This window comes from Pipistrellus kuhlii, unplaced genomic scaffold (assembly GCF_014108245.1).
Source record: "Pipistrellus kuhlii isolate mPipKuh1 unplaced genomic scaffold, mPipKuh1.p scaffold_m20_p_1, whole genome shotgun sequence".
Taxonomy (NCBI): domain Eukaryota; kingdom Metazoa; phylum Chordata; class Mammalia; order Chiroptera; family Vespertilionidae; genus Pipistrellus; species Pipistrellus kuhlii.
The window spans coordinates 62,662,164-62,785,713 of record NW_023425404.1 but is presented as its reverse complement, the minus strand read 5'-3'; the positions used below and the strand labels follow the sequence as shown (position 1 = coordinate 62,785,713).

Here is a 123,550-nt window from a genome sequence, read left to right as displayed (position 1 = left end):
GTCTTCTCTTCTCTTCTCTTCTCTTCTCTTCTCTTCTCTTCTCTTCTCTTCTCTTCGCTTCGCTTCGCTTCGCTTCGCTTCGCTTCGCTTCGCTTCGCTTCGCTTTTTTCTTCCTTTCTTTTCTTTTCTTTTTTTTTTAATTAAAAGGATTCTGTATTTTAAATGCACATAGTACCATAATTCATCAAAATAATTTATAGTAGTTAACTACCTCTTAAATATGATTTTATAAACAACTAGAGGCCCGGTGCATGAAATTTGTGCATGGGATGTGTGTGTCCCTAAGCCAGCCTGCACTCTCTCCAATCTGGGACCTCTTGAGGAAAGTTGGACATCCCTCTCACAATCCAGGACTGCTGGTTCCCAACCGCTCACCTGCCTGCCTGCCTGCTTGATCTGCCCCTAACCACTTTTGACTGCCAGCCTGATCACTGCCTAATTACTCCCCTGCCAGCCTGATCAATGCCTAACTGCTCCCCTGCTGGCCAAATTGCCCTTACCTGACCCCTCCTCCCAGCCTGGTCACCCCTAACTGCCCTCCCCTGCAGGCCTGGTCCTCCTTAACTGTCCCCCCCCCCCCCCAGGCCTGGTTGCCCCCAACTGCCCTCCCCTGCAGGCTTCTTTCCTCCCAAACTGTTCTCCCCTGCAGGCCTGGTTGCCCCCAACTGTTCTCCCATGCAGGCCTGGTACCCCCAAACTGCCCTCCCCTGAGGGCCTGGGTCCCTCTTAACTGTCCTTCCCTGCTGGCCTAATTGCCCCCAATTGCCCTCCCCTGCAGGCCTAGTTCCTCCCAACTGCCCTCCTCTGGCAGCCATCTTGTGGCGGCCATTTTGTGTCCACATGGGGGTGGCCATCTTGTGTGTTGGAGTGATGGTCAATTTGCATATTACTCTTTTATTAGATAGGATGTGTGGATGCAGTCAGATTGTTTAAAATTAACTGTCTGCTATGAAGTCTTCTAAGAAAGGAAATCATGACACAATCCATTCCATTATTAAAGGGGATTAAAAAGAAGCATAAACTAATTTGAATATACCTAGCAATTTCCTAGGTATTGTCCTTCTGTATAAACCTGACAATATATTAAAACTGTATTCTGTTTTCCTACCATAAGTAAGAAATTCCTTAACAGCAGCCTAGAAATGTTTAAAGTCTTGGTGACACATACTTCCCCACCTCCGGATGGTCACTCAGTGCTCTGATAAAGACAGTATAGTATGTCTGCTATTTCACCTCTGCTAATCTTCCCAGGAGGACACACATTCCATTCTAGCCATCCCATCCACCTTAACCTTCCAAATGCCACTGCAGTGAGGAGGAGCCATCACAGATTGCCATAGCAACATAGCCTTTGTGACTCAGTGAATCAATGCTTTCAGGCACTGTCCAACTAACACCTGGTATAGCCAATTATTCTTCCCAAAGGCCTACAGCTGGGATCCTCCCAACCCATAGCACTTCATTAGTTGGGGTCGGTCTGATTGAGTTTCTGACATATCCAGGCAAAGGAAGTTACTTAAAACCAATTCATGCTCTTCATTATAAATCCAGATATGATTTGGGTCACTGTAGACACAAGCTTTAAGCAGTACTAGGCCTGCCTTCTGACTTGGGTACCTCTGGGCCAGCAGACAGACTTGCTGGTCTGGAGATGATAAAGCCTTCCTCGCTGAAGGATTTTTAGGTATTTTGGCCTTCTGTTAATAAAAATGGGTTGCTGGGGTTTGGCATTGGGCCCAGATATCTGGATCTCTGGATTAATGCTATCCAAATATCATTTAAATGATTTACAACCCAACTTCTCCCTCAATTCATCAAGCTCACTGATAGTTCCATAGCTTCTTTTTTTTTTTTTTTTTAAATATATTTTATTGATTTTGTACAGAGAGGAAGGGAGAGAGATAGAGAGCCAGAAACACTGATGAGAGAGAGTCATCGATCAGCTGCCTCTTACACACCCCCCACTGGGGATATGCCCGCAACCAAGGTACATGCCCTTGACCGGAATCAAACCTGGAACCCTCCAGTCCCCAAGCCGACGCTCTATCCATTGAGCCAAACCAGTCCCGGCTCCATAGCTTCTTTAAGGAAAAATACTGTTCCTTATATTCATCCAATCAAATGTGTGGCAGCCTCAAGGAGTTGTGTGTCGTGGTGGCCTGGCCTTCAGGGAAAACATAGGGTGGCCTTTTCCAGAAAAGGTATCTGACTCTGGAGCAAGGAATGATGAAAAGCTTACTCCCACACATTCAAATCTGAAATGATATTTCCAAATTTTCTTCTCTTCAGATGTCCATGCTGCTGTCATACTGCCCGAGTTCACTAAGTAGCTTCTATTCATGGCAAACAGTCCTCCAGCCGTTGTAAGTGACTTTACTGGTGCAGTAGCTCCTCCTGAGCTTGGAAAGGGGAACAAGATCCTATTTGAAGTCTAGTCTCCAGTTGAACCTTCCAGGCACCACAGGGGATGAGCTGTAGGCCAGCGTGTCCGCCCTGATGATATCAATTACTGGGCACAGGACCATCTGCCCGTCCTCCTGGATGGCAGCCAGCAAAGGCTGCAGCCACGTCACATTCACCAGGACGTCTCCTGGTGCATGGGCTGCTTCTATCATTCTTCCTTGACTTAATCTCTCATGCTTTGTGTTTCTTATTAATTTAATTTTCCCAGGGAGGTGTTTTTGGACAAATTCATCTAGTTTTCCTTTCAAACCATGAAGTCACTGTTGCTGTCCATAAGGATGATTTCATGGAGAAGCCGAGCTGGTGTGCAGTCCAGGACACGGTGCACAGTACACAGCAAAGCAGACAAGGCTTCATTGAAGAAACAAATAACAACACTAGCAACTGGCAGATCCTTAGGGCATGTCTTGTCTTTACATGTTGCATTCCGTGTATCTAGCATATCTTTGTGGTAGCCCAAGGGGTTACTATCGATATTAAGCATATTGACGGCATGCTTCGGATACCCCAAGTCTCTCAACTCCTGATCATGTTCATTAAAAATCATACCCAGCCCTAACTGGATTGGCTCAGTGGAGAGAGCGTTGGCCTGTGGACTGAAGGGTCCCGGTCAAGGGCATATACCTTGGTTGTGGGCATATCCCCAGTAGGAGGTGTGCAGGAGGCAACTGATCGATGTTTCTCTCTCATCGATGTTTCTAACTCTCTATCCCTCTCCCTTCCTCTCTGTAAAAAACCAATAAGACATATCCAGTTCAGAAGAGATTTTCATGTTGCCTTTTTCTGCATCTTCAATATGATTACCTACTACACCATCAATCTTGTTTGCTTTGAACTGTAATTCTAATATTTGACTTGGACCTCTGGTGAAATGGGGATAGAATTTTTTTGGGGAGTGGTCCATGGGGCCCAGATCCCTTGATGGGTACATTCTTAAGTGGCTGAGTCGCTTCACTGAAGTTGAAATAAATAAAAAGTAAAACCGTTCAGGTTGCAGATGTTAAAAGGCACCCCTTAACAGAAATATTGAATTGTGACGCTTCCCACTATAGAACTAGCAGTCAGGGGTCCTCAAACTTTTTAAAGTGGGGGCCAGATCACGGTCCCTCAGAGAGCTGGAGGGCCGGACTATATGAACTACTAATTCCTACTGTAACACCTCGGCTGCGCTCACTGCCCAAAAAACCTGGCGGGCCGGATCAGACTCCTCTGCGGGCCGCATGTGGTCCATGGGCCGTAGTTTGAAGACGCCTGAAGGGCCATTTTCAGTTTCCTGGAGCAAAAGCTGCTGGACCCATAAACTTGTGCTGGAGGCTGGGTGTGAACTGGCATCAGAGTTAGAAATTCCAGGAATGCAGTCTTGGAAGGCGGGCACACTTCTGTGGGCTTTACTTGCAGGAACCCCACCAGTCTTCAAGGTTAAGGGGAGATCCCAAAAAGATTCTCTGGTGAATCTCTGCTCCAGCAATATAGGGTCCTGGCCTTCTGGGACTCAGGCTGTGGCATCTTCCCTCCACCATAGCCTAGGCCCAGCTGCACTAGCTGCTGCTGGTGGAACTGGCTTGAATAGACCATAGTGCAATGCTAACCCAGGCCTTGGGAGAATGGGGTGGGTGTGGTCCTGGATGGGAGAGCACACTGGGTCCTGGTTTTAAGGATTTTAAGGGTAGAGATTTTAGGGGAGGTCCCAGGGAAGATCTCAATAGAATGCTTATCAGCTTGGTAGGTGTGTCCTTTCAGGGTTGTGGTCTCCATTGATTGATTGGCGGCACCAGAGGGTCATTATTCAAGGCAGTGGGTCCTAAGGTCAACTTTGGTATTGCTCTGTCTGGTTTTGCTATTTTTCTGGGCCTGGAGTTGAAATACAACTGAAGCCTAGGTGTTATCTCTAGGGAAGAAAGATCAGAGGGTCTAAATGGCATGACTAGTGATATGCAAGGGGAGGAAAGGTCACCTTGAGGATGTTCTTTGGTAGGCACCAGGGCTTTGCACCCTGGTGACCTTCGGTACCTGGCCCAAATTCCTTGCTCTACTCATGTCTGTCTATCACAACTTTTTCTTTTTCTTAGGTTGTATTGCTTTTCTCCTCTACATCTGTTGAACTTGGGTACATTGTGATGTTCAAATGCAGAATCTATTTTTATTTTGGTATGAGAAAGTTTTAGAGTACAGGTCATTTGGTTAGTGTTAGATCAGGGCAGGAGGGAAGCCCAGAGCCGATTCATGCATCTGCAAGGTATTGTAGATGGTGACAGAGATAACTGGCACCTTCCTAGACCTCTGGCCCGAGGCAGAAATTCCACACCTCTCGTGCCCTCCGCCCTCCCCTCACTAAACAGCTGTATAAAAGAAGTACCCATGCCCCCTTTTGGCATGAACTTCCCTGGCCCACCCTTGGACCAGCAAATTTAGCCTTGGAGCACAAGATTAAAACCTTGCCCCATTTTAATCACCTGGACTCTATGTTTTGTTTCCTGCATCACAAACCTCTCATCATGTGCTGAAACCCGGGTGGGTGCTAGCACCCTGTTTGACCTTTCATGATCTGGGGTGCCCCCCATTTCCCTTTCTTCGTGGCTCAGAACCCTTAGGCTTCTCCCCAGCTCAGCAGCATCAGCGGATAAGTCCCAGCCCCTACTGATTCCTAGTGGTCATTCTTCTGACGTCTCTGTCCTTAAAACCATGGCCCTCGTCAGAGATTGCCTTCCGGGAACAGCCCTCTGGACCTTTTCTGGGAGGTTCCAAACCTGGGGAGGCAGTGAAGACATTCCTGTCCCCTTTGGCTCTTCGGCCTTTTGGCCTCACTCTGGACCCCATCCAAGGGATACCCCGTCCCCTGCTATCCCTTGGATCCCTATCCATAGCCTTGGCTCAATGATTGAGACACCAGTCCTTGGGCCTCTGCTACTGACCCTAGGTTTCAAAATGGGCAATCAAAAATCCAAATCTGATCCTAGGACACCTCTAGGGTGTCTCCTCACCAATCTGGCTAAGCTAGGCCTGTCCCAGGATCTGTGTCCTAAACGCCTCATTTACTCCTATAACATGGCATGGTCTTAGTATGAATTGGACAACAGGTCAAAGTGGCCTGAAGATGGGACTTTCAATTTTAACATCCTAACTGACCTCAATAATTTCTGCCAATGAGCTGGGAAGTGACTGGAGGTTCCATATGTCCAGGCCTTTTTCTGTCTGCACTCCTGTCCCTCCCTCTGCTCCTTCTGTTTCACTGCCCAGGTTCTCCTAGCTTACGAGAAACCTCCTCTGCCTACTGACACCCCTCCACTTTCCATCTTATCTGAACCCCTGAGAATCTTTTCTCCCCTCCGACTTGCCCGCCTCCTTATGACAGGGCTTCTTCTGCGCTCCCTGCTTCTGCCCTGCCATTCTTTCCCTCCCTTCCCCCATCCTCATTCCTTGACTTCCCTTTGCCACCCCCTCCCCTAGAGCCTTCTCCCTTACCTGTTGACCTTCCCCTTCCCCAACCCCCGCCTGCTTCCCTAGTCAGCAGGCACACCTGCTCCTAGGCTCCTCCTCTCCTCTGCCCCCTCCGGGAAGTTGCAGGGGCTGAGGGAGAAGTCAGGGTTCATGTTCTCTTTTTGTCGAATATCTCCCAGATTGAGAAGCGGCTGGGGTCCTTTTCCACCAATCCCACCACGTTTGTCAAGGAATTCCGATAACTTTCTCATGCCTATGACCTCACCTGGCATGACATCCATTGTCATTCTTTCTTCTACCCTAACATCAGATGAAAGGGAAAGAGTCTTAGGAGCGGCTACAGACCACACAGATCAGACCCCCTGCCCTGACGTGGCTTATGGCCATGTGGGACTCTGCACGTGGCCTAATAGACTTTAACACTTGACTGTAATGTGGAAAGGAAGCTCTGGACACCAGCCAGCTCCTAGAACCCAGCTGCACCGTTTCCAGGACTGGCTTTTCTAATAAACTTCAGTTCCACTAACCATTTTGTTCATGACTTCATTCTTCGATTTTGTAAGATAATGAACTCAGACTCAAATACCCCCTCATTTTGGTTTCGATTGGTTAGGTGGTAAGCAGTTACACATACATGAACAGAGCAAGGATGATGGCCTAGGACTAGTAAAGGACACGAGGGCAGAAAAGCCCTGGTTGCCTCAGAAAGGACAATCATAGGACGAGACTTCGTTCCCAGCCTGACATTTTCTCTTCTAGCACATCCCTGGTCATGTTGTTTGGACAGCCTGACCTTTCTTTCCTAGAGGTAATATCTAGGCCTCCCATCATATTACTCTTTTATTAGATAGGATTACTGACAATCAGTGCCCACCTATTGGGTACCCTGGTCCTATTCCTCCCCCTTCTCCCATGGTCCCTTTCCCTGTCTACCTAGCTTCCTCTGTGTCTCCTCAAAATCTTGCAACCACAAAGACTGCCTTCTTGGCTAACCTTCTTGGTCCTGCCATTTCCTTGGCAAGTACCCACCTTGTGGCTACCTCTTTGGTGGTCACACTGCCACCTAGGCAAGGAAGGGCAGGGAAGAGGGCAGAGGAAGAGAGCATCCTGATATTATGACTTTTAGGCCAGTGTTTTATTTACTGGGTTTCCTAGTGAGAATTCAATAGTCTTCAAGAATTTATGCACACTGAGAAGCTGGCCCCCCTAAAGATGTTCCAGTGTGCTGGGTTATTTTATGACTTAAAGTGACTACAATTTGCAGGATTCAGCATTGTTTAATGAGCATAGGGGAATGAGGAGCAGCAGGAACAAATGTGAAAGAAAATGTGGGGAAAGTTAAACAGTCACTCTAGTTGGACATAGACAGAGCTAAGTTGCAGTGTTATAGTGAGATGGTTCTCATCAGTGCTTCTGGCCCAGAGTGTGATCATGCCATAGAAAGGCTGGGTTGGGTTGGAGTGGAGATGGAAGGCGTGCTTTCACATCCTGGAGGTGTGATGGTTTTGAAATAATTAGCAAATTCATGAGTGTGAATTTTAGGATGGTTTTGGAATCAACTCGGTTGATTCCAAAACCATCACACCTCCAGGATGTGAAAGCATGCCTTCCATCTCCACTCCAACCCAACCCAGCCTTTCTATGGCAAGATCACACTCTGGGCCAGAAGCACTGATGAGAACCATCTCACTATAACATTTTAGGATGGTTTTGGAATCAACTTGGCCTTCCCAGATGCCCTGTGATCAGGCTAGACCTATCAGGCATCTTCAGACTAACCAGGCCTCTGACTTCAGGCTGAAATCAAAATGGCTTCTGGAGGGCAGAGAAATATGTGGTCCTCTTCAGCTCTAATCTAACCCAACCACTGTCATTGCTCTGTCCATTTGCTAGAAAACTTCTAGATCTCCTTGACAGACCAACTCTCCTCCATATTTTTGTCTAATAAAATAGACAGAATAAGAGTATGATGGTCTGGAACCAAACTCTGAAAAGTTAATGACATTTATCTAAGGTTACAAAGTTATATATGTTTTTACCAGTTCAAAGTCTGTGTGCTCAATGCTCCAAAAGGCCAAAACTCAAAACGTCAGAGTTTGGAGTAGGGAAAGGTTTATTGATTGAGAAGGCCCAGCTCGAGAAGATGGGGGTGCCTTATAGCTCCCACAAATCTATCTTAAGAAAGCCTAGAATTCAGGCACCTTTTATGTTGAAACAAGAGAGGAGAGGTAAGGCAAGAGGTGGATGAGACCAAGAGGTGGATGAGGGCCAAGAGGTGGTTGAGACCAAGAGGTGGATGAGGGCCAAGAGGTGGATGAGGGCTGTAGACAGTAGGCTCCCAGGCAGGCATACACAGAAGATCTTAAAATTTTGGAATACCTTTGTTCCTGGCAGGTCGGGTTATAGACCTCTTCTGAACTGAGTATGATCAGATTCCTGTTACCCAGTTCTTCATTTCTTGGGAAAGGCATCTTCTGAAGGGGCTGTCTTTGCAAAAACTCAAGCCTCTAGCAGGATTCCTCTAGCTAACAAGCACATCTATAACTGGAGCTTCTAGCATAAAGACCTTGGGAGAAATGCAGGATAGAATTAAGAGAGCAAGCATTTCATTCTGCTACAACATATAGAATTTTGGTTCATCTTTGTCAACAGGTAATACTAATTAGCAAATTCATGAATTAGGGTAATGTTAAATACAATGATTTTAAAAATATAATCATTACTGACAATCTATAAGTCAGAGTTGTTTGAATTTCTAACATGGGCAATAATTGCCCAGGTCCCATTTATCTGACTGTGAAGAACTGTGGCTAAGAGTAAGGACCCTCTTAGTCTGCCTAGGTTTGTATCCTGATGACACTGCCACTATAAGTTTGTCTTTAGGCAGGCCAGTTACCTTTTCAGAGCTTCAGATTCCTCATCTGTAAATGTACACATGAAGTTTAAGTGAGATAATACATAGTTTGCAGAGTGGTGCCTGGCATATGAGAAACACCCAACAAATATCAGTTAGTGGTTGTTATTATCATTAAAAAATATTTTTATTGAGATTTAAGAGAGAGGAAGGAAGAGGGAGAGAAATATTGATGCGAGAGCGCCCCCTATTGGGGAATCAAGTCTACAACCCATGTCTCTGATGGAATCCAACCAGTAACCTTTTGGTGCATGGGAAGACACCCAACCAACTGAGTCACAGTGACCAGGGCTGTTACTATCATTTTAAGCTGCATCCTTTGTAACAAATTCTGTAACAAATCTAATCAGATTTCTTATTTTGGTTCTCCTTTAGACATCATGAATTTATTATTATCTCTCTATATAAAAGCTTAAGCCCGAGGTCGGCAAACATGCAGCTCTTTGGCCCCTTGAGTGTGGCTCTTCCACAAAATACTACAGTCTGGACGAGTCTATTTTGAAGAAGTGGCGTTAGAAGAAGTTTACGTTTAAAAAAATTGGCTCTCAAAAGAAATTTCAATCGTTGTACTGTTGATATTTAGCTCCGTTGACTAATGAGTTTGCTGACCACTGGCCTAAGCAACTGAAAGAGTGAACAATTGGTCACCCGATCGCTGTAATGTGCACTGACCACCAGAGGCAGTTACTCAATGCAGGAGCTACTCCCAGGTGGTCAGTGCACTCCCACAGCAGGAGCGCCGCTCAGCTGACCAATGGGAGCCAGATGCAGGGCTCACAGCTTGCGAGTGTCACTGTGGTGGTGCTAGCCTCTCCTGATTGGGACTGACTGGGCGCCAGCCTGGGGCACACACAGCAGGGCTGGGATGAGCGGGGGTGGTAGGCAGGAGTGGCAGGCAGTGTTGTGCTGCTAGTTTCAGTCCTATCCTCACAGGTGGCCTGTGGGGATCGGGCCAAAATCAGCAGTCTGACATCCCCTGAGGGGTCCCGGATTGCAAGAGTGTGCAGGCCAAGATCCCCCACAGTTGTCCTCTCTGCACAAATCTGTGCACCAGGCTTCTAGTCCTATCTAATAAAAGAGTAATATGCAAATTGACCATCACAACAAGACACAAAATGGCCACTCCCATGTGGTCAAAGATGGCTGTCCCCATATGGCCACAAGATGGCTGCCTACAGGGGAGGGCAGTTGTGATAAGTTAGGGGTGACCAGGCCAGCAGAGGAGGGCAGTTGAGGGGGACCAGGCCTGCAGGGGAGGGCAGTTGGGAGCCAGCAGTCCTGGATTGTGAGAGGGGTGGTTGGGCATTCCTCAAGGGGTCTCAGATTGTAGAGGGTGCAGGCTGGGCTAAGGGACACCCTCTTGTGCATGAATTTCATGCACCGGGCCTCTAGTCTATAGATATAAAAGCCCAAGTGACTGTTATGACCAAAATGACCAGAACGACAAGTTGCTATAATGTGCACTGATCACCAGAGGGCAGTATTCAATGCAGAAGCTGCCCCCTGGTGTGCTCCAACAGCAGGAGCTCTGCTCAGCTCACCGATCCATCCTGGTGGCCCACCAGCCTGGCAGCAGTCACTCACTTCTTCATTAATCTTGCAGGTCCAATTTCTGGAGACTGGGCCAGGGACTGACATACCAACACTGCTGGCATGTGCCATTGGCCTCCTGGAAGTTGGACACTGTGGCCACTTCCCCTCCCTAGAGGCTCTGCAAGGAAGAAACAATATAACAGTGGCCACCAGGTGGCTCCTGACAACTGGCAAGAATGTCAGCAGGATGGATCTGGATCCCGGGCCAGCAAAGATGTTCCACTGCCCCCCTGGAGGGCTGATCGCGTCCCTGCCCCTTCTCCTCCCTTGGGATCCCATCTGTGCAAGAATTCATGCACTGAGCCTCTAGTTTACTAATAAAAATGTATAGGGAGCCAAAACCGGTTTGGCTCAGTGGATAGAGTGTTGGTCTGCAGACTGAGGGGTCCCACATTCGATTTTGGTCATGGGCATGTACAGTACATTGGTTGTGGGCACATTCCTGGTAGGGGGTGTGCAGGAGGCAGTTGGTCTATGTTTCTCTCTCATTGACGTTTCTAGGTCTCTCTCCCTCTCCCTTCCTCTCTGTGGAAAATCAATAAAATATATTTTTAAAAAAATGTATAGGGAGTATTCCTATTTGCTTCTCCATTGGTTTGAAATAGATGAGATTGAATTGGTTCATTCTAAAAAACAGCAAGTTGTTTCCAGCTACAGTTTTCTTCAGTCTCAATGATGTTTTCCCCATTACCTCACCAGGAAGTTGAAACTGCTCTTCATAAATATGAAAGTTCTACTAATGTGATTCACTGTCTCCTGAGAACTTTTCATTCACTGAAGTCTCTTTAGTTCTTTTTATTCCAGAAGGGTTTCCCTCCCAAGCAAAACAGAACTGAGCAATTTCAAACTTATATATATAACTCCTATTAAAAAAAAATCTGTTAAAAAAGGAAGACTGGGTGGAGTTCTAAATTGGGAGTCAGAAGGCCAAAATTCTACTTTCAACACTGCATCTATTTACAAATATCTATTGTACACCTGCTGGACATTGAGGGGATTAAAAAAAAGGGTCCAAACATGTGGACCTTTCTCTCAGAGACCTTGCAACCTAGCCAGAAGAAAAAACAGCTGTAATATAGGTTGAAGGGAATAAATGACGAATTCAGCAGCCCATGATATGCTGAGGGGAAGAAAGAAATTGTAATAAGGGGCAGGGAAGAGGTGTCCTGGACAACCAACACCCTTTTCCATCATTGTGTGCTCTCCTTTGCACAGGCATACCTTGTTCAATTGCGTTTTGCTTTATTGCACTTAGCTTTATTCCGCTTCACAGGTACTGTATTTATTTATTTATTTATTTATTTATTTATTTATAACAATTTGAAGGTAAAACCCTCCACCAGCAAAAAGATTATAACTTGCTGAAGGATTAGCATTTTTTTTTAAGCAATAAAGTATTTTTACATTAAGGTATGTACTGTTTTAGACATAATGCTATTGCATATTTAATAGAATACAGAATAGTGTAAGCATAAGTTTTATATGCACTGAACACCCAAAAAGTTGTGTGGGTTGCTTCATTGTGAAATTTGCTTTATTGTGATGTTCACTTTACCGTGGTGGTCTGGAACGGAACCTGCAGTCTCTCAAAGGTTTGCTAGAATTACAAAGTCTGGAAACCTGGGAATGGTATTCCTCAGACTCCTTTGCTTTTAGGGTTCTTGTGTAGTTTATGGTCTTCCAGTACAAGACATTTTGGCTTAGTTTGAAAAGCAGAGAGAGCAGAAGACATTTCCCCCTTTTGAGTAGGAGGGGGTGTGGGCTTCCTAGACACGAGCTTTGGCAGTAGTCCTGGTGTCATTTCACCTTCCTTGGAACTGTCCCCCCAGCTTCCAGGAGATTCCTGACTGCTTGGAAGCAGCTTCTCTCTCTCCGCGCTTACTGCCTAATAAAACTAGGTCCTCAGTTGGTTAGAGCATCATCCCAATATGCCAAAGTTGTGGGTTCGATCCCCTGTCAGGGCACATACAAGAATCCACCAATGAATGAATAAATAAGTGGAACAACAAATCAATGTTTCTTTCTCATTCTCTCTCTTCCTCTCTAAAATCAATAAACAAACAAGCAAATAAAAACCCCCCAGCAGCTAGGTCTTTGGCAATGCGATGCTCTTTTTCACTTCTGAGCTTTTACTCATCTGTTGCCTCCTCTGTCACCTAATTTGTCCTCCCTCCCACATCCTTTGTATTTTATCCATCTTTATGTCCCAGCAACTAGTCAGCAACTGTTGCATATCAATCAATCAATATTTTGGGGGGAGATTAGATGAAGGAATGAAAGAAAAGGAGAGGTTACAGACTTAGATCTGTAAATGGGAGGGGGATGAACATAGGGGGCAGGGTAAGCTATAAGTAGTGACAAAACAGTAACAAATAGGGGGTTTGGGACAAGACACAGATAAATAGAAATACAGTTCTTATTGCAGTAACATTATTGGGTTTCTAATAATCTAAGATATATGAAAAGACAAGCAACATGGGTTGCTAATTATATGAGTATTTGTTAAAATGGAGGCCAAATATGCAATGAGTGGGGAAATAAATCTGCTACATTTTGAGGGTATGAATAATGAACTACCTGGTAGTAAACCAGTGTGGATGTGATCTATAGAAAAAAAGATCAAAGGAGAAGACACACAGGAGAGTAGGTTCTATATATGAATGGTGGGAAGGCCACCTCAGTCTTAAGTAGAATAGATGATAATATTTGTATGGTACTTTACAATACTTAGAACATTTTTTTCTGGTTTATTATCCTAGTTTATCCTCATAGAAAACCCATGAAAAAAGTACATACTACTATTATTACTCTACTAAGAAAAATAAGTTTATTTGCTTGAAAATAATGTGCTTATTGTGGAAAACTAGCATATATAGATATATGAAGGAAATTACTTTTAAGTCATCATTGTTAACATGTTGATGTTGGCTTTTCAGAGCTTTGTATGCATATTTATTTATCTCTAAAAAAATGGGATCACATTGCATATTTTAGCTTGTAATTTTAGTTGAGACATTGTGAACATATCTGCATGTCATTAAATGTTCTTCTATACATGAGATTAATGGCTCCATAATATTCCATTGTCTGGCCAACTTATACCAAAATTTATTTAACTAATCATTTATTGCTAGCATTTAGTTGACTCCAGTTTTCTCTTCATAAACAATATTGAGATGAATATATTAAGCCTGTAAACATATCTTCAATTACATTATTTTATTTTTAAATGTTTTTTAAAATTTATTTTAGAGACAGAGGAGGGAAGGGAGGGAGAAAGAGAGGAAAAGAGAGAGGAGAGAAGGAGAGCGAGAGCAAAAGATATATATATATATATATATATATATATATATATATATATATATATATGAGATATTGATACATATGCCTGACATGTCCAACAGGGTATGGAACCAAAAAGCTAGGTATGTGCCCAGACCAGGAATTGAACAGGTGACCTTTTGATACACAGGACAATGCAGTCAGGGATCAATTACATTCTTAAGATAACTGCCTAAAAATAGAATTATTGAATCAGTATGACTATATATTTTAAGGCTTTTTCCCCTCACATTCCCAGGCTGTGCTCCCAAGGGTTCACACTAGCTGTTGGAGAGCATATATTTCTCGGAATCTTCTAAACTTAGGTTATTCTGATTTTTTGGGAAATTTTTAGAGGTTGAAATAAACATTCTTTTCATTTTAAAGAATATTTTTAATGGATTTTAGAGAGAGATTAAGGGGAGAGGGACAGAGAAATATTGATGAGAGAGAAACATCTATCGGCTACTTCCTGCATGTCTCCTACAGGGGATCGAGCCCACAACCCAGGCAAGTGCCCTGACCAGGAATCAAACTGTGTCAGTGCCACAGCAACCAGGGCACATTATTTTCATTTTCAAAACAGGAACTGAGGCTAAGGAGGCTAAAGATGCTATAGAGTGGTTGACAGAGCCTGACTACATCCAGGCCAACTCCTTATCTAGCATCCTCTCCCAGGGATACACTGTCACTAGAGGGCCACATTTCCTCCCCATAAGAAGACAGGTGTCAAGTCACCAATGCTGCAGTGTTAAAAACTCCCACATGATCACGGATCCGTTAGTAGAATATGACTAGCAGGAGTGAAAGAGTAATTCTTTGTACTTAGTTTTGGTCACAGCCTTCTTCATGCCTTGGGTTCAGTTTGAGGCTATGTAACTAAAACAGACATTTGAAATACTCCTTTGATAGGTCTTAAAAGTGATCAAAGAATTAGACAAGAGGATCTAGGAATGCAGGATACTGAGTATTAAATTATTTCTAAGGAGAAGAAAGGGCTAGAAGGAGCTCTGACCTTTGAAGATTTGAAGGCTTGAGCTCAGTGTTTAGTTGACAGAGGGAGGTACATTTTGCAAGTGAGACACTGTGTTATATTTCTTGGAAATTTCAAAGGAAAGATCTTTGCACTGTTCTCCATCTCAATACTTCTCCAACACAAAGGCTGTGGGAGGAGGAGAAGAGATGTTGTCTGACTCTGTATATATGTAGGGAAAGCATGGTGACTTGGGCTTGGTGAGGCCACTTTCATGCTACTGGTGTCCTCTGGATCTTTTTTCCAGCAGCCATCTTTCTTTCATGTTTTTAACTATTTTGGGGTAATGCAAAGGGTGTGTGGGTGAGAAGGCACATCCTCACCTAGGAAGCATGTGAAGGTAGGGGGTAAAGGAAAAGGAAGGAGCCCAGAGAACTGAAACAAGGGAGCTTCTCAATTCCTTGTCAGCCCTCTTGTCTCACACCTTTTTGGCCAACTACCAGGCACGTCTTTGGTCTTTATGGGATGAAGGTAAAAATCTAAAAATAAAAATAAAAATCTAAAAAAAAAAATTCTAAGAGGCCTTGTTTTATTGTGGGGGGTTAGAGAGGACACTTAAAGTCTTGGGTTTGTTTCCAACTCAGGCACTCACAATGCGGACTTGGGCCCACCACTTTACCTTTCCTAAAAGTCTCAGGCATCCTCACCCGTCCACAACTAGAACAATTGGAACCAGGCACAATAAAATGAAGGAACTGGAATAGGTTAAGGGCTTTAATTTGGGGTTCATGAATAAGCTTCAGAGGGTTCATGAATTTGTTAAGTATTTTTCTGGGAAAAGAATTAAAATGTTGATCAGCCCTGGCCAGTGGGGCTCAGTTGGTTGGGCATTGTTTTGCGGCACTGAAAGGTTGCCAGTTCAATTTTTGGTCAGGGAACATGCCTGGGTTTCCATCCCCAGTAGGAAGTGTGCAGGAGGCCCAGTGATTGAACATTGACCTATGAACCTGGAGGTCATGGTTCGATTTCCAGTCAGGACACATGCTGGGTTGTGACCTTGATCCCCAGTATTGAGTTTGCAGGAAGCAGCCGATCAATGATTTTTTCTCATCATTGATGTCTCTCTCTCTCTCCCTCTCCCTTCCTCTCTGAAATTAATAAAAATATATGAAAAACAAACAAACAAACCAAACACCACAGGCTGGGTTGCTTAAACACAACAGAAATTTGCTTGGCCTGTTGGATAAATGTCATCCCATGCACAAAGAGGTCAGTGGTTCGATTCCCAATCAGGGCACATGCCTAGGTTTAGGGCTTGACCCCCAGTAGGGGGAGTGCAGGATGTAGCAGATTAATATTTCTCTCTGTTGGTGTTTCTATCTTTCTCTCCCTCTCCCTCTTCCTTTCTCTCTCTGAAATCAATAAAAACATGTAAAACTTATTAAGAATACACACAAAACAACAGAAATGTAGCATTGGTCCATGTGGCTCGGTTGGTTGAACGTCCCAATCAGGGCACATGCTTGGTAGGGGGTGCGCAGGAGGCAGCCAATCTCTCAAATCAATAAAGCGTATTTTAAAAAACCCAGAAATTTATTTCTCATAGTTGTGGAGACTGTAAGTGTGAGGTCATGGTTCCAGCATGGTCGAGGGAGGGCCCTCTACTGTGTCACAGGATTTTACCTTCATTTGGTGGACGGGGATAGAAAGTTCTGTGGGATCTCTTTCATAAAAGCACTAATCCCATTCACCCTAATGACCTAATGAGCACCCAAAGGCCCCACCTCCTATTAATCACCTATGGGGTTTGGATGTTAACACATGATTGGGGGGCATAAACATTTAGATCATAGCAGACCATCTCTTTCTCTTGGTTAGAAATTTATTTTAGCACTTTTAAGTAATTGTGACCTCATTCTAGTGAGGAATGGGTCTGGAATTGGAAGCTTTGCCCCCATAAGGACCCCAATGAAGAAGAGACTAAAACGAAAACCATGAGAGAAGAATTAGATTTCATATTAAGACATATTATAGATATAGTAAAATATACTCATTTAAAACATATAGTTGAATGCGTTTTGACAAATGTCATAACTGTGCTGTGATAATTAAGATACACAAGCACCCTCCTACCCCCCTTAATTTTTCTTCCCTTAATTGGTTTCCTTCTCCTGTCCCCAGCCACTGGTAACTGATTTCTGTGCCTTTTGCCTTTTCCAGACTTACATCAGTGGGATCATGCAGTATATAGCCTTTAGTGTCTGACTTATTTCACATAGTACATACTTTAGAGATTTATCCACATTGTTACATGTATCATTAGTTTGTTCCTGTTTATTGCTGAGTAGCATTTATGGTATGAATATTTCATAATTTGTTTATCTATTCACCAGTTGATGGACATTTAGGTTGTTTCTAATTTGGGGCTACCCTATCTAATTAAAGATCAATATGCAAATTGATCATCACTCCAAGATACAAGATGGCTACCTTCATGTGGACACAAGATGGCTGGCAGGGGATGGCAGTGGTGGACAGTTGGGGGTGACTAGGCTGGCAGAGGAGGGCAGTTGGGGGAGACCAGGCCAGCAAGGGAGAGATCAGGCCTGCAGGGGGAGAGCAATTGGGGGGGACCAGGCCTATAGGGAGAGCAGTTGGTGGGAGGCAGGCCTGCAGGGGAGAGCAGTTGTGGGCGATAAGGCCAGCAGGGAGGGCAGTTGGGGGAGGGGGAGACTAGGTCTGCAGGGGAATGCAGTTGTGCGGGGGACCAGGCCTGCAGAGGAGGGCAGTTAGGGGTGACCGAGCCAGTAGGGGAGGACAGTTGGGGTGACAGGACTTCAGGGAGGGAAGTTGGGGGAGACCCATGCCTGCAGGGGAACGAGTTGTGGGGGTACCAGGCCTGCAGAGGAGGGCAGTTGTGGGCAATTAGGACAGCAGGGAGGCAGTTAGGGGTGACTGGGTCAGCAGAGGAGGGCAGTTGGGGGGACCAAGCGTGCAGGGGAGGGCAGTTGGGTAGGGCAGGCCTGCAGGGGAGGACAGTTGGGGGGGACCAGCCTGCAGAAGAGGGCAGTTGTGGGCAATCAAGCCAGCAGGGAGGGCAGTTAGGGTTGACTGGGCCAGTAGAGGAGGGCAGTTGGGGGAGACCAGGCCAGCAGGGGAGGGCAGTTGTGGGGGGACCAGGCCTGCAGGGGAGGGCAGTTAGGGGTGAACAGACTGGCAGGGAGCAGTTAGGTGTCAACCAGGCTGGTAGGGGAGTGGTTGGGTGGTGATTAGGCTGGCAGGCAGAAACATTTAAGGATAATCAGGCAGAGGCAGGGGAGTGGTTTGGAGCCAGCAATCCTGGGTTGTGAGAGGGATGTCCAACTGCCTGGTGGGATTGGGCCTAAACAGGCAGTTGGACATTTCTTATGGGGTCCCAGATTGGAGAGGGTGCAGGCTGGGCTGAGGGACATTTCTCCCCCTCCCCCCATGCACAAATTTCATACATCGGGTCTCTAGTATTGAATAAAGCTGCTATGAACATTTGCATATAAATCTTTGACTAGCTATATGTTTTCATTTCATTAGAGTAAATATCTGAAAGTAAGATTGCTGAGTTGTATGGGAAATTTATCTTCACTTCATAGGGGACTGTCAATCTGTTTTCAAAAGTGGTTGTATCATTTGCCATTCCTAGTTAGTAGTATATGAATACCAGTTGTCTACAGAGTCTTCACGAGGCCTTTTGCATATACACACTCTACCTTCCCCACGACAATGGTAATTTTGGGAGGATCATTTTTATTGTGAAAGCTTCAGAAATGGTTTCATAATCTATTTCAGTAACTCATTCTAATGGTTAGCATAACCATTAGGCTTCACTGTTAGGGAACTCTCCTGTTCAGAAATAGAGAGTATCAAATCCCAATCCTCTTTGAACTGCCTGTTCTTCATCACTCTCTGATTTCTCTTCATCCTTTTTATTAGGATGACCGAAATTGACAACTTTGACCAGAGGGAGACCCTCACTCTGTCCCACGGACAGACGGCGACCCCAATCAACCGCAGGAGGCGTCACTTGATGCAAACAGCAAGAGGCTTTATTCCAGCGCGCTGGGGCTCAACTCGTAACTCACGCAGGAGCAGAGGAGTCGAGCCCCGAGCAGAAAATCTTACAAGTATATATAGGCAAAAACTATATGTCGGGAGGGGTTACACACGGAGGGGGAAGAGGGGAACAAAGGAATTCTAAAAGGGGAGACTGGGTTTGTTAATTACATATTTTATGACAGGGCTTGCGCTAAGTCAACAGTCCTGTCCGGTGATCTCGCACTCTATTTCACTTTGAACTGTCAAAGCAAGGTTTACTCTGTTATCCTGTTTCTCTTATCTTGTCGGAGTAGACCTTGCTCTGTTTACTCCCTGCTCGGGGCTATTTCCTGAGACAACTTTAAGGGTCCTGTTCCCATCACTGGCGGGGGCCTTGGATAGTTGAGATAACACAGACAGCTTTTAAACATTTTTATTCTTTCAGACCAATTAACCAATTTTATCTAATTTATTTTTTAAAAAAGAGTAAAACGCACTTTTGGGCTTTTCCTATTCACTTGTAAGTTTTTCTTATCCATCCTCTCTGATTTTAGTTTGTAGACAGAAGCATTTTCTGCTGATTCATCTTTCCCTTCAGTCTGACTCTTGTTGGAAGTCCTTCCTCTTCTTCCCTCCTCAGCAGTATGTCTCTCAGGCATCTCCTATATTCTCTGCTTTTGGGATTGGTGGTGGCATCCAGCTGCATGGGCTCCAGCAAGGTCTTGGCTTATTCTTAGGAACCCCTGTGTGTAGAGAGCTCTTGCTTCCCTTTTCCACACTGTAGAAGGCAAAGAGAGAGAGAGAGAGCGCTCTGTGATGCTGTGTGTCTAGGAAAGGCCCTGTGATTATGAGAGTCCTGGGTTTTTATTATCCAACCAGAAGGAGGTATTCATTTCCACTTGAATAGAGCCACAAGCTCTTTTTCAGTCTGGAGCTGGCTATTTTGCATAAAACAAAGAAGTTATACATTAGCATGGGATAACTGGCTCTTCTCAGTAGTTATCTAACAATGACTAGAGACAATGGCTTAATTATAAGCCACACAGTTAAAAGGCTCATAACCCACATACAACATCTTATCAAAATTTCCATGTTCCTTTTGTAAGAGATTTAAATTGGTTTGTGGAGCTAATGAAGAGCCTACTTTGTCTTTTCCATTTCCTCACTGCTTCCAAATAAGCACTTCAAGCTTATTTCAGCCTCCGGCCTTTGACAAAGCAGTTCCCACAGCCTGGGTGCCTTCCCTCCTTTCTTTTGCATTTCTATTATTTACTTCTTTTTCAAAGCTCATTTCAGGCATGTCATCCTTTAAGTAGTTTTTGATTTTTTTTTTTTTTTTTTACAACTTCAGTTCAGTCTGAGCTCTACTGTCTGTGAACATTCATTACTAGTACACATAATTTAACTCATAATTCTTCAGTTGTATGCATCAGCTATATTTCTTCATGAGCTCTTTGAGAATAGAGACCACATCTTGTTCATTTTTGGATTCTAGCATAGATCTTGGAAACATAGATCTTGTAACTGGACAACTAAGGAGCCGGGTTGCCTGTCACTACTTCAGCAAATTAAGCAGAGACAGGGTTGAATCATATGTGAGCGTTTATTCCAATACTGCCAGGAGTATGGGAGAACAGTAGGTCATCCACAAAAATCTTCTCTGTGTCTATTAGAAATAAGGCGAGCCCCCAAACCAGGGGTCCTGGTAGAACACAAAGGATCCTCAGGAGCCAGACAGCAAGGCAGATGTCTTTACTCCTGCAGGAAGGTGCAAACGCACAGGGTCTGGCAGCGCTTGCATACTGAGTGGGTGATCCACTCAGGCTTTTATGTATGACACAAGTCATCTGTCCCTCACTCTCGATTGATCAAAGCTTGGGCTCACACTCTTGTGTGATTGGATAATTTAAAGGAAAAAGGGAGGGGTTGACCTTTGCTTTGTTTTATGCAAAGGGGTTGACCTTTGTTTCAAAATGGTGGCCTCCAGGCGAGCTGCAAGTCACCTGGCTGCCAGGTCACATGAGCCCAAATGTGAAAGATGAAACAGAGGGGCTGGAGAACCAGAATGGCAGGACACAGGCTTTATTGGTGGAGAAGACCCCTGCCCGGCTACCTTCCAAGGAGAAAAAGCACACATGTCAGGGTGAACACGCCTTTTGAGGGGAGGGAAAGGAAGGGATGGGGCTTAGGCACTCAGCACATGCTGATTGGTGGTTTCATGTAAGGCGCATGATTAGGGACCTAGGGACTTAGGAATCCGGGGCTTAGGGAATTTGGCAGGTGCTAATTGGTGGTTCAATGTACAGTCCACGTAAGGTGCCTTGTTAGGTGCTCAGGAAAGACTGGGCTGCAGGTGGGTAGAAGGACAAAGAATACATGAGAAAGCTGGGAATACAGGCCCAGGAAAGGAGGCATGGGATAATCATTACAGGTTACAAGTCATGCAGGTTGGGGGGTAGGTGTGGAGGGGTGGAAGAGGGTCAGCACCTCTGGGCCTTCCCAACCAGGTTACAGGGAACAGGGGCTGGAGGTTGTAAAGAGCAGATGCTTCCTGGACTAGATTGTTTCAGCCACGAGGTTGTAAATGTTTCCATGATGATAGGCAGTTCTCTGAAGAAGGATAGACTGAATTCCCCTGTTAGCTCCCGTGTCCCAGGTAAAATGTGCTTTCTCTAATCAGAAGAGAACATCATGGTTAACAGAGCATGATTAATATTTCTTTTAATTATAATTAGTTTCCAATATTCTATTTCTGCCCCTAACAGCACCAATGAGTGAATGAATATTAGGCATATGGCAGTTATTCAGTAAATTACTTGATGGTTGATTGCTCATGAGACCATTGTAAGAGATGCTGTGTAACTTTGTTTACTGGTCAGTACTGTTTGCAGAGATTCAGCTAGAAACGATGTCTTTCTCCAGCATTGATTCCTTGTTTCTCCCTCTGTTCCCTCCAGTGATTTGGACAGCAAATGGGTAAAATGACCTAAAAGAGGAGAGAATAGAGAGGATTAGGAGGGGCAAACAGACAATCAGAACATATTATTAAATATTTTATAACCTTAGTTATGAATTGTATTCATTCCATGGGTTGGGAATTATATTACCTATTGGTTACATAAAAATATGGGGCAGCCCTAGTCAGTTTGGCTCAGTGGCTAGAGTAGAGGCCTGTGGACCAAAGAGTCCCAGGTTTGATTCTGGTCAAGGGCACATACCTTGGTTGCAGGCTCCTCCTCAGCCTGGGCCCTGGTCAGGGCTTGTGCAGGAGACAACCAGTCATTGTGTTTCTCTTACATCAATGTTGCTCTCTGTCTTTCCCTCTCTCTTCCACTCTCTCTAAAAATCAATGAAAATAAAGACCCCGGTCCTTGTACATACAAAATAAATAAATAAATAAATAAAATAAAAAATCATATCCTTGGGTGAGGATTAAACAACAACCAACAAACTAAGGGGTGAATGCTGACTCAGCAGGGAAGGTTTTGTTCACATGTAGTTGGTAGAAACCACTGAATACAAGTCTGTGTCTCTTTCTCAGGGTGGTAGGGCATTTAGAAGGGAAGTTCCCACATGGCCCTCTGGAGGCAGGGACACTTCACCCAAAGGGCAGTTCCCACATTCATGGCATCCACAGAGTCCAGTGTCAGGAATGTATTCAGGGAGAGAAGCTGGGTTAGCATCTTCAAAAAGGCCAGTTTTCTCTTTCCCCTCAGTGACAGCCGAGGAAGGAAACAGCTACTCTGCACCTCTCGGGCTCCTCCCTACAGGGGAAGAGCCTACCAGACCGAGGAACTAGCAGTCCACTTAGATTTCCTCTCCAAGTTGTTCAGGTGATTAAGGCAGAAGTACAATGGTAAGTCAACCTTGTTCTTTGGTAAGTAAGTGAAGAACGATTCTACTCAGTTAAAACTTTGTAATGTGATCCAACAGAGGAGAATCCTATGGGGTGAAGTAGGAAGTGGCAGGTAAATACAGAGGATGGGGAGCTTGTCTTATCTGTAGGCAGCAAGAGGATGGTGAAATAATAATAACTGACTGAATGAAGATCTGTGCAGCATGATGCTCCACCATTTATTAAACATCACTGAGCACCAGCTGCTATATGCTAGACCCAGAACAAGTTCTTGTCCTCAGGAAGCTGGCGGACAAGATGTATTTGAAAGATGGAAATCAGCCCTCTGTGTAATATGTTATGTGTATTTAAGGGAGTACTTGTTCACAAATATGCAAAAGATTTTGCTTGGGCAAGTTGAGTAAACTGAAAAAGATAATATCACATTAAACACTTTGCACATTTATCATAAAGTTACACGTTAGGAAATTGCAAGAAAGCCTGGGGTAAACTTTTGAAGTCATATGTCTCCCACCTCTAGTTCTCTTTTAAATTTAAAAATTTTATAAAATATTAATAAATATTATTAATTTCAGGTATACAGTATACCAGTTAGACAATTATGTAATTTATGAAGTGATCCCCTTGAAAATTCTAGTACCCACCTGATTTCATACAAAGAAAGTTATTACAATATTTTTGGCTATGTTCCTCATGGTGTACTTTACACCCCTGTGACTATTTTTGTGACTACCAATTTGTACTTCTTAATCCTGTCACCTTTTTTTATCCAGCACCCTCTACTTCCTCCCATCTGTCAACCCTCAGTTCTCTGTATCTGTGAGTCTGTTTCTGTTTTTGTTTTTTTCTGTTCATTTACTTTGTTCTTTAGATTCCAAATATAAGTAAAATCATAAGGTATTTGTCTTTCTCTGGCTGACTTACTTTACATAGCATAATACCCTCTAGGTCCATCCATGTTGTTACAAATGGTAAGTTTCATTTTTTTTTATGATTGAGTAATATTCCATTGTATATAGGTACCACATCTTTTTTTTTAAATTTTAAATTTATTTTAGAGAAAGAGAGAAAAAAGGAGAGGGGGAGAGAGAGAGTAAGAGATAGATAGATAGAGAGAAACAATGATGTGAGAGAGAAACATCAATTGGTTGTCTCCTGTGTGTGTTCCAACCAGGGATCAACCTGGGTATGTGCCCTAACTGGGAATCAAACCTGTGACCTTTTGGTGTATGGATGATGCTCCAACCATTTGAGCCACACCAGCCAGGGCAGTACCACATCTTTATCTACTTGTTTATTTATTTTAAAATATATTTTTATTGATTTAAGAGAGGAAGAGAGAGAGAGAGAAAAAGATAGAAACAGCAAGGATGAGAGGAAATAATTGATTGGCTGACTCCTGCATTCTCCCTACTGGGGATTGAGCCTACAACCTGGGCATGTGCCCTTGACCGGAATTGAATCTGAGACCCTTTAGTTCACAGGCCAGCACTCTATCTACTGAGCCAAACTGGCTAGGGCTCCACTTGTTTATTGATGGACACTTGGGTTGCTTCCATAGCTTGACTATTGTAAATAGTGCTGCAACATAGGGCAGCATATATATGCATATGTGTTTTTGAATTAGTGTTTTGAATTTCTTTGACTATTACCCAGAAGTGTGTGTGTGTTTTTTTAAAAATATATATTTATGTGCTCCTATATTGGGTACATATATGTTTGCCAGGGTTATATCCTTTTGTTGGATCTATACCTATTAGTATTACCTATGTAGTGACTTTTGTTGTGTCTTATGATGGCCTTCATTTTGAAGTCTATTTTGTCAGATATGAACATTGCTATTTCAGCTTTTTTTTCCTTTCCCATTTGCATGGAAATTTCCCCCCCACCTCTTCACTCTCATCCTGTGTAAATCTTTTGTCCTGTGGTGGGACTTTTGTAGATAGCATATAATGGGATCATGTTTTTGTATCCATTCAGCTACTCTGTGTCTTTTGATTGGAGCATTTTAATCCACTTACATTTAAGGTTATTATTGACTAGTAGCCTATTGAAAGAAGATTCCTGCAATAGGGCTTCCTGCTGCACTCTCCCCTGCCTCCCCCTGCTACCCTTCCTTCTCCTGCCCTGCCTGCTTCCCTTCCTTCTCTGCTGCCCTACTTGCTTGCTTCTCCACAGCTTTGCTCCTTTCTGCAGCGCTTGGCTTCTATCTACACTGTCTAGATATGCAAATTAACCCGCCATCTTGGTGGGTTAATTTGCATACTCACCCTGATTGGCTGGTGGGCATGTCTTGGGCGTAGTGAAGGTGCGGTCAATTTGTATATTACCCTTTTATTAGGTGGAATAGGTACTTATTTATTGACATTTGAATTCTGTATGCCTACATTTCTCTATTTCTTCTCATTGGAGCAGTCCCTTTAGCATTCTTATAATGCTGGCTTTGTGGTGATGTACTCTTTTAGCCTTTTTTTTTTTTTTTTTTTTTTTTTTTTTTTTTTTTTTTTTTTTTTTTTTTTTTTTTTTTTTTTTTTTTTTTTTTTTTTTTTTTTTGGTATGGGAAGCTCTTTATTTACCATCTATTTTGAATATTTTGAATCGTAGCCTTGCTGGACATAGTAATCTTGGTTTCAGATCTTGTGTTCTTTATTTGTTGTTTTTTGGTTAATCTGCACCCAAGGATATTTTCTTATTTATTTATTTATTTATTTGTTTGTTTGTTTACTAGAGGCCTGGTGCACAAAATTTGTACAGGGGAGTATGTGTCTCTCAGCCCAGCCTGCACCCTCCCCAATCTGGGACCGTTCGAGGGTTGTCCTACTGCTCAGTAGGATCAGGACTAAATGGGCAGTTGGACATCCCTCTCACAATCCAGGACTGCTGGCTCAAACTGCTTGCCTGCCTGTCTTCCTGATTGCCCCTAACCGCTTCTGCCTGCCAGCCTGATCACCCCCTAACCACTCCCCTGACAGCCTAATTGGTGCCTAACTGCTCACTTGCAGGCCTGGTCACCCCTAACTGCCCTTCCCTGCAGGCTTGATGGCCCCAAACTGCCCTCCTTTTCAGGCCTGGTTCCTCCCAACTGCCCTCCCCTGCTGGCTATCTTGTGGTGGCCATCTTGTGTCCACATGGGGCAGGATCTTTGACCATATGGGGGCAGCCATTTTGTGTGTTGGAATGATGGTCAATATGCACATTACTCTTTTATTAGGTGGGATTACTGACAATCTATAAGCATCTTTTTTTGTTTTGTTCTTAGGTTATTTATTTTTTATTTTTTATTTATTTTTATTGATTATGGCCTCACATAATTGTCCTCATTCCCCCATTCCCATCCCAAACACCTCCCTAGATATGCGCCCCCCCCCCCAACCCCCGTTGCCCATGGCCACTGGCTAGGCCCATATGTCCTTTGGTTGATCTCTTCCCCTTACCCCCATCCTCCCTTACTTTCCCTCTGAGGTTTGAGAGTCTGATCACTGGTTCTCTTTCTCTGCATCTGTTTGTGTTGTTCATTATTTCCTCTAGATGTGTGAGATCATGTGATCCAAGAAATGCCCTTGTAAGAACCTAAACTGCAACAAGCCATAATGGCTGTGCTGAGAGGCAAATGAATCAGTCTGTAGTGAGTTCCTTTCTGGGCCAACAGTTCTTTTTTTTTGGGGGGGGGCAATAGTTCTTTTGAGTCCCAATTTCAATGCCAGATAGTTCCTTATGTATACATATCAGCCATGATATTTCAGATCTGGTTGGTGGACAAATGGTGGAAATGCAGGTTTTCCACACTTTTGCTTAAATCTTCTGGTCTACAGAGCTCATTTTCCAGCTTTGCAAGACATGACTTGACTATCTTGGCTATCCACTTCATTAATTTCTCCATACATATACTAGTAATATTTCTGAAGTGTATTATAAATATATTCTTGTTGAGGATATTTTTTACCAATTTTGAAAGGCTTTCTGCCTTGCCTTGGCTGAAGGGATGTGTAGGATGGTGTAGAGAATATGGAATGCTAAGCTTATAATTACAACTTAAAGATTAAGAAGCTCAGATAAAGGCTAGGGTCAGAAACATTAAGACATAGCAGACGTGTTAGTGGTATACTGAGTTTTTTGTACTCTGACAACATTTCATAAGTCACTTATGATATATGTAAGAAAGCCCTATAGATTTGAGTACAAGGTAAAAAACTGTCTGGGAGGGGATAGCTCATGGAGATCAAGACAGGAGCTGCATTTGCAGAGAAAAAGAGGCAATTTTCCCCTTTCCTCAGGTCCAACTCTTTATATATATATATATATATATATATATATATATATATATATATATATATTGATTTCAGAGAGGAAGGGAGAGGAAGAGAGAGATAGAAACATCAATGATGAGAGAGAAACATTGATCGGCTGCCTCCAGGATGGAGCCCGCAACCCAAGCATGTGTCCTGAGTAGGAATTGAACCATGACTTCCTGGTTCATAGGTCAACATTCAACCACTGAGCCATGCGGGTTAGTCCAGCTCATCTTTTTAAGAGGAGTTTGTTCATTTTCTCATTAAATACTTGTTTCACTTGTTTGTTCCTCAGGGTGTAGATGAAGGGGTTAAACATAGGGGTCACCACTGTGTTGAGCAAGGCCACAGCCTTGTTCCTGTCCTTCCCCTGGTCACCCTTACCCATCCGGATATACATGAAGATGCAGCTGCCATAGAACAGAGACACAACCATGATGTGGGAGGAACAGGTTGAGAAGGCTTTCTGCCTCTCCTTGGCTGAGGGGATGCGTAGGATAGTGCAGAGGATGTGGCCATAGCAGGTGGCCGTCACAGACAAAGTGCCTAGTAAGCTGAAGTTGGCCACAATAAAACCCAGAAGCTCTATCAGACTTGTATCTGCACATATGAGTTCCAGGAGTGGAAAGTTGTCACAGAAGAAATGGTTAATGATATTGGGGCCACAAAATGGCTGCTGAAATACTATGAAAGTTGGAATGATGATGAGGATAAATCCTGTCATCCATGAACAAAGAACTAGATGGACACAGACCCTTTTGCTCATGATGGTGGCATAACGCAAGGGATTACATATGGCCACATACCTGTCAAAGGACATCACTGCCAGTAGAAAGAACTCTGTTGTGCCCAGGAAGAAATACAGGAAGCTCTGTATGAAACAGCCTAGTAGGGAGATGGTCTTGTATCCAGTCAGGATGTTGGCCAGCATTTTGGGGAAGATGACTGAGGTAAAACAGATCTCCAGGATAGCGAAGTTACGAAGGAAATAGTACATGGGAGTGTGGAGGCGCTTGTCCATGAGGGTCATGACCACGATGAGGAGATTCCCCAGTAGAGTGAGGAGGTAGGTTAGGAGGAGGCCCAGGAAGATGAGCATCTGCAGCTCACAGGCATCTGAGAGCCCCAGGAGGACAAACTCAGTGACACTGGTGTGGTTTCCCATGGCTCCTCTGACCTCTGCTGGGATGGCCAATCAGAGGTGTGCAGCATTAGGAGCTGTGATGATCTGGGGAATCTGAGGCCACCTGAAACTGAAAGGAAAGAGGAATGAGTGTCATACTTTGAATAGAAGGAATCCTTTATCTATTTGAAGGACATATCTTTCCACCACTGGCCACCAGGCTTGTTTTGTAGAGACCCTGTCTTATGTTTGGTTCTTGGTGTGTCTGCGAGTTAGAAGAGAAAGTGGTTACCTGCAGGATGACCTAAGTAACACCTCAAACCAAAAATTATCCTTGCTTACTTTTCTTAACCAAATTTCTATCACTGATTCTTCAATGAATTCCTTTGCATTAACATTATAACCTATTTTCAACATTAAAATTTTTTATTTTATTTTTTATTCAATATTACTTTTATCTTTATTCCAATACTGGATTTTCATTCATGAGTAGTTCATATTTGAGGTGATAACTTTTCTGCTTTACTTAGTCATTCATGGTACAAATCCATATCCATGGATAAACTGATTTAGAATGTGTAGACATTCTATTGCTGTTTCAAGATTACCTGAATCTCTGATGCTTTTCATTAGTATTTGCATTAATACAAAGGAAAGAGAAAATCTGTGAAAGAAAAACACAACTCTCACAAACAAAAATATTCAAGAAATATATTATAAATAAAAGTTCTTTAGGGGGAGCTTAGATTCAAGGTTCTTAATGATGTTCCAAAAGATATATCCAAATTCTCCTCTCATTACATCTTCCAATGAGCTCTAGATAAAATAGACTCTGTGATTTTTTTACTATTTATGCATTTCATGCATTTGTACTTTTGCATGTGGCATTCATCCCATGTTTGGAATCATCAGCCATTCAAATCTTATTTATCCTTTAAGTCCCTCCCCCATACATGCTGTTGTGTATTTTTGTTTTTTTTCCAATGGAGACTTTTCTTTTGAATGAATGATTCTTTCCTCTGTATCCCTCACAATGTTATTATATCTCATTAATTTTCATTGTGTTTTGTTTTTCATTTCTTAATGGGTCAAAAACTTATTTATTAATCTTTGCATTTTATATAGCCCTTAGAACAAGTTACTTGAAACAATCAGATTTAATAAACACTTACAAATGAGTGAATAAAACAAATGAGTAAGAGACAGACTTGGTGGTGTTTGACATACAAGAGACGGAGGACATACCACTTATGTAATATTTCCTAGGGGATAGCAACTTTGCAGAATCATACATCTTACATTGACTTATCTGAAGAGAGTTTGCTTTTCTTTATAAAGAGGTGGAAATGTCTCCCCACAAACATTCTTAAGGGATACTCTCCATTTTTGAGATGGCCTAGAGTTTGAGTCAGTAAGTAGACAGTAGTCTGATTGGGTCTGCTAGACTGCCCCTAGCAGCAAAGACTCTGAAAACCCTTTAAAAGATCTCTCTTCTAAAGTCAGCATCCTTGGTGCTCACTTTGGCACCATATTTACTAAAATTGGAATGATGCAGAGATTAGCAAGTCCCAGATTGTGAGAGGGATGTCCGACTCCTAGTTTAGGACCAATCCCACAGGGAGAGTCAGACATCCCCCGAGAGGTCCCAGATTGGTGAGGGTGCAGTTTGGGCTGAGAGACATCCCCCTGTCCAGTGCACAAATTTCATGCACCGGGCCTCTAGTTATTAATAGGTCAACAAACATGTGAAGGCGAGGGCATGGAGAAAAGAGAATCCTGTGCCCTGTTGGTGGGAGTGCAGGTTGGTGCAGCCACTGTGGAAAACAATATGGGGTTACCTCAGAATGGGTTACCTTAGAGATGGAAATTGCCTTTTGACCCAGAGATTCCACTTCTGGAAATACATCTGAAAAAACCCCAAAAACTAATTAGAAAGAATATATGCACTCCTATGTTCATTGCAGCATTATTTATAATAGCTAAGATTTAAAAGTAGCCCAAGTGCCCACAAGTAGAGAAATTGACAATAAAACTGTGGTACATTTATGCAATGAAAAACTACTAGGCTATAACTATAAAAAAGAAGGAAATTTTACTTTTTGTGATAGATTGATGGACCTGGAGAGTGTTATGTTAACTGAAATAAACCAATCAGAGAAAGATAAATACTATGTGATTTTACTTTTAGGTGAAAGTTAATGAACAAAATAAACTAACAAACAAAATAGAAATAGACTCATGGATACTGACAGCTGTCAGAGGGGAGGGTGTTGGGGGCTAAATGATCAAGGTGAAGGGATTAAGAAAAAAAACAACTCAGACAGACAATGGTATGGTGATTACTAGAGAGAAAGGGTGGAGGAGGGAGGTAGAAGAAGGCAGAGGGGGAATAACTGGGGATTAGAACTAGACTTGACTTGTGGTGGTGGTCACACAATACAATATATAGATGATGTGTTATAGAATTGTACACCTGTAATCTATATAATTTTATTAACCCATGTTGCTCCAATAAATTCAATAAGAAAGTTAGCATCCTTGGAAGTTCCTGTCCTTAAGTAATATCAACTACTATTGTAATTACCAGCAATAATTATTTTCCAGCCTCTAGAAAATAAGATTGGGACCCAATTTAGGTACTTGAGATGAAGAAAATATTAGGGAATAGGGATAGGGAGGAAAAAATTCTAAACTGTATATCCCTTGGTTTGCCTTTTTTTTTTTTTTTTGCACTATTCAAAGTGATTTTATAAACTACCATTATACCTAATATTTGTTGATAGTTATTAAAGAACATAAAATAGTCAATCAGCTTCTGAAGATATAACTATTTGCCACTGGTTAATTCTAGGCTCAATGTTGTCTAGATTTATTAGCGATTTGAAAAGGAAGTCTCTGCAGCTTACTAGTGATCATTTGATTCAAAGGTGAGCCCAGGTAGCCAAAAGATGTATCCAGCTCTTTTCAGAACAGAAGCAGGATCCACCAACAAGATCACACTCAGAAACATCATCAGGATCTAGTAGGATGAGTATTATTTAAGTAAAGTCCTGGGTAGGACACACTGAGAGGAAGATGGAAATAGAGACTAAGATGAAGAGTTGGATATGAGTGGGAGGAGAGGAAAAATGCTCTGGGTCATGTTGAATCATGAGCTAAGCACAGATAAATTGTGAAAATACATTGTGACCACCCTGGCTAGTGAGACTCAGTTGGTTAGATCATCATCTGTGCACTGAAGAGTCTCAGGTTTGATACCAGTCAGGGCACATACCCGGATTGCAGGTTCAACCCCAGAGTGGGGTGTGTACAGGAGGCAGCTGATGGATGTTTCTCTATCACATCAATGTTTCTCTCCCTTTCCCTCCCTCTCTCTCTAGAATTGATGAAAATAATGTCCTTGAGTGCAGATTAAAAAAAAAAAAAAAAAAAAAAAAGACATCGTGACCAGCCCAAGTATATAGCACATAGGGCTGCTAATAAACTTTATTTATTTATTTAAAACCAGAGGGCAACAGCTCAGGGCCTTTCAGATACAAAAGGAAGAAAGCCATTTCATGAATCCCAGGCATTTTCTCTTCATCCTACATACTTGATGAATGAAAGGAGAGACTTGCTTGACAACCTGACAGCCTGGACATGGATGCACCATCCACAGACCATTCATTGTTTTAAGGGTCTGTCATGTAGTGCCCAGTGGGAAAGTGGGAGGTTTGTTCTACCATGGCTGGAACTTTATGGTCTTCTGGATTGTTGTAGTACACTTAGAAGGAGGGTGAGATCTTCTCCTTTTAAGAAGGACCAAACATAACAAAACAAAACTCAAAGTTTTTGAGTTTGGGGTTTCTTAAGGTGACAGTTACACAGAGAACAAGGTAGAACAGGCATTAACTTAATGGCTCTGACCAGATAAACTTTGACTTGCCTAGCATTGACCTGGATGGTGGGGCTAAAGTTGACAAATGAGACTAGTGTGTGCACTCAATGTGCCACATTTTATAAAGGAATATAAAAAATGAGTGCCAGCATGACCTCACTCATTTATGGATAATAAAGAACATTATAAACTGATGAACCAAAATATAAATATAGAGACAGTAAAGCAACAAGCAGACTGTCAAATTACAGCAGGGAGGGTAGGGAGATCTGGGGGAGATAATAACAATAGATCAACCGAAGGATTTGTATACATGCATATAAGGACAACCAATGGACACAAAACTCTGGGGAGGGAGGGTATGTATGGGGGGGCAATGTTAAAATATGTACACAGATAATAATTTAATAAAAAAATGTAAAAAAAAAAATGAGTGCCTGGAGGAGGAGGGTTTGAGAAAGCCGGTACTGCTCTGCCATCCCCAGCAGTGCCAAGGTGGAGATTACCCCACACATCCATAGTCAGGTGCCTAGCAGCCCTCTGGGGAAGTCCCAGTCAGCCATCCCAAACACACTACTCACAGGATTGAAGATGATACCTGGTCCTCAGGGGTATTTCTTGAGGTTGTATGTTGTCTTTGGGCTCTAAAAGCAGATCTTATGCTGTTGGTTTGAGGGCTCCTTTTCTCATGAATTTATGGCATTCTCTAAGGACACCTTTTCTTTTCCAAAGTGTCCTGAATGGCCAGCTGTCTTCCTTGGTTAGGAGAATGGTTTCATTGGACTTTGTCATCATTCAGTTTACAGGATCAGATGAATGCAAAAATGTTTCAAAATCTTCCATTTTCAGCAAGCTCATCTTGGGAGCCACCTTGGAAAAGTACAGTTATTTGGTGAAATCCTCCTTCATCCTTCCCTTAGGTCATGCTGGCACTCATTTTTTATATTCCTTTATAAAATGTGGTGATTTTAATGATTCAAAAACATTCATTACACCCTCACATTGGCCCAGTCTCAGTGAGATGGTATTTCTTCTGTGGGCAACGGGGACCCTAGGAGACAGTGGGTGAACTTCTTCTGAAATAAACACATCCCTTTGTGGAGGTGACATCAGGGCTGAAAGATTTTGGTTGCAGCTTTGTTTTCTTAAGGGATCTACTCTTCTCTCAAGTTTGATGGGGTTTCCGATCCCCAGAGAATTAGTATAATGAGCCTCAGTCAGCCTCTTCCCAAATCTCTTGGCTGTTACTTACTATAACTTTGCAATCAAAAGTTTTTGTTGTTTGTTCAGATCAAGAATAACAGTTACTGTTAGAGTAATAAATCTAATTATGTCTCTGAAATAGGGGACTCTGTCTAATATTAGGCAGTCCTATTGTTATAAGAACGTACGGGACCATCAACAAGTAGTATAGAACCTTGGCTAATATTATGCTGCCCCTCTTCAATGGAGCTTGGAGATGGTAAAATACAGGGTCCTGGGGGAAGGGACAAAAGGAAAGATAATGGAAAAGTGAGGATTTAATTTCCCCGCAGCTTTATTGAGGTATAATTGACAAATAAAATGGTATATATTTAAAGTGTACAATGTGATGTGATACATGCACACACACACACACACACAGAGTAAAATGATTACTACAATGAAGTTAATTTAATACATCCATCACCTCACACAGTTACCATTCATGTATGTGTGTATGTGTCTTAAAATGTCTTTTTGTCACTTTAAAAATTCTAACATACAGGGAAGCCTTCATTTGGAAGTAATATGTCCTAAATTGGGCAAAATGCTTTGTGAACCACTTGCTTGCTTTAAGATTATGAAAATGCTTTAGCACTCTGGCAATTCCTCAAAAAATTAAGAGTAGAGCTACCATATGACATAGCAATTCCTCTCCTGGGTGTATACACGAAAAAATTGAAATCATGTATTTGCAAAAATATATGCACCCCTATGTTCATTTCAGTATTATTCATAATGGCCAAGACATGGAAACAACCAAAGTGTCCTGCGATAGAGGACTGGATAAAAAAGATGTGGTACATTGCCTGGGTTCTTGTCCAAGTCTTATAAAGGGTTCAGTATTCTGGAGAAAGGGGCTGCACATAGATGATTAAAGAGTCTGGAGATGAAAGATAATTTTGAAAGACATTGAGGGTCAGAGGATCTTCAGCTGAAGGAGCTAAAGACTCCTACCTTGACCAAGGACCCGTGCTTTTATTCAACACAATCTGTCCTAAGGCAAGGTGGAAATATACACTTTAAAGGGAAGGTATCAAAGGGTACAGAAGCATTGTCAATTTGGGGAATAGCCTACAGCTGTTCAGGTGTTTGGCCAACAGTAGGCAATAAAATGCTCTGAGTTGTCTGGCAGCAGATAATCCTATTCAGGTTTGGGGGAAGTGCTGTTTAGCCTTTTCCAACTGGTGAACTACATATGTGGCTTACCCTTGTTGAGCCGCCCAAGCTTCACCGACCTTTTGGTAAAACTCTTGTAATTATTACATGCTGGAATTGGTTCCCGGCAGTACATATACACTACTCAGACATAAGAAAGGATGAAATAGGTCATTTGCAGCAACGTGGATGGACCTTGAGAACATTATGCTAAATGAAATAAGTCAGTCAGAAAAAGCTAAGAACTATATAATTTCACTCATATGTAGGATATAAAACTGAAACTCATGAAGACAAACAGCAGTATGATGGTTGCCAGAGGGAAGGGGGTGGGAGGATAAGGAAGTCCTAATATACGGTGAAGGAGAAGATTTGACTTTGGATGGTGGGCACATGGTACAATATACAGATCTTATAACATAGAAACCCACACCTGAACCTTTGTGTTTATGTTGACCAATGTTACCCCAATCAATTTAATAAATAAAAATATTAAAAACAACAAAAAAAAATGGATTGTAACTTACACTGAAGTGTTAGCAACTATTGTATTTGCTTTTGTTTTATCACCATTTATCATCTGTTGTGATGAAATCAATGTAAGCTTCCTTATCAAGGTTTGTAAGGTCTATCCTTTGCAATTGGAAAAGTTACTGATTTTTATTTTATTTATTTTTAAATTTAAATTCTTTATTGTTTAAAGTATTACATATTTCTCCTCCCTGTTCCCTCTTCCCCACTGACCTCTCCTGGCTGCTTCCACCCCCCCAGCATATGTCCTCATCCCCCTACTGTCTGTGTCCATTGATTATGCTCATATGCATGCATACAAGTCCTTTGGTTGATCTCTTCCCTGCCCCTGCTCACCCTCCCATGCCTTCCCTCTGAGGTTTTATGGTCTGTTCAATACTTCTTTGTCTCTGGATCTATTTTTGTTCATCAGTTTATGTTGTTTATTATATTTCACAAATGAATGAGATCATGTGATATTTATATTTATCTGACTGGCTTATTTTGATTAGCATAATGCTCTCCAGGTCTATCCATGAGGTTGAGAATGGTAAGAGTTCTTCCTTTTTCACAGCAGCGTAGTATTCCATGGTGTAGATGTACCACAGCTTTCTAATTCACTCATCTGCTGATGGGCACTTAGGCTGAGCCAAAATCTTAACTATTATAAATTGTGCTGCTATGAACATAGGGATACATATATCCTTTCTGACTGGTGTTTCTGATTTCTTGGAATATATTCCTAGAATTGGAATCACTGGGTCAAATGGGAATTCCATTTTTAATTTTTTTGAGGAAACTCCATACTGTTTTCCACAATGGCTGTACCAGTTTGCATTCCTACCAGCAGTACACGAGGGCTCCTATTTCTTCACATCCTCACCAGCACTTTCGTTTGTTGATGATAGTCATTTAGAGAGGTGTGTGATGGCCTCATTGTCATTTTGATTTTCATATTTTGGATGATTAGTTACTTTGAGCATGTTTTCATATGTCTCTTGGTCTTCTATATGTCCACTTTCTAAAAGTGTCTATTTAGGTCCTTTGCCCATTTTTTGATTAGTTTATCTTCCTTTTGTTAAGTTGTATGAGTTCCCTATAAATTTTAGAGATTAAATCCTTACCAGATATAACATTGGCAAATATGTTCTCCCATGCAGTGATTTTTAGACATTATGAAATTTAGCAGCAGTTAACTTTGCCTTCCCAAAGTGATTTGAAATGAGCATCCCAGACGTTGGGATTGTGCTTTGTTGTCAGCTGTGATGATTTAGATCCTCCTTTTCCTTGACTCAGAAATCGATGTCACAGCTGTACTATTTCCTGGGCAAATGATGTTCTTTTTATCTGCCTTTAGCTATGAAACTGTGTTCTTATCACTGGATTAAAGGACATCTTTGTATCTGAACACTGTGATTTGAGGGTGATGTCAAACACATTTTGACTCACATAAATATTCAGTTATGCCAAGAATAACAAATAGAATATTGTGACTTGTTTCAATTAGGAGAAACCTGGAATAAAAATTTTAAAAATGTATTAAAATAACATTTTTGTTTCCTTTTTGCTGCAAAATAACTTATGTTCCTCATAGGACATTTTAGAAAATTCAAGCAAAATGAGAAAAATAAAAAATCACCTGGATGCAATAATTATTCACATTTTGGAATAAGAATTTATGCATACAAATAATTGTATACACTACATTTTTTTTTAAAAGATCATGGTATAAATGTTATTTATCATTTGGATTTTTTTAAATTAAAAAAATTAGCCAGGACCGGTTTGGCTCAATGGATAGAGCGTCGGCTTGGGGACTGAAGGGTCCCGGGTTCGATTCCGGTCAAGGGCATGTACCTTGGTTGTGGGCATATCCCCAGTAGGGGGTGTGCAAGAGGCAGCTGATCAATGACTCTCTTTCATTGATGTTTCTAACTCTCTATCTCTCTCCTTTCCTTTCTGTACAAAATCAAAAAAATATATTAAAAAAAATTAACATAGTTTGGAGACCTTTTCATGTCAGTAATACATAAAATCAATTTAAATTATTTAATCAGTCTGCTATCTGTCTGGGTATTTTTTAAGGATGTTTATTAATTTTTTTAAATATGCTTTTATTGATTTCAGATAGAAAGAGAGAGGGAGAGAGAGATAGAAACATCAATGATAAGAGAGAATCATTGATCAGCTGTCTCCTACATACCCTCTACTGGGGATCAAGCTTACAACCTGGCATGTGCCCTGACCAGGAATTAAACTGTTACCTCCTGGTTCATAGGGCAATGCTCAACCACTGAGATACACCTGCCTGGACTGCCTGGCTTTTTTTTATTGATCTTTTTTTTTTTTTTTAGAGAGAGGAAGAAAGAGAGAAACATTGATCAGTTGCCTCCCATACACACTGTGACTGAGCTGCCCTGAGCAGGAATCAAACCTACAACCTTTTGGTGTGTACTGGACGATGCTCCAACCAACTGAGCTCCTGCAGAGTGGCCCCAAGCAGTGGCTGACTTGGTACCTGCTGGAGGCCCTAGAGCCAGTGTGCCCGGTGGACAGCTTCAGACCTCGGCCCCTGCCACCACGGCTTCATCCAGAATGACATCTGGAAGGTCGTTTGGCTGTCCAGTCTAATTAGTATATTACACTTTTATTATATATATACACCGTATATATATATTATCTATGGACACAGCCAATAAGGTGGTGAAGGCCTGGGGTGGGGTGGGAACTGAGTGGAGGGGGACAATGGGAGAAAAAAAAAAGGACATCTGTAATACTCTCAATAAAAATTAAAAAAAACCCATAAGTTTTAATCTCTTTATTGCTATTTTCTTTCTAATTTCTTCCCAATATTTGCACCTCACAGTGCACATGACATGAACATTTTTGTAGCTAGAAATAGCAAATACTTTAATTGTTTAAAGAACTTTAATTCTTGTTTAAAAAATATTTTTATTGATTTCAGAGAAGGAAGAGGTAGTGAGAGATAGAAATATCAATGATGAGAGAGAGTTATCAATTGGTTGCCTCCTGCATGCCCTCCACTGGGGATCAAGCCCATCACCCCATCACCTGGGCATGCACCCTGACTGGGGACCAAACCATGACCTCTTGGTTCATAGAATGATGCTCAACCATTGAGCCACACCTGCCAGGCAGGAACTTTAATTTTAAAATTTTATATTTAACGAGGAAGCTTCTAGTCTTTCCCCACTGAGAATAATTCTAGCTTTGGAGATCATTGATATGTATTGCTAAGATGGTATTGATCTTTCGCCATACAGTGGTGCCTCACACAACGAACTCAATTCGTTCCAGGAGCAAGTTTGTTATGCGAAAAGTTCGTTATGTGAAACACGTTTTCCCATAACAATACATGTTAAAAAAAATAATTCGTTCTGTAGCATAAAATATGCTAAGATGACATAAAAAAAGATAAATTTTTTGTTATTATTTTTATTTAGATACATCTAAAAACATAATTTTTTTTTTTAAAAACACATTTTTTTAATTTTAAGACAGACTAAGTAGAGTCTACCGAATCTTGCACATCTTCATCCATTTTCTGCTTTTTGGCCGATGGTTTCATGAAAAACCTGTCCAAAGTCGTTTGTTTTTCTCTTTTCTCCAACATCTGCCGGAAATAACAGACAAGAGTATCGGAGTAAAGATCGTCAATCCTGTTTGCTTCAGCTGAATCCGGATAGTGGGCATTGGTAAACTCCTGAACTGCTTTCCATTTGACCAGGATGTTCTTGATGTCAGCAGTTGGGATTGGTTGATTGTTTGATTGTTGCTCCTCGTTATCAGATGACACTTCCCTTTGAGCATTGTCCTGTTTCATTTCAACAGAAATCACCTTCCTGCTTTTTTTAGAAGCCATGATATAAAAAAAATATTGAGTTTAACTTAAAAGGACGACTGCCGTGATACGTGCGTGATTTAATTCGTAATGAAGAACGATTGCCGCGATACGTGCTTAAGTTAAGTGCAGTGACTAACGACTGCCTGCAGTGCCTGCGCGGAAGGATGCAATACATATGATAAATTATATTAACAGACTTCCTAATATTGAGTAATCTTTCTATCCCTTAGAAAAACCCCACTTAGTTATGACATATATTTTTTTATGTTTTACTGGATTCTCATGGCTATTATGTTGTGATTTTTGCATTGATATTCATAAATGTGTAGTTTCCCTTTTTAGCACTAGTTTTGCTGTGTTCCTATTGATAAAACACTTGCTTTATGAAAAGAATTAAAAACTTTCCCCTATTTATTTATTTACTTATTTCATGTGTGCTTGTGCTTAGTTCTGTGAAATTATCTGGATATGGTGACTTTGCCAGGGTGTCAGGTCGGGAAGGGGAATGTAGAGGATAACTTTTTGGCAGTGTCCAGGCTAGTGCTGTGCTACTTGGTATATTTGTTTTTCATCTTTTCTGGGGTTAGTTTTCAAATGTATTTGGATATATGTGAGCAAAAGAGAAATACATAAATATATAAATATTTTCTGTTGTATCTAGTCTCTTCTCCCCTGTCCCCATCCCCCGCCCATTTGGTATACTTGTCCTTTTTCCTTTTAAAATGAAGAACTACAGGCTTGCTAATAGTTAATATATTTAGTTGATTTTCAAAAACCAGTTCTTGTATTTATTTGTTGTTTCATTACTTTCTTAATTTCTTCCTCCTATTTTCCTTAGGTTTACTTTCCTTTCTTTTCTTTCTTTCTTTCTTTCTTTCTTTCTTTCTTTCTTTCTTTCTTTCTTTCTTTCTTTCTTTCTAATTAATTGTTTTATATCCTCAATTCATTTACTTTTTTTAAAAAAATATATTTTATTGATTTTTTACAGAGAGGAAGGGAGAGAGATAGAGAGCTAGAAACATCAATGAGAGAGAAACATCGATCAGCTGCCTCTTGCACACTCCCTACCAGGGATGTGCAGGCAATCAAAGTATTATATTGTACATGCCCCTGACTGGAATCGAACCTGGGACCTTTCAGTCAGCAGACCGACGCTCCACCACTGAGCCAAACCGGTTTTGGCTCATTTACTTTTTAAAATTCTTTCTTCTTTATTGACATAAGCAAGTTAGGCTGTGAATTGCCACCCCCCCGCCCAAGTACTTATTTAGCTATATATTCCATATGTGAGGTAATGATAATAACAATGGTGAATGAATCAGCCTCTCATGAAAATAAAGGCTACAACTTTAAATGAAAACACAGTTCTGAAAACAAACATTTTAGACACATGTGGTTTCTTATAACAAATATTTTTAGTTTTAAGTTACAAGACAACTATCCTTGGAACTATTTTATTTTATTTTATTTATTTATTTTTTTTAATATATTTTATTGATTTTTTACAGAGAGGAAGAGAGAGAGATAGTTAGAAACGTCGATGAGAGAGAAACATCGACCAGCTGCCTCTTGCACACCCCCTACTGGGGATATGCCCGCAACCAATGTACATGCCCTTGACCGGAATCGAACCCGGGACCTTTCAGTCCGCAGACCGACGCTCTACCACTGAGCCAAACCGGCTTCGGCGTCCTTGGAACTATTTTAAAAAATCTTTCAATAATGTAAGAAAGTTCTTTTAGTTGATGTTTAGACAAATGCTCAATTATACAAGCATAAGATACAGAAAAATATTAATTCATTTTTTTTAGTAATTGATATGTAGGTATTTTTGTTGTTTCCTTGGCCTCTAATAAGTTGAAATGGTTTAGCACTTTATTTTCTTAAAGCACTGATGTCAATGAACCTCCTTTCCTTCAAAGCACTTAGAATGTTAATTAGGGCTTACAGCTTTTGTCTTCAGTTACAATTTCTTTTTTTTTCTTTTTTTTTTTTAAAATATATATTTTATTGATTTTTTACAGAGAGGAAGGGAGAGAGATAGAGAGCTAGAAATGTTGATGAGAGAGAAACATCGACCAGTTGCCTCTTGCACACCCCCTACCGGGGATGTGCCCGCAACCAAGGTACATGCCCTTGACCGGAATCGAACCCGGGACCTTTCAGTCTGCAGACCGACGCTCTACCACTGAGCCAAACCGGTTTCAGCAAGTTACAATTTCTAACCAAGGTCAAATTAATGAATATGAAGTTTATATTTTTTTCTGATTTCAAAATTAGAATTATTTTAATATTTCACCATTGGGTTTTTTTGTGAATATTTGAAATTTTTCTTACTTTTAGACATTTTATCTATCCATAAAAGCATAGGTGTTTATTAAGAGATTATAATATAAGAGATTAAAAAATTGAGCTAGGTGGTGGGTTTCTGGTGTTCATTGTATTATTCTTTAAGTTTTTCTGTATATTTGAACATCCTATATAATAAAGAGGTAATTGACCCTCACACCCTTGTGTTACAAGATGGCCATCCCATGTTGTCACAAGATGGTTGCTCCCACATTGTCACAAGATGGCCAGCAGGGGAAGGCAGTTGGGGATGATCAGGCCTGCAGGGGAGGGCAATTGGGGGGCAACCAGGCCTGCAGGGAAGGGCATTGGGGGTAATTGGGCCAGCAGGGGAGTGATTAGGTGTCAATCAGGCTGGCAGGGGAGTGGTTAGGGCGTAATCAGGCTGTCAGAGTGGTTAGGAGCAATCAGGCAGCCAGGCAGATGAGTGGTTAGGAGCCAGCAGTCCTGGATTGTGAGAGGGATGTCTGACTGCCAGTTTAGGCCCGATCCCCAGAAGGATCCCAGATTGGAGAGGGTGCAGGTTGGGCTGAGGGACGACCCCTCCCCCCCAGTGCATGAATTCATGCACTGGGTCTCTAGTCTATATCATAAAAGGTCTGTGGTCATGACCAACTACCAGACTCATGACCAACTACTGGACTCACCAGGACGTGCATTAATGGGTCTGATAGAGGCAGCGGTGGGCAGGACTTCTGGAGCATCTGAGGAGCGTTGCTGGCTGCCAGCAGTGTCTGCAGAACATGCAAGCCTTTGAGGGGCAGTGGACATGACCCTGAAGGCACATTAGGCTAGGGGACCCTACACGTGCACTGAGCCTCTAGTGTTCATAATACAAAGTTGGACAAAATCAGATCTACTTATATAACTAACTGTAAGAGATCTCTAGGAGTGCTACAAAAATGATGAAAAAAGAAGGGGAGTCAGCTGAGACAAGGGACACAGTAGTTGTTTGAATTGCAAGCAGACAGTCATTACCCTCTGTTGTTTTTCCTCATGGAGAGCAGAAATGGTGTGTGTCAGGAAATATTCAGGTTTGATATAACAGGGATGATCTTCTGTAGAGCACACAGCTGCTTTGCCTTGAGTGTCTTTAGCCCCATAGATACTGTCTGTCTAACATAGGGGTGTCGAACTCAATCAGAGAAGGGACCAAAATCTAAAATCCAGCCTAAATCGCTGGCCGAATGGTTTACTGAACAGTCATAAACTGTCATTGTGATGGAAACGCAGCGGAGTGCAGTGATGACAGCGCGGTGCGGGCCACATTGCAAGGCCTGGCGGGACAGATTTGGCCCGCGGGCCTTGTGTTTGACACATGTGGTCTAACATGTGAGGCCACCTATGGGCGTGAGGTAACTAGAACTTTGATTGGAGAGAGGAGGCAGCAGATGGTTCCTCAGAGAGATCCAGGGGCAGCTGCAGCTCACATGACTGTATAGAGTTAATAGAATGGTGTTCAGCTGATCTGAAAACAGTAGAATAGTTACAGGCAGGGATGTAGATTAGATTCTGACTCAGATGGATGGACCCGCCGAGCTCTGCAGGTTTGCTCTGTGGATTATCCTCTGCTTTGCTTATCACCCAGAGTGGTTCCATTAGAACTCTGAGCACAAGAAAGAGAGGGGCCCTGGAATTCTTGGAGCACAGCTCTTTATTCTTCTGGGAGCAAAGAGTTCATACCAGCACTTACAAAAGTATAGGATTTAACAAGAGAAACGATCTTTGGGACATTAGTGAGGCAAATTTCCCTGATAGTAAAAAGTCATTCATGCACAACGTTAGTTGGTACCCACTCTATCCAGAGTCAAACGGAGACTATGGCTATTGGAGTTTCCAGAGTGCCAGGCACATAACATCTGGGGTACAGATACTCGATTCTGACCTGGATATAAATCCTGACTCTCTCATTAATTAGCTATGTAACTCGGGAATAAAGTGCCTTATTAATCTCTGTGCCTCAGCCTCCTCCTTAGTGGGCTGGGTAGCATAGTAATCCTTAGCCCACAGGAACTGCCTGGAGGATTAGAGAGAACATGTGAAAAATGCTTAGGCTGGAACATAGTAAGTGCCCTGTAAATGTTAACTATCCAATATTATTATTTGGCATGGTTGTATTGTATTCTTTTTGACAAGCCCCATGCTTCTCATTTTTCAACCACTCAGCTACCTTACACAGGCCCCAGGTTACCTCTGGGCTAAGAAGCAGTTACTCTTGGATCTTCCTGGTCACTCATCTGGAGGGGATTTCCCAGATCTTAGGATCTTCTTGCCTTTCTAGCTTCATCAAAATATTAAATTCTCAGGTGAGAGGACTCTGACCCTTGTTGTTGGGTTATAGGTGAGAGAGCAAATGAGTCATCCTGTGGGCATGTCCTTGGAGGCTCTCTTTCTGTCCTTTCCTCTTGAGCTAAAGAGGTATCTGTGGGCAATGAGATTCATTTAACTCAACCATCATCAGTCCCAGGGGTTCTGCTGAATTACCCTAGTCTACATTCAGGATTACCACTCCTACAAGACCTCAGTATAAGCCATTTTGGGGAGACTTTGTGACTTTATGTGCATCTAGTACAGGCCTGGTGTATTTGGATTGTTTCCTGGTTTCTATGGAATTTTGAAACTGGGAGCCCCAGATATTGATCGCCTGTGGGAAGCTTTCCCTTCTGTGGAGTGAAGTTGTGGGGCTTCTCTGGAGACTCATTACAACACTGAGATAATAAGGCCCCAGCCACTTTGAGTCCCTTGGCTATTGATTGCTCTAATATGTTTTTTTTTTAATTGATTTTTAGAGAGAGTGAGGAAAGGAGAGGAGAGAAAGATAAAAACATCAATTGGCAGCCTCCTGCAAAATGACTCTCCCCCTCTCCCTCACCGGGAATCGAACCCATGACCCAGGCATGTGCCCTGACGGAGAATTGAACCAGCGACCTCTTGGTGCATGGGCCGACACTCAACCACCAAGCCACACTGGCCAGGCCTGATTGCTCTAACTTTAAAACTGGAAGTTTGTCCTTTCCCTCCAAGTTGTATAGCATAGTAACTTTGAAAATGTTTAATGAGTCAGATAGAAGGGGAAATGGTGGGCAGCTCAAGTAACTAACTAACTAACTAACTAACTGACTAACTCTGAAGTCTTTGGTTTGTTTGGTTTTCAAAGGTCATCCTTCCCTTTGGTGCTTAAAAATCACAAGTGTCCAAGCTGGGATCCTGATTGATAACTGAAAGTTTAGGAGTTTACTGGATCCACTCCCATGGAATTTCCAGAGGAAGGCTTACATTTTCTGCCAACCCTTCTGATTCTGCAGATCATCTGGCCATCTTGTGACCAGCTTTTCCAACTGATATGCTTTCCCCATACCTCCTCATCCCAAGTGCAGACAGAGACCCTGCTATTATTTGACTAAGCACACCAGAGACCAGCTATAATGCCTACCAAAAAAGCTTGTCAAAAGCCTTGGGATAATAGGAGGGAATTCTAGTGTAGAAAACCTACAGAACAAGATACAGGAAATTATTATTCTTAGAGTTCAGCAGTAACATACCTACACAGGTTTCTTTTTTAAATTTATACTTTGCTGATCCCTCATTATGCTGCCACATTGTCTTCTGTGGCGCAGCGCCCTCCCTATATCTCTCTCTGCTCTGTTTGCCCGGTGCAGGACCCAAGGTCTCTGAGGCCCATGGAGAAGGAAAAACTGCATTTTGGCCCTAAGCCAATTTTCCAGGGAGACATTCTATTCCTCAGAGATGGATCTCTTCTCACAATGCAGCTCATCTCAATGTCATGAAGGACAGCAATGTAGCTGTCCATACTATCCAAAGCAATCTGTAGGTTCAATGCAATTTCTATCAAGATACCAATGGCGTATTTCACAGAACTACAACAAATATTTAAAACATTTATATGGAACCACAAAAGATCCCAAAAGCCACAGCAATCTTGAGAAGAAAAGAAGAAAGTTGGAGGATTCACACTACCTGCTATCAGCATGGTATTGGCAGAAAAACAAACATATAAATCAATGGAACAGAATAGAAAGGCCAGAAATAAACCCACTCCTCTATAGTTCATTAATATTTGACAAAGGAGGAAAGACTATACAATTGGGAGTAAGGATAGTCTATTAAACAAATGGAGTTGGAAAAATTGGACAAATACATACAAAAAGAAAAAAGAAAATAGACCATCTTCTTAAACTATACAGAAGAGTAACCTTAAAATGAATTAAAGATTTAAATCGTAGACTTAAAATCATAAAAATCCTAGAAGACACAGGCAGTAAAATATCAGATTTATCTTAGGTATATTTTTCTTTTTTTTTTTTTTTTTAGCTATATTTTTCTGATATATCATCTTGGGCCAGGGAAACAAAAGAAAAATAAGCAAATGTAATTAAAAGTTTTTGCACAGCAAAGAAAACCATCAACAAAATGAAAAAGACAACCCCCTGAATAGGAGAACATATTAATGATACATCTAATAAAGGTTAATATCCAAAATTTATAAAGAACTTACACAACACAGCACTGAAAAACTAACAATCCAGTTTAAAAGTGGTCAAAGGCTCTAGCCAGGTGGTTCAGTTGCCTGGAGCATTGTCCAATACTCCAAAACATTGAGGATTTGATTCCCAGATGGGTGTCTATGGGAGGCAACTGATTGATGTTTCTCTCTCTTCCTCTCTCTCCGAACAAACAAACAAACAAATAATAAACAAGAACATATTCCCAGGTGAGGATAAAAAAAGAAAATTTTTTAAAAATTTTCAAAGGATCTAAATAGATCTCCAAAGAGAACATACAGATAGCCAATAGACATATGAAAAGATGCTCAAGCTCACTGATCATCACAAAATTGCAAATTAAAAGCACAAGAAGATATCACTTCACACTTGTCAGAATGGCTATCTTCATTAGGATAACAAATAGCAAGTGTAGGTGAGGTTGTGGAGAAAAGGAAACCCGCATACACTGTTGGTGGGAATTCAGATTGGTGCAGCCACTGTGGAAAGCAGTATGGAGTTTCCTAAAAAATTAAAAATGGGCCCAGCCAGCGTGGCTCAATGGTTGATGATCTACCTATGAATCAGGAGGTCATAGTTTGATTCTTGCTCAGAGGAAATGCCTGGGATGCAGGTTTAATCCCCAGTGTGAGGTATGCAGGAGGCAGCCAATCAATGATTCTCTCATCATTGATGTTCCTCTCTCTCTCTCTTCCTCTTTGAAATCAATAAAAATATATATTAAAAAATAAAAATGGAACTTGCCTTATTACCTAGCAATTCCACTTCTGGGAATATATCTGAAGAAGCCCAAAATGCTAATTGGAAAGAATATATGCATCCGTATGTTTATTGCAGCATTATTTACAATAGTATCCAAGATTTGGAAGCAGCCCAAGTGCCCATCAGTTGAGGAGTGGATAAAAAAATCTGAGGTACTGCAATATTGTATTAATTGGCTATAAATAAAAAAAAAGAAAGAGAGAAAGAAAAAAAATATCTTACCTTTTGTGACAGCATTGATGGACCTGGAGAGCATTATGTTAAGTAAAAGAAGCGAGTGATTTCACCTACGTGTGAAATCTAATGAACAACATAAACTAACAGACTTATAATAAACTCAAAATAGAAACAGACTCATAGATACAGAGAACAGACTGACAGTTGTCAGAGAGGGCTGTTTAGGCTTAGGTGAAAAGGTGAAGGGATTAAGCAATAAACAAAACAAAACTTGTAGACACAGACAATGGTATGGTAATTACCAGGAGCAACGGAGATGAGTGAGGTAGGAGAGGGTGATGGAAGGAGACTTGACTTGGGATGTTGAACACATAATACAATATTCAGATGATGTACTGTAGAATCATACATCTGAAATCTATCTAATTTTATTAACCAATAAGCCCAATAAAAATTAAAAACAAACACAGTCTATTCCAAAAATTTATTTTATTTTTTTAAATATATTTTATTGATTTTGTACAGAGAGGAAGGGAGAGAGATAGAGAGTTAGAAACATCGATGAGAGAGAGTCATCGATCAGCTGCCTCTTGCACACTCCCTACTGGGGATGTGCCCGCAACCAAGGTACATGCCCTTGATCGGAATCGAATCCGGGACCTTTCAGTCCGCAGGCCGACGCTCTATCCATTGAGCCAAACCGGTTTCGGCTATTCCAAAAATTTAATCAGAAAATTGGTGGTAATTTAAAAGAGATTTATTCTGGCTTCTAGGCATTACATATTCAAGATTATTGGGGTTCAAGCTTATTAGAATACTCCATTTTAAAATTTAAAAGTTTTATATCTTACAGAAATCAGCAGAAAAAGAAAGCATTGAGGAAGAGAATGGCAGTGTTATTCCAAGGAAGTTCAGGAGGATCTGTCTCTCCTTTTTGAAGACTCAAATTGTGTCTGGTAATGGACAGGTGTGTCTTGAGAAAGTCACACTAACAAAAACGTACTTAAGAGTGATGAACATTTAAGAATGACACTTTATTAATTTGCATGAGAAATAGGACTGCTAGACCAGACATGCTCTGCCCAGGGTGCCTTCTTCCTCCTAGTGTGAACCACTCACTGAGCCTTCTTTGGCCCTTTGTAAAAGAAAAGCCTGTTTTTCCATCTCTGTCAGTGGGTGTTTAGTTTGGAGAAGTCTCAAAAAACAAGTAGTACTTTCAAAAGAGATAAAAATTATTCCCTAGTCATTCTGCCTGTCAGGTTGTAATGTACCAGCAGGCAGTGTTCTGCCCACTGGATGAGTTATGATATTCCAAAAGAGCAGGGGCAGCCACTCTCCGGAGAAACTCATCTTTCTGGGGACAGAGCTCCTGGGAACTACAAAGGACAGCCATGAGGTGTGCTTCTCTCCTCCACCCCTGGGACTGCCTCCAGCTCGTGAGGAAGTCATATCTACAGCAAAGGTGAGAAGACACCAGAGAGGTGCTGCAAGTGCTTAGATACTTGCCAAGAACTTACTAGTGGAAATGAGGAAAATAAACGGTCCCAAGTCAGTGGTTCCTTTTTCTTTTTTAAAGTGTTTTTATTGGTTTCAGAGAGAAAGGGATCGAGCCCCAAATCCAGGCGTGTGCCCTGACCAGAATCTAACTGAGTCCTTCTGCTTCATGGATTGACACCCAACCACTGAGTCACACTTGCAGAGCCCAAACAAGCGGTTCTTAATATTTTTGAATCAGAAAGCCATTTGAGAATTTGACTTTTCCCACTTCCCTCCCAATTTATATAGGTACATGATTTTGCATATAATTTAAGGCATTTCCCAGCATACCCTGTAGTTCATCTGTAGACTTTCTGCTCCATACTACAGACTCTGGAGGCAAGGACTGGCTTGTTCTCTGATGTGTGTGTGTTCAGCATCTACTAAAAGTGCCCGAGATTCAGGAGGTATCAATAAATGTTTGTTGAGTGGCAAAAAGCAGAAACAAACCTGCACTTGACCAGCTAAGGGCAGGCCAGTGGCATCAGTGCCTTAGAGGCTTTGATAATGATATCTCTGTCTCTGTTCTTTTTAAAAATATATATGTTTTATTAATTTTTTTTTTTTTTTTTTTACAGAGAGGAACGGAGAAGGATAGAGAATTAGAAACATAGATGAGCAAGAAACATCAATCAGCTGCCTCTTGCATACCTCCTATTGGGGATGAGCTCGCAACCAAGGTACATGCCCTTGACCGGAATCGAACCTGAGACCTTTCAGGCCCCAGGCTGATGTTCTATCCACTGAGCCATATCGGTTAGGGCTGTCTCTATTCTTAACATTTAAGACCAGGACTAATGAAGATGAGCCCTTTATTTTTCAAATTCTCTGGTCCTGACCTAGTCTGGTGATCTGAGACATGCTGGGTTACTGGTGGTTGCAGGGAAGAGATGAGAAATAACATACAGAGGGTTTTCACATTGCTACCCAGTTTTTGCCATGGCTTTCATATCACTTTATTCTAAATGCTTCTCTGAAGTTAATATTCAGTTATTTATGCATGCTGCATTTACTGAGTATCTTCAGGTCTACTGTGTTCCAAAAGGATGCATGGTAGATGCTAAAGTCCTTGAATTTAAATGAGGGTCAGAGTTTAAATCTTCATTTCATATACAAATTTATACATGCAAATAGATGTGAGGGGGCATTTCTTACCTGTATTTGCTGCAGAATTCAAGGCACTAATGTAAGTGGAAGCTCTGAGGAATGGGTTCAGGTAGCATGTCAGTGGTGCCAGGCTGGGGATGATGTTACTTGCTCTTCCCAGCTACACTGGAACCCCAACTCTTGCCTGCCCAAAATATACTGTTGTCCTAGCTTATTAATAGACATTTTGCCTTATTATTTTTAAATTATTCAATTACTTTTTCTTCATTCTTGTTCTCCATAATCTCTTCATATATTTGGTGCTGTTGATACTCCTACCATCTTGATTTTCTCCTTCTCCAACTTGCATGATTCTGTTTCTGTTGTTTTGTTTTCTGACTCCTCTTGTTCCCATGGTGACTCTTTCTCCTGCCTTTACTGAGGTTCCATTCTTTTTTTTTTTTTTTTTTTTTTTAATATATTTTATTGATTTTTTACAGAGAGGAAGGGAGAGAGAAAGAGAGCTAGAAACGTCGATGAGAGAGAAACATCGACGAGCTGTGAGGTTCCATTCTTTTCTCTTGGCTGCATAAACTTCTCCAGAGTGCACAGTTTCATATCACTTATTTGTTCACCCACTCAGTCATTGTTGAGCTTCTCTGGTGTCCTTTACATGGTATTAGGCTTGGAGAATACCAAGAGGGTTATTTCTGCCTTCAGGGAGTCATATAACTGCTAAATGGTAGCCTGATCCAGTACCTGGCTCTTTCTACTCACACCCCAGTGCTCATTAGCCCCAATTTAAAGACTTTAAGACTCAATTTTAGCTGAAACCAGTTTGGCTCAGTGGATGGAGCATCAGTCTGAGGACTGAAAGGTCCCAGGTTCGATTCCATTCAAGGGCATGTACATTGGTTGCAGGCACATCCCCAGTGGGGGGTGTGCAGGAGGCAGCTGATCGATGTTTCTCTCTCATCCATGTTTCTAGCTCTCCATCTCTCTCCTTTCCCCTCTGTAAAAATCAATAAAATATATTTTTTAAAAAAGACTCAATTTTAATCTCACATCTTCCATGAATCCTGTATGTTCATGTCCAGCTTTCACTGATTTTTTTTCCCCTCCTCCAAACTGCTGTAGTAGTCAGGAGAACTGGGTTTTGCTGCTTCATCAGTTTTGTTACCTTGAACATTTAACTTGTGTTGGACTTAATATATCCATCTGTGGAATGAGAAGGCTGTAGCACTAGGATCCTCCCATCTCCAAATTTCTAAGGTTCTGTGGTCACATAAAATTGCAGGGAGGTGTTGGCTAATATAAAACAACAATTATATAATGAAGTTAATGCTTTTTTGTTTTTGTTTTAAAAAAAACATTCATAGCATGCTCATGAGAGTTGCTAGTACATCATAAAATTGTTGGTTGTGTCTAGAAAATATTTGTCCTTGTCACCTATCATAATTAGCCAGTTGCTGGAACCATTAATATGCTCAGATAAATGGAAGGCAGGCATGGGAGTGACTGGAATTAAAGCAGGATAAGGTAGCAGCCTTAAACTCTCTGGGTAGATTTTTCTCATTGCTCTAAGCTTATGGACCTTTATACTAATATTATGGCTTAATGTATAAATTTATGAATGTTATTTATGCTAAGTAAATTTCTGTAAAGTATGAATTCTGTTTTGGACCTTAAAAGAGAACTCTGATTAGAAAGGTGATATTTTTTTTCCTTAGTCATTGACACTTTGAATTTAAAAAACAGAGGACCAATCAAGCTGACTAAAGGTGTGTGTGTGTGTGTGTGTGTGTGTGTGTGTGTGTGGTGATGATGATGATGATGATAAAATAGTATATGGCAATGAAAATGAGTCACACAGCACAGCTGAATCTCTCAAATATAGGTTGAACAAAAGATGGCAAACACAAAACAATTCATGATTCCATTTATATTAATTTCAGAAACAGGCAAAGCTAACTCATGTTGTTAGAAATCAGGATAAAGGCCGAAACTGGTTTGGCTCAGTGGATAGAGCGTCGGCCTGTGGACTGGAAGGTCCCAGGTTCGATTCCGGTCAAGGGCATGTACCTTGGTTGCGGGCACATCCCCAGTGTGGATTGTGCAGGAGGCAGCTGATCAGTGATTCTCTCTCATCGATGTTTCTAACTCTCTATCCTTCTCTCTTCCTCTCTGTGAAAAAAATAAAAATAAAAATAAAAAATATATATAAAAAGAAATCAGGATAAAGGTTAGCTTTGGAATGGAGGTAGGGAGCTTAAAAGGGACTTCTGAGGCGCTAGTACCATTCTATCACTTGACCTGGGTGGTGATTACATGAGCGTTTTCACTTTATAATAATTCATTGAGCTCATGATTTGTGTCCTTTTATGTAAATGTGTTACAGTTAAATAAAAAAGGTTGAAAATATTCAAGTTCCATACTGTGGATTCCTGATTGCAAGTGTAAGAAAGTATTTCTGGAGAGGGAGAACCTACTCCAGAAATAGGCTTGAGCAGGAGGAACAAGAGCTGGGCTCCGGAGACTGGGTGGGTGGAGAAGACACATGGGGACACAAGGCCATTGTGGGGCAGAGTAAAAACAGTGGTTAGACTGAAGTGAAAGATGCATGTGAGAGGATGTAAGGTGGGAGCTGAGGCTGGGAGGTAATTCTGGGAGAGAATAGGCATGGGGCTCTTGAGTGACAGACTGAGCTGCTTGGGTTTTTTCTTTTGGGTGGAAGATCACTGAAGATTTGGTATATTGATAGAAGTACTTTAGGACATTGGAGAGGGTAATACCAGGTAGCATGGAGTAAACACAATTGTCGTGATGGGACTGGAGATGAGGCAGATAAAGGACTGTGCCTGGTGAGGCTAAGATATTCCCTGTGGTGTTAATGTTGGCTAGTGTTCTGACTTCAGTTCTTGCTAGTGTAGGCATGTTTGAGTTTGCATCTTTTCCTAAGCGGGCCTCAGGCTCAGGCATGGTATTCAGGGACAGATTTGTAAATTGTGCCCCTGAGAACTCCCCATGATTGGATCCTTTTCTCAAAGTGTATGTTCTTACCCACCCTGCCTTGCCCCACCCCGCCCCAGTGGAAGCCAAAGCATGGGATCCAAATGTAAAATCCTTCCACAGTATTGTTCCATTTAGCCCTGAGTGCAGTTTGTGGCAGAAGAAGTCTCAGTGTTACAGTGCCCAAGCCAGGGCTGCTGTGTGGGCAGGACATGCTGGAGGTGGCCAGTTGGCCTCATCTAGCTAATGTGAATATTTCTGAGTCTCCTCTGTGAGTGTTGGTCTGGATATTATTATTATTATTATTATTATTATTATTATTTTTAAATATATTTTATTGATTTGAGAGAGAGAGAGAGGGAGAGAGAAAGAGAGAGAGAGACATGGACTAGCTGTCTCCTGTTCACCCCACACTGGGAATGGAGCCTGCAACCTAGGTATGTGCCCTGACTAGGAATCTAACCGTGACCTCCTGGCCAGGCTTACTTTTATAAAATATGTTTTTATTTATTTTAGAGAGAGAGAAGGGAAAGGGAGAGGGAGAGATAGAAACATCAATGAGAGAAAAACATTGATCAGCTGCCTCCTGCATGCCCTCTACTGGGGATCTAGCCCGAAACCTGGGCATGTGTCCATCTGGGAATTGAACCGGTGACTTCTTGGTGTATGGGATCACATTCAACCAATTGAGCCACACCAACTGGGGGGCTCTGAGTATTATTGTGTGGAATGCAGGGGACAGAAGATAGTTTCCTCATTCTAGAAATCTTAGGCAAGAAGGATTAAGCAAAATTCTCATGTAGAGAAGCAGTTTCTCTTCTTTGTCTTCCCTCTTTGTAGGAATTAGATATGCTGTCCAAGGAGAAAACAATTAAGGCAAAATTGCGATCTGACAAAATGTATCCTAGGGCAGAACTGATAGTGCTCCAGGGTGGATGGCCAATATATCAGTGGGGGCAAGGAAGCAGGATTTGGTCATTGCCAAAATTGCAGAACAGCAGAGTTTCTGGGAATAACCACAACACTTGATATGATGGTTTATGATTTCCTAAGGCACTTCATATGAATTATCTTATTTTTCCATTTTGAGCTTTTCAACCCAGCTGTGAGAAAAATGAGAAACAAGAACATTATCTCTTGTCCTGTGAAGATTCATGTGTAGCCAGGCCAGCATGATTCAGTGGTTGAGTGTTGACCTATGAACCAGGAGGTTACAATTTGATTCCCATGGCATGGTCGCTGGCTGGATCCCTAGTAGGGGGCATGCAGGAGGCAGCTGATCAATGATTCTCATAATTGATATTTCTATTTCTCTCTCCCTCTCTGAAATGAAATAATATATATTTGAAAAAGATTCATGTGCAGATGTCTAGAAAGATAAGGTGATTTGCCCAGTCTTAAGGATGGTAAGAGGTGGGACTTGAAACCAGGTCTCCTGACTTTAAATCCAGAATTTTCTTGATGGACTAGCTATATTGCCCTTTGTCAAGATTTGGCTATCTTGCAGTATAATGGGTATAAAGTTATCTTGTTATTGTCTTAATTTGCATGTTCCTAATTACTTATGATATCAAACATTTTTGTATATTTTATTGGTTATATTTCTTTCCTCAATAGAATACAGATAAAATATTTAGGACATTTTTTTTTTTTTTATAAATTGGGTTGCTTTTTTATTATGGCTTTGAAAGAATCAATATATTGATTATATATTACAGATAATAAACATTTGTCCATTATCTATGTCACATTTGTAATTTGCCTTTAACTTTATTTTGGGGATCTTTTAATAAACAATAATTCTTAATTTTTTAAAATCAATCTTTATTGTTCATATTATTACAAAGGTTCTTCATTTCTTCCCCCCTCCACCAGGTTCCCACCCCACCCTCTGCCCCCTCCCTACCACCCATTGTCCTCATCCATAGGTGCACAGTCTATGTTCAGTCTTTTCCTGCATCTACCACTCCCCCTTTCCCCGAGAACTGTCAGTCCACTTCCCTCCCGTATCTCCGACTTTACTACAATCAACAGCTAATATTGTTCATCAGGTTTTTCAATCTCCTTTTTTTTTTTTTTTTTTTTTTTTTAATTAATAAAATTTTACACATCTAAGAATAAATTTTAAAATCCAATAATTTTAAACCTTGTTTTTTCTGCCCTGGGAACTGAGAAGCAAACTTGTTTACATGTAAACTTGCCCTTAGGCTATCAAAAGGCATAGCCTTTCAAATGTAAATGAACACATTGTTTAAAGATAGCTGCTGGCTGGAATTGGATTACCTGTCCTGGGTGGGAAGGGCTTGTCCTCCCCTTTCTCCATTAAAATTGAGGTGTTAGCTTTAAAACCTCTTTTTGGCAAGAAACCTTAAACTTTCAGAACTTTAAAATTTTCAGGTAGTGAGAGGGCAGGGCGGGGCGGGGCGAGGAGGGGCTCCTGACTCCACTGTGGGGCAGGGCGGAGTTATCCTCCATTCTGTAACTGAACCCTAGCCCTCACCCAACCAATCAGGGTTAGCCGAGGCAGTGACATCACCACCGACCGGAGTAAAACCCCTGGACTGGGCGAAACTCGCTGTCTTCCGCCATGCTGTGGTCATGAGTGGGACAGAGCCCATGCTAGCATGGAAAAGGCTCTTTTGTTTATTGCAACAGATAGGCTCTCTGGTGGTCCTTGGGGATCACGAAGTCTGGGCGTAACAGTAGTAAATCAATTACTTAGCGTTTTCTTAAATCAATAATACCTCCACATGCCCAAGGATACACTTCACACAAAAGACACTTCCAAATAGATCAACCAAACTCATCCAGACCCCCAACAAGACACTCACAGATCAACACCCCAGGGCTACAACAACTCAACACATCCAGATCTAAGCCTTCATCACTTGATTCAGCAGACCCTCAAGTTCCCCCAAAAGTTTCCAGCCATGTCTGAAAAGCAGCCCTGGGGCATGGGCAGGCGAGGAGCGGGCTGTTTCGGGCCCGGCTGCTCCTGGCCTGGCCTCTGTTGCTCTGGTCCGCTCCACAACCAGCTGCTCCGGGTCTGGCCACTGTTGCTCCAGGCCTGGATGCTGCTGCTCCGGGGCCAGCTGCTCCTGGCCTGACCGCTCCCGTCCTGGCTGCTCCGGGCCTGGCTGCTGCTGCTCTGGGTCTGGCTGCTCCCGACCCGACTGCTCTGGGCCCTGCTGCTCTGGGTCCAGCCGCTCCAGACCTGGCCGCTCCCAGCCTGGCTGCTGCTGCTCTGGGCCTGGCTGCTCCCGACCTGGTTGCTCTTGGCCTGGCTGCTCCAGGTCCAGCCACTCTGGGCCTGGCCGCTTCCGGCCTGGCTGCTCCAGGCCTGGCTGCTGCTGCTTTGGGCCTGGCTGCTCCGACTGGCTGCTCTGGGCCCAGCTGCTCCGGGCCTGGAAACTCCGGGCCTGGCTGCTCCGGGCCTGGCTGCTGCTGCTCCAGGGCCTGGCTGCCCTGGGCTTGGCCACCTACGCCCCAGGCCTGGCTGCCACTGCCCCAGGCCTGGCTTCTGCTGCTCCGGGCCCGGCTGCCACTGCCCTTGGCGTGGCCACTCTGGGCCTGGCTGCCGCTGCTCCAACATTCTGTCATTTTAAAAAGAAATGCATTTATGTTGCAATGTTGTTTGCTGAGTTGAGTTCTGTCTTAATCTTCGATTTTTCAAGATCTTCTTTGTATTCTTTCTTAAGTAATTTTACTATCTTTTGCTATAACTTTATTTCTTCGCATTAAAAACTTCTTCGGTTTCTTCCTCCATGTCCTGGAAGCTCAGCAGGCTGGCCTGCGGCCCCCCTTTGTTCTCCACGGCCTCCTGCGAGGCTTCAGCCTGTTGCCGAGGTCAGCACCACCCAGGAAGCAGCCCCCGGCCTTGGCTCCGTGGCCCATGATGAGCAGTCAAGGGCCCAGCGACACCTCCCCCCCCCCAGGGGCCCTGTTGCCTGGCTCCTTGCTGGAGCCGGCTTGCCGGTGCCTGGCAGCAGCTCCTACTCCTCATAGCGTTCTTCCCAGTCTGGACCTTTTGTCTCCTTCCCACTAGGGCAGTCTAGCATCAGCGTCAACAGACCATCCTCTGCGCTCAATGTGCGCGACTCTGGGGGCTCTGCCTTTTGCTGCTCCCCTGGGATTCCACCTCACAGCCCAGGTTCCTTCTCTTTAAGCCTGGGTCACCAGGTTCTGGCCTAGAACTGGGGTTCAGAGCAGTCGGAACTGCGGCTCAGCACAGCCGGAGTTTTTGTTTCCTTCCCGCTAGGGCAATCTAGCATCAGAGTCAACATTCCATCCTCTGTGCTCAATGTGCGTGACTCTAGGGGCTCTGCTTTTCGCCGCTCCCCTGGGGTTCCGCCTCACAGCCCCATCTCCCTCTGTTTGAGCCTAGGTCTCCAGGGTCTGGCCTAGAACTGGGGTTCAGCGCTGTCGAGTCTGGAGTTCAGCCCAGACCGGGGCTTTTATTTCCTTTCTGCTAGGGAATGCCAGCCAGGTACTCAGCCTCCACCTCCTCTCTGGCTCCATCCTCTCCACACGTGTGCACAGCATGTCTCTGTACCTTAGGCTTTTACAGCTCCTCTGATTTTCCTTCTGGTTTTCTCTTTCCTTCTTGTTGTAGAATTTTCAGTCAGTCAACTTCCTGTTGCTCTGGGCAATGTCCATTTTATATTTTAGTTGTATTTTATTGAAATTGTTGTGTGTGGCTGCGGTTAGGTGTTTACCTGTGCAGCCATCTTGGATTCTCCTAATTCTTAATTTTTATGTAGTTTAATTAATTAATATTTTCTTTTTTTCTTTTTTTGTTTATCATTTATCAGATCTTTAATCATGGGAAGAGCACAAATAGGAAGCCTCCCACCCAAGAAAACACAACAGTCTCAATGCAGAGACAGAGAGACAGAGAGATAGGGAGAAAGAGAGAAAGAGAGAGAAACATCAATGATGAGGACGGAAATAATATTCTCCTATATTTTCTCCTGAAAGTTTTCATTTTTTACATTTAATATTTTTGTCCATCTAAAATGGATGTTAGTGTCTGATATGAGGTGGGGAATCCAATGTTATGTTTTCGTGTACAGACACTTAACAGTACCAGCTTCCTTTCACCTCTGACATATATCACTATTTCATATTTGTGTGGGTCTGTTTCATGGCTCTCTATTTTGTTCTGCTGGTCAGTTTGTGTGTATTTGTGCCAATACCATCTTGATTTACTAGTAATTAGCTATTTTTATGTCTTGTATGTACTAGGGCAACCCACCCTCCCCCTGTCTAGGAATATATTATTCTCATAAAAGTGTTAGGCTGTGACTATTTTTCCTCTTCAACCCTAGTGAAGAGTGGTATTTAGTAGGTTAAAGACAAATACTTTTCTAGCATAATAATGCTAAATTTATGCTATGAAAAACAGTCAACATCACCAAGTGAAGAGATGGTTTGTCTTGAGCTATTTCACCTGGATGGGTTTGGGACTGATTCTCAAAAATTTCAATCATCTTGCTTGCTTCTGTAAGACTCTAGGACCCTGGGGAAGGCAAGAAGAGAGAAGTCTAAAGAAAGAGCTAAGACCCCATGCAAGGACTCTTTTCTCACCTGATGAGAAAAGAGATGCTTTGCACCATTCATTGGACATTGTATTTGTTTTCAGTCAATCAGATTATTTTCTAGGAAGTCATGAACTATATCTGCAGTTGGGGCTTAGAGGCTGATATGTCAGAGTGGAGAGAGGTATTTATTGGGATTTCATCACCCTTTGGTCAATGACACCAGACTGCATTTTTAGCACACTTATTTTGTTGTGTATCCCAAGGAGGAAGTTAAGTTTAGCACATTTTCTGCTAGCCACAAAATAAGGAAAGACCTCCCTAGTCTTGGGTTAGTCATAGTCTTTTATGCCTAGCTGTGGGATCTCTCCTTGTAAATTGCTAGTCCTCTGAGGAACCCAACTTTATACAATAGCATGAACTGTAACCATAAATCCTTAGAATATATGAAGAAAGGTACTAATTGAGTGGTATGTTCATAGTGATTTCTTAATCCTGGGAATGTTAGGAATGGCCCATTCAGATGGAGTGTGTGTGTGTGTGTGTGTACATCTCAGCATGCAACCATGTGTGTAGGCCTGGTAGTGTAAACAGGGGACTCTGGTTGACCTTCTTCAGGACCTTCTTGCACCTGCTCCTGAGGAATGTGTTGGCATGGTGGTGGGAAAATCAGATCAGCATGTTGTGCAGCCTCCCGAAGTGGTTCTGGAGTAAGGACATGAACATTCAGAGCCATAGGCTTTTCTTCTCCACATCAGGGCCTTCTGGGTCAGGTGTCAGAGACAGGGTCCCTTAGACCAGTGACTGTAGATGGGGACAGAAGAATCTCTTAGGGAATTAAAAAAATATATATATTTTATTGATTTCAGAGAGTAAGGAAGAGGGAGAGATAGAAACATCAATGATGAGAGAGAATCACCAATTGGCTGCCTCCTACTGGGGCATCCCCTACTGGGGATTGAGCCCGTAACCCAGGCATGCGCCCTTGACCGGACTCCAACCTGGGACCCTTTAGTCTATAGGTGACACTCTATACACTGGGCCAAACCAGCTAGATCTTAGGGAATTTTAAAAAATGTAGATGTCATGGTCAGACTCCATTCAGATTTACCAAATAAACTGGGAAATAGTGTCCAGGAATCTATCTATAAATATAAAAGCCAAGCAATTGGAATGATGGAACGACCGGAATGACCAGTCACAATGATGTGCACTGTGGTGGACACAGGCCCATCAGGGCTCCAATCGGCCACCCCCATCCTCCTACGGCCCCTCCCTCTGGTCTTCTTGGCCCCTGATTGGCTCCCTCCACCCTAATTGGGGGGCAGGGCCAGCCAGCCAGCCAACTGTGGCCCCTTCTTCCATACTAGCCCAGCCCCATCCCATATGTGCATGAATTAATGTACCAGGTCTCTAGTATTAAAAAAAAAAAGTACCTCAGTTGTTTTGTAAGTTCGTTTGGTTTGGTGACTACTACCTCTCTTGGCCTGATCTCCAAAGGGGTGGTAATATCACTAGTGTTCAAAAGTTCTTTTGACTTTACCTCCTAAAGATTTCTTGCATCCTCTGTATGTCCACTGCCCACTGGTCAAGTCCAAGCTACTAGAATCTCTGGCTTGGACCACTGTAGTAGCCTCAAAGTTCCCAATCTGTACTCTACAAAGCAGCCAGAGTGGTCATGTCACATTTCAAATTGGATTGTCACACTCTCCATCCCACCCTGACACTCAATTCAGTTATTTTTTTCCCATTGCTTGCAGGATGAACACAACATCCTTTTCATGGTCAGAGGGCCTGCATGAGTAGGCTCCCACCCACCTCCCCAGCTTCATCTCACAGCCATCTTCCCTCCTAATGGACTTGCACTTAAAATTCTCTCCAGATACCCTTCCCCTCCCTTTGCACTTCAGGCTCAGCTATTATTACTTTTGAGGGAGATCCTCCCACCTTTCAGGGACAGCCCTTTTCAGTTGCAATTTTGCTTTGATTTACATAATAATTTGATTAAGTGTGCATCTTCATGTAGATTGTAATTTGCCAGGAAGGTAAACAGTGAAGAAGGGACCCCTTTTCCTCACTATTGTAGCCATAGTGGTTGGTATGCAGTAAGCTCTAAACACAGGGTGGCACCCTGGCCAGTGTGGCTCAGTTTGTTGAGCATACCTCCTGTACACCAAAAGGTTGCCAGTCGGAATCCCAGTTTGGGCACATGTCCAGGTTTTGGTCAGTCCCTGGTTAGGGTGTGTGGGAGGCAACTGATCAAGTTTTTTTCTCTAATTGACGTTTCTCTCTTTCTCTCCCCCTCCCTCTCCTTTTTTCCTCTCTCTCAAAAACCAGTAAAAATATATTAAAATAAATAAGTAAATACAGGGTCAGGCAAAAGTAATTACAATTGTTTGTAGGGAAAGTAATACAGCCTGGCCAGAGTGGCTTAGTTGGTTGGCGTGTCCTCCTGGGTACGGAAAGTTTTCTGGTTCTAATCCTGGTATGGGCACATGCCTGGGTTTTGGGTTGATCCCTGGTTGGGGTTGGGGCAAATATAAAAGGCAACTAATTAATGTCTCTTCCTCCCTCCTTTCCTCTCTTTTAGCATATTTTCAAGCAAGAATTAAAAATATATAATAATAAATTAAAAAATAATACAATAATTAATAACAATAATTAATAATAATATAAGAATAAACTGTTTTGTGTACTCACAACTGTAAACCTACTTTTGCCCCACCCTGTACCTGCCCTCTTCTTCATATGGCTGCGTTGGCAATCAGCAGTTTTCAGTCACTGAGAAGACATGGGGTCTTGGGATGGGTCAGAGCTTTATAATAACACCCAGAGTTCCATTCACACATTTGTTCACTCATTCATCATGATATATGTGGCATTACTTGCAACTTCGAGCTGTGGATTTCTGGGTCTAGCTGGAGTCAGCTATCACACAGCAGGAACTGGTGGTAACGATTTGAATACCTGGCATATCTCACTTATCTCGGCTCAGTCAAAACAAACATTTATTAAACACACACTAGGTGCCAGGTGTACCCTTGTTCTTATGATCTATGGAGGAAAGATTTACATGAAATAAGTGGCTACACATTTATGAGTTTTACAAAAGGGGCAGTCGTGTGTGCCATGGAGACAAAGAAGAGGGGGCCCAAGTCCAGTCTGAAGGGGGCAGGGGGCAGAGACAGACTTCCCTGCATAAGGACTATTTGAGGGGATGACTAAGAGTTAGGAAAACAGGCTAAATATAGTGCAGTCCAGGTGTAGGTCAATGTGGAGTTAACTTCAGAAGATGGCTATTTACTGAGCAGCAGTGAGTACCCAGTTCTGCCCAATTCTCCTCCTGAGTTCAGGTCTGGCCCTTCCACACTCCCCAACCACCCTCTGAAGGGTTGGCTAAGATGGTCCCTGCCAATCTGCGTCTAGAGGGCAAATGCCGGGCTACATGGAGAGGGAAAGTGTGTAAATGGGAAGCCCTCAGGGCCCCTTCTCTGACTCAGGCATCACATCAGCTGCTGTGAATTCAGCACCATTCCCATCGCCAATATTAAACATCATCACCACCAGAAGTTTTTACTCATTTCTTTATTAATGTAGAAAAAGAGCCCAAGGCAGCTGGACCAGTAGTACAAAGCACGGCAAGTTAATACTATTCTGGTGAAAGGGTTGGCTTTACAAAAGAGAAGGAGCAGGTAGGAGCTGCCCTGATTCTGGGGCCAGGCCCAGCCTACTGTCCAGAACCTCATAGGAGCACCTGGAACCAGCCCCTGGGAGAGGATGACAGGTGGGTGGAGTGGGATGAACTGGAGACCATGGAGGACAGATGGCAGGGGTAGAGGGCCAGGCAGTGAGAATCCTCCTGTGGCTGATGAGGACAGGAAACTGCTGGCATGAGACTCCCCACTGGTCCATGGGTAGGGGCTCCAGGTGGCCTCAGCTCTGGGAATAGAAGAATCCAGACCTGGCCCTGGGTTGAAGGGCCTTTCCCTTCTCTCTCCACCAGGGGCCACCTTTGCTCTGTATCACAGGTGGGGCTTCAGGGCCCAAGGCACAGAAGGAGGCCCAGAGGCCTCCCCGTTGGGAGGAAGAGTGGGCAGGAAAGGAAGCACTTGAGTGATCCTGGCTTAGGCATCCAGGGCTGAGACACAGGGCAGGACAACAGCACCCCTGGGTTATGGGGCTGGAATGTGGGTCAGGGATGGGCTTACCCATGGCCAGTTACCCCATGGCAATGGTGCCTGCCTCAAACCTTGGCAAATGGAGTCTGCACCATCACCAGGTGTCAGCAGACCTGGGTTCTAGCCTGAGCTTTTCTGGAACAGAGCTATATCACCATGGGCCAGCCATGTCCTGCCCTGGCCTGCTCCTCATCCGCTAATGAGGGCTTTGGCTATGACCTCTCAGGTCATGGGAGAGACTCTGAAGCACGAGGGACTCTCCAGAACCTGCTCTCGGTAGCTAAGTGGGATCTGGTCCCAACCATGCCTTGGACACTGGCATGGGAGGGGGCAAGGAGGTGGAGGAGGAGGATGTTCTTTCATGGAACCTACCCCCAGAAACATTCTGGAGCTAGGAAAGACTGTGGGAGCCTCTGCTTTGTCCAGTGGTAGAGAGGCTTCCCTCCCTGCAAAGGGAGGGGACGTGGTTCAGTACAGGCCCTTCACAACCACTATCTGGGTAACACTTGGCATGGAGAGAATGGGGTGGCACTAAGTGACCCTTTATGTTCTTCCCCGGGGGTGGGGAGCTCAAGGCCTCATTGTGGCTTCTGCCTCCAGCCCTTGGCTTGAGGTCAGGAGTACTCTTCACTGTGTTCTTGCCTTGGGAACAGCCCAAGACTCTGACTGGCTGGCACATGTTAGTTGGTGAGGAAAGGACAGAGGGTGAGTAAGCAGCCAGGGAGGTGAGAGCGACTCTCTGGCTTTCTCCGCTTCCTCTGGTGAGAGCAACTCAATCAACCGAGTCACAGATCTCTTCCACCACCGCATTGAAGATGTGCGGCTGGTCTGCATAGACGTGGTGCGACGCACCCTCAATTTCCTGTGAAGAGAGGAACCGCCAGGGTGAAACAGCTCTTTATTCCAGGCACTGGAAAGCTGTCAAACCATTTCTCTTCCTTTAGACCTGCTTGCCTCTCACCCATGAGCACTTGTCAGAAACAATGGCCCAGTTTTCTCCCTGGATCCTTGCGCATTTCCTGTAGGAGCCAAGGACTCTCAATATCCCATTTTCCTTCTCCCATGACCATTCTCTGTATCTTGCCTTCCATGCTAGTCCCAACACCACTGATCTGCTCATTTTACCCACAGGCCCAGTAAACCAGGGCCCAATAGGCAGCCAGCCTAACTAAGCACACTCCTTAGCAAATGAGGGTTGAGGGGGGAAGGAAAAAGGGAAGGCAGGAGTGTGGCAGGAAGGCTTCATGTCAGCCTCTCCATTCACTCTACTGTTCACAGCTCTGGTTTTGAGTGGGAATTAGAGGCAGGTAGCATGATGCCTGTGCCTGGAGAGAAGTGAGAGGCCACCTAATTATGAAATGACAAAAAGCCAAACTTTTCAAGACCACTGTCTCATCTCCATCGGTTCATCCCTTGTTTCCCTGCTGACTCTTCCATCACCCTCTCCACCTCGAGTTGCTCATCCTTGCTGAGAGTCAACCAACATGTGCTGGCACTCAATGCACAGCTTTTCCACCTCAGTTCTGCTCCTTGGATGGCCAACGTACCATGTCTCGGACATAGGAATCCGGCCGCTGCAGCTTCACCTTTTTCCCTGTGCTGGTGTCTATCCAGGTGTTGGACCCATAGATCATGGTGATGGGCACATCTTTTCGAATCAAGTGAATTCGTTCTATCATGGGGCGCCGGGCCCAGCCGAAGGACTCCATCATGGCTTTGAAGGCCGTCTCACCACTAAGAAGCAAAACAGAGTGAGGAATTAGAATAAACCCCACAGCATACAATGTCAAATTGTTAGTCTCTTCAGAGGCTGAGGCAGTATTTTCATCATGTTGGTATTCCTCTCAAACCCTGGGTTTGAGACTCATTAGATATGGGTAAGATTAGGAGAAAGGACTGAATCTCTAGAGGCCTCTTAACACAAAACAGAGTTAGAGGGATACACCTGTGAAAACCCCTAGGACACAGAGTATTGTCCAAGAATGCAATGGGTTAATATTTATTCAAAAAAATTTATGTGTCATGCCCTAACCTGAGTGAAGGGACATATGAACAAGACACATTTCAGCTCACAATTTAGGCATTAAATAATGAATTATATGATTCATTAACTACACATTTCCCAAGAATTATGAAAGGGTAGTGGAGTGCTAGGAGAACACAGACTAAGGATTTAGCCGGCCGGGGTGGAGGGAGAAGGTCAGGAGTTCATTGAGTCTCAAGAGCGAGCACTATGGTTATACAAAGGGATTCCTGAGGAACTGAATAAAACATCAGCCTTGTGAAGATCTGGGGGAGCAGCAGTTTGTGTTGTGTGAGAATCGACGACTGCCAATCAAATCTGCTTTGCTCCCTGGCCATTCCCTCAGGTAGAGCTAATTGAGGCTGTATCATGACGGGTCTGCATGTATTATGCAGAACTGGTTCTCAGGCTGGGGAACATTCTGAGGAAAGTGCTAGGATTGGGCGTGAGGGGCCTCAAGTGGGTCTGAGCCTGGCACTGAGCCCAGTGGGGGTTGAAAGAAAGACAGGGTAGACAGCAGAAAGCAGGGGGCTACCTGATTTGACTGTTGAGCTGAGTTTCTATAGGGCTGCCTAAGCAGGGCCCTTCAGTTAGCGGAGCTCATGAGGAATGTTGAATGGACAGTTCCCACGCTGCCTGAAAGCTGTCTGGGTTTGAGGCTAATGCTCAGACGGTACTGACGGAATGCAAATCCCCTCCTTCTTCACAGCTTTGGCTCACAACCGTGACCTGGACAGGCCTGGAATGAGGCGGGGCAGTGCTGCTGCTCCCAGTGAACTTGGCTCCCCTGAGGTGCCTCCCAGCAGCTCAGGGTGCAGCCCCGGCAGAGGAGGTGCCACCAAAGCAGCCACCTGGTCTAGCCATGCACACAGTATGGCCTGGACTCTGCCCTGGCTCTCGGCTGCAGGACTGCGGGCCGCAGGCTTATGGGGCCTGCTGGGTGAGCAGTCATAGACATGAACCTCTCAAGATTCTGGGGATACCTGGAAATGCCCAAAAGATATGGAAAGAGCCGAAACCGGCTTGGCTCAAAGGATAGAGTGTCGGCTTGGGGACTGAAAGGTCCTGGGTTCGATTCTGGTCAAGGGCATGTACCTTGGCTGCGGGCCAAGGTACCCCAGTAGGGGGTATGCAAGAGGCAGCTGATCGATGACTCTCTCTCATTGATGTTTCTAACTCTCTATCTCTCTCCCTTCCTCTCTGTACAAAATCAATAAAATATATTAAAAAAAACACACACAAAAGATATGGAAAGAATTCCTGTCCCAACAATACTTCAAGGTGCACATAATTAAATTTTTAAATAGATACTTTCTCAATCAGCGATTCTATTTTATAGGAAGGTACTCTAGAGACACAGACACATGTGTGCAGAGGGAGGCAGGCAAGGAGGTTCTCTGAAATTGTCACATGATATGTCAGACAGGCAGTAACAAGGAAATTTGGGAATTACAAGTCTGGGACAGGCAAAGACTTCTTTCTTTCTTTTTGCTTTTATCAAAATACCATATTCATATAATCTTAGTAAAAACAAAACAAAACAAAAAGTATTTTCAAATGTTTTCCAGACTCTTGCCTGTCAGGATAACCACCTATTTCTACAGAAGAGTAAGGGTCACCTGTAGAGACAGTGGCAATTTTAATTAATTGGTATCTTCTCCATCCCTTTGTCCCTACCCCTGGGGAAGTCTCTGGAAATGATCAAGCCTGCTCATGCTTCTGTTCTCCTAACACAGTGATTTTTAACCCAAGTGTTGCAAGAATTTTTAAAACATGCAATACCTGGCTATTTAGTCAGAAGCACTGAGCTCTTTTCCCTTAGGCTGTCAAATTTAAAAAATGACAGCAGCCAACACAATAATCATCCAGCATGCATGAATCAAAATTAAACTTATTTTTTTTTGTTAGATCGGCAAAAAATACACTTTTTGGTGTTCTGCAGAATTTTAGTAAATAGCTTATGTGTGCCATGAGATGGAGGTTGAAAAATCGCTGCCCACACTGAACGAAAACTTTGTGGAAGAAGAAACACAGCACAGAACGATCCTGGGACAGTTCCGCAGTTTTCGCATTATCTTGCCCAGCTGGCGCTGGCTCTGGAAGCTGCTCTCACCTGGGGTTCTGTGCATTACAATGGTAGATATACTCTGATATAGTATCATCTTCAAAGAAGTCTGCAAACTTGCGCTTGAAATCTGGTCGGAATCGCTGCACCAAGCCAGGCCCTGGGAGGGGAGAGGAGAACATGGAGGGGCCAGTTTGGGTGGTGGGGGAAAGACTCCTGCCTGTGCATGCTTCAACAACTTTCACCAACATCCTTTCTCCTATTCCTGGGACCCTTACAGCCCTGTCATCTTGAGGTTATGAGTGAAACTAGACCATCTCCCAGGAGGCGGGTCATATTCAGGCCTGTAACATAATATGAGTCGAGAGGCCAACTTAACCCTGGCATTTCAAACTCGGGGCAGTTTTAGAGCAATCTGTTCTCTTCACCTTCTTTATATAGTTCATAAACAAGCAGGAGGCCACCCACAACAGATGTGTCAAAACTGAGGCCTACTGGTCAACACCTGGCCTCTCTCTTCTGGTCTTCTCTCTGCATGTGAGAAGCAAGGGGCCAGAGGGCGGCACAGCCAGGGTCTGCTGGGCCCTGGCCTCCTCCATGGCTGTCAGCTACCTGCCACAACCACATGAGCTCTGATGTCCAGGCACGAGCCCAGCTAGATTCAAGTCCAAAAAACGGGAGGGTGGAGAGAGCTGAGCTACTCCTGAACTCCTATCTTCTCCTCAAATGCTCATATTTCTCTTTTATCCAGAGCCATTCTGTTTCTCATGAAGGGCCTAGAGAGATAACTCTTATTTAGCCATTTGCAATGAACTCACAGTGATTGGCTACTGAACATTACCATGTATACATAAGCCATTAGTGTAGGACAGAGGGTCACCAACCCTTCCCATAAAGGGCAGGTGCTTTCCACTTCGTCAGAGTAGAAAGCTCCCCAGAAAGTTAGGGTGCTGGCAGTGTGAGGTCAGAAGCCTGGGGCCTATTGATTTCACTTCCTCTGGCCGGCTCCCTCGAAACGCCTTCCCTCCCTTCAGCCCCAGAGTTTGCTGACAGCTACTAAATGGTGAAGGTGTGGTGTCTGACTGGAGCAGGGCATGGTTTCAAGGGGCTTGCCTGACACTGTGGGTTGTGTTGGAGGCTCTGGTTCTGACATCTCCCTGCTGCAGGTGCTGGGTGAGCTGCAGAGGTGGGAGCCAGTGGTGGTTACCACGCTGAATCGCCGACAGGTTGCCATAAACTCATACAGGTAGCATAAGAATTCAGCGGAGGAAGAGTCACCTCAGGGTCCCTTTCTTGCTCTCTCTCTCTTCTCTCTCTCTGAGGGTCTAACCAAGGCACAGAATAGTAGTTCTGCTCCATCTGTCCCTTGCATAGGAAAGCTTTTTCCATGCAAATGAAAGGGAAAAAAAGAACCTTCTGAAACTGCAGACAAAGAAATCTGGTCCAGATTACTAGCTTGAAATAACAATGCTAGGTCAATTCCCACCTTTCAAGAACAAGCAAGGCTGATGCGAGTGCAGAGCAGTGGGGCTTCTAGAATGGGATAGCCTTGGTTTGAGGAGATAGTTTCTGTGTCTTCAGGCTACTCACCCCAGGGCCCAGCTATTCGAAGGACAGCCAGTGGGTTGGAACGCCCTAGGACAGAAGCCACAGCCTTGAACCAGGTTGGGGGTGCACGGATCTCACTGGGGTCAGTCGGCCGGAGGGGAAAGCCCCATGGATCCACCAGGATGAGGTGTTTAACTCTACAGGAGGACAAAGGAAAAGCTGTATTTGCTTGGAGATACCACAGCCATTAAATCACCCAGGACAAAAAGAACCATTGGAGATTAATACTGGAAGGTTCCCAGTGAGGCAAGGAGTTGGATGAAGGACCCGGAGGGTAGGTCCTGCTTACCTTTCAGGGTACTTGATCGAGTAAGAAGTGGCCAGGAATCCTCCCAGACTGTGTCCCAGGAGGATCATGCTGGGGATCCCCATGGTCTCCCGCCACGTCTCTATTGACATCACAAACTCATTCTCGGCCCCTTCGGGGTCCCTTGGGAATGTCGGCCTGGAGCTTCTCCCGAAGCCGAGCAGATCAAAAGTGTGCAGTGTGCGGCGGGCGCTCAGTGAATCCATGTTGAGGATCCAGAGGCCCACACCGCCCCCAAAGCCATGCACCATCACCAAGGGGGTGCGGTCCCTGAGCTCGGGGCTCACGGTCACCGTCCAGATCTTGTTCTGGTTTGGGAGCGACACATACCGGGCCAGGAACTTGTTCTGGAGACCTGGGGAGAGGAGATACAGAGTGAGCAATACATCTCTTTTCTGACAGCATCATCATTTTCCTGGATGGTCTCTCTTCAGCTCTGTCCCTCCATTCCCAAACCTACCTGACCTCCCTCACCTCTTTCCCTTTACAATCCTCTCACCATACACCCCAAGAGTTAAACTCTGAGTACAATCTGTAGGCCATCTATTCTGTAGGTAATAAGAGTGGCCATCTTATTCCTCGAGGCTGTTTGCCTGGCTCCCTTTGGGCACAGGGTGGCAGTGACTCCACCACCCTACAGAGCTTCTGTACCCATTGCTCTTGTGCCTGTGTGCTCGGGGCTTGACAGACGGACAGAAGTGTTCTCACTGAGGGTATCTGGGAGGAGGGCTGTCAGCTGGAGCTGAGACAGGTGGAGGGTGTGACAGGTGTGAAGTGAGCCATTGGCTTAGTTCACTTAGAGACAGACCAAGGTGGGCTGTGCTTGCTGGTGCGCAGGCAATTCCATGCCAGAGCTGCCTGGGGAAAGTCACATGGATCCTGGACAAAAGCTTGAAAGCTGTGGCTATTCTTCAGTTGTACTTACTCAGGCCCGTAAGAGGTGAGCGTAGCTAGGGAAATAGAACAGGGCAGGTAAGATATGACAAAAACAGGGAGATGTGGCCCAAGGGCCTTGTTTGAGCCAGTGGCTGCTGATGCTCACGGAATGCCCTGCCCCAATATAACACTGCCCAGGAGCTGGTCCGGGGGAATCTCTAACTCCTGTCTCAAACCAGAGAAGTGGTGGGGAAATAGTAATATGAGAGCATATAGGACTTGTTTGCTGGTCTTTGGGTTGCAAGGTGGTAATTCTAAGAAGTGCTTGTGTGTTTGGAAGAACAGACAGGGAGAAAGAAAGTAGAGAGGAGTAGGAGAAGGAAGAAAAGGAGAGAATATGTGTATTTGTGTGAGTTGTGTGCTCACAGTTAGTATAGGGTTGGCGGTGAGGTTGTGGGATGTGGCAAGAATCACATGATGGACAGGGAGGGCGACAATGAGGAACCATTATCATAGAATTCAGTGTCCTCCGTATAAATCTCTCCCCTTAGATCACTGACAACCTTTCCTCCCACCCGCAAACACTTTTTATCAGGAGTCAGAGGGCTCAGTGTACCAGGCTCGGGGAAGATCCCGGATCCTCCTTAGGCCTCCTGAGGGAGGTGGCACAGGCTGTCCCTGCTACTTACACTGGAGGATCTTGGCTTCCACATTCTTCAATTGAGACATCGAAGTGGGGCGCCAAGCTGGCAGCCAGCTGCTCAGCCAGCCTTGAGGCCTGGGACAAAGAGACACAGAGGTGCTCATTGGCAACATTGGAGAGGAAACATTGATGCCCCAGCCTTGCTGACAGATACAAAAGAGTTATCAGGGTACAGGGTGTTTTCCAGGCTCAGGAGACCTCCCACTATGGCAGTCAGCAATTCCCTCACGGCCTGATAGACTGTTACTCTTCTCTGGTAAATGGCTATTAACAACACGCTCTTTGTTTCCGAGGTCCTCGGAATATCATGTGCACAGCACTTTACAGTTTACAAAGCACTTTCACACGTATCTCATTGGAGCTTCACAAACCCTTTTGCCACTGGTTTTCATGTTTCAGGAGATTGTAAGGGGGGACAAAACCACTTTTAGCTACTGCCTCAGTTATCTTTTGCTATTTCCCAGGACTGAATGTTCCTTTAGAATAGGACAAGTTCCCATGCCACCTGGCCTCCTGGCAGGGCACTGCAGTTTGTGTGTGCCCTCTTTCAAGCCCCTGGAAGTATAGAGCACTGTCAGTGCCCAGCTGGGCTCTCGGGAAATCCTTCAGCAACCAGATGGGGTAGACAGCAAGCAAGAGATGGAGACCTAGGTTCAAGTCCTGCTGTGAATCCCCAACTGGATACAGGTTGCCTCTGGCCTTGTTTTCAGATTATAAAAAGAATAATGAATAAGACCTCATATAGGTCTTATCTCACATAACAGGCAATAAAACAGAGAAGATAAGCTATTCTGCTTTCTCCTTCATATCCACAGGACTTTAAGTCATTGCAGAGTAAAGTTGAAAGCACCAGTCTTGGAAAAAAACAAAACAAAAAAAGACCCACCTTGGATCTGAGTCACAGTATTATCATTTTCGAGCAGAATGGCTTTGGCCTGATGAACAGCCTGCCTTTGAGCACTTAGATATGGAAGGGAATGTATAAGGTGTCTGGTACAAATTAGATGCTCAATGAATGAGTTTTTGTTATTCCTTTTCCATTGCATATGATATAGTTCTCTTTTCTGGGCGAAGAGGATTATAGAATGGACACACCAGCTGTGGGAAAGGCCTATGAACATTAGTAGAGTCACACAGCATTCTGTGGGAGAACGAGAGGAATCACTGCCAACTTCTCCTCCCGTCCCCACAGCACACCCTGGGCATCCTGGTACATCAGTCGAAGCACAGAGCTTTAGATAAAGATGGCCCTTAGAAATCATCTAGCCCGGTCTCTTTATTTTACAGATGACCAAACCGCTGCCCAAAGAGGTCAGACAGCTAGTGAGAAAAAGAAGCAGAACTAGAAAACCCAGATTTCAAATTACTTCTTCTCTGGAAGTTCCAGCTTTGGCTTTTCGAGGCCATGCATGAATACGTAACAGTTTACAACACAATTTTCACACTGGTTTCTGTTTTCTGAAAGAAGGTGTGATCTAAGGCCAGAAGGCCAGAATTCTATTCCTGGCACTGCCACTTACCAGCAATATGACTTCCACTTTCTCTGTCAAACTTTCCTCACCTTTAAAAGGGCGGTAGTAATAGTATCTACCTCACAGATGAAGATTAAACGAGTTAATGCACCTAAAATACATAAAGCCTAGCACAAGATAAATTCCCCATAAACATTTCCCCCCAGCAAAATCATAAGCTGTTTTGCAAGTAGCGAGTCTCAATGACTGTTTGAGGTTTGAAAGAAATACTGAGGTAGAGTGGTACATCAGTGATTTTAGAGCCAGATGAGAGTTGTCAGTTTCATCAACCAAATTCTACAGAGACTCATAACCCTTTTAATTTCCCACTGGAATTCCTTGTAAGCTTGAAGCATCTGGATCCCACATGGCAGCACTCAGGAGATACGTTGTTCCATGGAACAGCACTGTGGACTACTCAGCAGATAGTCAGGGGGTTTTTACTTTGTCTCTCTTTTTCACCAAAAATGTCGCAGGTAAAGCCCTGGAAATATTATCTGGCATACTGAATCTGGTTGATACAATTGGGGAGGTGAGGGATGGAGATAGGGGGGTTCAGGCAAAAAGAAGAGAAGCCACTTAGTCATGAACTTAGGCTGGCCGGGGTGGTCTCTTCCCTCAGAGCATTTTTATCCCGACGGAGGTAAGGTAGAAGGGGTTCTGTGCGGGGTCTGTGATCTTGGGCAAGTCTTCTAACTTTTATGGGCACTGACTTCATCTGCAAAAAAGAGCCGAACCACCCGCATCTCACCCAGCTCTAATGTTTCTCTACGTCACTGTAGCTGTTGTCCAGTTCTTGGAAAGGTTATCTTAGAGAGCAACTCTCCTGGGCAGCTTCTTCCAGGCCAGGAAGCTACTGCTGTCATAAAGTTAATTCCTTTTGCAAACTGCCAGTGACGCTGGTCTGAAAAGGGGGGCCGTGGGACCCACAAAAGGCCCTGAGCAAGTGAAACCTGAGGCTTGGCTGGGAGCTGAGTCATTCTTCTGGAAGCAACTTTGCCTGGCTCCTAGAGAGACTGCAAATGGCTAACCGCACCAGCTACAGGTGGCGCCCCAAACCCAATGCCCTTGAGGTGGTGGTGACAATTGCCAAGAGCTCTAATTTGGAGACCAAAGCATAAAAGATAAATTATGAAGATTAAGAACATGTATCCACTAGGATCTCAAGTTGCAAAGTGTCTCCGCGGGTGAGAACCAAAGAAGGCTTGCAAAAGCCCATTCATTATTCCAAGTAGACCAATGCCAGCGCGGTGGAGGCCATTCTCCTCTGCCCCTGCCCTCTCCGTGCCCTGCGAAAGGAGGCTCTTCCCACCATCGACTTCCAAGCCAGGGCCAGTCCAGACAGGCAGACCTGGCTGCTTCCCCCTGTCCCCCTCCGCACCCCCGCCCCGCAACCGCATCCCACCAGCATGCTTCGGTGGATCTCAGACATTCCCACGGGATCTGATCTCCGAGTGCAGCGGGCGGAGGAGAACGAGGAGCGACCGTGGAGATTGACGGGGAAAGTTCGAATCCCGGAGCTGCATGCAAGCTAACTTATTTCCCATCGCTCCCCCGGCTCTGCCGCCGCCGCCGGGCAAAAGCAAAGCAAGCACAGACATCCCCCAACCCTCCCCGGAGGCCGACCTGAGACAGGAAAGGCGGGAAGATGTCTAAAAGTGTTCCTCAGCCACAGACAGTCCCAGGATCAGGGGCTAGAGAGAGACAGAGAAAGGGAAAGGGACAGGGTTAACTCACTGCTGCTCCAGATCATCAGCCATAGTAAACAAGCCCTGCCGGGTCGAGCCGAGCCAGCCCATCCCTCTGCCTGACGCCAGCACCAGCTGACCTAGCAGAGGGTCGGATAACAAAGTGGGGCGGGGCCAGCGCTGCACGGGGCGGGGAGGCGAGGCCCTCGGGACAGGGACGCAGGCCTGGAACCTGGGCGGGTGGCGGGGACCCCGCGCCGCGGGTGCAGGCGGAGTGGTCTCCCGGGCTCGCAGAATAGTACCGTAATTCTGGGCACACGTTTGGGAGGCAGTGAGGGAGGTGAGTAGTACCGAAACCACCCAGTCCCTCCCGGGAGCTCACCGGCCCTCCGTGCTCTCATCATCAGAAAGTGACAGGACCCCCTCCCTGCCCCCCAGCAGGTGCTCACACGTTTTGCGCTTCCTTATTCTATAGCTCCCCTGCTGTCCTCGGAAGTCCTCCCCTGCTGCCCTTTCTAATCAGGTGCTTATGATGTTTGTGGAGACCACACCGCTGGTTAAATGCTCCTCCCAAGGGTCCGTGCCCTAAGTAGATGGCCAGGTTTCAAAAATAAAGAACAGGACGCCTCCAAGTAAAACTGAATTTCAGGCGAACAACAAATACTGTTATAGAACTAGTAAGTTCCGTGTAATGTTTGGGACATGACTTGGCATCCTGTATTTTTAATTGTCAACCCTAAATCTAAGCGACATTATTTCAAGATGCAAATCCTTTGCTCTAGGCTCCCTAACCTGGTTTCCTGGAAGATGTGGCTCAACCCCAGGTCTCTCACAGTTTGGAAGATCCCCAGCTCCCTCCTCCTCTCCTCTGGAGGGGAGTTGAACTAACAAGACTAGGCCTGCTTTAGGGGTGTGGGAGTTTGGAGGAGAGGGTGGCTGGCTTGGCTCAGAGTTCCCAAGTGTACTTCAGGTTTGCTCAGCAGGGGAGCCAAATCTTGAGGCTGACTCCAGACCTTTACCTGAACTGGTAAACAGGGTCTGGTGTCCCCGGAGCTGTCTGATTTCAGGCTGTCCCTAGGTTAGGTTAAAATTAGACTTTGGGAGAATGCTAGAAGGGTTTGTCAAGGTGTTTTCTTTAGCCATCCTTCAGGACTCGGGAGAATGAGATTTCTTCTTTCTTGTAACAGTGTCAAAATGATCTGAGTATCATGGTAAGGGCCTAAATATTAAGAGAATGGGCATTTATAGAGCTTAGGGGCCTAGAAATTTGCAATATATACTGAGTGGCCAGATTATTATGATCTCTGAATGCATAATAATCTGGCCACTCAGTGTATATCCTATATAATAAAAGGCTAATGTGCAAATTGTCCCCTCAACCAGGAGTTCAACTGGCAGGCAGGCTGGCCAACCGCCCATGTCCCCTCCCCTGACCAGGCTGACCGGATACCACCCATGCACTGGGCCTCATGCGTTCAGAGATCATAATAATCTGGCCACTCAGTGTACAAATAGCAGAGGACCTGTCTCATTCATTCATTCAACCCAAAGCGGAGTGGTCCTAAACTTCGGTGTGCCTAAGAATCATCTGGAGGGCTTGTTAAAAGGTTTCCTATCCTCTGAGATTCCAATTAAGTTGCATTGGCTTGGTGCTAAAAAGCTGCATTTTTAGGAAGCATTCCAGATGCAGGAGTTTAGCCTGACACATTGGTTAAGCAATAGCTTCTGGGGTCAGAAGCCTGGGTTAAGGCCAATCATGATTTTGCCATTTATCAGCTACGTGCCCTTGAATAAGTGATTTACTGTCTCTTAATTTTCTTTCTCTGTCTTGTGCCTTATTGTAAGGATTAACCAAGATAATTCAAATAAACATTTAGTACACTTATTTATTCTAGAATGTTACTTATTCTATTATTGTCATTATTATATACAAATGTATTCAAAGCCAAGCATTATTTTAGACACCAACAATACCATTATCAAAAGGAAAAGATAACCCTGGCTGGTGTGACTCCGTTGGTTAGAATATTGACCTGTGCACCAAAAAGCGGTGGGTTTGATTCCTGGTCAGAGCACATACCTAGGCTTAGGTTCTATCCCCAGTGGGGACACAGATAATGATATTTCTCTCTCTCTCAGATTAATTTTTAAAAGTTATTATAAAAATGATAGCCTGCTCTAGCGGTAAACATAGATTTTCTATCTGCTGCCATCCTAGGCTGTTTCTCAGCAACTTTGTATTTAGAGTTCAGCTCAAACTTCCCCTCTTCTGCTGAAACTGGTTTGGCCCAGAGGATAGAGCCTGTGCACTCAAGGGTCTCAGGTTCGATTCTGGTCAAGGGCATGTACCTTGGTTGCTGGCACATCCCTGGTGGGGGGTGTGCAAGAGGAGGCTGATCTATGTTTCTAACTCCCTACCCCTCTCTCTTCCTCTCTGTAAAAATTATATATATAATTCTTTTTAAGTCTACATTAAAAAAAAACAAAAAAACAAAAAGCTTCCCCTCTTCTGAGGCCTTTCCTGACCGCACGGTCTAAAAGAGTCACCTAGTCTATCACATTATTTTCTTCATAACACTTATCACTATCTGAAATTCTCATGCGTATTTGTTTACTCTCAATTATTATCAGCTTCCCTCCAATACAGTCTAAAGTTCACGAGGGACCTTGTCTGTTTTTTTCTCTGCTCTGCTGCCAGCACCTAGGACAGGATGTGACACAGAGTAGACAATCAGTACTTACTGGACAAATAAATGGATGAAAAGTCTAGCCAGGAGGAGATAGTTAAACAATTACCTATAAAACAATGCACTAAGTGTCAAGGGCTTTGGGAGCTGTATTTTAAATTGTACTACATGGGAAATTCTTGGCTACATTACTTGGAGACAGGGCAACAAAACCTCCCATTTTTCTGAAAACCAGTAGAATGAGAACTTTTTGAGGCAAGGATGACTGTCTGTAACTCTCCAGACCTCATTTCAGGAGGCAGTGCAGAAGAGTCTTTGATGTGCCAAACCAGCTTTACAGTAGAGGTTGCTTGGAAGTAGGAAACTCGAACATATGTAAAAATGCCTGTGATAATCAAAGTTAATAGATCTCTTAAGATGCTGAGATATCTTAGGACCAGGTTAGGTCTGTTAGAGTTATAGCAAAGAAGACTCTCAGTGCCTGCTCTGGACAGGCCTCTGGGGAGATGGGTAAGGTATTTTTTTCTCCTTAGCTTCAAGACAAGATTCACTGTGCAAGTATGAAAGATTCTCCCATCTACCTCCAACATGTGTGATTAAAATGCTAATATGGTCTTTATGAATAAAACCTAACTTTGACAAACCCTCTTTCCTGGGCCTGTAAGTTATGTTAAACATTCCAGAAATAGGTGGAATAACCTAATAGCTTAGGCTTCACAGGGATGGATCATTCTTCTGTTTCAAACGTGTCGTTGCCTTTTGAACAAACTATGACCAAGGTGTAACCCTTGGATTAAACATAGGAATTGAATAGAACAGTTGTAAAGTTTCTCAGTCCAATATGTTAACCACTAGCTACATGTGGCTATTTAAATTTAAATTAATAAAAGTTAAATAGCCCAGCCGGTGTGGACCATCGACCTATGAACTAGGAGGCCACAGTTAGATTCCCAGTCAGGGCACATGCCCAAGTTGCAAGCTTGATCCCCAGTAGGAGTTGTGCAAGAGGCAGCCAATCAATGATTCTCATCATTGATGTTTCCATCTCTCTCTCCCTTTTCCTTCCTCTCTGAAATAATAAAAATATATTTTTAAAAATTTAAATAAAAGTCACCCTAGCTATATTTCAAATGCTCAATAGCCACAGGTATTTAGTAGCTACCATATTGGACAGCACAGAGACATTTTCATCATCACAGAAAATCCTATTGGGCAATGTTGTCAAGCACAAATTATTTTAGCCCAAAGTGTCAAGAGTGTTTTGCCTGTAGACTGTTTTCATGCCAGGGAGGGAGCAAGACTGAGGAGTTCTCTTTATCAGACTAAGAGGTAAGGAAATCAGACAAAGGGGCCTGAAAATTTGTTTCACTCCATCAGAGGCTGCAAGGACAGTTAGCCTATATAATAAAGAGGCAATATGCAAATTGACCATCACACCCTTGCACAAGATGGCTGCCCCTATATGGTTTCAAGATGGCTACCCCTATGTTGATATGAGATGGCCGCCCCATGTGGTCACAAGATGCCCATGCCCATGTTATCACAAGATGGTCGTCACAAGATGGCCAACAAGGGAGGGTATTTGGGAGCAAACAGGCCAGCAAGGGAGGGCAGTTGGGGGCAACCAGGCCGGCAGGGGAGGGCAATTAGGGATGACCAAGCTGGCAGGGGAATGGTTAGGGGATGATCAGGCTGGCAGGCAGAAGCGGTTAGGGGCAATCAGGCGAGCGGTTGGGAGCCAGCAGTCCTGGATTGTGAGATGGATGTCCGACTGGCAGTCAGATATCCCCCAGATTGGAGTGGGTGCAGGCTGGGCTGAGGGACACCTCCCACCCAGTGCACAAATTTCATGCACTGGGCCTCTAGTGTTAGGATAAAGGGATATGGGTTCATTGAAGATTATTTGCTGCTTTATTAGGATTTAAACAGAGAGTTGATACTATAGAAATTTGACTTTGTGCTATTTGAAATTTGATTTCTCTTAAAATTTTCAACCTTAAAATAATAACCTATTTAATACATTCGATTAGAAAACAAGGTAAAAGCAAAACTAATTTCCTTTTCTGTACTCAAATAAACACTTCTGACACCCAATGTGTGGGTGTTTTTACACCAAGCATTTTTCCAATTCTTGGAAGACACCAACTGGGTGTCTTACAATTGAACTCAATACTGACACCAACTGCCCTGAGTTAGTGCAGATTCCATAGGTTAAGGGCTCAGTCTCATAAGACTGTCCCCTACCCCAACTTCAGACACCAATCTCAAGTCCAGATTGTCACCTGTGTTCCTGACAACCAACTATAAATTTGAGGTTCCCATCTTCCCCTCCTCGGGTTCAAAATTTTTCTAAATTGATTCACAGAACCCAGGGAAAAATTACTTACTAGATGATTGGTTTATTATAAAAGAACTAGAGGTCCAGTGCACACAAAAAATTGTGCACTGGGGGAGGGGGTCCCTCAGCCCGGCCTGCCCCCTCTTACAGTCCAGGAGCCCTCTGGAGATGTCCTACTGATGGCTTAAGCCACAGTCTGGCCTCCCTCTACAGGAGGAAACCAGGTTGATAAGGGGAAGGCGCCACCCCTATTACCCAGCTGCTGCTGCCACTGCTGGCCAGGGTGGCTGTGAGGCCTGAGCCCCAGGCCTCATGGCTGCCGGGTTCACAGCTGCCTGAGTCCACAGCTGCCATGAGCCCATGGCTACCTGAGCCTGGGGCCTTTCAGCCACTGTGGCTTTGTCCGGATGGACATCCACCCTAATTAGCATATTACCCTTTTATTATTATACTATAGATATAGCCCAGGAACAGCCATATGGAAGAGGTGCCTAGGGTGAGGTATGAAGGAAGGGGCAAAGAGCTTCTGTGTCTTCTCGACAGTATAACCCTTTCAGCATAGTGAACCTTTGGTTAGAGGTTTTTTGTTTGTTTGTTTGTTTGTTTTTTTAAATGGAGGCTATATTATATAGGCATGGCTGATTAAATCATTGACCATTGGTAAATGAATTCAATCTCCAGGTGGGGTGTTGGACTGAAAGTTTCAACCCTCTACTCCTGTGGATGGTTCCCCTGACAACCATTTTGTTAGGGGCTTTCTAAAAGTCACTTTATTAATATAAACTCAAGTGTGGTTGTGTGGAGGAGAAGGAACTTTCCTCTACCCTCTTAGCTTTTTCTAGCTGGTCCAGTAATCAAATAGACATGAGGGAGATTAACAAGAGAAAAAATGGCCCTGGCCTGTTTGACTCAGTGGATAGAGTATCGGCCTGTGGACTGAAAGGTCCCAGGTTGGAATCCGGTCAGGGGCATGTACTTCGGTTGTGGGCACATCCCCAGTAGGAGGAGTGCAAGAGGTAGCTGATCGATGTTTCTCTCTCATCGATGTTTCTAACTCTCTCTCCCTCTCCCTTCCTCTCTGTAAAAAAATCAATTAAATATATTTTTTAAAAAGAGGAAAAAAAATCTGCAAACCTCTAGCGTGCTTGGATCTGGGCGACCCTGTGCATTCCTACTGAGCTTGTGAGAACATTTTGGAACGATTTGAGGCCTTGCCCTGCTGCATCCGGAGCAAGGTTATAGACATTTCAGACAATTGCAGGGGAGGGAGGGGAAATGACCAAATTTAATTACATATGTAGATATGAGAACTACACACATACATGAGGTATATATGAGCTAAGGACAAGGCAAAATAGAGACAGGAAGGTCATTCATTCTCAGAAGAATAAGAGTGGATGTTAGAACTCTGTCCCACTCTATAGATAGGTCATAAAAAGTTATTTCTGATGATGACTCTTATTATGGGTAAGGCCCTTAATTTAAATTCTTTAAGGGAGAGGTAAAAGTTTCTTGGGGACCCTCGGGATCTCAGTTGCCTTCAGCTCAAAATAATTCACTTGCCCAAACAGCACATCTTGGGGAGGCCTGTTCTAAAGTCCTTCAGTTGGAAAGGCCTTGTTACAAATACAAAGGGTGCCCCTTTCACCTTTGTTGCTCTAGAGCTAGTTCAGGAAGTGAGGACAAAACCAAATATTACAACAAAAGATTGCTCCCATCTTAGGAAATTACAAGGACTTTAGAAACTCTGTGCCAGGAACCAGGGTTGAAGACCAAATATGTGTTTCTTATTATAGCACAATAAAATGTATCATATAAGGAAAGGGAGTTTTGGCCACATTGTGGCCAACGTTTAAAAGGTGGAGCTGTTACATGCGATATTAAAGACAAGCAAAAGGAGGGATCTGAAAGAGAAAGTGAAAATACAAGGGGAAAGAATTGGAAAAGACACAAGAGATTCTTCTTTCACATATATATATATATATTTAGGAGGGTCCTTTTCTTTGGAGGATTTGTGTTTCTTTTGATAAAGAATGCCATTTAAAAAATACATTTTATTTATTTTTTTATAGAGAGGAAGGAAGAGGGAGAGTTAGAAACATCGATGGGAGAGATACATCAATCAGCTGCTTCCTGCACACCCCCTACTGGGGATGTGCCCATAACCAAGGTACATAACCTTGACCGGAATCGAACCTGGGACCCTTGAGTCCGCAGGCTGACACTCTATCCACTGAGCCAAACCAGGTAGGGTAAGAATGCCATTTTTAACTGGAGAGACACACTGTAAAATCATGGCCTTGGCTTTTAAGGGAGACTCTCTTGCTCCTTTACTTTCCCGTTGTTTTATAATGTTAAGTGTTGAAGGGTAGTGGAATAGGTCACCTAAAAATATGTCACTGACACATTAGGATTATTTCTAGTTGAAAGCAACTGAGAAGCAGCAGGATACAAGAAAAGCTATTTCCTATTTGTCTAAAAGCAGGACATAAACTTGCAGGGAGTTCCCCTCCTCTCTCTATCAGTAAGAACAAAAGAACTCTAGATGCTTATCAGCCAGAGAAGGCACCAGAGGAATGATCTAACCAATTTTACTAAGTCTTATTTTTCATTAATTCCCTTTTATATTTACTCACGGTTGGCTGTCCTAGAAACTCAGTCCTTTCCCTTTGCCTTGTCACTTCCCTAAAAATAATAGCATATTGCCCCTTTTTTGTTAAGTTGCTCTATGAGCCCAAGTTCTAATAACCCTTCTGAGTTACTCATAATTGAGTGTTCTCATATATATGTGCAACACACATATTAACAGACATATTTTTTTGTTTTTCTCTTGTTAAATTGTCTTTTGTCAGTCTAATTTACAGGTACAGTGAACTTAAGATAGGTAGAGAGAAAGCAGTTTTTTTTTTCTTGTTAAAAGATAAACAGACATATTAACAATTTTCAGAGTTTATTTGAGCAAAAATTGGTTCCAATTGAGCATCATCCAATCTAGCAGACAGAAAGGAGCTCTGAAGAGCTGTACAAAACCAAAGACTTTTATAGCCAGAAGGAAGTGGCAATAAGGAATTATATCAAGGCCCCCCCACTCCCCCCCAAAAAGTGTTGTTTATTACCAGTTTACTTTCCTTTAGGGGATGTCTGGGGTCCTTTGGCAGATTACCTAGTTAGTGTTGACCAGGTAGTTCCTGATCAACTGGTTTAAAATTCCATTTCTGGGATAGCTGAATCTGTAACTAAGTTAAATCTCAGTTTGGTGATGTGGGATTTAGCATAAGCAACTCCATTTTGGGTGTATTGTTTTGTTTATAATACTCTCCAATAGCACTTTTACTAATAAAACTCCTAAGGTCTACTGTGACTTCAGCTTCAATTTATACATTTGATTTGCCCTTTGAGAGCCACCTGAGTTGCAATCACTCCAGTTCCATTTTTTTGTATGCCCAAAATATTGGGGCTCTGTGGTTTAGCCAAGTTTTATTGATTTATTTTTAACTTATTGATTAGAGAGAGAGAAACATCAATTTGTTCCACTTATTCATGCATTCATTGGTTGTGGCCTGACTGGGATCAACCAGCTGTTATGATGTACCCCGAATCTCACAAAGGACGCTTCAAAAAAAGTCGAATTATGGAGTCATTTATTAAAAGCCGGGGGCTGACGAGGGGCAAAAGCGCTGCAGACCTCACAGCCCTGAACAGCTTGCCACGCCTGGCTTATATTGGCAGAATATCACAAAAATATTGATTACCTCTGTGGGTCTGGAAAGAGAAACCTGTTCCTCGATTTTACAGAAGTGAAACTGAGCAAGTTCGTTATCTAGTATCTACGAATCACTGAAACAACAGAAACACATTATCTGGGACCACCAGGGCAATTTAGAATAATTGTGCTGTCCAGATTATGGAATCACTGAGTCAACAGGAATGCACTATCTGTAGCTACTGAGGCAATTTAGGATAATTGAACTATCTTGGATCCCAGAGGAATGTGCTTCGATGACCAGTGAGATCACAATTAATGGGATATTCAAACCATCATCAATGGAGTATTGGGATAGCATGCATAAGTTCAGAAAATCAAAATAACTTTTAAATGAGTACAGAACCCAAAACAGCAAGGTTAAAATATTAAACAGCAATTTTTACCCAAGTATGGTTGCTTCTATACTTCACAGCAACCTTGGCTTATTAGGATGATGCTCTAAACAACTGAGTACCTGGCCAGGGCTCCTTGGCCAATTTGAAGTATTCAGAGGAATAGGGGAAGCAGTCATACATACCAAGATGAGTAATAAATAATAATAGCTAATATTTACTGTACATTCACTGTGTTTTAAGTACCATACTAGGTGCTTAATGCTTAACATTTAATAATCACAACATTATAACAACCTAGGTATTGTTACTTCCATTTTATAGAAAAGGAAAATGACTTCCATTTTATAGAAAAGGAAAATGTCAGACTAATTTGTCCTACATTAAATCACTACTGAACAGCAGAGCCAAGGCTCAAATTCAGGATTGTCTGATCCTAGAGGGTGCACTCTTACCCACTAGTCTGGACATGAACTTTTACATGTATTACTATTCTAATTTAAACTACTGAAACTATTGAACCATTAGTATTAGCAATTTCCTATTGACAGATTATAGATTCAATGATTATAGAATCACAAACTGAACACATAACAAAACATTTCATTTTCTTGCTGTTTTAAGTAGTCCACAAAGGCTTTTAGTTCATTCTATTGGCATTTGACTTTGCAGGTCTCAGAAAAGGATGCATTCTGTAGGTGAATTTGATGTTTTTTCATCTCTTCTGCTTTCCCATTGTGGGATTTCCTGTAGAGATGCTAATGATATTTGGCATGGATCAAAGGCACACAAAACATAAGGGAAAAAAAAATGCTGGAAGGAGCCTGGATGATGGAATAACCTCCCTCTCTCCTCTGAGGAATCTATTCCTGAATGATTAAAATGTATCAGCTAAGCCTTTAAAGTTTGAGGTTGAATTCTGGTGAGGAAGCTATCCTCTTACTTGGTCATGAGGAGGATTGGAGAAAGGTTCAACTTGTCAGAGAAACTTATTCTTCTTGTCATATTATATTGAAATAAAAAGCAGAGGGGTTACCCCCTCTCGCTGCCCCCTCCCCCAGCAACAGCAGAGAGTTTAAGCTGAATTTAAATTCATATAACAATTCAAATCTCTGTGTGTCTAAATATATACACCTCTCTTCAAATAAATTGTAAAACTTTCTGAGGACATGGATTATTTTTCTTCTTTCTAGAACCTAAGCAAGGCTTTGCCCACCACTGATAATCAGTACGTTAGTTGATGCCGATAAATTTTCCAGTCTAAACACACACACACACACACACACACACACACACACACAAAATAAAGGAACATTGTCATTCACTTGTTTTAGGCATTTTATCGAATACCTAGGATAGCTCAAAGTTATTAATAAGCTGAAAAAGTACCTGCTTATGTGTGACTTGCAGCTGGAAGGTGAGATGAACTAAGTCTGGAAGGTCAAGTTCATGTGAAATCAAAAGGGCCACGGAATCCAGAAATTAAAGTGAACCTTATTTTGTAAAAAAAGTTAAAACGGTAAATATAGTTAACCCTACTTGTTAAAATATAAAACCTCAAATCTTCAGTTTCCTCTACAAAATGAGTTGGAGTGGAAAGGGGTTGAACCAGGAAATGCTTTTAGGAGCCTTTCAGCACTGACATCCTGGGATATTACACTGGGTTCAAGAATCCATCTTGGGGCTAAAAAAGCTGCTAAACCTTGTTTACTTTATGCACTTGAATCAACTGTTTTACTCTCACCCTCCACCTCCCCACCTCGCCTCGCTTCCTTCTCTCCACCTCTCCCTTCGTTCTCTTCCCAATCACCGGCTCTTTTTAGACTGCATGATTCCTCCGGAGGGTACCTACAACTTGACATGGGGCCCGAGGAGGTACCCAATAAACGTTTGCTGAATGAATGAATGAATACCCGTGGGCTTAGGTTCTACCGCGCTTACTCATAAGCACCTCCAGGGCCAGCTCAGGGCCCTTGGAGAGGGCAAGCTCACTCGCTCTCTACTCGCCGCACTTCCCTCCTCCAACAACCACTTCTAAACTGGTGCCTGAGCAGTTATTCGCTGCAGTGGCTTTCACTGCTGGTGGACTAACGACTTGTTCTAATGATCTGGGACAGGCATATGCAGTCCGAGCCATGGCCGAGCTGGTACTGAACATGAGGAGCGCCAGGCATGGACGTAAAACGGAACCAGTTAATCTTTGAGGAGCAAAGGGAGAGCGGGAACTCGGGTAGCTACTCGGTCCGCAGTAAAACTTCTCTGCTTCCTTTCACAGTATCTTGTTGCCAGAGCAACTGCGAGCGTCACTGACGTGACTACAAAGACGGGGTAGAAAGCGTACACGTCTCCAGCCTAGACGGAAGATCTATTGCGCAGGCGCATTAGCTGTACTGGCGGTAGTTCTGTGCCAGTCGACTGTTCTGCGCCTGCGCATTGGTTGTCTCGCGCTTTGGCCCACCTCTACGCCTGCGCAAATTGGCCAATCGGGGCGGGTGGAGCTGGGGGTACGGCGTTGCGCACGCGCGAACGCTATATCCGGTGTGGTGGTCGTTTCCTCTCGGAGTTTGGCGAGAGCGGACCGACGTTATCGATCTCGTAGTCATGTCGGCCTCGGTAGTGTCGGTCATCTCGCGGTTCTTAGAAGAATACTTGAGCACCACGCCTCAGCGTCTGAAGCTGCTGGACGCGTATCTCCTGTATATACTGCTGACCGGGGCGCTGCAGTTCGGTTATTGTCTCCTCGTGGGGACCTTTCCCTTCAACTCTTTCCTCTCGGGCTTCATCTCTTGTGTGGGGAGCTTCATCCTAGCGGGTAATAATTCTATAAGTAATCGCAGTAATGTTATTTTGGTGCGTTGCTTTTAATTCCCACAGACCACCGCCTCGTGAAGTTGTGAGAGGAGCCTGCATTGCCCTCTTTCTGTGAATGATGGGGAAATTGAGGCCCAGAAAGGTTGTCACGTACCAAATAGCCCCAAACCGCTTAGTAGCTGGAAATAAATCTGTAGAAAATCGCCTTTCATGCTGCTGCTCCCTGGTGATCCACATCACTTCGTTTGGGTCCAGGGAAAACTTGATTCCAATTTTCACTTAGCTTTAACACCCTTTTGAAGTTGGTGGACTTTTAAAATGGAAAACGCACCTCTGAAGCAGCTCTCACCTTGACGTAATCATTACCAATTTCTGGTGAAATGTTTCAATGAACAGTGTAAGAAATATAAAGTATGGGAGCTTTGCTTGTTGAATCATTCTTTACTTGACTTTGGCTTTAAGCTGCTCCTGCTTATTTCTTGTGGATGAAGATGTTATTTTACTACCCTGAACTCAGTTTTTATTCACATAGTTCTATTTTTTATTTGTTTTTTTTAAAACAAGGAGTCATCCTTGACTTAAAAAATATATATATTTTTATTAATTTCGGAGAGGAAGGGAGAGGAAGAAGAGAAACAATGTAAAAGGGAAACCTGGATCTGCTGCCTCTTGCATGCCCCTTGCCAGGAATTGAGCCCACAATCCAGGAATCCACCTGGCAACCTTTTGGTGCATGGGATGATGCCCAACCACCTGAGCCACACTGGCCAGGGCACATAGTTCTATTTTAGCATTATTCTTTCTGATTCCTACTAGTGTTTGATATCTTGAGGACTGCCAAATTTAATGAGAGCTAACTTTCCTAAAATTTTTGCCAAAAATCTGACCTTTTTTCTTGAACAGGGATTCAATGAATACTGAGTCCAGAATGGGGTCAGGGAGTGTTAGCTAGTCCAGTTCATAGGTGGCTACCACATGAACCTTGTCAGTCACTGGTACTTTCTGCTACATGACTTTAAAAACATGCTAGAATTCATGTTTGTTTGTTTTTTCCAGTGATCCTTATCAGGCCATCATATTTTGAATCTAATCACATTGGTATTATGGTAAAAGCTTTGAGGATACATCAAATATATGTTCCTCAAATCGTTTACAGTCTATTTAGAGCACAGACAAAACATAGCGTTAAAATGGTCTGGAGACTTCGTTTACAGTGGAGACTTCATTACAGCTTTATGTATAGATCTGTAGAATGCTTTTACACATTCACATTACCTTATTTAGATAAACTCTACCTTCTCTCTTTCTTAGAACTTAAAATTAAGTCCAAGGGCTTAATGACTTTTGCACTCGCCTGGTCTGGTGTTGCAGTTAGCCTATTGATAAGTTGAATATTTCATTACCTTTATATTTTGCCTTAGATGACCAAGACCTGGTTCTCTGTGGCAGCATTTTGGCCTTCAGGAGTTGACAGGGTGCCATAATCAGATATCCTACCCTCTTTGCTATAGACTCTTTCTCCCCTTACTCCAAATTCTGTTCATAACTAAGAATTTTTATTAGCCAAATGGGAGAAGGAATCTTGAGAAGCTCTGGAGAATTTTGTTTGGTAATTTTGTCTTTCCGGTCTGAAAAGCGTAGGAATAGGGTAGGGCCTAAAAGTTGATTTAAATAAAGACATTTCTATTCTGAAATGACCCTGGCTTCGTAAGTTTCTAGGGTTAAAATGACTCCTCAGGGCTACATGGACTACTAGAGTTGTATGCTAAAACCAGAAGATTTTTTTGAGCAGATAATTTTTCTTTATGCCAAGTCCTGTTTTTGGAGTTGTTGTGGTTAAAGGAGAATTGGCAGATTCCCTTTCCTTTTCCTCAATGAGAAGTTAATGGCTTGCCATTGAATAGAATGCCTAGTGCAAGGGCACTTTAATATTGGAGTCAGTTTGCAGGGGGTGGGGAGGGAAAGGAGGGATTGCGGATTTCAAAGCTGTTAGATACTACCCTGTTTCCCCTAAAATAACGCAGTGTCTATATTAATTTTTGCTCCCAAAGATGCGCTAGATCTTATTTTCCATGCGTTAGGTCTTATTTTTGGAGGATGTCTTATTTTCGGGGAAACACGAAAATAAGACATCCTTCGAAAGTAAGACCTACTTACAGGTTTCCTTCTGAGTGAAATATAAGGCATCCCCTGAAAATAAGGCCCCCCCTAGGCTAAACATGAGAGATTTGGTCCACTGATTCTGAAAGAAATGGTGTCACAAGAAATTCACCAGGAAATTCAGGAATTGGATTGTTATGATGATGTTCCAGAAGATGATGACATGGTTATCATTGAATAAATGAGTAAATTCTTGATACTGTAGGATTCACAGTTTGTCTGGTTTGTGTTGACAACTACTATACTATCATACAGTATACAGGAAATAAATTTCCTTTATTTTCATTTAACAATAAATGTGTACCGTATTCTTCATGGAAAAATAAGACATCTTCTGAAAATAAGACCTAGCACATCTTTGGGAGCAAAAATTAATATAAGACACTGTCTTATTTTCGGGGAAACAGGGTAGTAACAGGTAATTGGGTCAGAGAAATGACAGTTCTAGGAAAAGAAAGGATGGCAATTCAGTTACCATAGAAGGATATCATTTATATTTCTTTTGATAGTGTCAACTTTACTAAATCTTACCTGCTCTCCCATTTAATAGCCCAAGTCTTCAACTGGAGACTAGTTTTTAAAAAATATCTATTTTATTGATTTAAAAAAATATTTTATTGATTTTTCACAGGGAGGAAGGGAGAGGGATAGAGAGCTAGAAACAGCAATGAGAGAGAAACATCGACCAGCTGCCTCTTGCACACTCCCCACTGGGTATGTGCCCCTGATGGGAAGCCAAACTGGTTAGGGCTGGAGACTAGTTTTAAGGGGAAATATGTATTTAAAGTTTATCCTTTGTTTTGATTGTTGGGAAGGGAAACCATGAACATATTTATGATGTTTCTCACTTCCCTGTGGTTGTGTTTCCTGTTGGAAGAGAAGGGAGAAGGTCAGTTGGCTGAGAAAGGGAATTGTGGGTGATTATGTTGATTGGTAGTACTGCATGCTGGAGCTTTGAGTACGCAGGCCAAGGAATTTGAATTTTATCTTGTAGTTAACAGGAAAGCATCTGAGGATTTTGTTTAAATTTGAGTAAGGGAGAGACTTAAAATTTGTGTTAGCATGTAGGATGAATTGGAGGGAAAAGTTCTTTAGTCTGGTTCCCTGATTTCTATTAAGCATTCTGTTCTCTTCCATTCCTTCTGTCTGCATTTATTTTGCATGTGATCTTTGGAAATTATTCAGTACATTTTAGACCAATATAGAATGCTACTCTACCACACTTTTAAAAAGACTAGTGTTATTTGGGCCTGATGAAAATTGTCTGATTCTCCTAGTCCTTCATGCCTTGGAGACTTACTCATTGTTTTAAGAAAGAGCAAGAAATTTTCAAGAAAATTGCCATTGAGAAATTTCTGGGTTTTTGTGTGTGTGTGTGTGTGTGTGTGTGTGTGTGTGTGGAGGGATCAACAGTGTACAGTAAAGTAGGCTTTACAAGGACCTCAGAGGTAGAATATTTTTTTATTTACTAGAGATTTCAATCATCCTCAGCAGTTAACTTTTTATATTGTGGTTAGATATCTCTAGAGGAGGATATCTGTTCCTTTCCCAGACTAACATTCCAGTGTTAGATAGCCCTTCTAGTTTCCTTTTTTACCTCAAATCCCTCTTTCTGCTAATTTAAAGTGCTATGTAGGAGGGATAAGTAGAAAACAAAGTCTTAAAATTAGTCTTTGATCTTGAAATAATTAAAAATATATTTATTTCATAGAGGAGGGAAAGGGAGAGGGAGAGATAGAAACTCAATGATGAGAGAAAATCATTGATCGGCTGCCTTCTGTGTTTTGAGCCTGCAACCTGGTCATGTGCTCTGACCAGGAATCAAATTGTGACCTCCTGGTTCATAGGTTCACACTCAACCACTGAGCCAGTTGGGCTTGAAATAATTTTAAAAGTCATTTCACAACTCTGGTCTATTATGTTCTCTAATCTATATTAAACTAAATTTGGATTAAAAAAATAGTTTTGTTTCCCCTAGTTTACAGATACAAAAGCAGTTTGATTTGAAAGACAAGGAAGCCTAATCCAGAATGTTTTCTGAGAATGGTTGGCCTGTGTGGGCCGGGGATCAGCATTTTGGAGGGAATTATCCATCAGCTTTATGGACCTTTATATTATCTCTCATAACTGCTATCCAAGAGATTGGAAGTTTGCCAGCCTTGTGCCTGAGAGTCCTCTAAATCTCTCATATCCATTGCTTCCCTCCCTCCCTTCCTCCTTTTTCTTTATTGATTAAGGTATTAAATATGTGTCCTTATCCCCCCATTGGCCCTTCCCCCACACACATACTCATGCCTCACCCCTCTGGTGTCTGTGTCCATTGGTTAGGCTTATATGTATGCATTCAAATCCTTTGGTTGATCTCCCCTTCCCCTCCCCTCCCCTACCTTTCCTCTGAGGTTTGATGGTCTGATCGATGCTTCTCTCTTCCTTTTTTGGGGGGGGTAGAGGGGGTTAATCCTACCTGAGGATATTTTTCCATTGATTTTTAAAGAGAGGGAGAGACTGAAAGAAACATCAATATGAGAGAGACACAGTGATTGGCTGCCTCCTGCATGCACCCAACAGAGGCCGGGGAAATCTGCAACCAAGATCCATGCCTTGACTGGAATGGGAGCAAATCTGGGACCCTTCAGTGCTCAGGCCGATGCTCTCCACTGAGCCAAACTGGCGAGGGCTTCTTTTATTTAAAAAATTTTTATTGTTGAAAGTATTACGTATGTCCACTTTTTTCTCCTGTTGACCCTCTCCAGCCCGCCCTGCCCCCTGCCCCAGACCTTCACCACCCTATTGTCTGTGTCCATGGGTTATGCACATACCGGTATGCATTGCTACCTCTTTATCCTCAGTTGACTCAGGCTCTTATTTATACTGCTCTAAGCTTCCTTACTAATAATCTCCCATCCTCCAGTACCTCTCCCTCCAGTCCATCCTCCATTATGTTTGCAAGCTTGTTTTGACTTGCAGGTCTGATTGTGCTGCTTCCTACCTAAAATGTGTCTCTGGTTCCCAAGGAAAAATTACAATTTTTTCCCATGGTATATAGGCTCCCATGGTATATAGGCTCTTTCATGAATTGGTCCTGTTCATATATCCACTTTTATCTCTTGCTTTTACTCCCTATACTTTATCCTCCTGCATTATCGAGTTAGTTGTTATTCCCTGAACATCTCAAACTATTTTTTCTTTGTCTAGAAAATTCCTTTACTTCTTAAACATCTCAGCTCAAGACCTGCTTCCCTTTGGAGCCTTTCTCTGACTCTCACAGCATAGGTCTTTTCTCCTATATTCCTATTTCACTGTGTGTTTGTGTGTGTGTGTGTGTGTGTGTGTGTGTGTGTGTGTGTGTAAGAGAGAGAGAGAGAGATATTGAGATATGGCACTGATACTGTACTGTATTTGTTTACATGTCTTGTCTTCTCCCTGGAAGGTAAGGCCCTTGAAGGTAGGAACTGTCATCTCTGCATGCTCAGTGCTTAACATTGTATAAGTTATATTGTGAGCATGCCCATAATAATTTAAGGAATACTGAGCAATTTATGTGCCAGGTTCTCTGCAAAGGAACTGAGGACTCAACTGCAAAACACAACTGGTCTATTCTCCAGTTTATAATCTAGTGGAAGGTGCAGACAAGTAAGTATGGATATAATGCTGTGATGAAGTATTGGTGAGTACAGGAACACAAATGGGCACTCAGCCCTGCTCTCTGGTCTTATAACACTTCCCTGGTATGTTTGCTTTTCTAAACTGCTTTATAACTTTTTTCTCCACTCTTTCTATATTTCCTCTTTTTCTGTATTCTCAGTTTATGATCTTGCTTTTTTTCACTAAAAAAGTAGACAGGAATCCTTTCATCTTCCCGCCAAGGAAACAGGAGCCCACCTGCACTTGTATTCCTGCTCTTTGGCTTACTTCCTGTCATTGTGGATAATGTGTCCCTTTCCTATCAAAGGCCAATTCTTTCACTTGTGTGGAGGATCCAGTCCTCTTGTTCACTCAGGGACTCAGCTTCTACAGTCTTCCTTTTATTCAATATTATTAATTTCTCTCTCTACTTTATCCTTTCATCATACAAACATGCTCTAGTATTGTTCAATTAAAATTTTTGTATTTGATTCCAGATACCCCTCCTGGTATCATTCTATTTTTTTTTTTTTTTCTTCTTCTCCATCATCACAGAATTCTTAGAAAAAAATAGTTTAGTTCCTGTTTGTTCATTTTTCATTCATTCCTTAACCTATTCTTGGTGGTGGTCTTTTTCCACCACTAAGTGAAACTACTCTTGCCAGATCTAATGGCATTCTACCTCACCTTACCTGAATGCTCAGCAACATTTAGCATTTAATGTAGTTGGCTGCTTTTTTCTGTGTGGAGTACTTCTCGAAACTTTTACTATACTACACTTACCTTGTTCCTCATCTCATTTGTTTTTTCCTTCTTTCTGTTTGTGCTAGGTTCTTCTCTTTTGGAGGGGATGGTTCTTGATACCTTCTCTATATTTTGTTTTATAAGTAAATTTAAATAATGTCTATATAACTACAGCTACTACATTTATATTTTTAATTCTGACCTGTTCCCTGAATTCCAGATTAGTAAATCCAGTTGCCCACTTGACATCTTCACCCTCTCCTCCCTCCCCCCTCCCCCCTCCCCCCTCCCCCCTCTTTGTCCTCCCCATTTTAAAAGTAGAAATGTGGAATGGAATACTTCTTTTTCATGTGATATCTTAGATATCTTTACTGTCAATCTATAGAGATTTAAATCTTTCAAATGATTGCATGAGATTTCACTGCATGTATACAAGTATAGTATAATTTATTTAAATCGCTTTATGACATTTTAGCTTTTTCTTTCAGTGTTACTAATTTCTGTTAGAATGTGATTGTTCTATAAAAGAAATTCCTTAGTCAAAAGGTACAAACATTTTAAATATTAATGTATTGCCAGTTCTCTGAAATGCATGGACCAATCTGTACTCCACAGATTTTAATTGGTTGCCCTTGCTTTAGACACTGTCCTTCATATTTTGAAGGGTCCAGGTACTTGAAAAGGTCAGTGGTGCTTCTGTAGTGTTTACATGTTTTAGAATAATGAAAATTGTTGCCGAGGTGATAGATTATGGAGAAGTAGACTGGTAGTTTTCTAACCTTTGGATTAGATTTTAGTTCAATTCCTTTTCTTGGTTAGTAATGGGATGTACGTTAGCCTGAAGCAAATTTGGGTTTTCTTAAGCAGTGTAATCATTTATCACAGGCATAAAGATATTTTTGGAATGTGTATTCCTGGAGGTCCCTTTTCATGTCAAATGGTGACTGTGGCTAATGTATCAGGTTGGAATTTTCAAGTGTGTAGAATGTATCAGGTTGGAATCTTCAAGTGTGTAGAATATGGCTATGGAGAGTTCTCTGTCAAGTTAATGTAGCTTAGGTCGTTTGCCTTTTTTGAGATTAAAGATTTTCTACAATTATGAGGTCCTCACAGATAAGCATTTTATGTTTATAATTTCTGCTATCCATATTCACTATTTGTTAAAATAACTTATAGTTTTATAACTTTTTGTCATTCTACTCAGCCCTGTTGTTATTGCCCTCAACTACTTTCCAATCTAGGTTATAATTATAAACTTAATCAGAAGATAAGAGAGTTTAAAGATATTTTGGTTATACATATATTATTTTTTTCTGAGTAAGCCTTTGTTTTTAGCTTAACTCTGTGAGGTTATATTTTTTTCCTTTCACAAATAAGTGCATAACACTTAAGTATACAACTTGATGAGTTTTTAAAATTTAATTTTAATTTTATTTTCCCCAACATTTATCCCCACTATGCCCTCTTCCATCTTCCTCCCTCTGCAATCACCACACTGTTGTACATGTCCATGAGTTTTCTTTTTTCTCAGTACCCAACAACTCCCACCCCTACCACATCTGTCTGTCCTGAGGAGTTTTTAAATTTCTCTATCGAGCCACCACCCAGATCAAGCTATAAACATTACCAGTACTCTAGAGATCTCTACGTTGTATCTTATTAGTCATCCCTACAATGAAATAGAAAAACCACTAATCCTGGCTTTTACCATAAGTTGATTTTGCCTTATTTAAGCTTTACATAAGTGAAATCATACAGCATGTATTTTTTTGTGCCTGGATTGTGTTGCTCAACCTTATATTTGTGGAATTTATCCATGTTGTGAAGAGTTTAATTTCGTTTTTTGATGATTCTCCCTCCCTCCAGTTTTATGACATATATCACTGTGTAAATTTAAAATATACACCATGATGGTTTTATTTACATATACTGAAATGATTACATAAAAGATTCAATTAACATTTATCTTTTCAAGTAGATACAATAAAAAGGAAAAAAAGGAAAAAATTTTCTTCTGTGATTAGAACTCACTTAACATCTGTCCTATATTTCATGTAACAGTGTTAGCTATAATCATCATGCTGCACATTACATTCCTAGTACTTACTTTATAACTGGACTAGAGGCCTGATGCTCAGATTCATACACCAGTGGGATCTCTCAGCTTGGCCTGTGGGATCTAGCCGAAACCGGCTCTCCAGCATCCCCCGAGGGGTCTCGGATTGCAAAAAGATGTAGGCCAGACCGAGAGACCCCACCGGTGCACGATTGGGGCCGGGGAGGGATGCGGGAGGTTGGCCAGCTAGAGGGGGACCATGGGAGGGCTCTAGGGCGTGTCTGGTCTGACTCCTCAGTCCCTGTTCAGCTGGACCTCAGCAGCAAGCTAATCTCCTGGTTGGAGTGTTTGCCCCCTAGAGGTCAGTGCACATCATAGCAATTGGTCGACTGACTGGTTGACTGCCCCCTGGTGGTCAGTGCACATCATAGGGAGCGGTTAAGTGGCTTTAGCATATCATGAGCATATTATGCTTTGATTGGTTGAACAGATGACCAGACACTTAGCATATTAGGTTTTTATTATATAGGAAATTTGTATCTTTTTACCACTTTCTTCCATTCTCCTCCCTCTTCTTTCTTCATATATAGTGTTCTATTGTATGTATATGTTATATAATAACTTATCCATCTTACTGTTGATAGACATTTAAACTGTTTCTAGTTTGGGGTTGTCATGGTTATCATTCCTGTTAGGATGAAATTGTTGAGTCATTGGGTATGTATGTGTTCATTAGCAGTCATTAGTTTTATACCTTTAGATAATAAGTTTTGTGTTTTGTTTCTTGTCTAGTTTGTCTGAGAATACAGATCAACCCACAGAACAAAGCAGATTTCCAAGGCATCTCCCCAGAACGAGCCTTTGCTGATTTTCTCTTCGCCAGCACCATCCTGCACCTTGTTGTCATGAACTTCGTTGGATGAATCATTTCTCTTTGCTTAATTGAGGAGTGGGAGACTAGAAGAAGGTAAGTGGTAATGATAGCCTTTGTCCCATCATGTTGATTTTAGAACTGGAAATTGGTTTTGATCGTGGCTGGAAAGGTTCCCACATTGCTTATAAGACTAAAAATTCTGTTTTGCAGAATTTTTTTTATCAGTCTGCAAAGTATGCATTAATTTCATCCTGCCGCTCTTGGTCATTGCCTTCTCACTGTTTTGCAAATTGTTAAGATAACAAAATGGGAGCTTGCCTGTAGCTAATACATAAATTTCTGCACCAATAACTCCCATGAAAATAACTCTGAGATCTTAGAAGAGACAAAAATTATAGACTTTGCTTTTAGATTTGCTCTGTAATTTATTTCTGATTTTGATCTTAGATGATTTTAAATGTTGGGCCATTGTTCCCATAGTACTTAGTATAATGTTTACACCTGACAGACATCCAGTATATGCTGAATGAGACAGTGGCCATTTGTTAAAATCTGTGCTAAAGAAGAAATAAAAGGAGAAATTGGGTTTGGGAGAATACTTTAGAACAGGGTTGCCACCAGTGGCCTGTGAGGTCCAAAAGGTTGGTGACCACTGCTTTAGAATATAGGATGATATACTATTTGTTTTATTTGACATTTTCCCTTTTTTAGCATTAGAGCTCTTTTTTTCCTAAACAAACTCTTATTTAGGTTCTCCATATATAAAACAGCATTGTAGCTAGAGTTGTTTTCATTAACAAGTTGAAAAGCCCTCTTTGCTTTATGTTTGCTATGCCCACCTTTCCACACTTCCCTTCTAAGCAGAATCCAAAAGCTCTAAGAGATAATGGGTATTTTCAAACACTATATAGGAACACTTATTTTATATGTAAGGGAACAGAAGTCCAGAATAATCCAGTGACCTTCCCTGGCCACATAGCTAAGTGATTGCCGAATAGTGTCTTAGACCATTGATGCTGTTGGTCTTGTGTTCTAGTATCCTATGTAGCTACTAATGAATGAATGCACTATTTTTTTTATTTTTATTGATTTCATAAAGGAAGGGAGAAGGAGATACATCAGTGATGAGAGAGAATCATTGATTGGCTGCCTCCTGCATATGCCCTACTAAGTGAGGATCAAGCCTGCAACCTGGACATGTGCCCTTGATCAGAATCGAACCCAGGACCTTTCAGTCTGCAGGCCAATGTTCTATCTACTGAGCTTAACTGGCTAGGGCTTCTTTGCCTTTTAACTATAAAATTTAGTGTTGTATTTTTACTGGGTGGTAGAGAAAAGAAAACCCTAGGAAATGTTATCTGGGGAAAGACTATTCGGGACCAACTTCTTTCTATCATTACTTAGAAAATTGTCATTTTTGGCCGAAACCGGTTTAGCTCAATGGATAGAGCATCGGCTTGGGGACTGAAGGGACCCGGATTTGATTCCGGTCAAGGGCATGTACCTTGGTTGCGGGCATATCCCTGGTAGGGGGTGTGCAAGAGGCAACTGATCGATGACTCTCTCTCATCGATGTTTCTAACTCTCTATCTCTCTCCCTTCCTCTCTGTACAAAATCAATAAAAAATATATTAAAAAAAGAAAAGAAAAAGAAAATTGTCATTTTTGTACTGATCAGAAGTCTAACACGAGAGTTAGAGCAACCATGTACTAAGTGAATGCAGTAATGGGACAATGACTATTCAATTTCTGGTATGAATTAATTAGTTACTTACATTACATAGATCCTTTTCATTATTGATGAAAAACAGTTCTGTTAGTTAAGTAAGGTTTCATTTACTTTTCAAAGATTCTTTATTGATTTTTTAGAGAGAGAAGAAGGGAGAGGGAGATAGAGAGAAATATCAATGTGGTAGTGAAACATCAGTTGGCTACCTCCTATACACCCTATGGAGCATGTGCCCTGACCTGGAATTGGAAACTTCAGTGCATGGGACGACACCCACCCAGCTGAGCAACACTGCCCAGGGCTAAGGTTTCATTTTTGATAAGTTGACAGAGGTTGTTTATTTCAGTGAAAAAGTTTGGAACCACTTCTTTCTGCTACTCTAATACAATTTGACTCTTTGGAGAATTGATCAGGCCTTCAGCTGTCCTGCCTCCTTCCCCCTTTTCTATATGCTAGTCAATGGCTTGTTACTGGAAGCACACAAAAAAGTAACATATGGCTGCTACCTTATAGGAGGGGAGAAGGCATGAAAACACAGCAGATAAATACAGCATAGTTCAAGCCACACTAAAGATGTGGACAATGGGCTGCGTGAGTCTAGAGAAGGGAGCCATTGTGCAGCAGACAAGATGTCTGACCAATGATAACTCTGAGTACAGCTAGAAAGCTGACCCACCAACATGGACCTAATGCCTGCAGATATGAGTAACTCTTGGGCTTCCTGATAGAAACTTTGCTGGAAAGGTGGTAAGTCTTTTGATTGCCTTACTCTAAATTTCTAAAGTTATTTTTTCTAAATGAGTCATGCACAAACATTTCAAGGATGTTCTCTGGGCTTAGGGAGATACCAAATCATGGAGAATAATTTCCTAGGGCTGTCATCATCGGAGGAGGACCCTGTTGCAGAGAGCTTAGTATATCAAAATTATGACAAAAACAGATGAAAAAAAGCAGGCTCAGCAGAAACTGCATACTGCAGACTATTATAACAGCCTAGACCACCTGTTCAGTTGGGAATTATGGTCCCGAGGTGCAGCAAAATCTTCCAATCCCAGATTGCAGCGTTAAATCATTTCATAGAATATGTTCTTCTTGGGGAACTGCCCAGGGATTTTTCATAGAGATCCTTTATTTGACATATATTTTACTGTACTGTTAATTTGGAACATACATCGCTTGCCCTTTTTATGTGCTGCTAACACAGTTCTATGTGCAATGTGACAACACTTAGAAAATAGTTTTCCAAGTGAGTTCTCAATATTTATACCAACTCATAAGGTAGAACGAAACAGATTGAACATTCTTGATACTTGCCATGTACATTGAGAGTTGGGTATAAAAAGAGTAAACATCTGTAGTGTACTGCTTTTGCATGAATTTGGAGGTGCCATTTATTTATTTATTTATCCTCACCCAAGGATATTTTTTCTATTGATCTTTAGAGAGAGCATGGTAAGAAGGGAGAAGGAGAAGAGAGAGACAAGAGAGATAGATAGAAAGAGAGAAAGAGAGAAAGAGAGATAGAAACATAGATGTGAGAGACACATTGGTTGCCTTCTACTAGTACTTGCTCCCTGACAGGGGTCCAGGGATCTTACCTGCAACTGAGGTATGTGTCCTTGACTGGGAATTGAACCTGTGACCATTCGGTCCCTGGGTCAGCACTTACCACTGAGCCAAACCAGCCAGGGCTTGGGAGTAACATTTAAAACAAGCAGCCAGCCAAAACCAGTTTGGCTCAGTGGATAGAGCGTCAGCCTGAGGACCGAAAGGTCCCGGGTTTGGTTCCGGTCAAGGGCATGTACCTTGGTTGCGGGCACATCCCCAGTTGGGGGTGTGCAAGAGGCAGCTGATCGATGATTCTCTCTCATCGATATTTCAAACTCTCTATCTCTCTCTCTTCCTCTCTGTAAAAAATCAATAAAATATATTTAAAAAAATATCTGGTAAGTACCATTAACATTTCTCTTAAAAAAAATAAAAAAATAAAACAAGCAGCCATGCTGAAAAAGGCAAATAAATGGATATGGTATTGAGTTAAAAAAAATTTATTCCAAGAGAAGTAAGGAAGTTAACATTAACAGCTAGTGAGAGCTCACTGAAGGCCAATCGTTAAGTGCTTCTCATTCTGTCTTATTTTCAAAATTACCTCATAAAGATAGGCTTGCTCATTCCATTTATAGATGAAAAGCAGGTTTGGAAAGGCTTGCTGGAAATCTTGTAACTATTAAGTCTGATAATCCAGTCTGACTTCAAAAAAGTTTTATATTCCATTTTGCTTAAGTTTGTTTACTATAAGGTATTTGACAATTGAAATGTTAAAGAAATGTGTTTAAAAAGTTATCACAGGTATTTTCTCACTATCCTTCCCCTCAAGCTTTTCTTTCTTTGTTTTTATTATGACAGTTTAAAAATACCAAAAAGTACTGAGAATAAAACAGCCACTCAGGCAACTATCACCTAGATTTAGTGGATTTTAAACAGATTATAAACATTGTGGATTCAGCTAAGTTCCCTTTGAATTCCTCTCTAGTACCAACCATTTCCTTCCCTCAGCTGTAAGACTAGAAGTTCATGGCAGTTTTTTCAGCCAGAACTCATATCCCTAGACCTATCAAACACAACCTTTTCCAAACTTTAGTCTTTTTTTTTTTTTTTTTTTTTATTTTTATTGATTTCAGAGAGGAAGGAAGAGGGAGAGAGAGAAACATCAGTGATGAAAGAGAATTATTAATTGACTACCTCTTGCACACCCACGCAGGGGTGGGAGCCCAAAATGGAGCATGTGCTCTTGACTAGGATGGAACTGGGGACCCTTCAGTTCTCAGGCCGAAGCTCTGTCCACTGAGCCAAATCGGCGAGGACCAAACTTTAGACTTTGTTATCTCTTGAAAGCATGTCCAAAGATGGTATTTTGAGAATGCTGTGGTAAAAGCTACTCAGTTGGCAGCAGTGCCTAAAGATGGCTATTCCAATGGTCAAGAATAGATGAAATATTTTTTAGATTATCATATAAATGTAAATGCAAAGTGAAAAATGCTCCTAGTAAGCTTCTGAGTTGGGTGAATTCATACACGTATAAAATATGATCAGTGATGTTCAGGTATTTAATGGCGATAAATCTTTTTTGAATGAATGCATAATACAGAAGCTCAGTAGATTTAAAAATTTTTTTTTTAATATATATATATTTTTACTGATTTTTTACAGAGAGGAAGAGAGAGGGATAGAGAGTTAGAAACATTGATGAGAGAGAATCATCTATCAGCTGCCTCTTGCACACCCCCTACTGGGGATGTTCCCGCAACCAAGGTACATGCCCTTGACCGGAATCGAACTTGGGACCTTCCAGTCCGCAGGCCGACGCTCTATCCATTGAGCCAAACCGGTTTCGGCAGCTCAGTAGATTTGAATATTTAAAAATTTATACACTTTCTATAATTATTTTGTTTTGTTTGTTCATATCTCTTTGTGCAATTCTTAAAAAACAAAAACAAAAAAAACTATGGCAGAGTATCTCAGTGTCTCGAAGGAAAATGAAGAAAAGAGGGACATAGCTACTATTAGGTCATAGTTTGGGAGGAAAGTTCCTGGGCTTGGGCCCTGTGTCAGAGGGTAAAGTGAAATGGGCACAGAGTGTAATACCTGAGCTTGGAAGTGTGCTCAGCCTGGTGGAGACTGGCTAATGCTTGTGTTGAAACCTTGTTAGTGTTGCTTTTTTATAATGGAGGCCATTCTATCACAGGTCTCTCAAAATTTATAGTGTTTAATCCTGGATGGAGCAAGGGGGCTATAAGGAATGGGCAGAACATAATTTTGACAAGCAGTACTGTTTACAAATATGCAGTTACTGCTGGCTTTTCAAATTCATCAGTGAAGAATATTAATCTAGAATATGATTTAAGGATAGAAATGTAATATTATTCTTTAGGTTCTACTGCCACCTAGTGGATAATACATTTCATCTGCTAAGAGATTGTTCTGCAAAGCATAAGAGAAGTTAAGTTTGGGGGAAGAAGCTCCTGGTATCTTTGTGATAAAACCTATATTTTGCAGTCACAGGAGGGCAGCAGAGGTCCAAATGGGCCTAGATGCTGGGTGGGGGTTGCTTTACATTCTGGCCAGAAGTGGGCAGTGTGGAGTTAGGCATGAAGGCCATGGAAGGATCCTGTGCAGGGTTTATTTCCTTTTCTTGTCATTTCAAGAGCTCCCTTTTTGGTTTGTTCTAGACCCGTTTTTGCTCTCAACAAGATCTCTCACTGGCAATAATCTTTAATTTTTGTTGGGAGGGTCTTTTTTTTTTTTTAATTACTTTTAATGATTTCATAGAGTAAGAGAGAGATAGAAACATCAATGATGTGAGTCCTTGATCAGCTGCTTCCTACATGTCCCCTTCTTGGGATCGAGCCCACAAAAGTATGTGCCCTTGACTGGTATCAAACCCAGGACTCTTCAATCCACAGGCTGCCGCTCTATCCACTAAGCCAAACCGGCTAGGGCAGGGAGGGGCTGTGTTTTAAATTTCATTTATTCTTTGATAATTCACTTAGTAGTGAATTAGGCTCAGCCACCAAAAAGGAACTAAATTTATAGAACACATTTTGAGCTAAACACAGCATAATATTCTTCAGCCCCCTTTTTCTTCAGAGGGCGAGATTAATTCTTTATTATTCTTAAAACCTTGAATCTGCTAGTTGTATTTAGTATAAAACACTAATTGCTGACTCTCTGATTGGGGATTGAGCTCTCTTGTATTTGGTCCATTTAAAGTGAGTGAGAGAGAGAGAGAGAGAGAGAGAGAGAGAGAGAGAGAGAGAGAGAGAGAGAGAGAGAGGGAGAGAGGGAGAGGGAGAGAGAAAGGGAAATAGAGAGAGGAGGAAAATGGAGCAGATTTGTGAAGTTCATTGTTGTCCCAATTCCCTGGCTTATTTGCTCCATTTTTGTAGCTTGATGATTCCTACTCCAAGTCATCTTTGGTCTGAGGTTGCATAGGAGCCTCTTCTGGGGCTCTTGGGGTCCACTGTTCATGCCTCTAGTGCTGTACTTATCACACTGCTATGGATTCACTACCCTGTCTCCCACTGAGGGTTGGGACCTCTGGTTAGCACAGGCTAACAGTAACAATGTATGTATGAATGAGTGTATGATGACTAAGTCATCTTTAATGGCAAGAAAATGCTATATAAAATAGTTGTATCACTAGTCATGCGGATGCTAAGACATGTGGAAAGTTCTGTGGGAGAAAGAAGCCAAGGCAAAAATAAACGTATGACTAGAAGGGGGAAGGCTTGCATTGTGGACTGAGAAGTAAACTGGTCCCTCACTCCCAGTTTCCCTGTCAGCACAGTGAGGTGATTGGACTGGATGTTCATCATTTTCTTGCAGCTGTTCGAGCCTTTGATTACTAGAATTCATGAGTTCCCATTGTGTTTGAGGAGGATTGGCTGTTTGTATGGATCCTCAAGTGGGCTTTTTTCTTTTTTCTTTCCCTTCAATTGCTGGCTTTTATTCATATTATCAGATTTCTATAATCTATTATAGGAAAGTTAAAGTGTGACTGTCTGTATCAAAATGCATGATGTTTATATTTTTTTTTATTTTTTTAAAATTTATTTTATTGATTTTGTACAGAGAGGAAGGGAGAGAGATAGTTAGAAACATCGATGAGAGAGAGTCATCGATCAGCTGCCTCTTGCACACCCCCTACTGGGGATGTGCCCGCAACCAAGGTACATGCCCTTGACCAGAATCGAACCCTGGACCTTTCAGTCCCCAAGCCGACGCTCTATCCATTGAGCCAAACTGGTTTTGGCTATATAAGGCCTTTTATAAAATTAAAAAATATTTATAAAATGTATTACAGTTATCACCAGGCTTGCAGGACTCATATCCACTCCTCAAACACTTTCACACACCTCACAGCCCATTCTCTGATGGAGATAGACAAATAGTAGTCTTCCTCTTTACACATGAGGTAATCAAACTGTTGTGAAATTTAAGTTGACTTGTCTAGGCCCTGGAAGTAATAATTGTCTGGGAACTTAACAGACATTGTGACTCAAAAATTTTATTTTCCTTCTTTTTTATGTTCAAAGACTTTTCGATGATAAATATATACTGAGTGGCCAGATTATTATGATCTCTGAATGCATAATAATCTGACCACTCAATACACACACACACACACATACACACACACACACACACACACACATTAGAGGCCTGGTGCATGAATTTGTGCATGGGTGGGGTCTAGCCAGCCTGGCCAGGGGGAGGGGACATGGGCGGTTGGCCAGTCTGTCTGCTGGTCGAACGCCTGGTCAAGGGGACAGTTTGCATATTAGCTGTTTATTATATAGGATATACACTGAATGGCTAGATTATTATGCATTCAGAGATCATAATATGGCCACTCAGTGTATATATCTTGTTAGAAGGTTTTTGTGAAAAATGTTAAATTTGCTTTTTTTTTTTTAATGAAAAAAAAAAATGGAGAGGTTGATAAGAAAGGATGAAGTCAGGCTATCTAAAATGTTTATGTGAAGTTGGTCATCTTTAATAAGATCCAGAGGAAATGCAAGAGAACTGACTTTATCCCAAGAGGGTGACCCTGGACCCTCTGCAGTGGAAATGTTCTGAGTCTGCACCACCTGGTGTGATGGCCACCAGCCACAGAGGTTATTGAATGTTTGAAATGAAGCCAGGTAGCTGAGGAATCGAATTTTGAATTCTATGTAATTTTAACTAAGTTTAAATAGTCACCTCTGGTGAGTGGCCATGATGTGGACAGTCACTCTGGACAGATTTGTCCAGCTCCCAGGTTGCAGTTTCCTTATCTATAAAATGAGAGGATTAGATTAGCTGATCTCTAATGCTCCTTGCAGTTTTAGAAATATACAGTCTGTGCCTTTTGAAATTGTAGTGATTGAAATTGAGCTTTGAACCTAGAATTTCTGCAGAATGGTCTTTGATTCACATTTTATCTATTTTCAGTTTTAATTGGGTGACCAGGATCCAGGATGAGATTGGATTTGAAGGAAAAATCAGTATTTGAGCATATCTGCTCAGAGCTAGTGTCTGAATAACGGTGTTGGAGAGGAATACAGATTCCAAATAGAAATGACCCTGTCTGGCATTATCTTTTGTATCTATACAGAGAGTCATTATTTTTAACAGTTCTTTGTGTTGTGCCTTGCTTTCTTTTAAGATGATTATAATAGACTGATCAAGTGGTGCTGTCTTTTCTGCATGAGTGAAATAGACTGAAGAAGTCATGCTCACTTTTCTCAGTAGCTGTCTTTCATTTTGCATTCTTGATATCAGAGGAGGAAATTTTATTGGTTTCTTGAAACTTTTGTTTCTGGGTTAGAAGTGGAAACCATTATTCTGAGCTGTTGAGTAGTCCAATTTTACTGAGCTAACATTTCAAAGAAGCCTAGAATTTCTGCTTTTAGAATACTGTCTGGTAAATACATTTTTGTCTTAAAAGAAGAGAGCATATCTTTGTAAATAGAATTTTCTGAAAACTATTATCAAAGAGACTTATTGTTATGAGTCATTTTTGCCTTTTGGATAGACCAGCTCCAGTGTTTCAGATTTAAATATTTTAATATCAGAGCATCTCAAAACAACTTCTATACTAAACTAGGATTTCTTTTATAATTGTAAAAGTGTCAAAGTTCTTCACTGAAGTAACCTTATGTTCTATCTAGTTCTCTCTCATGTCAGCCATTCAAACTGATATATTCATAGTTTGTTGCTTTTAAGAAACTTCATGGAGTGAAAGGTGAGTTTTAATAGGTCTCTCTGTTCTTGTTTGGCATTGTGGATACTTTTTATTGTTTTTGTTCTTTCTTTACACATTTCACAATTCCAGTGATGTAGGAATGTTCTGCACTTATGTAGCATTTCTCTAAATGCCATTGTTAGTGAAATAAAAGCACTCTGGCTAAAAGTCTAAGATCTTTTTTTTTTTTTTTTTTTTTTTTTTTTTTTTTTTTTTTAAAGCTATGATGCTGGAATCTTCAGATCAGAACCAACACACAAAATAAGGTGGTGCCTTTTTACCTACTGGGGAGTAGCCCAGCACTTCTGCAGTGTTTCCCAATCTTTTTCAAAGTCATGACACACATATAAGATTACAATATTTTGTCCAGTGGTGTGGCTAGGTGATTGAGTGTTAACCTGTGAATCACGGTTCGATTTCCGGTCAGGTTACATTCACCTGGTTGCAGGCTTGACTGCCAGTGTTGGGCATGTAGAAGGCAGCTGATCAGTGATTCTCATCATTGATGTTTCTATCTCTCCCTCCCTCTCCCTTCCTCTCTGAAATCAATAAAACTACATTAAAAAAAGATATTACAGTATTTTTATGGCTCACTGCAAGAAAGTTGGCTGCTTATGGCTAGAGATTTTGAAGTCCGTAGAGCAAAGGGGTTACTTTCTTAAAACATTTTTTAAATTGATTTCAGAGAGGAAGGGGGAGGGAAAGATAGAAACATCAATGATTTGAGAGAATCATTGATTGGCTACCTCCTGCATGCCTCCTGGGGATTGAGCCTGCAACCCAGGCCTGTGCCCCGACCAAGAATCAAACCGTGACCACCAGTTCATAGGTCAACACTCAACCACTGAGCCACACCAGACAGGCCAGAGCTGTTACTTTCTGACTACCCTGGAGGCACTAGAAGGAAACCGTTTTTGCCAGGCTGGCCTCCACCTCACAGCTTCCAGATCTCAGTTTCATTTGATTCTAGCAGCAATGTGGACGCTTTTCCGAGTTACTCTCCACATTCCTTCTCTAAATAAACTCATCTGCAAATGAAAAAAATATTTCTTCTGGATTTCCTTTGTTAAATCTGAGATTGAGAATTTTTCTCAACTTTTTTTTTTTTTTTAAATATATATCTTATTGAATTTTTACAGAGAGGAAGAGAGAGGGATAGAGAGTTAGAAACATCGATAAGAGAGAATCATCGATCAGCTGCCTTTTGCACACCCCCTACTGGGGATGTGCCCACAACCAAGGTACATGCCCTTGACCAGAATTGAACCTGGGACCTTTCAGTCTGCAGGCCTATGGTCTATCTACTGAGCCAAACCGGTTTCGGCTCAGCTTCTCTCTTGAGTACTTTCTTCCTTCATTCTCCCCCCCAACTGGAATTTAGTGCTTTATAAGCTTTCTAGATCCAGAGAAGCTCTTTAGGCTAAATTGCTATGTCCTTACCTCTTAGGAGTTGGACCTGAGAGGTTAGAGGGACTTAACGTAAAGGTGTGCAGCTGATTAATCACAGAGCTGGAGTTAGAACCCATGTCTGCCAGTTCCTAGTCAGCTATGCTTGGGGTGCTGGAAATTCAGATTTGAACATTACCTTTTAAGGATTCTTTTATAAAATGTTTGGTGAAAAATATTTGGTTCTATCCTGGCTTAAATATTGCCCAGGATTTGGGGCCCGGTCTGTAGTTTCATAAGACATTTTAAAAAACCTTGGGTGTGTCCTCTTACCTTTCCACTTCTTTCTTTTAGGTTCACTTTTTTATATCCCCTGGAGAAGAGCTCTTGAGATGGCAGCTTGTTGGACACTTGGATGTTCTTCAGGTTTATGCTGACTACTGGCTCAGATTCGGTGTGCTGGTGGAGAGCCAGAGAAGTTCCCTCGTTTCTGTGTCAAAACAACTTTGTACTGAGCATTTATTTACATGACCTCTTCTCCTTTGCGTTGTGTAACCTTTTTGCTTCCAAATTAAACTCCATGCCACTCCTCTCTATGCCTTGGCTCTGTTCTTTTGTTTTTATTATTTATTGGTATCAGAATCCTTTCTTTCCTACAATCTTCTGTGCAAAATTGATAACTTGCAACTGTGAATCTTCCTCCATGTTTTCATTAAGTGTATTTTAAGTTAATGACAAGAAGCAGTGCTGACAACCTTGTGAAAAGACAGTCCTTTGGCTTTTTTCCTGGAGCTGGTAACCCTTTACTAATTTTTCAGTTGTTTAGTTCCCTTCTTATGACACATGCATTCCTGGAACTCTGTGTCATTAAATGCTTTGTTAGACATTAAACTGTTTGCTTCCACATTTACAACGATTTCAATATGCTTTAGTAGGGAAAAGTGAAATATGTACCTCTTAGGCAGTATGAACAGAGTGAAAAGGGGAGTTTTGTTTATATGTTCATTTATACCTTCCAAACCACCACAAATATTCTCACATTTTATTCTTATGATTATCTCAGGGGTTGTAATCCTCATTAGATGGAGAAATGGAAGCTTAGATTTGTAACTTGTGTAAGATCAGAGATGAGGACACAACTTGAGAGAATACTAGGTCTGCTGGCTGAAGCCTAGGCGTGTTTATATGTATCATGCTAGCAGCCTGTTTCCATCTTGGGTGCTATGTAGAGGAAATAAGTTGTGTTGAGAATTCCACTAGATTTAACTTTAGCTCACTATTGAGATGATGAGGTGTGCTGCAAAGGTTCTCCAACTAGACTGCACATTAGAATCCCTTGGGGAACTTAAAAACGAAATCTCAGTGCCCAGGTCACACCCAGACCAAGTAAATAAAAACTTTTGGGGTGGCATCTGTACTTTGCACAGCTTCCCTGGCAATTCTTATGTGCAGCCAAGTCAGAGAAGCACTGATCTGGATTTTTGCTACTCATAATGTCCATTGATCGGCAGTATTGGCATCACCTAGGAGCTTCTTTGAAAAAGAGATTCAAGCCCCACTCCAGACCTTCTGAAGCAGAATCTATTTTAACATGGTCCCCACGTAACTCCTGTGCATATTAAAGTTTGAGAAGCACTGATCTAGAGCAGTGGTTCTCAAATTTTGGTGTATCTCAATTACTTGGGAACTTGATAAAAAGTTTGGGCTTCTATGTTTATTAGCTCTCCATGTAACTGATTACACAACTAAGTTTGAGAACAGCTTTAGATCAGAATTGGCAAAATTTTTTTTGAATTGTACATTTTATTTTTCTGTTACAATAGGCACTTTATTAGTGGTTGGAATGCAGTTACACGCAGGGATGTGTGGACAGAACAGGGAGGGAGGAGGGAGGACTGGCAACAGGCGCAGGACATGGAGACCCCAGGCGGGAATCTCTCCCTCTCTGGGATCTTGGGACTGTGCTGATGAACAAAGACATGAAGTCAGGGGCCTTAGGATATGGTGGGGAGAACACCAGGAGACCAGGTCCTGAGTTCAACCAATTTAGCCAAAGGATCCTCAAAATGAGGTGACTGGTCAGGGAGGTCCGCTGTGCATGCAGCATTTGCCCTGAAATTGTCCCTTGGGTGGATTCAGTTTCTCTTCTCTCTTAGAAAGAGCTGTGTCAATCACTGGCAGAGGGAGGGAAGAAACTCAGTCCAGCTTCGCCAGCCAGCCATCCAGACAGCAGGTTTCCATCAGGCGGCTATTAGGGGTCTCCTTCCTCCTGCTCAAAGCAGCCTCCCAGAATAGTCTCACTCCCTCATCTCCCATCAACAACCAGGGCGCCCTGCTGCCCCCATGCCAGGAGACACCCCTCCTGGGCACGAGTACCACACCCCACTGCAGCCATACCAGATAACAGAAGGCACTCCTCAGTGGCCCCATTTCAGCTGTTGAGACAGAAAAAAAACTAATAGACCTTTAATGCACAGCTAGATTAAGAAAAATAGTAAAGAAACACGTGGCAGCCCCAGTGCCAATTGTTCAGCTCTGGAGAAGGGGCTCGGTCCTGTCTTGAGCAGATCCCATGTGAACGAGGGCCTTCAGGAGCCGGAGCTTACTGTGGCCGTGGTTCCCACAGACACAAACACCATCCCCCGAGAGGAGGGAACAGGAAGCTGGACGCAGCCCACAGAGGTTGGGCCCCATCGAGGGCCAGACACATCAAGAGCCCTCATGGGACTCCTTCCCATCCCGGCCAGTGATGGGACTCCTTCCCATCCCGGCCAGATTGGTTGCACAGTCTTGGGGGGGCGGGGGGCGTCATGAAAAGCCTGACTGTCCCTTGGCATACGAAGGAGATGCCACAAATCTTCTGGGTCTCCAGAAACTGGTGGTAACTGGATGATGGTGGGGTGGCAATGACAGGACTCCTGTCAGCCCAAGGGGCTGGAGGCTGTGACCCAGCTGCCGAGCACCCAGCGTGAGACCTTGTAGGGAGGTGTGGTGGGGGGAAGGTGGGGCCTTTAAGATTTCGCCGGCTTCTTGTTGGTCTTGTTCAAAAGCTTCTTGAGATTGGAAAACATGAAGTAAGGCCTCTCAGCCGAGCCATCATTCCTCTCGAGGTCCTCCACTGCAGAGAGAGACCCCAGAGCAGGTGGCATGAGGGAAGCTCACAGGCAAGGGCCTCTGGGGACAGGGCAGCCAGGGGCCACAGATGCCTCAGAAGGTTAGGAAGCACGACCGGAGAGGGGCAGCTACAGTGGGCTCAGGAATGGGACACAAGCATTCCCCACGCCCAGGCAAGGAAGCCGCACATGCACCCCTGGTCTACAGGGTGGAAACAAGGAGCCTGACCTCCCTCCTTCTCTACTCCTACTCCCGGACTTCTGCCTGCTTCCCCTCCTCCGCACTCCCCTTCAACATGATGTCTCTCAGCTCAGGCGACATGAGATAGGGTCGCTCCTGAGAGCCATCATTCCTTTCCAGGCCCTCACAGAAGCAGAGGAACAATGTGTCCACACACATGCCATAGACGCTGAAGAAGCCGTCGGCAATCAGGTAGGAGCCAATGATCACAGTCAGTATACGGACCCAGCAATAATTTAGGGGCTGTGCAGTGTCTTGTATGATTCTAATACGGTGGGTGAAGAAGAAAGCCAGGATCCCCACACTACCCACAATCAGAAGTTTGCCCAACAAGAAGAGGAAGTCAGTAACTTTGTCCAGGGCAGCCACTCCGATGATGTTTCTCATCAGCAGGAAGAAGGCGTTCTTGGCTTAGCCTTAGATGCAGAAATCGGTACCATAGATGGCGATCATGATGTAGGCATTCCTATTGAGGAATCTGATGAACTTCTCCAGGCACCTGAAGCAGCATTTGAGACAGGTCATGAGGAACTTGACAAACTTGTCGGCAGCTTTCAGGCGCTGATCCAAGTACTCCAGCATCACTCTGATGATCTGCACGATGGCCAGAATGAGGGCACCAAAGGCCAGGGAGCCCGTGTGGTATCTGAGTGCGCGGCTAAAGGAGAAGAGCGGGAAGGCAGGCAGGTCTCTGGCTTGTGCAGGGCCCAGTAGTAGGAGGCAAAGGCCCCAGCGAGCGTGACCTGGCCCAGAGCCAGCACGAAGTTGGGCAGCCAGAAGAACATGAAAGCATTAAAGATCTGTAGGCCCAGCAGGGCCCGGTGGTAAGCTGACTCACCACCATAGAAGGTGAACTGGCAGTGGGCTCCAGGGCATAGGCGGGACTCGTTGGAGGAGGGGAAGGTCTCAGGGATGCAGGTTTTTCCATTAACTGGGCAGGTGTTGGCATCGCCAAAGATTTTATAAATAGCTTCATTGGAAGTGGACAGGAAGAGGGCAGTGCTGGCCCAGTAGGCGATGCAAAGGCACAGCAGGAAGAAGGTGACCAGTGGGTACAGCAGGGAGCACATCACATATCCTACAGCCCTGCTGGCTTCTTTGGTGAGTGCAATGGCGATGAGAATTCTCTTTCGTAGAAAGATGAGCAGCAAGATGATAATAAACTCAAGTATGCTCAGAATTATCCTGAAAGCCATCCAGGTCTGCCTCAAGTGCAGGTACACGCGGAGATCTGTCTGAAAACCGAGATCCAACAGGGAGATGTCAGAGCCGGTTTCACCTCCCAGTCGGGTGTACTCCATGCAGCAGTGAAATATACTGTAGCCCAGTACTAGAATCACCATGATGATCATCACCCAGACCATAATGCCAGCCAGGAAGCGGAGCAGCACGATGAACAGGAGGCTCATCACCATAGCAATGACCAGGTTTATGACAATCCAGTACCAGGAGACAGTGTAATCTTCAAAGACCCGCATAGCCAGCTGCGGAGCCTCCAGGACCCCATTGGCCTTCTTGGCGCCCTCCACCAGCTCAGTGATGTTTTTCCGAATGCCGTCTCCATCCTCATAGGTTGTCGCGTTGCCCACCACGAGGACCCCCTTATGGGTGTGAATGGCTGGGAGGCATCGTTGGGCCAATGGTGTGCTAGGAGTGAGGACAGGAGGGCAGTCACCATCCCGAAGCACCTCCGCCACAGCCTTGTTGTTCTGGAAGCCAGGCACGCAGAACTGCTTGAAGTACTTACTCATAGTCCGGGAAACTGCGAACACTCAGATAGGTGAGGTATCGGTTGGGGCATTTCTCCACGCACATCTGGGGGGTGGGACACTGGAATTCCAGCAGGACAAGGGGGCTGGCACACTTCACAATATTGAAATGAAACAGGTAGGGTTTGTTCGCATTTTTTGTGCCCTTTTGCCCACAGAACGGACCGTGGCTATCAGTGGGGTAGATTACCTTTCGGGGGTCTCCATGAGTCCAAGCTATGATCCCTACGTAGCCCACGATGGCCAGGAGGAAAAACACACAGCAAATGATGTCTGTGCAGCCCCGATTGTAAATGGGTCCTTTGAAGGAGGGGTCATACTTCTGTGGAGTTCCGTGCTTCCCGTAGTAATGCTGGGGGTCGCTCCCCATCCCTGCGGCGCCCCCGCGGCTCTGGGGTCTGGCCCGATGGGTATCCCAAGGGAGGGACTGTCCGACTGGTGGGCGGCCCAAATCAGTCTGATCGGCCCCAGTGGAGCAGAGGCCAGGGGACTAACCCGGGGAGGGCAGGGAAGGCGGGGCCTATTTTTCTTTATTGATTGAGATATTGCATACCTGTTCTTATCCCCCCATTACCCCTCACCCACCAACCCCCACCTTCCCATTCATGCCCTCACCCTCCTGGTGTCTGTGTCCATTGGTTAGGCTTATATGCATGAATACAAGTCCTTTGGGTGATCTCCCTCCCTTACCCTCTCCTACTTTCCCTCTGAGGTTTGATGGTCTGATAGATGCTTCCCTATCTCTAGATCTATTTTTGTTCATCAGTTTATATTGTTCATTATATCCTACAAATGAGTGAGATCATGTGATATTATCTTTCTCTAATGGACTTATTTTGCTCAGCAGAATGCTCTCCAGGTACATCCATGCTGTTGGAAATGGTACTTTTTACAGCAGTGTAGTATTCCATTGTGTAGATGTACCAGTTGTTTAATCCACTCATCTGCTGATAGGTACCGAGGCTGTGTCCAAATCTTAGCTATAATATTATAAATTATGCTGCTATGAACATAGGAATGCATATATCCTTTCTGATTGGTGTTTCTAGTTTCTTGGGATATATTCTTAGAAGTGGGATCACTGGGTCAAATGGGAGTTCCATTTTTAGTTTTTTGAGGAAACTCCATACTGTTCTCCACAGTGGCTGCACCAGTCTGCATTCCCACCAGCAGTGCAAGAGGGTTACTTTTTCTCCATATCCTTGCCAGCACTTGTATTTTGTTGATTTGTTGATGATAGTCATTCTGACAGGTGTGAGATGGTACAGCACTATCGTTTCGATTTGCATCTTTTGGATGATTAGTGACTTTGAGCATATTTTCATATATCTCTTGGCCTTCCTCATGTCCTCTTTCTAAAAGTGTCTATTTAGGTCCATTGCCCATTTTTTTTGATTGGGTTATTTATCTTCCTTTTGTTAAGTTGTATGAGTAGTAGTTGGCAATTTTTCTTAAATATATGGGCAGGGTTATATTTTAGTAAGCTATTCAATATTTACAAAAACAGGCTGTTGGTCAATGGGCCATGGTTTGCCACTCCCAGGGTACTAGTTCACTGAAATTATGATTAGTCAATTTAGTTTGTTTTAAAACTTTTATATATAGATATCCTATAACTTTGTTAAGAGGCTTCTGGATTATTTTTAGTCTAGATTGATAAACAGAAAAAATACATGGGGAAGATGCTGTATTCCCATTTACTGGGTTAGCTCTTGTCTTAGGTGATTTATGCAATCCAGTTACCATCAATCAACAGGAAGCATTTGTCTTTGGTGTGTCTTTTCACCATTTTCCATAGTGTTGCTGGCAGTGAGAAAGCCCCCAGGTGCTAGCCCAGTGGGGTCAGACTGGACCTGGGTTCAGCAGCCTTGGTACTGGAGTTCTGGCTAGAAAGAATTCAGTATCAAGACTCAAACTGCAAGAGAATGTTTAGAAGGTCACAGAGGTAGAAGTGAGCCGTAGAAGCAATGAACTTGGGAAACAAGTTACAGAGGGGAAAAAAAGGGGAGGGGTCCTTGGAGTTTAGGAGAGAGGAAGGTAAAGGTAGGTAATGAGCCAGGGGAGTAAGAGAGGGGAAAGGCTCAGGTGTACTCCTAGGTGGGAGAGCAGGCTGGGTCTTCCTTCCTAAGGGCTTTTGAGGAGACCCAGGAGAGGATCCCAATAGAGTATTCATCAGTTGCCACGTGTGTCCTTTTTGGGTCTTTTCAGAGCCAGGGTAGGGGATCATTAGTCAATATAGCTGGTGCTGAGGTCACCTTTGGTGTCACTTGTGTGGTTTTGTTGCTTTTCTGGGCCTAGAGCTGAAATACAAGTGAGGCCTAGATGTTATTTCTAGGGAGAAAAGGTCAGGGGGTCTAAACCCAGGAGACCAGTGATATGCTAGGGGAGGAAAGGACACCCCGAAGATGAGGTCCCACCCTACAATTGTTCATTGGGAAAGCTGGGTTCCCTGGGCTTTCTGTCTTGTTGACTTGTACTTGACCCATCGTCCTTGCCCTGCTCATGTCTGTTTAACTGCCTACCATATTAGGACAAAAGCTTCAGACCGCTTTTGGAATCCTGAGTTTAAATTTAGTTAAAAGCTCATTACAAGTGACTTTTTTTTATGGCTTCTATTGACTTACTTAGTGGTTCTCAACTCAATATACAGAAGAATTAGCTATAGAACTATTCCTTATAGCTTAAAAAAGTGCAACTCTTCCCCCCCCCCCCCTCCCCTCACAATCTTAGGTGTTCTCTTTCAGCTGAAGTAGCTGAAGATATGGTAGATGAGAAGCACTGAGCCAGGGTAGGTAATCTGTTCACTAGATGCCTCTTCCTGTCTTTGGGCCTTTCTTAACACCTAATGGCTGTATTGAAATGATGCCGCTTCATGGATCTCACACATGAGTGCTCAATACAGCATGTTGAGCTAGCAAATTTGAGTACAAGGGGAGAGAGAAAGATATATCCTAGCATCTCCTGTTGCCTCTAGCTCAACAACCTTTTTGGGTGTGTTTTTATTTACTGTGCTTTTTTGTGGAGCCGGAAGCCATCGCCACAAGCACTGTACATAGTCTGTTCCCTCCATTCTTTGCAGTGGCGGAAGCCCAGCCCTGAGCACCTGCCCACACATTTCCTGTCTCCTCTATCATGTGGAAACCATCTCCTGTGTTTTCTTCTCTTAGCAGCCTATACCTTTGGCCTCTGATCACATCTTTTCATCTTGTGTTTCAAAACATCTTTTTAATCATAGTTGGGAAATACTTGGGGAACTCAAAGAGACTAGGTCCTTGGTTTTGGAGGTCCAGCAAACTAGCACTGGTTGGTAGAGGCTGGGCAACTTATATACAAATTCAGTGTGACTCTACTGTCCTCCCTTCTTTAAAAAAAAGTTATACACAAATTACACACACACACACACACACACACACACACACACACACACACACAAAGTATATTAGAGGCCTGGTGCATGAATTTGTAAATGGGTGAGGTCTGGCCAGCCTGGCAGAGGGAGGGGACATGGGTGGTTGGCCAGCCTGTCTGCTGGTCTGCTGGTTGAACTGGTCGAGGGGACAATTTTCATATTATAATAGGATATACACTGAGTGGCCAGATGATTATGCATTTAAAAATATCATTTCTGTGTGTGTGTGTGTGTGTGTGTGTGTGTGTGTGGCGGGGTGCATATTCATTGATTTCAGAGAGGAAGGGAGAGGGAGAGAGAGAAACAATGACGAGAGAGAATTATTAACCAGCTATCTCATGCATGCTCCACACTGGGAATTGAGCCCACAACCCAGACATGTGCCCTGACTGGAAATTGAACCATGACCTTCTGGTTCATAGTGCAATGATCAACTACTGAGCCGCACCAGCTGAGCTGTCCTCCTTTCTTGATAGCTTGCAGGTCTGGGCCTCTAAACTAATATTTCAGTAACTTTCTAACTACATTCCATTTAAAAAAAATTAATAAATACAGAAAATGAATTTTTCCTGTGGGGAAAACAACTTTCCTGAATAGGGATCTTAGATGAAGGAATGAGAATAGAGAAGGAGAAAGCTTATGAAGAACTAAATAAAGATTTCACTTGCTTACACTGAATTAATAGATGGGCCGAAGCTTATGCAAAACTTATGTCAATACAATGGAAAAGAGGTATATTTTCAAGCCATCAGATAAGCATCCTGGTGTTGCAGAAAGTTCTTGCTTGATCTGAAGGTGTTGATTCAAGGACCTGTTCTGCCACTTACTTTGTTTTTGGACCTTTTGTCTCAGATTTTGCAAATACTAATTAGGCACTATGCTGTATAGTGCACAGAATCTATACTAATAAAAGAGTAATTTGCTAATTAGGCCGGGAGACCTTTCAGAGACCTTCCGGATATCCTTCTGGACAAAGCCAGGGGCTTGGCTGGCCTGCAAACCACTCCCAAATGCCCTCAACCGCTCACCCAGGCCGCCTCCCCCTCCCCCAACAGGGACCCTCACCCTGATGGGGGCATGGCTGGCCTGCAAAAGGCTCTCGGTTCATGCCCAGGTCAGCCATGCCCTCCAGCGGGGACCCCTCCCCCACCCTGGTGGCATGGGCAGCCTGCAAACCATCCCAGGCCCCTTGCCCAAGCCAGCCTCCCACCCTGATCCCAGACCCACACTCTGATCCAGGACCCCCTTCAAGGCAGACCAGCTGGCCTCCATCTGAACATCAGGTCTCTATCTTCTATATATGCTGATTAGACTGGGAGACCTTCTGGATGTCTTTTCCGACAAAGCCATGGTGGTGGGTCTGAGGCAGAGGTGGTTAGAGTGATCAGGCCTGGAAGGGAGGGCAGTTGGGGGCAAGCAGGCAGATGGGGGGCCAGTTAGGGATGAGCAGGCTGGCAGGGGGACACAGTTGGGAAGGATCAGACCAGTGAGGGGGCAATCAGGCTGGCAAGGGGGCAGTTGGGGCTGAGAAGGCTGGCTGGGGGAGCAGTTGGGGGCAAGTAGGCCAGCAGGCAGAGTGGTTAGAGGTGAGCAGGCAGGTGAGCGTTTAGGAACCAGTGATCCCAGATTGTGAGAGGGCTGTCTGACTGCTGTATTAGGCCTGATATCTGAGACAGGGGACATCCCTTGAGGGGCCCCAGATTGGAGAGGGTGCAGGCCGGGCTGAGGGACACCCCCCATGCACGAATTTTGTGCACTGGGCCACTAGTCCTAATATATAAAAACCCAGGGTCCATAACATCCCAAATGACCGAAGTCTAGACTGACTGCCCTCTGCTATGGGCACCGTGACCCAGCACTGACTGCCAAGGGGATGCAGATCAAACCCAGAGAGAGGCCTGAGGAGAGAGAAGCAGGGTCTGATGCGTAGCCTCTGTGGCAGCTGTTGTTCAGCCCTTGCCTCTCTCTTTCTCTTGGGGCCTGGCCAGCAGCTGCACCTCTCTTTCTCTCAGGCCTCTGCTGGGGCTGCTGATCAGCCTGCCTCTCTGATCAGGCCAGTTGATAGGCTTGGAGACACTGACTGACATAGAAACTGACCAATCAGAACCTAATCTGGGTGAACTGTGAAGGCAGAACCTAAGGTGTGAGCTGAGGAGGGTTTTAAGGGCAACAGCTGTTTGGTGTAAGGTGTAAGAAAGCAGTTCAGTTTTTTAATGACCAGTTTGGCAGTATAGTGCATATGGTTGGCTATCAGTCCAGGTATAGAGATTATGTATTTTGTCTACCAAGAGCATCTCCTCCTGATGAAAAAGCTCCCTCCCCCACTTTAAGCAATCCTATCCTATATAATCTATCTATACTACTAAAAGGGTAATGTGCTAATTAGACTGGGTTGACTGCCCATCTTCCAGATGTCCAACTTCCTTCCGGACAAAGCCATGGTGGTGGGGGCTTAGGCAGAGGCTATTAAGGGTGACCAGGCAGGCAGGGGAGGGCAGTTTGGGGCAAGATCATGCCAGCAGGGAAGGGCAGTTGGGGGTGAGATCAGGCCAGTAGGGGAGGGCCTTTGGGGATGAGATTATGCTGGCAGGGCAGGGCAGTTGGAGGTGAGATCAGGCCAACAGGGGAGGGCCATTGGGAGCAACCAGGCTGGCAGGGGCGGTCCATTGGGGGCAAGATCAGGCAGCAGGGGAGGGCAATTAGGAGTGATCAGGCATGCAGAGGCAGTTGGGGGTGAGATCAGGCCAGCAGGGGAGAGCAGAAGGGGGCAAGATCAGGTTGGCGGGGGGGAGAGGGCAGTTAGGGGCAATTAGGCAAGCAGGCAGAGAGGTTAGGGGCAATCAGACAGGCAGATAGTGGCAGTTAGGGTCGATCAGGCAGGCAGGCAGGTGAGTGGTTAGGAGCCAGCAATCTCAGATTGTGAGAGGTATGTCTGACAGCTGGTTTAGGTCTGATCCATGTGGGATCAGGCCTAAACTGGTGGTTGGACATCTCCAATTGGAAAGGGTACAAGCTGGGCTGAGGGACTCCTCCCTCCACACTCCCCTGTGCATGAATTTTGTGCACCGGCCTTCTAGAACTAGTATAAAAGATAAGACAGCCTTTTCTGTCCCGGGTGAGTGCTAACATTGACCATCTACCATGTATCTGACATGGTATTAAGCATCCTCCTGTTATTTATGTTTCCCTATAACTCCAGAAGTAGGAGTTATAGGGAAACATAACTTTTTCGATGAGGAAATAGAAACACAGTTTGCAGTTGTTAGGGTTTGAATCTCATTTCCTCCTGATTCCAAAGCATTTGGATTTAGGCTTGGGGTGAGATAAAGTAATAAGCAGGGGGATAATAATACTTCACACAGTTGTCTCAACAAAATTTAAGTGAAAGTACCTTGTTAATGTAACTGCTATACAAATGTATTAGTACTCTCCTAGCAGTCATCAGAAATGTTGAGAACTGTTCCAGACATTATTTTTCTCCCTCAGCAGCACATACAGTTTTACTGGCTTTCAGCTGAAGGACAGTGGTGGCCAATGGCAGGCCCTCCTTTTTCCTGGAGGAGAGAGACATCTCTAGGAGCTCCTATTAGGAACTACCATTCAGGTCTGCTCTGCCTTATTAAATCCCTGGGATGAACAATTTTAAGTTTTTATTAACATTATGTTCACACACACATGTCAAGAGATGAGTAAAATAAACTCCCATATAACCCAACACTCAGATTTAACAATTATCAATATTTTACCCTAGTCTAGTTGCAGGGTATTGATAAAAGTAATCTTGGTGAAAGAGCTCAGTTTTTCCACTATGCCATCATTTATTTGAATGAATATTTGAGTGTCTGTTCTGTGTCAAGCACTAGAGATACAGAGGTGATCAGAATAGATAGCGTGCCTCCCTTCTCTGAGCCTTAAATTTTAGTTGGGATGAGACCCAATTTGGCATTGATAGAATCATGTAAGTGGAGTGAAGGAGATAAATAGTAGGATGTGATTTTAAATGGGGCTGGGGAGGAAACTGCTTAGACAAAGTGGCCAGGAAAGACCTCCGAACAGGTGACATTTAGGCTAAGATCTGACAGCTGAGCCATGGGACCAAGCCAGTGGCAGTGTGTCTAGATATTATTTAGCTGCTTCTCATTGCCAGATGATTGAGTAGTAGAGTTTGCATGCGCAAAGAGTATGGCTTCAGGAGACTACTAACCTCAATGACTTAAAAAAATATGTATTTTTATTAAATTCAGAGAGAAAGGGAGAGGGAGAGAGAGATAGAAACATAAAAAATGAGAGAGAATCATTGATTGGCTGCTTCCTGCATGCCTCACACTGGGGATCAAGCTTGCAACCCATTCATCTGACTGGGAATCTAACTGTGACCACCTGGTTCATAGGTCGATGCTCAACCACTGAACCATGTTGGATAGGCCTAACATAAACAACTTTTATTGAGGGAGTGCCTCCTATGTGTTCAGGGCTCTGTTTTGCCTAAAATCTGAGCCTAAAGGGGGATTGAGCGGGTGCAGAATCACTGAAGAGGAAAGGGAGAATATAAGACACAGGTCTAGGGGTATTCTGACAACCGAATCTGCTCCTTCCTCTATGATGGCTACATCTGGAACCACGGGGACTTGGGTGTCCACAGTACTGGTGGAAAGCCAGAGGATCAGAGACCAGTGCTAATTCGAGCTTAGTTCACTGTAATCCTAAGCAAGCCACTTCACCTCTCTTTCCTCATTTGTGAAAGGGGAGGCAATACTTGGCCGACTGCTTAAGTCTACCAAGAAATCAAGAGATGTTTGCTTTGCTGTTGTACAGATACAGGATATTAGTAAAGACCCTAGATATGGATGTTGTCCCACCCATGTCCTTTGGTAGAATAACTCGGGACAGCAAGGAGAAGCAAGGATACTCTATAGATGTTGCTAAAAATAGTGTCCCCAAGTCTCCACTGGAATAAAGTCCTTTTTAAGGTCAGCCTGGTCTCTTCCCATCAAGGTTGCAGTTGCTCACCACTCTCAAACCACATGCCTTCATCCACTTTAACCCTGTGAAGTTCTGCCAACATTGTCTTACATTTGTGTGCTCTTCTAATATTTTCTTTCCCCCCCTCTGTGGAATTTTGTGTGGGTGGTTCAGGGAAAGGGTGGACAGGCACTCTCCTCTGCTTCTCCGGAGATTTTTGGAAGGCTTTGGAAATGGGCAGGACTCTCCCCTGGATCCCATTGCCTCTGGAAGGGGAGCGTGCCCAATTTCCAGAGCAAACAGAGAGACTGAGCTCCCTCTTCCCAAAGTGGTGGCCCCCGACCCCTAACCATTTAGGGTTGTGGTCATCAAACTGTGGCTCACGAGCTACATCAGCTCTTTGGCCCCTTGAGTGTAGCTCTTCCACAAAAATACCACGGTCTGGGCGAGTCTATTTTGAAGAAGTGGCGTTAAAAGAAGTTTAAGTTTAAAAAATTTGCCTCTCAAAAGACATTTCAATCATTGTACTGTTGATATTTGGCTCAGTTGACTAACGCGTTTACTGACCACTGATTTAGGGTATTGGCCTGAGAGGATGGCTGCCCAGAGAAGCTGCCCACTGGAGGCTGCTGAGGGGTTTGGCTTCATGCTTTCAGACTGTGTCCTGCCAGGGGCCAATGGGAGCCCTTCTGAAGGCAGAGAGGCCGCCAGAGGATGGGAAGGAAGATAAGGAACCAGAGTATCCCGAGTTGGTGCAGTGAGGACTCGGAGGGCAAGGCCCAAGGCCAGGAGTGCTGGCTTTGTCAGAAACTTGACCACAAGCTAGCCAGGGCCTCCTGGTTCTGTAATTACCTTTCACCAGCTCTTCCGGAGCTAGAAGCTAGAGTGGGACAACAGAAAGCAAGTGATGGTGCAATAGGAAACTCCTGGGCCTCCCATCCAAGTACTAAAAAACTATAGTATGTTTACACAATCAAATACTATGCAACAATAAAAAAGAAAAAATTCTTACCATTTGCAACAGCATGGATGGACCTGGAGAGCATTATGCTAAGCAAAATAAGCCAGTCAGAGAAAGAGAAATATCAAATGATCTCACTTAAATGTGGAATCTAATGAGCAACATAAGCTGATGAACAAAAATAGATACAGAGACAAAGAAGCATGAACAGATTGTTGAACCTCCGGGGGAAGGCAGGGGAGGTTGGGTTGGAAGAGATCAATCAATTAAGCTTGTATGCATATATGCATCACCCATGGACACAGACAATGGGGTGGTGAGGACCTGTGTGTGTGTGTGTGTGTGTGTGTGTGTGGGGGGGGGGGGGAGACGGGAGCTGACTGGAAGAGGTTAATGGGGGGAGAAAGAGAACCTATGTAATACTTTCAACAATAAAGAATTTTTAAGATTGGGACCCGGGTAAAAGACAGAGACTTGGCTGACAGCAGCTGCCCTCACACTACAACAAGAGTTGTTTGAGTTGTCTTGTAAACATGGTGTGGAGAAGTGGGTTTTTGATATCTAAATCCAGCCTACCTCCAGGAATGCTCAGGGCCTACTCAAGAAGGCAAATAATCCTTTCCCCTAATATTTACACGGTAAAGTAAGATTGTTTTAGAGCAATAAATTTGACAGTAAAATAGTAGTCAAGTTTTCAGGCTAATTTAAATTGGCTAATTGAAATAAGCGAATATCCTAGAAAAACTAATTGTACTTGACAAAAAGCTGTTCCTAAAGTGTTAGCTAAAATTTTATTGGTAGTTCATCTCAGGATAAAATCTCACAACAGGAAATTAACCTAAAGTAGTCATATTATAGTGCAAAAAATTTAAATTTAAAAGCTATTAGGACTACATTATAAAAATTTCAAAAGCCTCTGAATATTTAAATAAAAAAAGGGGGAAAGTAGAAGAATATCATGTAAGGAAAGATATCCTGAAAGTAAATTACATCTAGAAAATTTGTACTTTAAAAAATTAATTGTAATGCTATCAGCAAGACACCCATGAAAAACACACATGGTGTCAAAACAAGTCAGAGGAAGATCATCTGGGCAAAAAATGAAAAAGGATCCCAAGTCAAATTTATAGAAAATATTCCTTTATTAACTTTTGGTTGAGAATATGTTTGAATATTTTCAGAAAACAACTCTGAGACCATGTGGATTCTGGCAACAGAGAGGAATTAACAGGACTACTCCCACCATGAAGACAGAAGAGAAGCAGTCCAGAGATGGAAGTCACTGATGACACCTTACCATAATAGCAGTCAGCAGCTGTGTATCACTGCAGGTTGCCCAGGACCAAACCAGAGAGGGTTGGACCTGCATTACCACCATTTGCCCACCATCCAGAACTGAAATATCATTGCTGACATGTACACATAAGGAACTGTTTGATATTGAAATTGGATCTCAATAGAATTGGTAGCCCAGAAAGAAGCTCATTACAGACTGATTCATATGCCTTTCAGCATAATGATTATTGCTTGTCTCATTTTTGATTCTTATAAGTTTATTTCCAGTAGGACATGCTCTCACTCATCTAGGGGAAATGGTAAACAATATAGACTGATGAACAAGAACAGACCCAGAGATAAGGAGCCATGGGTCAGACTGTTGGACCTCAAAGGGAGGGTGGGGATAAAAGGGAGACATCAACCAAAGGAGTTACGTACACACATATGAGCCTAACCAATGGTCAAGGACAAGTGGGGGCATGTGTGCGGGAGTGGGGGATTGGAATGGGGGGTTGAGGACAAATATGTAATACCTTAATCAATTAAAAAAATAAATCTGGATTGTTTTGAGAAAAAAAAATAGAATTTTAAAGAAAGTATCCATTTATAGAAAAAGAAAAAAAAGAAAAGAAACAGTGAAGGGAGCAGTGGCCATCGACTATGGGAAACAGTGGGACACAGTGGGCTGAGGAGCCCTCAGCTCACGTGGGGCGGGCTCAGGTACAGGCAGCCCTGCTCTTGTTTCGTTGTGGTGGTCCAGTCTGACCCAGCCCTGCTGATCTGCACACAGGATCACAGCTCATCTTTCTGGGCATTCTCTTACAATCTGAATTTCAGTTTACTAAGCACCTTCACACCCATTATCTCTTATGATCCCATCAACAACATTGAAGTGGGTTACTTTTTAAATCTGTTTATGAAATAATGAAAAAATGGAAACTCAGGAGAGTTAAAAGCCTTAGGAGAGAAGGCTGGTGAGGGTAGAGTGAAGGTTACAGGTAACTGGTTCTCTGGATTCCTGCCTCAGGAATACAGTGACAAAAACCTCCCTCACGCAATCACAGCCATTGATACCTCCCAGGCCCAGGTCCTCACTGGAATGTTAGCTCCTTAAGAGAACAGTACTTTATTGAGATCTAACTTACATACGCTGAAATGCACAAATATTGGGTGTACAGTGTGATACATTTTGACCTGTGTTACCATCACCCAGATCAAGATTCAGAACATTCCACCACCCCAAAGGATTCGTTGCGCCCCTTGCAGTCAATCCTCCTACCCCAGAGGCACCCGATACCGGTGATTACTTCAGTCTGTTCTGGAACTTCATCTGAGTGGTGTAGTAGGGTTTGAACAGAGACTGCACCACCCCCCCCCCTCCCCCCAGAGCCTCTGGCTTGTAGGCAACGTGAAAGCAAGCCTTGCTCTTACTGTCCTCTGAGAGAGCACTGACCCCCTGGGGGCTCCCATGGGATGTGGGTGGTTAGAGACCTGCCCAGGGCACGAGCTAAGGGAAGTGTAGGTCCTGGACCCCAGCCCAGACTACTTGATTCTGACTCTGCTCCCCCAGGCAGCAGGGCTGCCCAGTCCCTTTTCCGGGGGCCCTTTCCCCCAGGGCCCTTTCTCAGGGATCCCTTTCTCAGGGCTCCCTTTTGGTGCTCTGGATGAGCAGCCCTGAAGATCCTGGGCAGGGGGTGCCCCCTGCTGCCTGGAGGGCCAGACCCAGACCTTCTCTCTTTGGGATGACGGGATTACACGGGCTGGGAGCCCAGTGCGGTAACTGGCAAAGGACAGGGGCTCACAGAATAAGTCACCTGCCCTTTATTTTCCTTGGAAAAGAGGTTATCCTAAGCTTTGGGGACTTTCTATCCCCAGATTGAACAGACTAAGGAGACAGAGGCCTCTTTGGTGGAGCGCTGCTGCCCCCAGGTGGATGGCTGAGGACACTACCACAGTGCAGGAGTCCTGCGTTCCCTGGGCCTTAGGTTCTGGTCTGAGCTTTCAGGCCCCTTGCCACCTCGCTTCCTGAATTCTGGTGTTCTGGTCCTCGAGAAGCAGATGTCAGTGAGGGCCATCACTCCGGCCTTGCCTGGAATGGAGGCTTTTTTTTATTTTTATTAAATTTTTTAAATTTTAGAACCTGCTCCAGCTGTTTGTGGACAGATGTGGCGGGCCTCAAGGTGAGATGGACTGAAGCTTCGGGGGCCTGTCTTGTATTAAGCAAGGGCTTAATTAGGTGAGATCAAGGTTTGATCTTGGGGCTTGGCTCAGGAGGGGGGTGTAGAGGTGGGGCGGGGGAGGCTTCTTAGGGAGGGGGTGTTCAGCATCTCAGCCTGCTGCTGGGCGGGGCTGCCAGTCAGCCCGGGGCCTGCCCGACCCCCTGCGTGGGGCCTTCCTGCCGCACCGCACCTGCGGTCCGCGGTGTAACGGCCCAGCCCGTCTGGCCTCGGCACGTGGCCTCGGGCGATGGTATCTCTAACTCAGTATTTTTAACTCTTCTTTCCAGAGGATGTGGCTTTTGCGGGAGAGCTTCAAAGGATGCCCTACTTACCCCTCTCGGCAACCATGACGTCATGGAAATGGGAAGGGGCTGTCCCCAGCCCCCAAACACCTGGAGGGAAGTGGGAGGCTTTTTTTTTTTTTTTTTTATTTCCTGCCCTACTTCTGGCTACAGATTCACTGTCTGACCTGTTTATTAATTTCAAAATTAATGTGATGCTCAGAGGAAACCTCACGCATATGTGTCTGGGTGAAACAAGCCTGCAAACCAGGTGGCCTTGCACAGAAGCAGGGCCCTCATCAACCAGGGTAGTTATTAACAGCAAGACCGCGCTGGCTCCCCTGGCCCACACATTGTCCCCAGAGGCAGACAGAGAAGGGGTGTTGAGATAAGACG

At 43.2% G+C, this 123,550-nt stretch overlaps 4 protein-coding genes, 1 long non-coding RNA gene, 1 other non-coding gene and 1 pseudogene across 9 annotated transcripts; 2 read left to right on the top strand and 5 right to left on the bottom strand.

Moving 5' to 3' along the window:
* Positions 1-1,169: 1,169 nt before the first annotated feature.
* Positions 1,170-3,010, bottom strand: LOC118724922 (annotated as a pseudogene).
* A 24,043-nt stretch (positions 3,011-27,053) lies between these two features.
* LOC118704412 (olfactory receptor 49) lies at positions 27,054-28,083 on the bottom strand. The gene has a single exon (XM_036412115.2). It carries the CDS (start codon positions 28,078-28,080, stop codon positions 27,145-27,147), a length of 936 nt encoding a protein of 311 aa, XP_036268008.1. The 5' UTR covers positions 28,081-28,083; the 3' UTR covers positions 27,054-27,144.
* A 33,154-nt stretch (positions 28,084-61,237) lies between these two features.
* On the bottom strand, positions 61,238-72,804 carry ABHD4 (abhydrolase domain containing 4, N-acyl phospholipase B). Of its 3 annotated transcripts, none has more exons than XM_036448592.2 (7): positions 72,678-72,804; positions 69,416-69,504; positions 67,833-68,205; positions 67,526-67,680; positions 65,984-66,095; positions 63,395-63,581; positions 61,238-62,709 (listed from the first exon to the last, which is right to left on the bottom strand). In XM_036448592.2, exons 1-7 carry the CDS (start codon positions 72,737-72,739, stop codon positions 62,620-62,622), a joined length of 1,068 nt encoding a protein of 355 aa, XP_036304485.1. In that variant the 5' UTR covers positions 72,740-72,804; the 3' UTR covers positions 61,238-62,619. The 3 variants fall into 3 exon arrangements, with proteins under 3 accessions (XP_036304485.1, XP_036304505.1, XP_036304495.1); XM_036448612.2 differs by having other exon boundaries at positions 72,567-72,687; XM_036448602.2 differs by lacking the exon at positions 72,678-72,804 and adding an exon at positions 70,316-72,258.
* Positions 72,805-78,779: 5,975 nt separating this feature from the next.
* LOC118710501 lies at positions 78,780-78,910 on the top strand. The gene has a single exon (XR_004985426.1). It is a non-coding gene; the product is annotated as a small nucleolar RNA SNORA9 (small nucleolar RNA).
* Positions 78,911-81,834: 2,924 nt separating this feature from the next.
* LOC118704381 lies at positions 81,835-84,248 on the bottom strand. Its single transcript, XR_004983410.2, has 3 exons — positions 83,665-84,248; positions 83,141-83,244; positions 81,835-83,011 (listed from the first exon to the last, which is right to left on the bottom strand). It is a non-coding gene; the product is annotated as an uncharacterized LOC118704381 (long non-coding RNA).
* A 15-nt stretch (positions 84,249-84,263) lies between these two features.
* Positions 84,264-105,517, top strand: DAD1 (defender against cell death 1). 2 transcript variants are annotated; one of them, XR_004989717.2, is made up of 4 exons: positions 84,264-84,563; positions 93,939-94,113; positions 101,613-101,723; positions 105,276-105,517. XR_004989717.2 is itself a non-coding variant. In XM_036448578.2 (3 exons), exons 1-2 carry the CDS (start codon positions 84,353-84,355, stop codon positions 94,067-94,069), a joined length of 342 nt encoding a protein of 113 aa, XP_036304471.1. In that variant the 5' UTR covers positions 84,266-84,352; the 3' UTR covers positions 94,070-94,113; positions 105,276-105,517. The 2 variants fall into 2 exon arrangements, 1 of the variants encoding a protein (XP_036304471.1); XM_036448578.2 differs by lacking the exon at positions 101,613-101,723 and having other exon boundaries at positions 84,266-84,563.
* Positions 105,518-106,727: 1,210 nt separating this feature from the next.
* Positions 106,728-110,487, bottom strand: LOC118724870 (choline transporter-like protein 2). The gene is given in 4 exon segments (XM_036448566.1): positions 106,728-108,039; positions 108,404-108,967; positions 108,970-110,020; positions 110,022-110,487. Coding segments are annotated over 4 exon segments (2,115 nt in total). The 5' UTR covers positions 110,415-110,487; the 3' UTR covers positions 106,728-107,932.
* Positions 110,488-123,550: the final 13,063 nt, after the last annotated feature.

What these genes read in the sequence shown, in the direction of transcription:
- LOC118704412 (XM_036412115.2), bottom strand. Translation starts at nt 28,080, where the DNA reads ATGGGAAACCACACCAGTGTCACTGAGTTTGTCCTCCTGGGGCTCTCA.
- DAD1 (XM_036448578.2), top strand. Translation starts at nt 84,353, where the DNA reads ATGTCGGCCTCGGTAGTGTCGGTCATCTCGCGGTTCTTAGAAGAATAC. An exon ending in GGGGAGCTTCATCCTAGCGG is followed by an intron (nt 84,564 to 93,938) that starts GTAATAATTCTA and finishes TTTCTTGTCTAG; the next exon opens with TTTGTCTGAGAATACAGATC.
- ABHD4 (XM_036448592.2), bottom strand. Translation starts at nt 72,739, where the DNA reads ATGGGCTGGCTCGGCTCGACCCGGCAGGGCTTGTTTACTATGGCTGAT. An exon ending in GCTGATGATCTGGAGCAGCA is followed by an intron (nt 69,505 to 72,677) that starts GTGAGTTAACCC and finishes TCTTTGTCCCAG; the next exon opens with GCCTCAAGGCTGGCTGAGCA. An exon ending in TCGAATAGCTGGGCCCTGGG is followed by an intron (nt 66,096 to 67,525) that starts GTGAGTAGCCTG and finishes CTCCCCTCCCAG; the next exon opens with GGCCTGGCTTGGTGCAGCGA.